We start from the raw sequence: 124,257 nt of genomic DNA on the forward strand, positions 1-124,257 counted from the left end.
GGGAGAATCTTTTGATATGATACCTGTAAATGATGTACTTCCTAAATCTGACCTTCACAGAGGAAGACATAACCTATTATTGAAAGAAAGACATGTTCAAAGTTACTAAAAAGACAATAGCATTAAAAGAAAGTCTATTTTCAATGCTACTAAAATAAACTGCAAGGACTACATTCGCAGACCACGACCAGTAAGTAATAATAAAAAAGAAAAAACAAACCGAAACCCAGCAAACAGAAAAAGCACTTCTCCTCAGCTGCGCACCCGCCTTACGTAAAAGATGTTAGTAAATTTGCTTAGTGTCACGTGGTACAACGTGTCGTAGTTGCTACCTAGTAACCACGCTAGCATTGAGAAAAGCTCTGTTGGCAACATTGTAGCGCATAGCGTCAAATCAAGAACTTAATTTTCAAAAGCTGCGATAGCACAACGATTACAGGTAAAAGGTAAATACAAGTGAAATTTTTTCGTGTTGCTAACAAGTTGCAATTACCCTCGCTTATCGCTACGATGAATGTTTATTTCCAAGAGAACAGCTAACGTTAGCTAATACTTTGGCGTTAGCTACCCATGCAGAGCTATTGCTTTGCCTTAATAATAGCATAGTGACTTAGTTACCGTTTAGACCTACGGGTGAAAACAGAAAAAAAAAATCACAGCTTTGTAATATATATTAATGGTGGAAATTACTTCTTAAGTTGTTAAACAATAATATTTTTGTGCTTTTAATGTTTGCTCTTTCGATGTGAAATGAATCATGGCTACTGATTTAACATACAGACCGTCAGTGCAGTTTGCTTATTTCGAGCTGTGTTTAACCTCGAAAAAGTGAAGGGTATTACGATGCTTGGACATCTGATGCAAGATCCATTTTATTAGTCAGTAGTGTACAGATTTTTAAATACCTCAGAGAAACCCTTGCCCTACATAAAGTGAGTGGATCTAGGATTGAGAGTGTAAAAAAAAAAAAAAAAAAGCTGCAACATCTTTGGCTCTTTTAAACTGTGGTGCCTTTGATGATACCTGGACCATTACACCGTAAGCATACTCACATTGAGAAAACCAGCAGAATGAAAGTGTTCTCTCTAGTTTTTGCTTTTTGGTAGGATTTAAGGATATATGTAGAAATGTGTCTGTTGAGAGAGTGGAATCATACAGCGCAAGAATGTGTTCGTTTTTGTTTGTTTGTAAATTAACACTGATGTAAGTCTTTTTTTTACTATTGCTTTGAAATGATTGTTAAGATGACTGTTAAGATTTTGGTATTCACTGAAGTGGAACTTGTAAAAAGTTTGAGCATCACGGTTATAAACAATATTAGGTTGAACTGCACAATATATTGGGTTCAGAATTATAATTGCAATATCAATCAGTGCAATATTGCCATTGTAAATTACTGCTAGGATGCAGTAGGTCATTGCATGTTATGTTTCAGATGACATGGATAAAAAAAACTGCCTGTAATATTCTATGCATACTGGAAAAGCTTTTACAGCCCTCAGTTCTCACACCTGATCAACATGTTTAATGTCTGACAAGGGAAAGCTCAAAAAAGAATTAGGGGTATTTTGATAAAACAAAAGAAAAATTCAGAAATAATGGGGGTGAATTGATGCTGCCATCAACATGTTCAGCGACAATATAGGAGTTTCATGTTTTACTAATATTCTGCTTCCCCTATATAATATATTAATGCCTGTCTTCCACAATTGGCAGGGGATTTCCTATCTAATCCCAACCCTGTCTTTCAGATAGTGTCACTGTTATTTTTTTGCTTTGTCATTATTAGTTCGCAACACTGAGCTGAAAAATGCCCCATGGTCCAGAGGATCCTCGAAAAAAGTTTGTCCTGACCACAGCTGGAAACTTCTATGGTGTAACACCTTCATCATCCCTGGCTGACAACCAAGAGCTGAATAATTTCTTGGATGATGGAAATGAATTTATCTTGTCCTTTACCAGAAATAATAATGAGCTTCACTTGTCGAACAAGGTAACACACAAAATGCAGCAGAAAATGTATACAAAAGTAAAATTTATAAAGCCAACATAGTAACAAATGTTTAATTTGATGTTAGTAAGGAATGCAAAAGTAATTAAGAGACCTCAATTTTGTCTCATCTATTTTCACTACATGTCTATTCTGTACTTGAAAACTTTCAAGAACATTTTTCTTACCATTTTAAAAAAAAATCAGATTGAGGCTTCGGGGAATAGCAAAGAGAAGGTGTTGGTATTCTTCAAATTGCATCCCACTGTGATCACAGAAGACAACCTTCACAGGAGCCTCTTGGTGTCCTCCATGTTGGAATCTCCCATCACCACCCTCTATCAGGCTGTAAAGCAGGTTTTTGCACCTGTACTGCTTCAGGTTAGCCTTTGTACTTCTTCAGGTTAGCCTTTTAACATGCATCTTTCATTTAGAAAGATGCATAGAGGGTAAATGCAGGGTAAATTCTTGTTGATCATGCAGTCAGGAAAAAAAATCTCAGCATACAAAAAAATAATTGTTTGATTGCATTTTGAGACATTTACCATTTTAAAAAAATCCTTCCTGGCTGAGCAAAAAAAAAAATCTTTCTGAATGCAAATACATATATGAGTAAATTTTCTTACATTTCGGTCTTCCGTAGAAGTAGAGCTTGGCATGTTTTTTTTTCTTACAAATCCTTGTATTCTTTAAGGATGAGCGTTGGCGCTCAGCTTTCGACCCTAAGCTTGCAAGTTTGCTAAATGAGCTGGAAGCGGGCCTGGGCTCTGTGGTCCGCCAGTCTGGAGATAAACCTTCTGCTATGAAGGGCCGCACAGAAGATGATGTCCTGGGTATGTTCTTATATAAACTATTTAAAGAAATATAGTGATCAAGGTAACAACTCCTTTGTGGTTAAAGTGGTACTTTAACCCTTTTGGGGCAAAATGTAATGAATACCCATCTGCATAATATTTGCAGATATTAATATTTAATATTAAGATTTATTTATACTCCAATTTAATATTCAGCTAGACACCCACGATTTTTGTTATATTTCTCTTAAGTAAGCAAAAGGTAAATTTCTCACAACAATAGATAAGAGATAAGTTATTCATTTGGTAAGTTTATATAAAAAAATTATCTAAATAATTTAAATGATCAATTGATTCTTAAAAACTGCAGATCAAATAAAACTTGGTCATCTGCAATTTACTGTATGCCTTCAGTAATATTTTCAATAATGGCAAGAACTCAAAGAAATGATCTCCACCTAAATGAGAAAGCTTTACAGTGTATTCAGATTTAATGAAGTATACGAAGAGAAAATATCAATTTGTTAATGTTAAATTGTTTTGATGATTATTTTTGTTTGACATTTTATTATTTTAACACTTAATGCAGGAATCCTGACCCCCAGTGATGAGTTCCAATTTTGGGCAAATGTTTCTGAGTCTGCAGAGAAGAGCAGTTTGAGAGAAAGGGCGTCGTATTTCACACAACAGTTCAAATCCATACAAAAGGTATGCAGGAGTTTTTTTTGATATCATATAACAAGCTTACTATTAAGGTAGTAAAACAAAACCATTTACAGTTTGCTTCATGAAACCGTTTTCTTTCATTTTAACATCTTAAAATGTGAATTGTCTGATTTTAGAACACATATAAAAACACTGCCCTTAATGACTGTTACTAAGATATTTCTTTTATTTAGCAAGTAAAACTCCACATGGTATATGTGTGTGTGTCCACCAGGAATACGTTGGTCTTGACAGTTTGTCCATGTCAGATGTCGTGGATCTAGTGGAGCAGAGCAAAGATACTCTTGATGATGTTTGGAGACAGACAGATTTCCAGCCCTATTCAGAGCTGCGAATGATCCGGCTAATGGACATTATTGGTAGGAGTCTCCCTGACATACATGAACCAAAACGAGGAACTAAAAACATTTTTTGCTGATGTTGTATATTTTTTGTAAAGCAAAATGATATGTTAGTGTGTTTATATTTAGTCAAATGAACCACTCTACATTGTTGAAATGTACAGTTTGGAGAACCAAAACTGAGTTTGTTTCCATAAAATAGCTTCATGTACTTAACATTTTATGCTGATACATATTTTTTCTTTAAGTATGAAAATGCTATTATTTTAATAATGTCATTTACTGTATGTGTTAAACTCATAGTGTGATATGCTTAAATGAGTTTTTTTTTTTATCTTTGTGGTTGTACCTGTGAAAGGTGGAGCTTTAGGAAGGTATGTCCAGAGGAAGCTGAGTGGTCTTAACATTTTTGAAGAGCCATTTCTATTAGTGAGAGAGAATCTCAGAACAGGGGTCTCCATCTGTGAGCAGTGGGTGGTAGCCTGCGAGCATTTGACTGGACAGGTATGACAGAAGTTGATCTGTACAAAGATTTTATTCAAATATGCAAGTCTGACTCAAAAATATTGTTGGTCACTTTATCAAAAGAAATACAATGAATGCCAAAATTATGTTTGCCTTTATGTTCTTTCTCAGGTGTGGAAAAGACATGCTCCACATCCTTGGAAAGGAAATAAACACTGTCCACAAACCCTTCACTGCCTTGCAAAGCGGCTAAATGAGGTAACTAATGATTCTAACATGATTTTGATTCAGGAACATGAAAGAATAATTTCTCAAATGTTGTTTTAAATCAACCAATGGGTGAAATAAAATGCTTTCACTTTTTCCACATTTACATGGGATTTGACTTGTTTTCCTAAACATAAAAAAGAGGAAGCAACAATGAACTGTTATTGAGAAAAGAAGGTTTTCTTTTCTTATGTAGTGTTTTTGTTTTCTTAGAAGGATTTTCAGCCAAAAGACCTTGTAAATTCCCACTTTTGTGAAATGTAAAACCTACAACTGTTTTTTATAATAAAGGGGAATTAAAAAATCTGATCAAATTATCTATATTGTGAATTTGACTGGACAGGTATGAGGTATAGCAAAAAACATACAACAGAGTAACCTGAGAAAACAGCGTTGTATTGAATTGGAGCAGGGGTCTTCTTGTCCAACACTAGTGTTTGACTTATTTCTTATTTCTCTTATTTCACTAGTGTTTGAAGAATGGTTAAAACATTCCCCATAAACATTCTCTTACTCTTGTGCAAAGCCTTTTTTGAAGTCTGTAGCGTGTTTATAGCTGTGAAGACTAGGCCGACATAATAGACTCTAAGAGTTAAGGATAGGATGTCATTCAAGTTCATATGCGTCTGAAGACACACTAGCAAATATATTTTGACTGTGTGCTGAATCGGGTGCTTTCAAAATGTTATTGCTGTTAAATCTTTTTGAATCTTTTAACAAATTGCGGAAAAGCACATGAACCTTGGAAAATTATCTCAGTATTTTCTTATAATGACTCCAAATGTTTTCAATCAGTACAACATAACGGAGCTTTTTTTCTCTTCATTTTGTGCTGTTTCATTTTTTCTCTGCCTTGTTGGAGTTTTTTTTTTATTATTTAAAGGTTGTTGTCTGATGATGTATCATGTTCATGGATACTTCTGTTTTTGCCAGGTTATTCTAAGGAACCACAATCTAATGCATAGTACAGCTATTTCTGCTGTGCAATATTAGAGAAAACAATCATATTTGATCCTTATTGTATGTCTGTGTCTGCTAGGTGCTGACTGTCCGCACGGTTCATGAAAAACTGCTGTGTTTGCTACCGGGAGGAAAGCAGCAGGCCCTGTCTGCTGATCGTGTGTTTGAACCATTTTCTGGACTCAATCCTGTACACTACAATCCCTACACTGAGGTCAGATTTAGAGCACTCTGTCAAAACTTGGCATCTATAGGCATTTAGTATTTTTTTTTTCAATTGCTCATATTAGAAGATTAGCTAAATCAGTTTTCTGCAACATTTCCTTTTAAAATGTACATAGCAAAATAATTTACATGACCTATTCTCCTCCATTGCCATAGTCAAATTACAGATATTGTATTAAGTCTTCAAAATAAAATTATATTGAGTATTTAAGAACTAAAAATTGTAGATGAAAATACAAAACCAATTCTACTCTCATTTTAATTTACAGAAACTTAATGTATAGGCAATTTAATCCAATTTATCCACAATTTAATTAAAGGTTGACAACAAAGGCCTAATTAGCAGCACATATGAAATTAATTGTCACTTTGCTGAAACTGCATTATGTGTAAACTTGTAGCCTGGACTTTTTGTTTTTGTTGACGTGATGTGGTCATGTTATGATATATCAGGGACTGCACAGCTCTTTAGACTCAGTCATTCATAGCCTATAGCAGTAAGATGTAATATGTAATCTCTCCAGACAGAAAAATCCCCTGCCAAATGTGGGAATTCTATCTCGATAAATTTATTGTTATTAGGTTAATAAGATGTGCTTAAATAGTTGTGACCAATAGAAGTATAAGTAGCATAAATGAGTCTAATCTCTTTGGTATTTTTTATTAACATCCAGCTTCTGGTGGTGTTCTCACTTACCATTTGTGAGATGATCTTACTACTTCACTTTTTGTTTAAATAAACTCATGGCCTATTTCCGGATGCAACATTGGTATTTTTACAGAAAAAGAAACACAAAGATGGTGAAAGCAGTGAGAGTCTACTCTAATATATTTACATCAATAGCCTCTCTCACGTTATGGTTTCTCAACTAACGGTCAAACACAAACCTCTATTATAGATCACTTTGTTCTTTTGCAGCGTGGCAGGTGATCTACTGAGGTCACCCTTCTGGAATAGCAGAACAAAGAAATGTGGCTTACAAATATATTTTCCTATCTATTTCCCCCTTTGGTACTGCTCTGTGTTGTAGTCCTCATGTGTGTTCTCCAAATGGATTCAGTACTTTAAATACTGTACATAAAAAGTTCTGGTGCACCATCCTCAGCAGGTTTTTATCTGCATCCGATTCTGCTGAGCAACGTATTTCTTGGATCAAGCAGCCATGAAAGCCAGTTCATTATGACTTTGTGTTTATTTCTACCTCCAGAGTTTGGTAAGGGTGTAATATTAGAGGTTCAGTTTTAATTGCCATTTCCATCTGGTCCTTTCAGTTGATCATGACACGAAATAAACATGTATATCATTGAATGAAATGATGTGAAAGCACTGAATTTTTCCTGTGACTGTTTTACGTTTATTGTAGCCTCTTTGGAGAGCAGCAGTGGTTCAGTTCGACCGAGTAACAGCTCCATCGGAGCAGGAGGTTGCTTGCAGACTAAAGAGCCACATCGCTGACGTGCAGGACAACCCACAACAGGTATTGAAACTCAACACTTGAACTGATGATTTAAGTGAACAGAGGAAACTTATGTTGTGTGTTTGTTTATTATGTAGCTTCTGCAGGTATTTCAGAAACATAAGGAGTTAATCAGACGCCCAACAATCAGCAAAGAGCTCCAGTCAGAGAGGGAGAAGCTACTGGCCAAGCTCCTTGACTACAACAAGGGTACATAATTATCATGTAAAATCACTGTTACTGTCTCAGAGAAGATGTGATTGTGATTTATTGTGCTTATGCAAGGTAGAAAATTTTAAAAAATGGATTCTACATTTGATCATAATTACTGGACTGTTGGATCTTATTACAGAATTAATACTATTGTTTCAACTTAAAATGTATGATTTAATCAATTAACTGTGTAATCAGATATAACAGTGAAGGTTAGAGAACTTTTAGTAAGTTTTATTAAAAAGCAGAATCAAAAAGAAGTCATATCTGAAAAGGAACACGTGATAGAGATAATTTTATGAGAAATACTGTTCTAAATGTGTCTTGAAGGTGCCCCCTGTGTCAGACTTTAAACACCGTTCTTCACCAGTGGAGCATGCTAATACACCCACACTCCTGCCTACCTCAATCTAGAAATGATTGAGCAAAAAATGAGTGATGAATTGAGACTTTTGTTTTTACAGTGAATGCCTTTTACTGGGTCTTTTCTGAAGTCACTAATAAATCCACTCAATCAAAGTATCTGACTCATAAAACATGTTTTAGCTGAAAGCTAGTCCTTAAAATGGACTAAGCAAAGTGCAGCTTTGGAGTCAGTTTTGCTTGTCATTATTGAGTCAATTCTACGCTATTGATTTTTTTAAGGCCTGAAGAATGATTTTGAGAGCCGTTGCCATGGAGGCCCTGGAGACAAGACTGGCCCGCTTGTTGGCAGGAACCTCCCTGAGGTTGTTAACAAAATTGTTTGGGTGCGACATCTCTTACACAAGGTAAAGGAGGATGTTTTACACGAGTTAAGAAACCTCCAGTATTATAACTTAAGATTTAAAGAACAGACTCTCTTTGGTTAAATGGAAAGAAAATGACCACATGAAAACACCCCAACTCTTTTCTTTTGCATGCTTGCTCTCTTGTGTCAGGTGGAAGACTCTGTCAGGATATCAGAGGCTCTGCTTTCAGACCTGTCTGGCTTCAAGAGTTTTCTGCAGTTCTGTGATGATCTTCTGGAAGTGTTGAGGGCGCATGAACAGGAACAGTTTGAGGACTGGTCCAGAGAGATACTTTTTGGATTGGCTGACCCAAAATCAGGGATCAGGTTAGAAATATAGAATTTTAAAAGGAGATTTAAACTAATTATGCAGAGTTTTGAAATACAGTTCTATTTAACTTGATTTACTACAAGTCATTAAGCAGGGTAATACGGTAACGTAAAATGCTTGTAATTTACACAAGTTCAACATTCATAAGTTTAAAGTTAAGTCTTAACTTTAATTCAGCAAAACTTACAGAAACCATGTTTTGTATGATTTTTATGTCTAAATCCCAATAATGCTTTGCACATAAACAGCATTGGTATCAAACGAAGGAGATTCTAGTGTTTTTTTCTTTTTTTTGTTCTACAAGCAACCATGTCTCAAAATTGATTCCCTCCATCTGTGTAGTCTTCAAGCCAGTAATCGGGTTATGGAACTGGACCATGTAGATGGCAGGCTGAAGATCCAGTACTCAGACAGGTTGGTCAGTCTGCTCAAGGAGGTCAGGCAGCTTTCAGCTCTGGGATTTCCCATTCCAGCCAAGATACAGCAGGCAGCTAATACAGCAGACAAATTCTACAGGCAAGCCATCGTCCTAAAACAGGTGAGACAGTAGGTTAGGATCCATAATCTCTCTTTCTTTATGTAAAATGTATTCTAAATAAATGTTCTGTAAACTGTGAACAATGTCTCTGTGTTGTAGGTGGCCCATTTCTACAACACAATTGACCAACAAATGATCCCCTGTCAGAAGCCCATGATGCTCAGTCTTGCATTGGCTTTTGAGCAGGTCATAAAGGTACAGAGGCAAAGCACGAGACAAAAGCTTTAAATGTGAAATATAAAATTATAATATTGTCAGACACAAGTACTTACTGTATCTTGAACCACAAAACAGATTGTTATAAACAGTATGATACAATTTTGTGCTTTTAGATTTGATGTAATATTCTTTTTGTCAGAATCATCGTTCCCAGTCAAAGGAATCAGGTAGTAAACTCCAGATCACCTGGGATAATCCCAAAGAGTTGGAGGTATACATCAGCAATCTGCAGTCTGCTGCAGAGAAGCTTTCCACTGAGAACAGAAAGCTACGAAAATGGCACACTGATTTCATCGACAAGGTGATAGCACTGAGATAGAGCAACAGTAATTTGAATTATTGTCATAAGTCTTTGGAGTCTGATTTTTTCCTCACTTAATCAGATAGTGATAACTTGAGGTTATGTTTCTGTCCATACCTCTGGGTATACTTCTCAGGTGGTGATGCTTATGAATGTGGACCTACTAAAACATCAGCAGCGATGGAAAGATGGCCTCCAGGAACTCCGCACTGGCTTTGCCACTCTGGAGGCTCTGGTATTTACAAAATTATAGAGTTGCATGTATTTCTTAATTTTTTTTTGATTACAGAACAGATTATATTAAAAACAATCTTATTAACCTGACTGTATATATTAATATAAACTATAAAAGTACGGTACAAATTTAACTTTAAAGCATGCCACAACAGATTTCTGTTGGGACTTCCCCTCATCACAGCACCACCAATTCCTACCTATGTCTGTGCTTGATGGGTTTTTCTTGTTTTTACATTTGACTATTTATGTTTTCCAAGCTTGGATACAAGCTGGATACAAGATTTAAATAGCTTTAAATCCTGACTTTGTTAAAATAACATTTAAGCAATGACCTTTTTTCTAGAATGTGTACAACTGGTGCCTTTGTCTCCTAATCAGGTGTACCCAACTTCAGTCATGCCCTGCAACTTCTGAATCTCTTCTGTAACCCTCTTAAATAAATGGCACCTTGCCAGGCCTCTGCAGAGCTAAATGACTTAATGCTGATGAGGTATTTCAGTCATCTGATTCTTCTGTGTTGGAGCAGGAATGAATCTAGAACAAGAATGCTTAAGTTCAGTTCTAAAGAACTACCACTGGGCAAATTTTAACACACCACAATGACCTAGAAGTTGCAGGATATTAGTTCTTGAGAACTGGATCAGAGCTGGTTAGCCAAAAATTGTACTCAAGAAAGAGTAACAAAACTTTTAGAAATTTTTACTTAAGTAGAAGTAAAACATCCAAAAATTTACTCAAGTAAGAATAAAAAACTGTGGAATAACTGACATTAAAATGTGATTTAATATTTTACAATAGTATCATCAGACAGATGAAAAAATAAAAAGTTATGTGCATTCTCTGATATTTTGAAGACAAATAATAATACACATAAATAACATAATAGCAAAATAACAAATTTAGCCAAACACTTCAACAAATAATAATAATGAATATATGTGTATTCACATTTCTCTTTGTGTTTTTAAAGGGGTTCAGTTGGGATGACATGCAGGCTTGGCGTCAGCACTGGAACTATCAGCTCTACAAGGCTCTTGAACACCAGTATCAGACTGGTCTGGAAGCTCTGAATAAGAACTTGCCTGACATACATGTTGACCTCATTTTCAAGTAAGTGTACTTTTAGCTGAGAAACTATTTTTCTCTGTTACTTTTGCCTGCCTGTTTTTTTTTTAATCTTTTTTTTCCCCCCCACTTATTTTCCCCTTTATATGCAGATCACTAACAAGACTTGTTACTTTGCCTCCCACCTCTGAATTTTCACACGTCTATCTCATAATTCGTCATTTCCTGTCCAACTCTTCCTCTTTCATGAACACTTTTGTGCTGGTATTTATAATAACTTGTGAGCTCTTTTATATTACTGTGACCTTCTCAACAGGCAGAGCCGTTTACAGTTTCGTCCACCATTTGAGGAGGTGCGAGCTCGGTATTTCAGGGAGATGAAGCGTTTCATCTCAATCCCAAACCAATTCAAAGGAGTCAGCATCCAGGGGGAGGAGGTTATCTTCAACATAATGATAAACAGAAACGCCTCTGGGTTCCTCACTATTTTCAGCAAAGCTGAGGACCTCTTTAGCCGCCTTCAGGCCACACAAGATAAGTTCAAGGTGAATTACCAGAACAGAGTGTGACTTTGAAGATGAGTATAACAGAAAGCTATGGTAGAACTTTATGTCCAGATTGCCTTAATACAAGTGTGAGGACATTTGTTCGTTCAGAAATTAGACCAGATTTGAACATTTAAAAGAAGGTTAAATATTTACTCTCCTGCCACCTTTTGCTAAGTGAGACTTTGTTCAGTTCTCTAATTTGTTTTCTTTGAAAGAATGAAACTTTGATCACTCATGCTTCTCCATTTATATACTGTAGCTCTGTTGTTTTTACTGTCAGCATTTTCCCCCTAGGAGTACCCCCTTGAGAACATTAAGGAACAGTTTGCTATCTTGTCACTTAGTCAAGCATATCTAACTCACAGGGGAGAAACCCTCAACCTCATACTTCTCTATTATCCTCTAGTTCTGTTTTTATTTCGTCATTTGTGTTTCATGGTAGGACATTCAGTTTCTGTCACCTTTAACACAAAGCTATTTAAAAATGGGAAATATGCTCTCCGACTAACTGACATTTGTCTGGTTTGTCTAGGAGTGGGTGATGCTGGGCCAGGTAGATTTAGAGAAGTTGGTCGAGACTCATCTCACGTCTGTGCAGGACTGGGAGAGAAATTTCAAGGCCCTCAAGGCCAGAGGGAAAGAGTCAGAACGCCTCCCCAGGTACATGTAACAACAACAGATTTAATCAATTAATAAATCTAATCCAATCATATTAAACTGCAAATACAACAAAAATGGAAATAGATTTAATAAATACATAGATTTAATCCTTGGTTAATTGTTTGGTGCAGTTCACATTATTTTAACAACAGATCTGGTTTTCTCCTCGTCAGCCAGGAGAGGGTAGACTGTATTACAGTCAACTGTGAGCCGGTGAAAGCCACCATTGATGACCTGATCCAGAGATTGTTTGACTTGCTGCTCTTGTCACTTAAGAAATCAATACAAGGTAACCACCTTCACATTTTTCCTCCAGTCATTTAATTCTTTGCATTTTGTTACAACCTTTTTTGCTCTAGATTTCAAATGAAATCCCCTTTTACAGTCAGTTCCTTTTTTATGTTTATTTTTTTCCCTTAATTTCAGGCCATACACAGGCCATAGAGAGCTTTATTTCAGAGTCAATGGAAGCACTGGTCACACGACCTGAAAGCATGGAGGAGATTGGTGCAGCTTCTGGCAAATACAGCCAGATCGTTGCTCGTAAGCCTGAAGTAAGACATACATACACCTAAAACTTGCTTAAGTGGGAAAATAGTGTTAATAAGTTAGACTCTGTAGGGTTTGCTACCTTACTTTACTCCTTTAAGTCAGTATAACTATTAGAGATATTAGGTTTTGTTAATATTAAATCAAATAAAATTTAGATATTTTTTTTTTACAAATGTATCATATTTCAGAGACTTACATGGCAATGCAGTGTAGCTCAGATGTTGCCTATATAGTATGAAATATATTGTATTTGATGTTTGTTCCTAGATCTTGCCTCAATTCCAGTTTGCTGAGGAGAAAAACTGCCTTCTGCGTGCTGTGGCTGGGGCAGGTCTGGACTCATTATCCTCACTGAGGGCCAAGTGGGACAAACTGGAACTTGTCATGGAGAGCCATCAGCTAATGATCAAAGACCAGGTGAAGTCAACACATATTAACTTTAGATAGAATTACTATTCAGCAACTAGGAATGCACAACATATCGACATTAACATCTGTATCGGCTGATGTTAGTGTTAGACCAATATATATTACATATATAATATTGGTGAACATCAAATTTCTGCCATAACAATAATATTAGTATTGGGTATTGACATCAGCCCAAATTTTAATATTGGTGCATCTGTATCTGCAACCTACTGCAGATCCAGATCCAGAGAAGTATTCACATCTCTGGACTTGTTTATGTTTTCCAACTGCAAACTTCACAAAGCAGTACTTTATAATAATTTGTCAAAGTAAAAACATATTGGAGTTCCAGGGACATGAGTAATTTCTTTTAGCTACTTTTTGTCCTAACAGGGGATGTTTTTGCTGCTTCTCTGTTCTTGCTTGTTTGGTTCTTAGGTAGAGGTGATGCGAAATCATGCAGCTGGTCGTATCAGTGCCTACAGGGCAGATTTGGAGCGCTTCAAAGCACGCTGGGACCAACTAAAACCTAAAGATGAGATGCTTGAGACTGGTGATCATGCCGCCCTGCTTGCTTGCCTTCAGACAATCAGAGACAAACAGCAGGAGTTCCAGGATTTGGAGCTTGTACGCAATAAACTGCTGTAAGTTTGTGGCAATTTGATGAACTTATATTAAGGGTAGAAGGAAGACCACGCAGGGGGAATTTCTTCTTGTATACTATATTCTACATATTCTGCTCTAACAATGGTATTCACTTCCACCTCAGTTTAGAACAAAGTGAATTTTAATAGAAGAGTAAGCAATATATTTTACATTGCTTTTTGCAGGGAAGACTGCACATATTTTAAGCTGGACCCTCCAGATTTCTCCCTGGCAGAAGACACAAAAAGAGACATGGATGAGCACAGTCAGATGTGGAGTTTGTATGAGGAGTGGCAGCAAGGCTTCACAGAAAAGGCCCAGGAAGATTGGATCACATTCAGGTTTGGCTGCTAAGATAGACCCAGAAGATAATAATGTGCTTATTACATCAAATGTATTTTTTCATGTGTTTGTTTGCTGGGTTTTACAGGAGTAAAACATATGTGTTTGAGGAGTTTCTCTTTACATGGCAAGACCGATTGAGAAAACTGGAAAAACCAACAGCCATGTCTGTTAAACTCCAAGGAGAAGTGGACAAATACAAGGTGTGGACAATATGAAAAAAAAAAAATAATTTTGCTGTGTTGGATTTTTTTTTACGTTTTGCATTTTTGTAACAAAAAAAAATCTATTTTTTACAAAGGAGCAAAGAATTATAGCTAGAGAGGTTGTGTTGTACTGTGTCTTTAGTTGAGACAATCCAGTTGAAGGTAAAATAAAACATATTATACCTGTACTGGAAATTTTATGTTGATATACAAATTTGCTCTTAAATGTCATGAGAGTTAATGTTTACCTTATTACAGTCGAGTCATTTGTGTTTTTGCCGAATCATCCAAAGATTTTCAGGAATTTAGTTCATAAAAAATAAAATATTGGTTGCTACACCTCAGAGGTCAGGAATTGAGCATTACATTACAATGAGTTTCCATTCTAGATATATTTGGCTAAACATTTGGTGCAATGGTTTTGTGTTTGTGTATTTATGTCTGTATTTTTCTCTGCTTGGTCAGAACATGGTACCTGTGCTGAAGTATGTTCGCGGGGAGCACCTTTCACAGGACCATTGGTTGGACATGTTTCGTCTGCTGGGTCTTCCACGAGGGACCACCTTAGAGAGACTTACCTTTAATGACCTCCTCGGAGTAGCAAATACCATCATAGAGAAAGCGTTGGAGCTTAAGGTTTGTACGAGCATGCTTATGGATGAGAATTACTGATCTAAACAAAGGTAAACGTGAAAATAATTTCAGCTCCCTTGTTAAAAAAAGCATTATTCAAATGTTGGTAAATCAGGTTAAGATATTATCTAAACATTTTTTGGGATGAGATGTAAGATTTACCCCCTTCATTTTTAATGGTTGATGATTTTGAGGCTTTTTTTAAAAAAAATAATATTAGACACTGTACTTAAAGAAAATATGAATAAATTAAGTTAATTTGTAATGCTAAATTTGTATTTTCAACCAACTTTTCTGTATAAGTATGTCAATTGTACTTAGAATTCATATTCCTTAAACTAAAATTGTCATGTTGAATCCTTAACATTTCATGTATTTTATTGCGATTATATGTGATATACCTTCTCCAAGTCTCACATAAATGTGTTTAGCACACATTTGAATTTGTCTTTAGCTCACACACGCAAAAAAAATCTAAAATGTATGGCAGGTTTTTGTGTTCACCCTGTCAGAGTCAATGCATTGTGGAACCACCTTTTGCTTGCATTGTAGCTGCAGATTTTTGGGAGGCATATGTGTTGCAGCTTTACACATCAAAAAACTGAAATTTATCCATTCTTCTCTGCAAAAAAGCTGAGGCTCAGTCAGAATAAATGTAGAACAAGTCTTCCAGCAGATTTTGGGGGCTATTTCAAAATGCATTAAGCACAGTAATGATGTGAGCCAGCAACTTTTAATTATCTCTCTTTAAGAAGCAGTAAGCTCTGAACATGTTGTTGTTTTCACATGTTTTCTTTGTTTACTGCAGGATCTGAATAGTCGTGCTCAGGCAGAGGTGTCAATCAGAGAAGCCCTAAGGGAGCTGGATTTGTGGGGTGCTGCAGCCATTTTCACTCTCACTGAGTACACAGACAGCAGTGGGCGCACACTAAGTCTCATCAAGGACTGGAAGGATATAGTCAACCAGGTGACGTGAAACCACCTTGTTGATTTAAGTGGATGTGTGTACAAGGTCTATAAAATAAGGACTACTAATTACATGCTGGGACACAGTGATTACAATTTATTATCATAGAGTTGGAAATAACTTCATTATAGTAAAAATTGATTTAACAGTAAATATATCACCTCACTAGTCATAGAGTGAGTGCTAAATTACATTCAGAGTAACTTACAGGAGTCTGTTTGACTGTTTTGCTTATATTCTTTGAGTAGGTGTCACTTTCATGTTTAATTGTCAATTTATTTGCAAATGTTAATAGATTTGGCTCAAATTCTGTCCACTTTCTGCTTCTAAAAAAGGCTGCATGCAAACATTTTAGCATTTAATTCAAAAAGAAGAGAATATTATTATTTAACTAGATAAGCTTTCTTTTTGTTACGTAATTTTTCAGGCTGGTCTTAAAGTTAAACCTAAGAACTTACCTTAAATTACTGTTTTAGAGGAAAAGATGATGTTCAAAAGATATGTTGTAGGAAATACAGGCACATTAATATGCACTGAAATGTTACGGCTTAGCAAACACTGACTTTATCACCATTCTCTGCCCATACAGGTGGGAGATAACCGCTGTTTGCTGCAGTCTTTGAAAGACTCACCCTACTATGGCAACTTCCAGGACAAGGTTAGATCAGATTTTTGTAAACTTGAATTTGTGCATATTTGTTCCTTAGGATTCGACAAGTTTACAGATCTTAGCATTTTTAAGTGGCTATAGCCAAAATGATAACTTGATGCATTGTCTCTTCAGATCAGCCTGTGGGAGGTTCGCCTGTCAGATTTAGATGAGTATCTGCTTAACCTTAATGCCATTCAGAGGCGCTGGGTTTACCTGGAGCCTATTTTTGGAAGAGGAGCGTTGCCTCGAGAGGAGGCCCGCTTTAAACGAGTGGATGAAGATTTCAGGTATTCTGTACTTTGCCCCACATTCCCATCGAAATGCTGCCCATACATTCTGTTTGCTAGTTGTTTTATATAAGTGTGTATCTTTTTATGATAGTTACACAAAAGACACGAGGATATAGACCAGGGGTGCCCAAAGTCGATCCTCGACGGCCGGCGTCCTGCATGTTTTAGTTCTCTCCCTGCGGTCATAACAACCTCCTCAGTTTGTCAATGTTCTTCTTAGGCCTTCTAATGAGCCATCATTGGATCCAAATGAGTTAAACCAGGGAGAGAACGAAAACATGCAGGATGCCGGCCCTCGAGGATCGACTTTGATACCACTGATATAGACAGATAATAATCAATAAAATGCATTTTATGGAAAAAAACAAACAAAATTTTTTTTCCACATATGCAACAGATCTATAATGTCAGACATCCAGAGGGACAACAGAGTTGTTTCTCTGAGCTCACGGGCTGGCATCAGAAACTCCCTGGTCACATTGCTGGATCAGCTGCAGCGCTGCCAGAAGTCACTGAATGAGTTCTTGGAGGTACATTTACAGACTTTGCTCTGTCCAAATATATTTAGCTTATTTCGCTTTCCAGCAAATAGTTAAATTGTTAAAATTGTGTTGTTTTTGCAGGAGAAGCGTTCTGCTTTCCCACGATTCTATTTTATTGGTGATGATGATCTTTTAGAAATTCTGGGACAGGCGACAAACCCGAGTGTCATCCAGTCTCACTTGAAAAAACTCTTTGCAGGTCGACCACCTCTCTTTTTTTTTAGCTGTTTTCATCATCTGTATTGTGCTGATATATCTTGCTTCATTCCATCCTTTTGTTTCCCTGCCATCCAACTGGGCAGTAATAATTTAAACACTGAAATCTGCATGTATGTATTGTGCAGGCATCTACAGTGTAGTGTTTGACGAGCCATGCCAGAACATTGTCGCAATGTGTTCTTTGGAGGGAGAAGTAGTCCAGCTAAGAAACGTTGTGCACATCTCCAGTCTTGTTGAGGTATAGAATCTTCTGAAAGTTTTTTATAGGATGTAGTCCATGATGTATACTTGAGTTTTTTGTGGTAAAAATGTTGTTTCCATTGTCAAGAATTGTATGTTGTGCTGACTGGAGCCAATATATTAAGTCTTATAATTTTTCAAGGTTTGGTTAAGTGAGCTGTCCTTGGAAATGAAGGAGACTCTGAAACATCTGCTGAATGAATGTCTGTCTATGGAGAGGAAAGGGGAAGTGGATCCCTCACGCTTCCCTTCACAGGTACACACACAAACACCTTTACATGCATAACTGTTTTTAAAGTCTGGTGAAACTGGACCACACAACTGTTTCAAATTATTAAATTATGTCAAAGATGACTGGAAGTCTAAATCATATCATTCACTCTAAGAAATATATATGTCTAATTTATTTTATGTTTGATGTAGATTCTCTGTCTGGCTGAGCAAATTCAGTTTACTGAAGATGTGGAAAGAGCTATAAAGGAGCAAAGTTTGCATCAGCTGGAGTTGGAGCTTAATAGCAAATTGGAGCACTACACCACAGTAGAAACCAGCTCAGATGACCATCCTAACACAGGTGGGTTGTTGTGGTTAATATTATCTTTAAACATTTGGTTTTGGCTTTTTTGTTTCATTCCATAAAATGGAAACAGAACACATCCTGACAACAGACAAATAGATCTGAGGCTCTTCTTTCAGATCTACAGAGCTCTCTCACTTTTCAATCATCCCACATGCAATTTAACATCCCCTGATCTCTGCTGAGAAATATTTATTTGCAAAAATATTTTGGACCTCTTTTATTTCTTCATAATTATGCTGTAATTCAGAATTCTCAGAAGATGTGGGAATGTTACCCTAATAGGTGTTTTGAAGTTTTTAATCTTTTCTTCCTATAAAGGTCTATTAATTTCTTTAATGGCAGTCACACAACTGGTATCATATCATAATAAATTTTGAAGTTCAGTTTCCACTTTTCCTTTAGGAGACATTGTTCAAAAGTCTGCTGTATGTTATATGTGTGAAACATGGTTTGTGATAGGTAGGCCTTTTTTTTATATAATACTTGTATATATATACAGTACAGACCAAAAGTTTAGACACAACTGTGTGTCCAAACTTTTGGTCTGTACTCAGTTCAGACCAAAAGTTTGGACACACCTTCTCATTGAATTCAATGAGAAAGTGTGTCCAAACTTTTGGTCTGTATTGAGTACAGACCAAAAGTTTGGACACACAGTTGTGTCCAAACTTTTGGTCTGTACTGTATATATATATATATATATATATATATATATATTTTTTTTTTTTTTTGTGTGTGTGTGTTTTTCTGACCAATTCAGTTCTTTACAGATTGTAAGTTATTGTCTATTTTTGAAGGTACCCATAAAAATTGTGTACTGGATTTGGAATTTCTTTTGGAGACAATGATTTGCGTTCTGCACTGCAAAACACAAAATTAATCACACTCAGGCCTTCATTAATATCTTCTGATCCTGTTGTCCTAAAATTACTGGGTTAGACATATAACTCACTAGTGGCAAGCCTCTTAAGATAAATTATGATTCTATAATCATTCTTATAGTTGTTGTCACTTTTAGTGTGTACTTTACTCATTATTTTTTGTTTTGTGGAAGTTTTTTTCAGATAAATTGCATATCATTATGATTGTATGAGAATGTTTTGTGGAAAGCTCTTTGAAATTAATCTCATATTATCCACCAGTACTCATTTGTTTTATACTTTCTGCACAGTGATGTCCTAGTCAGTAATGTCCCATGATGTAGAAAAATGAAGTAAAGGATTGTGTGTTTGATTGTCACATAGTCAGACAGAAACTGTCTTTTTATGCACCTCACATCCTCTTGCATTGTTAACGATCTCACTGTGATTAAAATGTTTTGTTTTATTTGTACAGGGGACATTGAGATAAGTTGTTCATGACTGATCTCGTGTGAATTTGTTCATAGGGGAAGTACCGTTTAAAACTCTGTAGACAGTTTCGGACTTAAAGCTATAATTACCCAAGGCTTAAAATATGGCTTCACAAAATGTGACAATTTTTTTTTCTCAGAACTCATATATAAAGAAAGAAATAAGAACTTTTCTATCTTAATGCAAGTTTGTTATTCATGCATGAGATGAAAAGTTTCTCCCTTGCACTTGTAATGGCACCATTTTATGGGACGTTGTTGAAAAATGCTAATTCAGCATGACTTTCAAAAATGCTCATACTGTAGCAGCATTGCTTATTTCTATACTTTCGTCTGTGAAATGTAACTTGGGGCAATTTTTTCTCACTGTAAGAAATTGGCAAAATGTGACTCCAGGCTTTTAAGCACGGTTATAGAGGACCTTTCTGTGTAATTTATTAAAGCATTGCATTGTAGATTAGGCTTATAAGATGTTTACAGATAACAAGGTTCATTCTGAGACTGTTTTGCACTTAAGCCTTAGCTATTCAAATGTAAAATGTTTTCAAGATAGCATCTCATTACATTACAGAATCCCTTAAGTACAACCTGGAGAGGCTGTAGCCTGTTCACAATAATTAAAGCAGCTAAAGTAATGCCAGAAGGGAACATCTAATTTTCAGATTTACATAAAAGAGCTGTTAACCAAAAAGGAGAAGAGGAACTTTTTTCCTTTGCCACAGAGACAAAACAGATTGGCAATTTGACAACATATTTGGCTACGTATTTTATCTGCTCCTATGCACAGACTTGGATGCATCTCTTTTTAAAATCAGTGAAGTAAATTTGCTATTTTTATCTTGAGATTATTATTTTTTTGCTTATAAAAAGGGTTAATAGAAAGGCTTCAGTAATTTTTTGCTATACTCTGCTAAATCTTATGTGTTTGATCGTAAGAATAAATGTGTCCGATAACCTTTGAGTCATTTGACAAAATATAAACATGGTATTACTTAGAATTAGGGCTCATTTTTGTGGAAACATTTTAAAACAGGAAGTTGTCTAAGAGAAATGACCTCCTGGCACAGCATTTGTCATGCAAGCAAAGTTACTTCTGCAGCTTGGAAACTGTCTTTCATCAGCGATGACTGTTCTGTATACCAAACATAATACTCATCTGGATGAGTTGGAGACTAGAGTCACTTTCTAAATTGCCTCAAGTACAATTTTCAGCATTTTATCCTCATAACATCAGCATTAAAAAAAGCAGCAGTTTTTTACCTTTCACTGACCTGTATCAAAAATAATAACTATCAACTCATTGACGAATTGTGTGTGATTTGATGTGTATTTAACTACAATATTTTTTTGTAGTTAAATAAGTATTAGATCTAGGTTAGGGCTAGGAACATGCTTTGATTCAGACTGATGCTCGTGTAGTTCTTTAGTTGTCTTATGGATTCAAACATCCTGTCTATTAAACAATTAACATATTTATTTGCCTTTTGTGCTGTGCAATCTTTAGAAAGCAACAGTAACTTGTTAAATACCGCAATTGGTCTAAAAGAAAACTGGAAATTGGCGTTGGCCAGAAAATGTCTGATCGTTGCATTTCTAATTCTTTCTTTGCATTTCTAATGAGAGCAGCCTATTTTATAATAGATTAAAAAGTGTCATCTTCTCATCTCCATTCTGTTTTTAGCATGGAGGAGATCCTGACAGAGTAATCTTATACCCTGAAGATCAGACAAATGAAATTACAAATGAAGTATTTCCCTGTGAACCAAAAATACTTTATACATATGATTACATTACACTGTTTTTCTATTTCTATATGAGATATAATAGGGATTATTGTTTTGCACATGTATCTCTTAATACATGTGAAATAGTTTGACTATCTCTTCAGATAGTCAAACTATCTGACTTTTCATGTGGTAAGATTTTGGTTGTTGCTTAAATTCATGTTGTTAATATTTATGCATGTCCTCCTGTTTAGAGTCCAGTATCCTGCAGCTGAAGCTGAAAGCTTTGATCTTAGATATCATTCACAACATCAGCGTGGCGAAGCAGCTCAACCAGGCAGGCGTCACCAGTACTGACGACTGGGCATGGAAGAAACAGCTCCGCTTCTACATGGGAACAGACAAAAGCTGCCGCATACACATGGTGGACGCACAGTTCAGCTATACCTATGAGTACCAGGTGGGACGAAAGCAAATATAAGCATGTCAACCACAAACCAGCTCTACGTTAACTTAAAATAAAGTCACTTATTCTTCACACCTTGCAGGAATTTTCTTAGTACCAGAAATGGTAATTCCTCTTTTGACCTTTTGAGGGCACTGTTTATGCACATATCACAAGCTCAGAATAACCTTGCTGCAGATAACAGCTTTTTCCCCACTGCAGTTCTCAGTAAACACATGCTATACTCAGTCATACTCTTTACCTGTATTTTGTTTTCCTTTTCTTCAAAGATGCCTCTTTGTTTGCCTTTTAGTAGTTGCTGATGTGTTTTTATACCTTTGGTGCCATTTTGCTAACATTTTTACTTCTTCTTTTTAACTGATTCCTCTATGTCACTCGTTCTCTCTTTCAGGGGAATGCTGCTAAGTTGGTACACACACCGCTGACCGATAAATGCTACCTGACTCTGACTCAGGCCATGAAGATGGGGCTCGGTGGGAACCCCTATGGGCCTGCTGGCACAGGAAAGACTGAGTCCGTCAAAGCTCTGGGGGGACTCTTCGGACGCCAGGTGTTGGTGTTCAACTGTGATGAGGTGCAAAGAAACTTCATACGTGGGCAGGAATAGTTGACTGTTAACACTTTTTAAAGGGTATTAATGTTTAAAAAGTATTCAAATTAAATCCTTCAACAACGATGTAATTTGAAGAACTTGAAAAATGTTTTAAGTCAGTTGGATGAGACATATTGTTTTATGATATATTTGCATTTTGTTTTTCTTCCTTTGGACTAAATGGAAATGTTTCCGATTTCCATTTAGTTCCCACATGTATTTTTTTGGGAACAAATTAGATGAGCTTTACTATCGTATGATATTCTAATAAGTTGATTATTCAGTAAGGATTTAGTTATTTATTAGGTTCCATTATTTGCAATGTTATTGGCATACAGTGGCTCTCAAAGTTTGACCACTCCTGATAAAATACCAGGTTTTGAGATTCAAAAATTAGTCAATGATAAAAGTCATGGATGGATTGATGGTTGACTCATTATTGAAGAAAACACAACATTCTTTTTTCCCCTCTTTCTTTTCCCAGGGTATAGATGTGAAGTCAATGGGAAGAATATTTGTTGGGTTGGTAAAGTGTGGAGCGTGGGGCTGCTTTGATGAGTTCAACCGTTTAGAAGAAGCTGTGCTATCTGCAGTTTCCATGCAGATTCAGGCCATCCAAGATTCATTGAAACACCACAAAAAAACCTGTGAGCTGCTGGGAAAGGAGGTAAGACAATAAATAAAAGTAGAGCCTGACAGATTCATTTTAAACTGCTAAAACACAACAAGTTAAACAGTTATATTTTGTGTGATTGTGCAAGTTTTTTATTATAAAATTGTATATGCTACTTGCTTGTGGTACAGTGCCTTTTACTGATGTTCACCTCAAGTCAAATTCAGTTTTAATTGGTTATTTATTCATTGTCTATTAGTGTTGTTGTGTCTTTTGCAATCAGTCAAAGAAAACAAAAGTGTTAAAATAATATATATAAAAAAGTTTTGTTTATGGAGAAGAGCTTTTTTATTTCGTCCTATTTTCCAGGTGGAATTGGACCCCAACTCTGGGATTTTCATCACTTTGAACCCAGCAGGGAAAGGCTATGGGGGGAGGCAGAAGCTTCCAGACAACCTGAAGCAACTGTTCAGGCCTGTGGCCATGAGTCGGCCAGACAATGAGCTCATTGCTGAAGTCATCCTCTACTCAGAAGGCTTCAAAAATGGAGAAGTACTGGGACGTAAGCTTGTCGCGATCTTTAACCTGGCCAGGTAAAAACTATGTGGGGAATTCTTTGTGGTATTGACATTTGTTTTGAAAACTTCCTATTGCAAATGTTACTCTGATTTTGTGATTCATTAAGTATTACGATCACTAATGTCTAAAAGTGTATATTAACTTTGTGAGTATATTTTCCCTAAATGTTCAACCTTGAGAGCTACAGTGGGTGCTGAAGTTAACTGAGACTTTGTGGAAATAAGCCTCTATTTGTGTATCCAGGGAGTTGTTGACACCCCAGCAGCACTATGACTGGGGTTTACGAGCGCTGAAGACTGTGCTTAAAGCCTGTGGCAGTCTTTTACAGCAACAGAGGAGAGGTCATAACAAGGAGAGGAGTAAGTCCCCAACTAGCTCTTTTTTTTCTCCAATATTTTTCTGAGGCAATTTTACCTCTCCAATCTCAGAGCATGACAAGAAAATTATAAGGAAATGGTTGCTTTGCTAATCTCTCAAGAAGTATCCTTTGCTATCCCTAAGCTAAAACACACTTGTGGTACACAAATCTGTCACTGAGTATCATATTTGAAAAATGTTGCAAAAGCAGAGGGAAATATTTGAAAATCCTATTGAGCGGTATGACCATAAATCCATCAACTGCTGAAAGAGAGACATCTTTATTATAGTCAGTCCTACAATCAAATGATATGACTGATGCTTTCTTTCCTTCTGAATTTGAAGTGATTCTAATAAAGGAAGTCATTTGATTTGTAGGATGAATGGAGTTTGGAAGAAAAAACAGTAAAAATGGCTGCAAGTGTCATGAATTGATGTTTTGACTGATTATACTCCCTAGTCTGAAAATATTAGTTTATGCTATGAGAACGAAGTTAAATAGATTGTTTTTCATCAGGGCCTGAAGGCAGAGGTTTTATTGTCTGACACTTTCCACAGTAGTATAGTCATGTCAGAATCTAATATCACTAAAATACTGACATTAGATGCTGTGTTAGGAAAATGACTAAATTTGTGGCAACTTCAAGAGCATTTTGAAACGGTTTTTCATGCATCCATGCATATTGCCAGGCTTCTTGTGCAGTCTGGAAAGGTGTGTAATTTGATTTCAGGTCTGGATAAGTATGGAAATAGAAAATAAGAATATTAAGAAATATTGATTTTCCACACTCCCATACTTTGCTTTCCGTTGCTTTGTGGTCTGGTGGTAGTTGTGGATGCAACCTTTAGGGTGACAGCCCCATTAAAATGCCTAATAAAGCAAAAATCATATGGACAAAAACATTGCTGTGGAAGCTTTAAAACTATGTAGATCTTTTTTGTAAAATTTAGCTGGAAGCAGAATCCTGTCATGCCACATATATTGTAATAAAATACAATTTTAGTTTCCAAAGACCTCAAATGTTTAAGTTAACTGCAGTATCTCCTCTCCTGTTCATCAAACCTCTTGTTAGCGGTCTCTTATACCTGGCTGTCATTTTTGCTTTTGTTCCACTCACCACTTCCCTAACTTCCTAGTGCTTTCCTCTCTGTCTCTCCTCTAATTCTCTCCTATCCCTTCTCTGTATTTCTTTCCTCCATTCTCTTTGAAATCCCAATGGTCCACTACTCACTTTTTATCTGTCCAACATGCAGCCAGACACTCTACGAGTCTCCAAGGTTGTCTTGTTTGTCTCTGTGTTGTGTGTGTAAAAAAAAAAAAAAGAATAGAAAAAAAGACAAACCGCAATTGTGCCTGCAGGAAAGACAAATGACTTTGGAGAGAACAAAAGTATTGACAAACTCTTAAATTATGATAGGTTTTCGCAATTAGCACAGTTTTAACAAGGGATGTGCGTAAGAACAAAGGTAATAATGACTTCAGAAGTTTACTCTTTTGTCTTTAATTCTACACCGGCCTTATTTTGTTTTTTCTTTACAGTTTTAGATTTACAACACGTTTTTAATGTTGTCGGTATTGTCTCTTTCATCCACAAGCAGTTCAGGAGAGTAATCTGGTGGTGCAGGCACTGAGACTGAACACCATGTCCAAGCTGACATTTGCAGACAGCTCTCGTTTTGACGCCCTGGTCAGAGATGTCTTCTCTGGAGTTAATTTCACTGATGTGGAGGACCAGATCCTGATAGATGCATTAACACAAGTCTACTCGGAGGCACAGCTGGAACTCATACCCAGCCAGGTGTGTGTTGTGCATTCAGAATATTCTGGCTAAACAACAAATGTTTTCAAAAATTAGAAGTCAAAGAAGCACTAAAAGAGGCTGATTGTTGACTGTTTCAGCTGAAGAAAGCAATGGAGCTGAATGAACAGCTGAGACAACGTATGGGTGTAGTGATTGTGGGGCCTAGCGGAGCTGGCAAGTCTACGCTGTGGAGGATGCTAAGAGCTGCTCTCAACAAGACTGGCAGAGTGGTGAGAAAAAAATGTCCATCTTAGATTTTCAGAAATTAGTATGCACTTCCATCTAAATTATTAATAATACTATTATTAATCATTATGATAAATAACTTTCTGAGAAAATAAATTGTAGGTTTTTATTAACTTTGAGCCATGATCATCAAAATGAACTGAAATAAACAACTTGAAATATATCACATTGCGTGTAATGAATCTTAACTTACATAAGTTTCACCTTTTGAGTTAACTGAAAGTAGTTGAACTTTTTAATGAAATTCAAAAGTCTTAGCTGCAGCTATAAGTTTAGCATGATCAATATTGGATTTTAACATGTTTATGTTGCAATTTATTGTTTAACTTGAAGTAAAATTCTTTAGAAACATCCAGATTTACGATTGTTGAAAAAATTGAAAGCTTAGTAAGAGAGTTAAAAAAGCAAGCTTTCTCAAGCCTGTCATCAAGGTGTGCTTCTTCTGATCTCTGAAGGTGAAACAGTACACAATGAATCCTAAAGCCATGCCCAGGCAGCAGCTCTTGGGACATATAGACATGGACACCAGAGAATGGTCTGATGGTGTTCTCACCCACAGCGCCAGGACTGTGGTCAGAGAACCACAAGGTAAGATGCACCCAAATTCACCGATGTGTGCTGCTTATCAAGACATTTTACATCTGAGATGGAGTTAAAATACTTATTTAAACCCTACCTATTAAATTTTATTTTGACATAATGACGCTGACTGGAGTATGGTACATGCATTGTACTCCTTTTGTTTTCTAGATGTGAACTCCTGGATAGTGTGTGATGGAGACATTGACCCAGAGTGGGTTGAAAGTCTAAACTCTGTCCTTGATGATAATCGTTTGTTAACCATGCCCAGTGGCGAGCGTATCCAGTTTGGACCCAATGTGAACTTCCTGTTTGAGACCCATGACCTGAGCTGTGCCTCTCCAGCAACCATATCTCGCATGGGCATGATCTTTCTCAGGTCAGGCAGTGTTCAAAGAAAGCTTAAACATGCAGTTGTGTCTGATCTTTTCAATTTCTTAGTGTGTGGTTTCATTTTTTTATGAAGTATTATTTTATTGATTTTGGCTGTGTTAAGTCATTGGTGTGCAGCACTTTGGTGCAATGTTTGCTTTAAAGTGCTGTTGAAACAAAATTAACCTTTACATTTATCTCTTGTTCTTCCTGCTTGCATCCCTAGTGATGAAGACATTGATGTTAGTGCTTTAGTGAAGTCATGGATAAGGGGTCAGCCTGAGGAGTGTCGCAGTAACCTAGAAAACTGGCTGGGCGACTACTTCCAAAGAGCTCTGGACTGGGTTCTTAAACAGGCAGGTTACTTCCAATAGACCATGGGTCAAACATAACAATCTGTTATTGTGGTTAATTCAAAATCCGTTATTTTTTCTTTGAGGTTTATTCAATGTTGATAGAATTTTACACACCCAAAAAACTGTGGCCGTGTTTGCTAGATATAGGTAAACTCTAGACTTGTCCAACTACAGGTGAATGTATTGGCTACATTAGTTTTTAATAGCTAACATTCTAGGACCACTAATCACTTCTTAAAAACCAAGACTCACTTCTTATTGGCACTTATGTCTTGAGTGAACCTTGTATATCTCAGATTCCATCTTTTTTCTGACCTCCAGAATGACTTTGTGGTGGAAACTAGTCTGGTGGGCACAGTATTGAATTCTTTGTCCCACCTCAATGCTGTGTCTGAGAGAGGAGAGTTTATTGTTGGTCTTCTAAGGGGCCTTGGAGGAAATCTCAATCTCAAGGCACGACATGAGCTTGCTAAAGAGGTAAGAACTGTTTTTTTTCTTTTGAGTTGTAATCTGCAAGTCTTAAAGTCATAATTAAGTTAAGGTTTTTAATCCTGCAGTTGCTGAGCTGGGCAAGAGAAAGTCCACCAGATGCCAGAAAACCACTTGATACCTTCTATAATTCCGACAGTGGCCACCTAGCAGCTTATACATTTCAACGTCCTGAGGAGCTCACCTTGGAGCATTTTTTTCACACACATGTTCTACCTGTAATAGAGACTCCTGGCATGCAGAGAGGATTGCACGGTTTCTCCCCATGGCTTACAGCTCGGCACAGGCAGCCCTTCATGGTGGTTGGACCAGAGGGCTGCGGAAAGGGGTAGTTACACATGCACTACACAAGTGCACACAAACACAATATGCAGATATGTTTAAGCCATAAAAAACTGTCAAGTGGTTCCCACCTTTTAGGTTTAATCTGCAGTTTCCTGCACTTGAAAAGGCAGCTTGTTTAAATACCACTTAAACAAATAATTATTCTTGAAACTAAGTGTAAAATATTCAGCATTAAGCTACCCAAAATCAAGTAAACATTAGTTTAGTTAGTTTTAGCTTTTATGTTTTAGATGGTGCCATTTAAAAATACACATTTTAACAGCACTTTAATAAATATTGACCATGTGCAACATGAATTTTAAATTTCCCGATTTTTACCAGGTTCAGTTTTTAGAGTGATTTTAGGAGGCAGGTGGAATACTCCACAGTCGAGCACGTACGGGTATGAATATTATTAAACACTCCTCCTCGGCACTCTGTGGGTTTGGAAATGGGTTTGGGAGTCAGTGCCTGAGGATACTTGCTGTCCCCTGCAGGTTATAACAGAATAGCGCATCAGTACTTCAGGACCTGATGGTTAGAATTCCACAAATTAGTTTTTCATGGACTCACCAAGAGGCCAGCCATTGGGAGATTATTTCACTGACAACACTTGAGAAATGTTGTGTTATAAGTGAAATTATCTGCCAATGGAACTAATTCTACTTTTCATCAATATCAAGGAATTGTTGACTTAAAACAAGCTAATATAGCTTGCTTAAAAGTTACTTATAAGTTAGTTTTGTCTTATTTCAAATGTACTAGGATATTTGCACTAGAAACTAGGCCAAAGTTACCAGATTGTGTTTTTGGCAGAGAAAACTGTTTTGAATACAGATATATGTTCATTTCCTTCTTGTATCAATCAATCAAGTGTGTTTGTATAACATATTTCATAGTTCAAAGTGCTTTACATCATAAAAGCACACACACAAATACAAAGTTGTAGAACACAGTCAACAATTGTCAAGTGCCATCGTTATCATTGATTATGTTTCAGAAACAACTCTAAACAGTTGGGGGGTTTCGTCACGATTTAAAGGCACTCAGTGTTTTGGTTGTTTTGCAGTTTTCTGCAAGACAGCTAGTTTATTCCTGATTTGTGGTGCACAGAAGCTGAATGCTGCTGCTCCATGTTTGGTTCTGGGAATGCAGAACCAGAACTCCTTAAACTTGTTTATATTTTCTCATATTAACACCACAAACATCTATGTGCTTTATTGGGATTATTTGGGTTACATCAAAACACAGTTACTCATAATATTGAAGTGAAAAGAAAAGGACACATGGTTTTTAACCCCTTAACCGTCATAATGACCGGTGTTCTCATGTGCCCATTGACTTACATGTAAACATTTTGAGGGGGACACCTAAGGGGTTTTAAAAATATTTTTTCTTCAAAAAAATCTGTAAAGTGTGGCATGTCTTTCTCTTCACACCCCTTTCACTTTGTTGCTGAGTGTTGACTCATATAAGCTGAACACAAATACATGCCACATTTTACAGATTTTTATTTAACCAATAGTAGAAAACCTGCATGAAAATTCAAGATTTTTATCTAACATATAAATAATTTAATTCTCAGGTGACTGATGTGGAAAAATTAAAACAGTATATTATTGAATAAACTTTTTCTTCAGAATTACATATCCAGTTGTCCCATTTTCTTATCTTGTTCTTTTTTTTGGAAAGAAAAGGTTAACAAGATCACAGTGGAGAAGAATTTATTATGCTTTAGAGACAGAGTTGTTTAAATCAAGCCCGGGAAATGACAAAATCACACAATCAGCAACCAAATCAAAGCAACTTTTATTCAAAACTTGACCTTTCTTATGAAAGCACTGACAGCTCAAAATAAGAATGCAATCTGTGTTTACTGCTCTCAGGTGTGCACATGTTCACCAGGAGTTGTTCTGTTGGAAATAATTGCGTCCTTCACCAGGCACTAAAAGAACAATCGCCACTCAGTTTGCCTTTTACTCTTAAGTTCAGTCTGTTGTTTTTTTTTTTCTTATCTTGCTCTCCTGTGTCTAAAAGGTCACTATTCCAGGTAGGGCACTGGGCTTGTCAATTGATTCCTCAGAAAAATAACAAGAAATTTAGTAACAAGCAATATCAGAGCAAAATTTAATCCGCTTGTACATGCAGTCACTTGCCAGATATTGTCTCATCCTCATAAAATATGTATCCTTCCCTTTGGGTCTGCAATTACAAACATTGTCCTAAGATCCAAAGAGACTCTTTTATTAAAAGCAACACAGATGTAGTTCTTCTCATTCTTGCTCACTGTTCTGACACAATCCAAACATAAATGATACTGAGCTGTGTTAAAAGTAAGCTATATATTTAAACTGATCTGAAATGTTGCTGCGGTATGTGATCACGTCTAGCAATACACAAGTGCTTACAAGTGCTTGAGTGTTTTATTTGTCCCCTTTTTGTATATCGCTTACTATCTAGCATGCTCCTGCGCTACGCCTTTGCCTCACTGCGTTCCACACAAGTTGCCGTGGTCCACTGCAGTGCCCAGACCTCCTCTCGCCACGTCCTCCAGAAGCTCAGCCAGACATGTCTGTTGCTAAGCTCAAACACGGGCCGGGTGTTCAGACCTAAGGACTGTGAGAACCTAGTCCTTTACTTAAAGAATATCAATCTGCCCAAACCAGACAAATGGGGAACCAGTAACCTTATAGCCTTTCTGCAACAGGTAAAGATGATCACAAACATGGAGATCAGCTAATATGATGTTGTCCAATTACATCAGTGAAGTAAAGCCAGTCTGACATAATCTTACAGTAGCACCTCTTTTACTCTTCAATTTTGATCCAGGTTTTGACATATAAGGGGTTTTATGATGAAAACCTGGAGTGGGTGAGCCTTGAGAATATTCAGGTGGTGGCCTCCATGTCAACAGGAGGTACAGTCGGCACCCATTCACTCACCTCCCGTTTCTCCTCAATCGTACGCATCTGCACCGTAGAGTAAGTGTGCAACTACTTCCACAGACCTAAAGATTAGTTAATTCAAAGTAACTAATTCATTAGTTAATTTTGAACTTTCTATTCTATTTTCCTCTGTTACTTTACTCTGCGTCTAGCTATCCAGACAGAGAGCAGCTGCAGACCATCTACTCAGCTTACCTTCAACCAATTCTCCATCATAGCCTGGGGAACCAAGCTGCCTGGGCCAGCACAGGAAAAACGCACCAGCTGGCAGGATCTCTTGTGCAAGTCTATGAACAGGTATTGAGAGAATTCATTTTCAGGGGTTGTTTTTGCCTGACTATATGTCAGGGAGAAACATATAGTCATGGTTATGGCTGATTCAGTTTAGATGCAAACTAAACTGAATCAGCCATATTCCTTTAGCTCTAAAGATCTAAAGAATCTTTAGATAATTTTGGGAAGCAGATTACCTCGTTTGACCAAATATTTCATCAATGAGTGCAAAACAAAGGAACTGGCTGATTCAGTTTAGATACAAACTGAATCAACTATAGTGGTTATATGATTTCCTGTTGATGTTTTCCTAAAAAGAACCAGCTTTAGTGTCATGTCATGGATGCAGGAGTGTAGCCATACCACAACACTCAGAGCTAATCTAATTTAAATGTCAACTAGCTTAAATGGTAACTTTTATGTTTCATAAATGTATTAAAACTTCCAACTGATGTGAAGTTGATCCTTGGAGGATTCCCCATACATTAGACTTTAAAGGCTGTGTACAGAACAGTTCTCCTTACCTGTTGTCAAGGTCTGGTTCGCTTGGTTTTGTTTTAACATATACTGTTTTTGTTTCTGCCCTTATTAGGTCAGAACAAGGTTTACAGTGGACGATCACAGTCACTACCTGTTCACACCTTGTATCCTCACGGAATGGGTTCTCAGTTTGCTGCGATATGACCTTACTGCAGGTAACTACAGCCAATAGTCAAATTTCACTTAAATCAGCATCTGGTCATGTTATGTGTTTTTGTACTTTTTCAATAAAATGTGGTTAAAAAAAATGTTTTGCTTTTTTTAAATAAAAAAAAGTAAATCTTCTATTCTTTTGAAGAAGAAAATACACCATTGATCTTGTTTCTGTAAATAACTTTTTATCCATTTTAGATCTAAAGCTTATGATAAACAAAAAAATTAGAATTTAATGACAAGTATTAAGTCCTTGTGGTCATTTCAGGAAAAAAAAATTGTTGGGCAAGATGAAGCTTCAATATACGTAATCATAAAAAAATCTCCATGAGGCTTAGTGTTTGGATGCTCTAAATTTTTACCACCCCCCCTTTTTTTTCATTCTTTCTCATCTTTGTTCAGTTCCTTTCTGTCACTTGTCTTGCTCTCCTTCTTTGATCCTGTCTTCCTTCTTCTCTTCTTCTGTTGCTCATTTTCCTTTGTCGAATGTATTCCAGCTGTGATAGTCTCATTATTTACTTTAATTAAATGTCGATATACAAAATTCTCTTTTCCCATGATGATCAATTCTTCAACTAACTTTGCATCTTCTTCCCATTTCCCTACCTTGCTGATTACCTTCTTTCTGGTATGTATAAACTTTCTCTTCTTTTTTCTGTGATTTTCCTTGTGCATTTGTCTTTGCTGAGTTTGGCTATACATGCATGGTACCATTTTTATTCACTTTTATGACTTTGGTGTTTAAGTCATTACAATGTGACTTTTTGACAGCAAATTTAAGGCACGGAATCATCTTGTCATCTCGCTACAACATACCTATATAACATACCTAGATCTAGCTGTATATATGGATATTACATTTAAAACTGCCACCTACGAAAAAAACATTTTTCAGACTAGTCACCCCCACCTACGCACACCTGCCAGAAGGCCTTCCTACAGTGACATCATGCTCTGAGAAAGAGACAGCTGGGAGCCCTTCAATAACTGGTTTGAACATTTTCTAACAGCACAGCCTAATGTGGTACACATAGCCCTCAGACACTCCAAATACCAATTTAATGGGATATGAAGGCATCTGTAGAATCCAAGTCCACTCCACAGAGATACTAGAACAGTCAGAGCCTAACAAAACAAACTATCACCCTGTGAAATGTTTGTTTTGTGATTTATCAGAAAACAAACTCTTCTGAGCAAAAGAGGTTTTAATAGCAAAAGAGGGATCTGCTCATAGTAGTGGCCTTAAAATTATCCATGATTTTTTGTTTAGTTTTTAATAATGTCGCCAACTTTTTATGTCGATTTCCAAGTATGAATTGTGTTTTTCTTTAGAACTGAGAGAGTTCTATTTTACTTATTTTTACTAAAGTAGCTGCCACAGAAACTCCGTTGGTTAATACTTTGTAACTCATTCTTATGTTAAAATGTCATACTATTGAGCAAAACCACAGTTATGGAAAAATCTGTAAAGTATTTTTTTCTTTTCTATTCATTTTATTTTAATTAAAAATTGGGAATAGAAGTTCATAATTGTAATGTTCATAGCAAATCTATATATTTTTTTGTAAGTCAAAGTGTGAAAATGTCTTTATTTGTGTATCCTCTTCCTTTTCAGCTCAATCTAACTTAACAGATAGCATCTTGGAAGTGGTGGCTTATGAGGGCAGGAGGCTCTTCAGAGACCGGCTGGTTTCTTCTAAAGACATTCACAACTTCGACAACATTCTCTCCTCCATCATTCAGGGAGACTGGGGCTCTGCTGCTCTAGACAACATGAGTGGTATGAAGCAGCTCTTACTTAGCTAAATCATCAGCCATTATGTTTATTCATAGCAGAAATATGTTTTATACTGGAGATAATTTGCTTCAAGCTGTGCATATCATGTACATTTGCCAAATGCCACTCATGCCTGAAGAATAGCTGTAATGTATAACCTCAGAGTTTGTTTGACAGTTTTACATCTGGCAGTTTTTCTCCTAATGGTCTTTCCACGTTCTGCGAACCTGCAGCAAATTAATCATTTCTTTCTTTTTCCCAGTTGGTTTGGTTTCTTTAAATCACATGACTAACACACAAATTGTGTGATTAGTGAAGTATTTTTTCCACTGATTGTAGAGGAATGCCCCCCAGTGGTGATAAAATCTAATTTATATCTACATGTTGCAGGTTGGAGGTGTCAGGAATTAGCTATAAAATGGGATTGTAGATGGCAAGGTGTCAAATATACTTTGCTTGAACCTTCTAGAATAAAAAAATAGATCAAGTCATATATGAATTAAGAATACCATCCCTTAGTTTCTATGCTGTATAGATCATCAAAAACAGTGTGAATGTTTAATAAAAATTGTTCTTACACCATTTCAATCGAACATGTGTAGCTATGTTATTAATTGTTTGGACTATTTCTTTCCCTTTCTGAAGATGGTTTCTATGTGACATGGGGATCCTCTGAAGGGCCTGTCATGACTCCAGGCCAGCCTCTGCCTCCTCACGGAAAACAGCTCGGTTGTCTGGGTTCTGCTGATTTGAAACAGGTTATACTGAAGGTATGAACAGAAAAAAAACTAAATATTTTCTGTATCGGTTTGACTGTGCATAAATATGGGTTTACATGCACAATTAATCACATTCTTACACCTTAATTATAAACACTGTTGTCATATGCTGCCACTCTACTCTTGTGGGTTACACGCTTGTTTTTTGTTGTTTTTTTTGTTGTTCATCACATTTTTCATTCATTTTATTGTTTGGTTCATGCTTTCCTTTCTAACAGGGAGTTACACTGTACAGTCGTGACAACAAAGAGCTCGACCTTCTACTGTTCTGGGAAGTGTGTGACTTTGTGTCCAGAGTGGATCGGGTCCTGAGTCGACCTGGTGGCTCTCTGCTTCTGGCAGGAAGGAGCGGAGTGGGTCGGCACACCGCCACGTGCCTGGTGTCACACATGCACGGATACACCTTGTTCACACCTAAAATCTCCCGTGGATATACCCTTAAAAATTTCAGCAATGATCTTAAGATGGTGAGAAAGGCCTAATTGTCTTGGCTGCTTTATATGAATGTCAAACAATTACATACATTTTTACAGAATGCTTGTAGAGTCTCTCACAAAATAGCTACAAATGGCTTGTGATTCATTTAAACATTTTTTTGTCTTTTCATAGTAATTAACAGCAATTGTTTTAGCATAAAGAAAAAAGTTATTGTTACCCAAATAAGATTTTGTCTGTATGCCTCTGTTGTATTTATACGGACCTTTTTTTATGTATCAGGTATAACAAATATGTTTGTGTACATGACACTTAGGTGATGCAAATGGCCGGTCTGGAAGGTCAGCAGGTGGTTCTCCTGTTGGAGGATTATCAGTTTGTCCATCCAGCTTTTTTAGAGATGGTAAACAGCCTGCTGTCTTCAGGTTTGTATTACATAATCTGCCTGATCACAGGATATTTGGAAAAAAATATAAATATCACATGAATATTTGGAGTCCATGTGACTCCAAATATCAACATTATATTTGTTTTCTGAAACTGCTATTTGTGGCATCTAAGGAACTTTAGATGCTTTTTATTAAATATTAAAAACAAATCTTAAAAATGGCTATGGCAACACATTTAAAAAGCTGAGAAAAAGGGAAACAAAGGGAAAAACTTTACATAAAACTGCAGAATTATAATACCACTGCATAGGCTTGTACATTTATTGCATTGTTTGATGAGCGATGAAAAGTGATAAAAAAAAAACCTCTACAAAAATGTGGGATTCATGTTTGAACTCCAACCACTGCTGAAACACTATATCATATTGATTTCTTTGCATTCACGTTTTAAGCTTGTATTGAAAATACCTAGTAAATTTAAGTCAGGTAAAGTCATGTACTTTTGGCATTAAAAATGTATAGGAAGCCTTGTTCTGCTCTTTTGATCTGAAACAAACGGTTCTGCATCTAGGTGAGGTTCCAGGTCTGTATACCCCAGAGGAACTGGAGCCTTTGCTTTCATCACTCAAGGATGCAGCATCCCAGGATGGCTTCACCAGACCTCTCTACGACTACTTTTCTCACAGTGAGTGCAGGATAATGATTACAATAATATTCCATATATGCCCATATTTTTTTATTTATTTCAGTACGTGCTCATCTGTGAAGCACGTACTCAACCTCCTATCTCTGCCAATTTTTGTTACACGTGTTATTTCCTATCACAACTTGTTCTTGTCTTTGATTTTATCTGACTCTGGTCTTCTGTGTCCTCGCTGTGCAGCGGTGTGAGCTGTAGATACAGTACTGTGCCACCAATGCTAAGGTTACTGTGAGAAAATCAAATCAATAGCTGTATTATTGTCACAGTTAACCCCCCTGAAAAGCTCCCTGCGCAATTTCACTTTCCACCTCTGCTGCAGCAATATATACTGAAAAAAATTATCTTAGACACCAAGCTAGTTTCTGTCTGTACCGTTTGTGATAAAACATCCAATATTCATGTTATTCAGGAATTCAACAGAACCTCCACATTGTCCTGATCATGGACTGCTCCAATTCTAACTTCACAATCAACTGTGAAAGTAACCCAGCTTTCTACCGCAAGTGCTCTGTCCAGTGGATGGAAGGATGGTCAGAGAGCAGCATGAAGAAGGTGAGTGCAGGACAACCAACTAATGCTGCTGAGTTTTTATGCATTTTTATAATTAATTTTGAACTATAAAATTTAAAAAGCAATTCACAAACAAAATTTAATTGTTTGCTTGATACGAGATTTATATATCAGAAACAACAGATATTTAAATGAAAGTCATTTCCAAACCAGAAGCCTGATCCAGTTTCTCAAACATCCCTTATTAGGAGGTGGTCTGATGGAGAGGTTTGTTCTGAAAAAAAGGGTAAATGTATCTTCAAAGCCATTAAAACAGCATCTTTAAAACACTGCAGTAAAGATTAGGTACAAGGAACATGTCTTATGGACAAATTATTGGACAAAACATAATCTGACTTTATAAATTCACCTATAGATCTTCTGTCCTAATGAACTAAGGTTACCTTTAAATGAACTAAGTAGTAGAGCTACTACTGACATTAGCAGTGCTTTGTCAGACTTCCTCTCCCATAGACAGTGCTTGTGGATGAGGGTTTTGTGTTTTTACTGTTTGCTTTTTGTCTTCTCAGAAATTATTCAAATTCTTGCTCAGTACAATGAATCTAGTCAGTGACTAAATTCATAAAAAGATATTGTTTTAAATTCACATGAAACTAACATGTTTTATCTATGACTCCAAAGGAACAGATTCATCATTGCTTTCTATGAGAATCTAACATTCCCTATTTTGGATTAGATTCCTGAGTTAGTGCTGGCGAAAACAGAACAAGGAGATGAGAATGAAAAAAAGAAGGCAACCAAAAGGAAAAGCTCAGGTAGGAGCGGATGGACAAAAATACAAATGTAATATTTTTAAATGATTTAGGACATGGTTCTATTTTTGTGTGTGTATTAATGATTTTTTCTGGGCTATTGTGTCATTTCCTTTTATAAGTTCATCAATGCATGTGCGTTAATTTTTAAGAAATGTGTCTGACACGTCCTTAATGTACTGCTCGCTGTCTTAATGATCCAAAAATAAATTTGTGTTTTTCAAGCTAAAGTGCTTGTAACAGCTGCATCCACGCGTGCAATAAAAAGATTGCTGAACATATGTCTTGCTAGATATTATTTTTCCATGTTTTGTTCATTTATTGTTATGCTCTCATTTAACTAAAACACTCTTTAAAATAACACTTCAGATGTTTGATTGAGTCCAAGTCAAGGTTGATGCATAAAGTATAAACATAAAGAAGTTTATGATTAAAACCATTTTTATCCTTGAATATCAGCAGGGTCAGAACCAGGAGACCTGGGTCGTTTGTTCCTAATGGTTCATGAATCATGCAAAGAAAATGGTGCGACTTCAAGCCAGTATATGGCCTTCCTGCACGTGTACACAACACTACACAGCCGGAAGCAAAACCAGCTTACGACAAGACAGCAGCATCTACAGGTAAGTGTCAGCCATGCATTATGCACCAAATAGTTTTCCCATCTTTACATCCTTTTCTTTAAGAAATATTTTTTCTGCTATTATCTACTTTCTTGGGAGTTTTGCCTTCTAAAAGTATTCATACATCTATACATTAAAATATTTTTGTATTACAATATTTCACATTGTAAACACATACTTCAATATTTTTATTGGGATTTGATGATATATGATGATATATGATGAATATATGTACAGTGCAGTTAAAGGTGATGAAATTGAAAAGCTTGTTTGTATGTATTCGACCAGTAGTACTTTGTAGAAACACCAGCTTTTCAGATTTGTTCTGAAAAATAGTATAAAACAGTAATGATGTTCAAAACAGTTAAAGTAATAAAATGTTGTTTTGATCAAATGGAGAGTACCTTCCCTAGTAGATGATTAAAACATATTAATGCAACGTTTTTTTTATTTGGTAAAGTATTTGGGATCATGTAATTTTGGCACAATGAGATTTTTGTTAAGACAACAATCTTAAACATTTACAAGTGAGTGTTTTAGTAAGATGCCACATGTTCCCAATTTGCATAAATCCTGATTGTGTCTCATCTATCACATCTTAAGTTAGCTTGTGTCTTCAGGCAGGTGTGTCCAAGCTGAACGAGGCCAAAGCATTGGTTGATGATTTAAAGAGGCGAGCTGCCGAGCAGAGCGCGCTGCTGAAAACCAAACAACAGGAGGCAGATGCTGCCCTGCAGGAAATCACCTCCTCCATGCAGGTGTGTTTGGGTGTACATGTATGTTTGTGGCAATCATTGCTAAGCCGGGCAATTCTCCTCCAGGCTTTCATGTCTTTTGCAACCCACCTCTTCTCATAACGCACCAAACTTTTCCTGGATTTCCCCTGGCTGTGCCTTCCTGTAGTGAAAACTTTTTTATTTACCTTATGAGCATATGTGCACTTGTTTGTTTTGTTTCTTCTCATCTCTTGATACTTGTTTCCATTTTGGTTTCCGGGTTCTGTCTTGAGGACAGACAGCTGAATGTAAGGACGGATAAAAAGGAAGCTGAAATTCTTCAGTATTCACTCTGTGGGGAATGTGCATTTTCATTTTGATGGAGTAAGGAGGGAGAAAAGTGAAAAAGTAAAACAACAAATGTCAGTGGAACCAGTTTGCAGAGAGATAATTAACCACTAGACTCGTCCCCTTGGACTGTAGCAGGGAGGCTGCCTGTGGAGAGCAAGACAGCAGGAGAGAAAAAAATGAGCTGAGACAACAAGAGGAAAGCTGCAAACACACATCTATTGAGGCTTAATCATAACGGAAACATTCAATCCAGCGTGCAGTAAAGGGCGTAAAAGTAGTATATTAGTCACCTTTTGACTTTGGAAGAGTTCAATAAATTAAGAGTTTTGCATCGGATCAAGTGTGGCTGGACGATATGGCTGAAAAGTGTATCACGATATAAGCATTTAATTTCAGTCAATATCAATAATTATTGATACATTTTTGTTGTTGTAAATATCTGAAATGCTGCCAAACATCCTTTTCTGTTATATCCACAGTTTTTACTCTATGTCATTGTTTATTTTAAGCAGCTATGAGGCACAGTGGCAAAACCTTAAACTGTTGTTGCGCAAGTTACACAATAAGTTGTTGCTGGGTGACCAAAGAGTGAGTGAATTAGTTGATGCCAGTCACCATGCTTAGCTGGCCGTAAGAGGTTGAGTGGCTATTTCTTGTCCAGTTCTAGTATAAAGGCATATGTTATTATTAATAGATCTCAAAAAATGTAATTTCCCTTTTCATCCTGAATTTCAATTTCTGTCTTTGGTAATCCCAAAACTGGATCCATGAGAAAGGCTTGTATGACATAAAAATAAAAATTTTCCATTCACTCAATACTCAGCATGGCATCTAAACTTTGGGCATTTTCAGATGACCAACTATTTTAATTTTAATTCTAGCAATTCTGCCAAGAAGAGTGTTTAATAAGCTAGGATTATCACAGAAACTTTTTTGCTTCAGATTGTGAATTTGAGGTGCATCTCAAGGGACTGTTAATCTGATATTAGTTAATCTAATATTCAATTAGATTAACTAATATCAGATTAGTTAATGTGATATTAACTAATCTGAGTTTGAATAAATTCAAACTTGAGCACTCGATTTTTGCTTTTGTAATTCAAATAAAAATTTTTGAATAATAAGCCTTTGCTGAATGACTGTAAACCTTCACAAGAACTGCATCATTAATAAGTTGAATATCAAAATATTAAATATCCCCTTTTTTCTCAAGCACCTTGCTATTTTTTAGTTTGTTTTGTACTCTACTTTAGGTTATCAAAGTGTATCATTTTAATTTAGAGCAAGTTCTTTTTTTACCAATCCAGAATGCCAGTGACCAGAAGACAGAAATGGAAAAAATCAAAGAGAAAATGGCTCAGGAAATGTCCAAGATTGAAGAGAGAAAAGCCAAAATAGATGATGAGTTGAAGGAAGTTCAAGTAAGTTCTTGGCTTGACTGCCTTGCCCATTACTAGAAAAGCATGCCTTACATTTTCAATGCTAGCAATCTCATCTGCATTATCGCTCACTTAACCATGCTGCCCTGCAGCCTTTGGTAGATGAAGCCAAGCGTGCAGTTGGAAACATCAAGCCTGAAGCTCTGTCTGAGATCCGCTCTCTCCGCATGCCCCCTGATGTCATCAGAGACATCCTTGAGGGAGTACTGAGACTTATGGGTGTCTTTGATACCACCTGGGTCAGCATGAAAAGGTAACTTTTCAACTCCTTACTGACTTCTCTGATACCAGAGTGCTCTCTCTTGCTTCTCTTTAACTCTGTTGTTTTCTGCAGCTTTCTGGCTAAGCGTGGTGTGAGGGAGGATATTGCTACGTTTGATGCTCGAAACATCACCGCAGAGATCCGCCAGAGTGTGGAAGAGCTCCTCAACAGGAACAAGGCTTCTTTCGACCCTAAGGTCAGACAGCCGTGGTTGCAGCCGAATGAGATATAAATGTGTTTTTGGTAGATGTTAGTATTCTCTTGATGCTGTTCTGTTTCTGGGGCTTGGAGGTGACATTGTGACTGCTGTGTCTGAGTTGTTTCTGACAGTAGGTGCTGTTTTTGCTCTCAGAATGCAAAGCGTGCGAGTGCAGCAGCTGCTCCTCTGGCTGCCTGGGTCAAAGCAAATGTCCAATACTCCTTTGTATTGGAGAGAATCGAGCCATTGGAAAGAGAACAAGCTGGACTTCTGGAGTAAGAGACAAACACACCTCAGAAAAACACCTGATATAATTTTAATTTAATCAAGCACCTGCTTGAAAATATTATATTATACACATACAGAATGTATAGCCTCTGTCAATCCTAAGAAAGACAAATGTATGAGAAACAATTTTATGTGTGTTTGTGTGTGTTTGTCTATCTGAACAGAAACCTTAAAAAAACAGAAAGTAGGAAGAATAACCTAGAGGACCAGCTCAACAATGTTGGAGCTAAAGTCAACAAGTTGAAAGAGAAGTATGCCCTCCCTTGTCTTCCATCCATTTTTATTATCTGTTAATTCTTTTATTTTTGTTTATCTTGTGGGACTTATGGTTACCTATTTTGCCTAAGTAGTCTGAGTCTAGCCAAAGGTTTCTTGCTTTTAGTACAAGAGTCCCAGCATGAAAAGAACAAGTGTCTGAAAAATTTTAAAGAACACCCTGGATGAGTTTATATATATATATATATATATATATATATATATATATATATATATATATATCCCTAACAAAATGCCGCTGTGGGAAGTGAGTCAAATTACTGATATCAATAACTTAGTGAAAAACGATCTTGAAAAGCAGATAGTACACATCCTACGTCTCTTTGAATCTGTGTTGCTTTGAGTCTTACAAAACAAGTTAAGCTGGTGAAATTACATTAGCCCTTCCTTGGAAAAGACAATGTTTGTTTGAAATTCAGATAAAAGCCTCTCTATCAATGCTCTTTTTTTGCATACACCTGTCACTGTTAGTACCACAGATATTGCATTTTGTTGAGAAAAGCATTTTTATAGCAGACTGTCTTTTATCAATTTCTATTTTTCCTAAAAGCAGTCTTGCACATAAACACATCCAGTCCCAGAACACATCCTCTGTTATCTGTTGGAATGAATCTGTCCTTCTTTAGCCTCATATAGTTTCAGTTTACATAATAATATTATTTCCGGGTTCATCAAAAGTGTTAGTTATGGATCAGGGTGGAAAAGCATTTTTTTCTGTCATGTTTCTGAGATTTGTCCATACTATCCCTCTTTTCTTAGACCTATTTTCTGTTCTTATTTTCTTGTGTTTCATAATTATCTACTGTTTAGTTGTGTAATTGGTAAAATATAAAATGTCTAAACATTCCAGTGCAAGTCACTGGATATTTTAACACTCTCAGCCTGTGTTATTATCTGGTCTTATAAGACCAGATAATCCTCCTGAATATTGTTACATAATATGAATGAGTCTCAATTTCTGTCTATCTCTGTCTGTTTTCTAAATAAAAAAAAAGGTCAGTATAGAAACTGAAAATAACTTTGCTTTGCACAAGGGTTCAAGCAAATTAAATAATAAATAAATAATTTATAAAACTACTAAGATGATTCAGCTCTAAACTTATTGTTTTAGCCACAAAAATCCTTCCACACATCATCTTCTCCACACAATCTTCACTCTTCAGGTTTCAGCGTCACACTGCCGAGGCTGCAAAGCTGGAGGCTGAGGTGACTAAAGCTCAGGACACGATCACTGCAGCCCAGCAGCTCATATCACAGCTGGACGGAGAACACACACGTTGGAATGCACAGGTAGCTTGATGCATGGGTGTGCTGACATGCGCACCGCTGTGGGGGGATTTACAAATGTACTCCAAAAGGGGCTCGTTTACAATGTAAGAAGCAACAGGAGCCGTCAGTGTGAGTGTGCGTGAGAGAGAGACATAGAGGAATGGATCCCGCTGCCTTGGGTCCCCTCTGGCTGTTTTTACTCCTCTCAACAGCATCTGTCTGCGCCTTAATTAAAACACTCAATCTCAGGCTGACACACTCACTCACTCACACCCACACTCCCATACTCTCATGGCCTTTTTCAAGGCAGCAACTTAACTTTCTGAGCACGTATTTCTATACAGTCTCGCTTAAACATATGCACATCGGCACTTTTTTTGCACACTCATCACTAGCTACAGTATATGTTAATTTGTTTAAACCATTTAACTTTTTTCCAAAGAAAGGAGACCTGTACTCAATTAGCCTAATTTTATCCTCCGCTATCATTTGGCATACCACCAAAGTACTCTAAAGGAATCCTGATCAAAACAGAAGTGTGTTGCTGTCATTTAACTGTCCTGCTTTGCTCATTATCTCCTTTCATTCTCACCTTTCTTTATAATCTTTCCTCTTATTTCTCTCAAATCCCAATTGTGCCTGTGTTTCATACTTTATTAACCTGCTCCTCCGTCTGCTCAGCAATCTTCTCTGTCTTGTTCGTTTTTGTTTCAGATGTCTGAGATACAGAATGAGTTGGACACACTTCCTCTCAGGGCTCTGCTTGCTGCAGCCTTCATCACCTACCTGTCTGCGGCTTCTGAAGATCGAAGGAGACACTGCCTGGATACGTGGATGGCTCAATCTGGATTACAGAGTAAAATACAGAAATTGTGCCTTTAGCATACTGTGACCACCATATGTATGAGTCGTGTGCTTACGATTCGCACTAACGCTCCTCCACCCACACATGGCCCAATGCCCTGTGTTGATACATATTGTGAAAGTACTTACTATGCCTTCACTTGTTTAGCAATAATTTAGGTAAAAATAACCTTTTTTATTTGTCAAATTTGAATGATTTTGTGTTATTTTTTTAAAGTTGCCTACTTATTCTGTTTTACAACTGCTGTCTGGTCTACTTACACGAGACACTCATTCAAGCATTCTCACATCCTTTTTGTTATAATTAATTGCTAGTTAGTACCCAAGACTAATTATACTCATAGCTCAAGCACTTCTGTAAAATATCAGGACCACAGTGACTGTAAATGAACATTGGCAATTACAGTAGAGTGTCTTACTAGTTTGAATTGATTAATGTTCAATCTGTTTTGTGTAAAAACAAACAAAAAGAACTGAATGTTTCTTTCAGCCTTGTGGGGTTGAAAAAAGGTAAAAACTTTTGAAAGAATGAATGAAGAGAATGAGGAGAGAATAATTCAGTTTAACACACATCGCTAAAAGATGTTTATTGATATGTTCATTTATGGATTAATCCTTTTTCCTTTGCTTTCTGGATGAAAAACAAACTAAGGTAATCTAAGAAATAATACTAAACAGGGTGTATTATGCAAAATTTACATTAGTGACCTTAATATCATTTCATAATGTTACTACCTCATCAAAACACACATGTAGTGTTACTTTGATGTTGATTTTGTTCTTGTATGTTTGACAAATCCTTGAATCTCCACTGGGTGCCTAAATGTGTGCTCATACAATGCAAAGCCTATTTACCCTAAACCTCTGCATCGGAGCTGCAGTCCCCAGCTGAGATTCCACCTCACCGAGCATACCTCCCCTGAGACTCCCCCACTCAGCGCCACCAGACTAACACTTAGCAAACACCTGGTGGAACTGCAGGTCTGCTGAGCTTCTCATGCAAACTACATCGCCATTAAGAATGATTGTAAACAGAATCAGAGGAGCATTATTGTGATGACCTGCTGAAAGGGGAGTGTTGGGAAGGGTAGGAGGTTCTTAAAGAGACAGAGGCTAATTTTAAGGCATTTGGTAAGACTATGATCTGGAGTAAATTTCTTTTTAAGATATACTTGATAAATACAGCATTTTTATAACAACTAAAGGTAATATGGCTACTGGTATGTGCTATAAAATGACACTGTGTGCCTGGAAAATACTTAATAACGCCTTTTTATAACAACAATAGCATGAAGGTTTAAACAGAACCAAAACACACGAACTGTAGCTGACCATCTCTATTTGTATCTGTTTGTTTATCAGAGTTTGACTTACGATCGTTCCTGTGCTCGGAGAGTGAACAGTTGATATGGAAGAGTCAAGGGCTGCCATCAGATGACCTCTCCATGGAGAATGCACTGGTTATTCTACAGGTAAGACAAATGCCCCACCATGTTATACAGGCTTTTGGTTTAATAAAATAATATGTGAATTTTTATGTCTCAAACATCAACAGCAACAACAGTTATAAACTAGGTTGTCTCTGAATGTTTATTTGTTTTCTCTGAGGGTATCATTGGAAAATAAGTAAATCTAAGAATTAAGCATAAATAAAAATGTAAAGCTGTGTCACAGTCAGGCTTCTATTGCACAGATAAACTGGAACTATAATTATGGTCATGAAAAGTTGGATTTGTTCCCTAAATCAAAGAAGGAACCGATAATGGACATGTGATTTTAGTGTTGTGACAGATTTATATTTATCTATACACATATTAAAACAGAAACTGGAGAACTTAACAGTGTTTGTATTCATTGCAAAAGGAATGCTTTCATCATTGCCTTTCACCTGTCCTCCATTTGCATGTATTTATTTTGTGTGTCGTTTCTGCCATTGCTGCCTACAGATTAATACTCTCAAGTTACAGGTAAGAAGTTGTCCCCTCATTAACCCCCGTTGTCCACATCTACTTTTTCTTTTGTCTCTCATGTTTTTGTCACCATTAGGAACAGGTCTTTTTTGCTCTTTATGAGGTGAAATATTGTTAGTAATGTAAGAAAGGGATTCCATTTTTGTTTCATTCAACATAAATCTCAACTGATGTAAATTTCTCCATTTAATGTTAATATTTATTGACGTTTTTGGGGACACTTGATGGTTTTCTTCATTGCAGTTACTAAATCTCCTTCTGATTGAGCCTGTTTTGGCACTCAGAGCTGAAAGTACTACAGTTATATTTTCAGTTTGTGCAAAGTTTTCTTTTGAGTATTATTAGCTGCTGTGAAATCTGTGTTAGCAGCACTGTTTTGTCAAAAAATGTTATACATATGAAGGTAATTAAAGTGTGGCTATATTTAATTTGTCTTCAGTTTATGAGACTTAAAAAATCTTTTGTTATGTCAATTTTCAGTTTTTCTTTTTTCTCATCTTTTTATTTGGTTATTTCAGAAAAAGAAAAGAGACAGCTAGTGTCCAGAACAGATGTTTGTAATAGTTTACAGAATCCCTCAAGAGGCATAAAATGACAGAACTGACAACATGAGAACATTAACCTTCTTTGACTCGATGATTGTGATGTCATTCAAATAGGATGGCAGCATTGTAACAACATTATTCATGAATTCACAATTACATAACCCTTTTCTAAATAAGTTTGTCTTATCTTAAAACGTGGTGTTTTATGTGTTTCTTGTGTCAGAGTGTTGCTTGTCCTTTCCTGATCGACCCATCGTCCAGAGCCACAGAGTGGTTACGCACACATCTTAAAGAACAGAGGCTTGAGGTTATTAACCAGCAGGTAAAAATTCACCAAGTGATTCAGTTAATCCTCATTTTTTTGTTTTTTCTTTTCCCCTTCAATTCATCTTTCCAAGTTAATCTACTCCACTAAGGCAATATTTAGGATATAAGTTGCTATAATTTATGTAACTTGGGGCATCGAACACTTTTGTTGCACAACAAAAAAAAGATTAACGAAAGAATTTTGAACTTTATTTCTTTTACTAATTGAAAATAAAAACAATTAGTGTTTTATTCAGATTTTTGAGTGGTAGAACGTGTGCCCCTCATTTACAGCAGGTTTAGTTCTTGACGCAGCCGTCCTGGATTCCTGACCTTGATGCCTTTGCTGCATGTCTTCTCCCTTCGCCCATTTTCTGTCTGATAACTCTTAATAAAGGCCACTAGTGGTTTTAATGTTTATGTGTCTGCTTTTCCAGGACAACAACTTCATGACATCAGTGGAGCTAGCAGTAAGATTTGGTAAAACACTTATCATCCAGGAAATGGATGGTGTTGAACCTGTGCTCTATCCGCTCTTGAGGAAAGACCTCATAGCTCAAGGTATTCACATCCACATACTGATGCGTTTCTACGATGTCTGCTTCACAATCTTCCTGTAAGTCAGTAAATGCTGCTTATGCAGGTTAAAAGTATCAGTTGCTTGTAGCTTTAATCAATCAATAAATCAATCAATCAAGTTTATTTGTATAGCAAATTTCAGCAACAAGGCGGTTTAAAGTGTTTCACATCATGGAAACAAAAAATGAAAAATCATAACAACGAACAGTCACCAATTGAAAAATCAGTGACACACATTACATTTTGTTGAGTGCCATCATCAAAAGCATCAATACACATCATATATGTGGGTCAGTGTTCCATTTATTATGGCTCAAAAGCAACTCTAAACAGGTGGGTTTTAGTCTTGATTTATAAGAAAAGTTGCTTAACAATCCTTGTAAAGGGAGACATCAGGCATACAATCGAAAATCTGTATTTTTCTTTCTACTGATAAAACGTAGTAGTATTTATTTTAGTAATAGTATCTAAAACATGTATTGTTTATTTAGATGTTGTTACACAGATGCACATGTGGAGGTAAGAAAACAAATTTTGAGGATCATTTTCAACAATTGATTTTTATTTATTTAATTTATAGAGACAGATTGGTTGTCAATTTTGGGTCAAATATAAAATTCACTGTGTGAAAGTGATGGGCTCTGCCCCTTAAGTGCCACTCAATGATTTTCCAAACAGCTATTTGTAATATGTGTAGTAAAATCTAGTCTCCCAAGAATAAACCTCTACCTGTGAAGTCTCTCTGGACAGGCACTGGGCGGAATTTAGTTTGCCAACTATAAAACACCTCTAGGTGGTTTGTAAAAAAAAAAAAAGAGGACTGCTGCAGACCAAGTATCACAGCTAAAATCGTTTGTTAAGGCTCAATGAAATTTCCTGCGGAACTGCTGCATCACTGGCGTCATCCACAAAAAAATTATCGCCAGCTTGACAGATTTATAAGTTTAATCCCACCAGTTAAACTCCCTCCCGTACTTCCTCATGCAGCTGCTTTACAGTAAAAGGTTAGAGAAAAAAAAACAACTCATCACCTGGCATTCTGGCAAGCTAAAGTAGTATGAGTTTATTCACGTAACTAATTAAAGCACTCCAAGCAGAATGTGGTATTTTACTCATTTTCCAGGAGGCAAATATCCATGGAAACCAGTCAGTTAGGAAAAATCGAGCTGGAATATAAACAGATTTGCTCTAGTTCCGAAGTCAATATTCAAGATTTTAGCTTTTCCATCCACAGCTGTATTCATTATGGTTTGGCAGTCACCAAATTAAACTGTAGTTAAAACATCCTTGAATGCAGTAAAGCAACTTAAAATGCATGTCGAAATCTATCAAAAGCCTGTTGTCTGTCAGAGTTTATTAATGGCTGCTGATCAGCTCCGTTCTTGCTGTCTGGTGACGTAGGTCGCTGCATTGGATTTTGGGATTCTGCAGAACTCGACGCTAACCTCGCCAGGGCGAGCAGTTTTGACATTACTGGGGGCAAGAATGGGTGGCAAAAAATAATTATTGGATCCCAATGTTGTTGATACGTGGAAAATAAAACTGAGGTTGATTAAACTAATTAGTATTGAGTGAAACTGAGGAAAATAAAGGAAAATCTGATATTTGGAAAAGCTCTAAAAATTGTTCCAACCAAACAAACTAAAGATCTGAACTTGTGTGTTCTGACGAGTGGGGCAAAGAGCTTTTATATAACAGACACAAATCCGGCACTTCGGGTGTGAAATGACACACCTCTTCCTTTCTCCCCAGTCAGAGAAAGCTGTTTTTCAGAGATAAAACTGCAGTTCTCAATACACACCTCAAGCATAGGACCACAGAGAAATGCTTAGAACTGTGCTGACAAGATGTTTGTCCTCATGATTTGGTTGCTCTGGATTGCTTTGCTGACATGCTTCAGCACGTCGTCAACACTGCTGCTAAACTCGGCCAGTTAAATCTGAAGGACATTCTGCCTCATCCAATAACTGTATGAAGGCATGTTGGGAGAAAAGGAGCAGAGGTTTAGTTGTTTGTGGCAACAGAAACAAAACCCTCTCAGTTTAAATCAGAATTTATGATTTAATATTGAGATTTTTGTTAATTATTAACAAAAATCTGATTGATTATTATGTTCACCTGAAATAAAACTTTCAGTGAATATACATTTATTTAAATATACAGTCTATCAACTAATCAGTGAGTGCAGGTGGTGCTGTATATAAATATTGTTGGAGAAGGCAGGAGTGTCTGAAATAGACAGCCAGAGAGGTCAGTAATGGTCAGAAATTCAGCAGAAGGGCAATTTTAAAAGATAGCCCTGTGCTTGGCTCTATTCTCAGATAAACATAAAAAAAAAACACATTTTCCAGTGTTTTTATCTTTTTATAAAAACTTTGTGTTTTGGAAAATCTTGCAGAGATAATCCAAATACAGGTTTTTATTGTTAGTGTTAATTTGATAATGGAGAAATATACAAATGCAAACCTGGGTATACCTTTAAACTAGAAACCAGCACATGACTTAAAGTGACTACACACATTTTTGACTATCAAAATGTTAAATTCACAGTGCCAAATTTATCAAAGGAGGGGGATTTTGAAGGAATTAAAAACAGTGATTTGAAGTAGCCTCTCACAGAATTCAATAGGTGAATGTCATCATAGAGTGTGAATAAATAGCACATATTAAAGAAGAAATGAAGTGTGTCACATTGATGTTGCTATCTCTTAAAGTAATTACTTTGGTTTATTATAAAAACTTGCTCTTTGCCTATCAATTTCCATTATTTGCACTATCCAAGAATAAGGGCAGCACCTCCCATAAGTGGCTGGTTTTCTTAGCTCCTGAAAAAATGTCTTTATGGTCTAGAGATTTTAATAAAAGAGATCTCTGAATATACATATGGTGATAAAGGTGTACGTATATATGTCTTCATATAAATTCATTAAATAGACCAAATGTATTATTTGATCTATTTAATTTATCAAAACAGTCTAGAAACTAATATGATATTTAGACTGAAAATAAAAAAATCAACTAAAAAACCACAAAATATCTTGTTTTCTATTTGATTGTTTTGGATTCTGTGATATAACCAACAATATTTATAAGTTCTTGGTTTACTTGTAGGTAATTGCATACCGATCACATAAATATAACTCCGACTGGAAGCCTTACCTGTGAAAATGAGCATGACTCATAAGGCTCTGAATCATCCAGAGAAAGGAGGTTGTCAATTTGAAGCTAAATTAGAACGAGTGGAGACAGAAGAACTATGTGAAAGGGCAAGTTATCCACTCAGATTTGATGCTTAACAAGGTGGAAAAAAGAGTGAGGACATAGGCCTGGAAATGCTGCACTGCAGAAACCAGAAGACAAAAAGCAGAGGACAAAATATGAGAATAGACAGGTTTTTAAATGGCCATTATAGGCACACTTGCATGTCTGAGTACAACAGTATGTTATGAAGTGACTTGCATCTTAATGTTGACATTCACGCACCCACACGCATACCTGCAGGTCCCAGGTATGTGGTTCAGATTGGGGACAAAGTTATTGATTACAATGAGGACTTCCGTCTCTTCCTGGCAACGCGGAATCCCAGTCCCGTCATCCCCCCCGATGCCGCTTCAGTGGTCACAGAGGTCAACTTCACCACGACCAGGGCAGGTCTGCGAGGACAGGTATCCGAGCTGACACAAACACTCAAGCAAAAGCTCATCAGCTACATATTCTAACAACCCTGTTGGGAAATAAAGCAGAGGTACTGAATGTGCTGCCTGTGTATGATTTTTTTTTTTTTCCAAGATGCACTTTGACTTTATGAGTTTAATATCCAATGACCAAAATCTATAGAACTTTTAAGAATATTAGAATAGCTTTGTCTGAGTAGTAATTGCTTTGTATCTCATCTTGCCTTTGTGTTTGTGTGAATGTTTTAGCTGCTAGCCTTGACCATCCAGCATGAGAAACCAGAACTGGAGACTGAGAAAACACGACTGCTGCAACAAGAAGAGGACAAGAAGATACAGCTGGCACAACTGGAAGAATCTTTGCTAGAGGTAGACATTACACAACATTAACAAGCCATACATGTTTGACAGTTTAAAATCTTTGTTTTTATGCATATGTAATTATTAACCTGTGTACCAAAAAGAAATATATGTGGACAGATGGACAGGTTGTATTCTTTTGTTTCTGGAACCATAGCTTTTGTTTCTGGAATAATTACTGTCCACTGCTCTACAGATGTTGAAGTTGCTAAGTTCCACTGCTAGTGTGATGAAAGTGAACTAGACTTTGTAAGGCTTTGTGTATAGGCGAATCAGGAGCAGTGAGTACTGCTGCAATCACTATACCTGTCCAATGTATCAGATGAAGGTAGAAACAACCAGCCCTCATTATCGATCCTATGTTTCTGTGTTGCAGGAAGAGGGGTTTTTCTACTGCACCACCCATCCTCCTTAATCAGTGGGTGCCTCAGGGTTGGGGGGCTTTAATGGCTGGGCTTTTCCTTTTGTTCATTTTACTTCTCTGTGTTATTTGGAAATGTACAGATTAAACACTGTGTAATAATTTCACAACAATATAGTAGGTGGAAGCATCTAAAAATGGCATTATGTGCCATGTAGATTCTATCATGATGTTTCTACCTCAGCACATAATCAGAAAGTTATCATTTGCAGTCTAATACCATAATATTCTCTTCCTGTAACCACAACAGATAAATGCTGATGTACTTTCACATTTGAAGTTGCACACCATTCTGATGGATATTCAGGCTTAGAAATACAGCATAAAAATCCTTTTTTGTGTGGTCAGAGGGACATTTGGAAACGCTCATACACAGAGAGAATTAATGCCAATAGCCAGATGTCGGTGCTTCTGTGGTATTAGACATGTAATTATTCTTGAATCGTAGGAGCATATTCGACTTGACATTTCCATGCTCTGCTGGTTTCTCATCTATTTTACTTGAATTTATTTGAATACATTTTATCACTTCGTTTCAGAATTGGTTCCTCAGAGCTGAGTGGGAGAATTTTAGAACTCAGTGAACACTTATTTTAAGAGTTTAAAATTCCTTACACAAGGCTGTTGAAGCCCTAGCATCACTCCTTCTTGCAACTTTTATCAGATTACAGACTTGAGATAAAATCACAAAAACCTAACAACATACTCGCTCTCTCTCCCATCCCTCTCTTTTTCCCATCTCTCCCACTCATCTGTTACAACCTGTCCATCTGTCTGTTTTTCTTTGCATCAGACTTTGGCTACAGCTCAAGGTAATATTCTTGAGAACAGGGAGCTGATTGACAGCTTAAACCAAACCAAGGCAAGCAGTGCCCTCATCCAGGAGTCATTGGTGGAATCACACAGGCTGCAGGTGTCTTTGGACCAGGTACTGTAAGTCATTTGTGTTCGAAAATCACCCGGAAAAAAAAGTGCAGTAATGCTTGTTTTTAACTGTTTTTTTATAAATACACACATATGCAGTGCATTTTTATCTTGATAGGAATTTTGCATTGACTTCTATTCATTTTTCATTCATTTCTATAGTTCAACCCTATAGTGGTATTATTTGCTTGTAAACACAGCAGATGCATGCGCAACTGCACTGCACAAAGAGTAGGCTAGCCTTTACCCAGAGTGGTTGCCATTGTTACCCGCATTTATCTTGCTGTTTTAACATTAGCTAGCATGTTGTCAGCATGCTACAACTCTTTATCACAGTGTGATAAAATAAGTTATGCTATCAAATTGACATTAGTGAGCCATGAGTGACCCATACACATTACTGGCAGGTTAGTGAATAAATGGCCCAAACTTTAGTGGCCAGACATTACTTACCAGCAGTATTAAAGCAACTTTGTTCACAGTACGATCATTAACTTTCAATGAGTTTCCCTAAGCTAGACAAGCATATCCATGGTTCAGCAAGAATGGCACTGGAATACAGTTTTCATAAAATGTAAGTTTTCATAAAATAAAATAAAAAAAGAATAAATGGAATTCATATTGAAAGATGAATGCACCTTTAACCTCAGCTAGAAACCCCAGTGGAGCTGTGCCCTCTCCATTATTAGAAGATAAGCACATTTGGTCAGCGGATTTTACTGCCATTTGCACTGTACTGTGACTGCTGGAAAAGACAAGGGTTTTGTTGTGGACTTGTATTCAGAAATTGCTTCATTCTTGAAGGAGTTCCACTCCTTTTGGAAGGAGGAGGAGGTTCCACTCCTTTTGCTTCTCTGCCTCTGTTCAAAAATGTATGGCTATACAATTGCGCATCTGTTAAAACCCTATTACAGCTCATTCTGAGCTCAAAATAAGCTGAATGGAGTGAGTTAAATCTTAGTATCTTAGAAGGATTTTGTGCAATACGTGTAAAGAATATCTTTTGCCATATAGCCCATTGACCTATCCTAACTTGTTTAAATGGAAGCATAACATGTCTCATTTAAATATGTGGACCTAAGTTAATTTTTTTCTGGAACAGATCTTCATCCAAACTTTGGAAAAATGTATTGAAAGGGATATTTAGACTGAAAATATTGTGTAGCTTACAGCTAAACCTTGTCTAAATAACTACAGAACATGCAGTACTGCTGACCAAGGGAATACAGGTTTGGAAGCATATGTGCTGAAGGTGCATTACCAGATAATCCTTTAGGGAGCAGTGTTACACCAGAACTGATGTTAGTCTTTTCTCTCAGTTGTTTTTGTTGATGCATAATTCTCTCCTCTCATTTTCTTTTATGCATGTCCTGTTTTTTCTCACATTCCATATCCCATCACACCTCAAGCTTCCCTCTCTTTCCTCCCATCCTTTTTTTAATAAAAAATAAATAAATCTCTTCTGGCTTTCTGCTTATCATCTACATATCAGTTCTCTTGTCCATCAGCAATGTGTTGTGTTTTATGTAAGTCGTTACAATCTGTAATTTATTTTCTTTTACTGTTTCTTGGTTTCATCTTTTCTCCTGTCTTTTTTGACATGTTTTTTCTTTCTCTAGGAGAGAGATGCCTACCTGCCCTTTGCAGAGAGTGCCAGCAAAATGTATTTTGTTATCACAGACCTGTCAAAGATCAACAACATGTACTGCTTCAGTCTTGCTTCCTTTTTGCGCCTCTTCCAAAGGGCTCTCCAGGCCAAGAAGGTAAAAGGATAACATTTGTACTGCTTTGATACTTGTCCCATTTTTACCTATATCAAAACACTCTTAAATTCTTTACCGCATATTGAAATACTACATATTATAAAACTTGATAAATGATAAAAGTCAAAATGAACCTGATTAAAGAAAGTTCTTATTTCTGTTCAGAAACAGACCTGGATTACATCATGTTAAGAACTAAAGCTGTTGTAGAGAAACCTCATTTGTTTTCTTTAGTTTAATGATTTTTGTAATATCGCACTGGAATTAGCTCTAATTGGAGATGAACTGATACCAATCTCCAGTTGTTCTCTATGTCTGACTGTCTGGTTCTAGGCCTTTTTTGTAAGAACTACAATAATAAAATAATAACACATTTAATTTAGAATCGCCTTTCAAGACTTTCAAGGTAGTCAAGGAAGTATGCAGATCGGGTGATGTTATATATAGGAGCTGTGAAAGGTAGGTTTCTCTGAAGGATGACACTAAGGCCCTTGACCAGCCAGGAAGGGAGGACAGTGAAATTGTCAATGTCAAAGAAAATAATCCAGATTTGTAGATTGTGGTATTTTTTGTCGATAAGAAATATTTCAGCTTTATTTTCATTACTTTTGAGAAAACGTAATACCTAAAAGACAAAAAAGAAATTCCTGTGTGTTCTTTCACGTTAGTTTAGAATCCAAGAAAAAAAGGAATCATATGCAACACAGTGCTGGTTACTAACTTTTGTCATTTTATAAACTCAGTGAATGTTCAATGTCTTTATAGACTGAAATCTATGAAATGGAGAAAAATATGTGGAGCCAATTGAGGAAAATTGTCTGATTGTAATCTCTGTCCAATCAATATGGGCATCTCTGTTCGTAATCAATCTTTTCCAAAATGTGACAAAAGTGCAAACTATTCTTCTGCTGGGTTAATATATCTGACAACATGATGGATGATGCTGTATTCAATCAACTGTACTAACACCAGACTTTCTTCATTGAGGAACCAGGTACATTTAATTTAGGTGGTTAAATATGTAATTTTTTTTCAGTTGAAACTGGCTTGGTTATTTGTGTGATTAAAATGAAGTTGGTCCAGCTTTGTGGGATAGTATGACATTTTTGAAAATTAAGTTATGCTAAGCTTGTTTTTCAGAGTGTTTGGGGAGCTTAGAAGAAACACCCAACAGCAGAAGAAGTGGCTGGCTTCTCTTAGTCAAGTGGTAACAAAAAAAAAACACTGTAGCTCCCTGATTAACATGTTATGTCTTGTAGAAGCCCTTACTAGTTGCCTGGCAACAGTTCAGACACAATATGTAGTCCAACAGCACCTCTCCGACCCTCTCATACTTTATTTCTCAATACCTTTCATCCAATGTCAAACTGTTGCTTTGAAAATCTGTGTACTTTTGGCTGGCAGAAGGCCATTGATTACTTTTATTTTAAAGGAAGTGATGAACTATTGCTGCTGTCTTCCAAGGATTTTTTTTTACTTTGCAAAAAAGCAGACACCCTTGATGCTGATGTTGTATTCTTTATCTATCATAACTTTATTGCATGAACATGCAGCTATCCTTGAGTTAAAATGCAGCAGAACAAGTATTTTTATGTGGCCTGAGTCTTTTATGTTAGGCTAAACTTTGATGCTTACATGGCTTAACAGCAAAGAATATTTACCATAGAATTTCTATAAAGTACAACTGTAAAATAAAAAATGAGCAAAGAGTGAAAATAATTGAATGAATAGGAAACATCGCAAAAAATCAAGAGATGAGGTTAAAAGTAAGGTCAGCCCGAGAGCAACACAGACTGCTGTTTTCGAACTGAGCTTAAAACACTGCGATAATGAGAGCCCACACCCACACACATGCAGGTATACAAAGAGTTGTGAGATAGAGAGCACTAATTTCTGACATCCTGTGTGGGTTGTCAGAGCCAGTGCTGTTATCCAAGAGTATCACCTGATAGCAGAAGCTTGCCACTGCTGGGGTGTGTGTGTGTGTGTGTGCGTGCAGGAAGGCCTGTGGACACTGTCAGCAATTGTGATCATAATAGGTGCACTGACTTACAGAGTCTAATTCACTTTGTGTTGTTCACTTGTTTGGTGTAGTGAGTGAGCATTTTTAATTTGCCAAGTGCTGCATGTGGTTCCTGAGATCTGGAAGAGGACTTTACCTTGTAATGGCTGATTTAACACACTATTGTTTTCATATGCATACAACACATCCTGCTTTGCAAAGCAGGATGTAGCAGTGAGGAAAGAAAGGCTACATGGATTTTATGTTTTACAAAAAAGAAATCTTGCATTTTGCATTTTGCCTTCTAACCCTTAAATGAAATCCCCTGAAACCAGTTACCTTCAGACATCACCTAATGAGTGAGTAGTAAACTCTACTCTTACAAATCATTCATTAAATTATGAATGTGGCTGAATTGTGAAGGCATTAGAGGTTTATTAGTGAACAAACTTCATAATAAAGACCAAGGAATACATTGTACATGTCAGGGAGAAAGTTGTGGAGGAGGTTAAAGTAGGTTTACATTTACAACATTATCCTAAGCTTTTAACAAAGCTCAGTTCAATCCACAATCTACAGCTGCATCTTATAAAAACAAGAATAGTTACTAAAACTGACAGACAAGAAGACCATTGCTACTGGATCTCCACATGACATTATCCCTGCATACATCAGAGAAGCAGCAAAAAGCCCAATGGTAACTCCAGAGGAGCTGCAGAGATTCACAGCTTTGTTGACAGGATGTCCAACTTCTATATTCTATGACTGGTCTTTATAGAAGAGTGGAGTTGAGAAAGCCACTTTTGAAAGAATGCTACAGGAATTTTTGCCATAAGATGACAAAAATAAAAATTTAAAAGCTTAATTAGTTTCTTTTTACATCACAGAAATGCAGTTTTTGATCTGTCAACATCTAATGTGGCAAAATGTGAAACTGTTTAAGGGATTTAAATACTACTGTAGAGTCACAACACATAAACAAACACACATACATACGGAAGCTCCTTTCCTGTTGGTATATGTTTATGCTCTTTCTATGAAGTCCTAATTTGTAGTCAAAACGTCAATTTATGTGAAATATGTCCTTTTATGTTTATGTATATTTAGATAGATTTTGTTTTGTCTGTTTGTCCATTAGAGGAATACCTAATGAAACAATCCGGAAGTAGAGAAAGGCAAGACAAGCTTTGGGAAATACACATTTAAAAATCAATACCATCATTAACATTTTCCTTAGGCTGCTGCTCAAATTCAGTGTAAAGCACTGAATTCAAAAGAACTGAAACAAACTTATCTGTCTCTTTTTTTAAAATTCATTCTGATAATAAAAATCCTCATTATATAATCAATGCCCATCAAACTTAACCATTAAATATTTCTCTGCACATTTTAGGAGGACCTAAATACAGAAGACAGGATTTCTGCCCTGGAGAACAACTTGAAGATTATGGTGTATGAATATGTCTGCCGGTCACTTTTCAAGGTAAAATACATTCATGTGAGCAAATGGAATTTCTGAGGATCTATAAAAATATTTCCAATCAGTTTTATTTGTTCAGGTGATGAATGGTAGTGACAAAGTAATACTTCCTACTGGTTGCAATTTGTGAACATCGTGTTCTTTGGCAAATTTATTTCAAATTAAGGATAAGCAGTTGATCCAAAATATAAAAACAGTCCACAAATAATATTTTCATATATTCACAAAATCTACTCCCTTTGTCTCTATTAGCTACAGAGCTATCTTTTCTTCTTGAGACTAGATTTATGCACTGTTTCATATTCTAAACAGAAATGTGGACTAATATAAAGTGCTTTGATTAGAAATATGACGTCTTACCTTGACAAACACCCTGAATTTTTTAGCAGTTTAATTAGATGTACATTAATCTCTAACAGTGTACTTACGGATCCTGTAGGTCAAAGACGCCATCACATAACCTTAGATATTAACTCCCTTCTGCAGTGTAACCTTTGAAGCCAACACACTAACAATGTGTCACAAGGGTAACAACAGGGTTATTGATTAGGCAGTGGATGTTAATTCTAATGTTTGTGCTCTGTGAGTGTTGCTATGTTGATATATCACCTGTGGGATTGTGGGATTTTCAAGAACTGCAGGTGAAGGATAATATATGTATATTTAGTTAACAACACACATCTATGATCAGCAGCAGCTCAGCTACTACCTGAGAGAAAACAACTGAATCTTTTCCTCTTCACCCAGGATCAGCATGTGTGCAGCTCACATGATGAAGTGCGGAAAAGAGATATAGCAGGTTCAAATTAATAGATATACTGTAGGTAGGGTGAATAGTGTGCACTGTGGGAAACTAATGATAAAGCTTGAAAAACTAAACCAAACATCCATGTGAAGCTTCTATATGATCAATAGACTAGAGATTGTTACTGCGTAGTGTTGAATAAACTTTTTTTTGTATAAAAACAGATTAATTGACTTAAATTACAAATTTTAACATGGTAATTTGGAAATATTTCTGGTGCAGAAATACTGTGCACCACCCATTATACTTATTAAGATAAACCTGTTTTAAAACTAAAGTTCTACTTATATTGTACACAATAACCTCCTACAAACTACTACTAAATTAGCAGGCAGTATATTCTATTTATAAAAATCAAAATTTCTACAAATAAAGGTAACATTTTTTACAAACGCAATGGTCAACATATTTACCTGTAGTAGGAATGATTTTTGCTGTTCTCTTTTGAATAAAAACTTTTGGGATATGCTATATCTTTTTCATTAAATATTTGGAAATTTTTGTTTTAAAACCATGATACTGTTGTAATTTTACTCTGGTAAAACCATCACAATCTCACACTGAGTCATGCCTATTGTTGATTACTGTTGATGGGACACCTCTCACTGAAGAGAACATTACCTGATTGCATATGGCGCAGCAGAAACTGATTAATCCCAACCCCCCCCAAAAACCAAACAATAAATCTGTTTAGTCCTTTTTTTAAAAAAAAAAGAAAAAGAAAAAACTTTACCTTTACGCCACAAATAAAATGCAATACTTTCAAGCCAAGTTGAAGATTATACTTAATGTGTTGACAGAGTGATTTCCAGGCTCACCAAAATGTTTAAGAAAAATGCCAATCTAATGAAAATGTTACTTAGAAATGCTCTAAACAGTTTCCACATCTCTGTTCAGTAAAACATGAAACGTAGGAGAAACCGATGTGTGTCCCAAATGCTTGAAATAAAGTACTAAATGGAGAAACATTTAGGCTGCGTTCACACTGCAGCCTAAAGTAATCCAATTCCGATTTTCTTGTCAAATCGGATTTTTTTGTTTTGCAGAAGTAAACACGGATGTTAACGGTGGAGCATAGCTTACATATTTGAAGTTGTTGTCCAGCTGGAGCCAGTATATGAACAACTTAATCCTCATTATAGTCCGTCATGGTTGTTATTCTTCCCGCTTGCGCGTATCAGGACGCAGAATAGTGAGATTTGTCGAGTATCAGTGACATTCAGGTCAGATGGAAGCGACCTGGACGTTAGGTCGCATTTGAATCGGATATGTATCGGATATAGGTTGCATTCGAAAAGAATCTCTGTTGTTCAGACTGTTATGAAAAGATCAGATGCAGGTCGCATTACGTCAAAAAAAAAAAAAATAGAAATTGGGTCACTTGAGGCTGCAGTGTGAATGCAGACCTATTAATTTAAAAAAAGGTATATTTATTTTTTGTCCAAAGATTACCAAGAAATTTCTGATTTCTGCATCTTGCCAAATCAGAACTGAATTTGTGAATCATAACATGCAACAAAGTCCTTGCGATATAGGGAAAGCCTAAGTCTATAGGTTATTTCACAGCTAAACGTAGAGCTGTAACTGTTGATATTAGAAAGCTACATCTGCACCTGTTGAACTACTTATTGTGTATTGTCTGCTGCTTCATCCTTCTGTATTTATTTAAATGTACAGACTGGATACAAAGTTACACAGACCGGAATTGCAGAAGTAGAATTCCTATATAGGGTTAGCACTCAAACATTTAAATCAAAACTTTCCCAATTTGTCTCCAAAGGCTATTTTTTTTCTCAGATTTACTAAGCTTATACTAACCATTATCAAACTCTTAAATGGCAGCATTTATGTATGCAAATAGATATTAAGCTCCTATATGTACTTGGTTTACACATAAGGGAGATCTGACTGAAGCTAAGTGAGTAGATCAACAAGGTCTCTTAACTCTGCCACTTCACAAAGCACAGCGTCGACATATATTACTCTTGTATTGTAATTCTAATTCAGCTGTCCTTGCGAGCTAGTTGTTAAGTGCATAAAAATTTGATTTACATAAATTTGCATGTCAACCAGTGAGGCAGTATGCCTGTATTTCATTGTGGGTGTAAATAGGGGCACAATTTCCATGTTTTGCTGTGTTGTTACACAGGAAATAAAATTGATACTGTCACTCCAGTGACCAGCGTTCATTTATAAAGTCCTATCTTCACTCTCTTTATAACATGAACTCAAAATATAATTCTCAGATATTTAGGAAAACACATACTGGATTAACAGGGTTTGTGTTAACAGTTAAAATCTCTTGGCAACTGTCTGTTTCGCTCTGTGTGGGAGCAGGATAAGCATCTAGATTAATGGCTGTATCTGTTATCTTTATTCTAATTCACTAGCAGATGTGAAAGACAGTAGGGTAGGTACACCAGAGGACTGTTAGTGTTTAAGGATGATTCAGCAGCCCATGCAATACTTTCAGTCTTTGGAGAGCTTTTTTCTATCTCTTATGAGCTTTTACAAACTCGCCAGACTGTGCTCTGCACCAACAATATCCTCTTTTTCAGTCAACATACTATTTAGTTAGTTTTCTATCCGTTATTACCTATCCATTATTTTTGATATACTGAAGACAGTTACACTGAATGTATTTAATTGACTTTATGACTCATCTCCCTATTGTTATCTCAGGCTGACCAACTGATGTTTGCAATGCATTTTGTGAAAGGGATGTACTCTGAACTCTTCCAGGAGAATGTGAGTAAATTTTTGCTTTTTTAGGGTGTCTGAAGTTAGTGACACTTTGATTGCATAAATTCTAGTTTTGCCCAGATGCAACTTTTGATGGAGCTGTTTGTTGCAGGAGTGGGAAGTTTTAATCGGATCTATTGTTGGAGAAATGTTTAAAAAGGAGGTAAGAATGCTTATTTGTTCATTTGCACCATAAAACAAATATTTCTTTCTCTAACATTTTTCTTTTTTCATCAGGAATTCCCTTCTTGGATTGATCAGGAGAGACATGGAGCAGTGGCCATTTTGAAGGTGTGTTCACTAAAATATTATTTAACAGGTTACTTTATTTAAAAAGGTGATCAAACATTAAAACTGAACACTAGATATTTACTTCAACTCGAGACATTGGTAGTATAATATGGGGTCAATTAACATTTGATGGTAAGTTTGTCAGTAAACAAATCTTTCCCCATCTGAAGATTAGATATGCTTCTCTAATGTAATAACTTAAATCCTTGTCATTTTTAACCACCTCTTGCTTTGCAGGCTACTTTCCCAGCTCTGTACCAGACTCTGTGTTTGAGTGACTCAGACCTTTGGGTGTCCTTCTTGCAAAGCTCACAGTGTGAACAGGAAATCCCATCTTCCATCACCAGAAAGATTAGTCTCTTCCAGCAGGTCAGTTTCCATTCAGCTTTTAGCTGTGAAGTAATGAAACTAAATCAGATTTTCCCAGCTGTTTGATTAACGCTGGCTTTCTGTTTTGGCCAGCGAAATCTTTCTTATTTCTGTCACGACAGCAAGCTGTCAATCTCTTTTTATTTCTGATAAACTAATAATTTTAACCCTTTTTCAACAATATGTTATGCTACTGATCACTTAAACGTTTTGAGATGCAAGTTTTGAGGTTTTATTTGCTCTGAGTTATATTAACCTAACATTTGGAAATTGATCACTATGTGTGGAGTTAAAAAATAAAGAAGTGTCTCTTGTTTAATTGAGTTGCTGAAATAAATTCATCTTTATGTTATATTTGGATATACAGAGATGCACCTGCATATGTTAAAACCCTAGAAATGGCATAAAGTGCAATCTTTTTACAATGTATTTTACCAGTTGTATGTTGAAGTAAAACTGTTTAAATATATGACTTAACTCCTACAACATAGGTGAATTCAACCTTTTTTGCAGAGTGTTATTTTCTGATTTTATTTTGTTGTTTTTACTTGTATGTACTCTACCATATATGCAGCTGCTGTTAATTCAGGCAGTGAGACCTGACCGTCTTCAGAGCGCCATGACAGCCTTTGCCTCTCAAGCTCTTGGTAAGAGTTGTACATTTTTTGTTTAACTTTTAAAGGTTTTGTGGGGGTCCATACTTTATCAGACAAATGCATTTGCACTTCTTAATTATCACACCTTAATGTTTATTGCATATAATTTGACGAAATAACAGAGCAAGAAAAGAATACCTTTTTTGAAAGAAATTTAGATGAATGTTTTCTGTGTTTTCAAAATTCACACTTAAATAAAATTGGTTGTGATATAAAAATGAGCTATAAACAGAATGTAATAGGGGCAATTCTCCTAGATTGGCAGAACACAGTAATGGCCACAAAAAGTGTTCCAAATACAGGAGCATCACACTCCTAAGTCTACTTGATAAGGTCTACTCAGGAGTTCTGGAAGGATAGTTAAGCCTCAGGAATACTGGATCAACTGCCTTTTGTCACCAATTATGTCCATAACTTTAATAGATAGAATTTCTAGGCACAACCAAGATGTGGAGGGGATTTGTTTTGGTGGCCTCGGGATTGGGTTTCTGCTTTTTGTAGATGATATGATCCTATTTGCTTAATCTGATCATGATCTCCAGCTTTCACTGGAACAGTTTTAGCTGAGTGTGAATGGGATGAAGATCGGTGCCTCCAAATGTGGGACCATAGTTTTGAGTTTAAAAAGGATAGTGTGCCTTCTTCGGGTCCGAGAAGATACCCTACCTCAACTGGAGGAATTGTAAGCATCTGAGGAGCCATTTGCAGTGACTTGGGCATTTGGTTAGGATGCCTACAGGATGTCTCCCTGGTGAAGTTTTCTGGCCATTTTGCAATGATAGAATATCCAGAGGAAGTGGAGAACTATTTTATTCGACTGACCTTGGTATTCTCCTGGATGAGCTGGCCCCAGTGGCTGGGCTTCTCTGATTAGGTTGTTGCCTCCACAACGCAACCAAGGATTGGGTGAAAGATAATGGATGGATGGGTTTTATCTCTCGGTGCCTATCTCAGTTATTTATCATGACCATCCTCTGGTGGAAGACAAACCTGAGGATGTAGGTTCCTTTTTAACTAAAAGTGTAGCAGCAGGGCTTTACAACATGTGCCATCAGTGTCCTTGAAATATCCACCATTTCCACCCTAATGGGGCAGGGGAGGTAGGGGGAGAGGGTAATTATGTACACAAGATTTGAATAGGTGGCTTTGAGAATATATTAAGCTGCCACACAAATCAGCAAAGAGTAGTAATTCACCCAAAATGATGGCAGTATTAAGATATAATAGCTGCTAATAAAAGATATATAAGCTTGCATAATTTGGTAACGAGATAAATGAAGATGACAGTCTGCATTAACCAAGTTACTGATCAATGTTCTTACCTCCTTTATATACAATACACCCTTTGCATAGAATGAACCTTACAATTTGTCATTTTTTTACTGTTTTATAGCTATGGTGCAGTTCAAAATAAAATTAAAGAATACTTACATTTGCTAAATCTCAGAGAAACCTCTTTCCTACTGCTGCTTTGTGTCATTGTGGCTCTGCATGGTTTGAAGAACATGCCCATATTCTTCCTGGCACTGACATTTTTTTTTTTTGCTTCACTCTGGAAGAGTCTTGCTGTAACTGTGACTGTGGGGAGAATATTAACTGGAGACATGTAACCCTCACCTACATAGAATGTATTTAGTCATTCACTTTCTTGCTCTCACATGGATCAAGGCTCACTGACCAGGATTTCAACTTGTTTCCACATGACTAAAACTAGACCTTATTAGATTCCTACTCCCTCTAACATTTTTGCCAATGAAAAAAAATTGCACTAACATATTAATCTGTTTTCTCAGAGGTTACACCCTTCTACATCCGTTATTATTCACTTTCATCTGTTTTTTTTGTATAATAAAATTGCCATTGCAGGAGTATTTGCATCATAATTTTAGTCATAGGAAATAAACACTAATATTCTTATAATCGCTGATGAATAAAATATATCCTTGTCCGGATGATTCGCAGAATATTCCAAAAGTGATGATGAAAAAGTCCTTTTACGAGTCTGACTAAAATCTTGTCTTCCAAAATTTTAAAATAATTTAGCAATAATTTGATAGGGGTTATATGTAGAGGTTAGAACTTCCAATTTTCAGATTTGAAGAATTTGCAAAAATGTTCCCTGATGTCTGAAATCCAGCCCTTAGTCGCCGAAATCTGTTTTGGTATGTAATGAGCACACCCACTGTTTACTGGCACATTTAATTATTTTGATGTTATTAAATTTGTCATCTTATAATTTTTGTAATACAGAGAAGTACACTGCTACCTTCTTTGTGCTAACAGGGTAACTAAGCATATCAGTTAGCAAGTCTTACTTTTTTAATTTTTTTTTACTTTTTTTATGTGAAACAATTTACTGGGTTTGACATTATTTCCAGATGCAGATTCTAACATTTGAGGTAATTAGTGCACAACCACAAGTTTCTGATCCAGCAAACATTAACATTTGCTGGATTAATGTTTGAACAGATAATATTTTTTACAGTTGGTGCTTATTAATTAGTGCTTATTATATCTTTCCTAATTAACTATCAAACAATTGCAACACAACTTTTTTGAAGTACCATTGTAAAACCAGCAGTATTTGTTCCCTAGACTGAATGGATTTACATAACATTGAAGAAACAAAGACAGACATTAATTTGTTACCGGTGTTTTTAAATTATTCCAAATAAAAATGGACCGTTGCATTTAAAAAGCAAGTTTGTACCTTCAAATCAAACATTGATCTGCTTGTGTTTTTGACAAATGTGTTGTTTGTTGAATAATATGTCTTGTGTGAATCTCAAACTCACGAATAATGAGACGATTCCACTAGCATGCCTTGGATGATGTTTGTGCAATGCCCAGTTAAATTTATCATCACATTTATTTGGCTTGAAAAGCTTAGACTCTCTGCTCTCACATGGATCATTCTGTGTTCACACAATATGAATAAGAATAACTCTCCTCTTCCTAATAATTTGCCATCCACATTATGACACTTTTCTCTCTAGCATTTTATTGTATTTATCTGTTTTTAAATGTTTACTTTACATTTTATAAAGTTTTACAGATATGTAAGAGTTTATATATATATATATATAAATATATATATATATATATATATATATATATGTTTATATATATATATGGGTTTGGTTGTATATGTGCCTACTGTTTGTAATGTCACAGTGTGTAATGTTATCTGTGAGCTACAGCAACAAAGGACAAATCCTTTGTATGTGTGAACATACTTGGCAAACAAAGCTTGATTCTGATTAGTTATAATATTTTGGCTCCAGACTTTATAATGACAACTTAAACTGTAAACAAATTCCTATGCTTAGTTTATTTTAATTTTTGTGTAGGATTATATAGGGTTATGTTTTAAGTATTTGGGCCAAATGTACCAACAAAACAAGATGACCTAAAAAACAACAGTGTCAATGATACCATTTGTACATTTATTCTCTGTAGTAGTGTAAAGTATCATTCTTTACATATAGATTGCTGGTTTCTATCATACCATCTCTTTTAAAAGAGATGATATGATATACCATATCATACCATACCATACCATGGTATGATAATACCATCTCTTTTAAAAGAGACGGTATGATGAGATTATTGTTTAATTTGCTTTTGTATGTTCTTCAAAATCTTTAGAATCCTTTTTCTTTCTTTTCTTGTTTGTTTGTTGGGGATTGTATTAAAATGCTAACTTAATCATGGCACAGCGATAGTCCTCAAACTCCCAGTGAACTCATTCAGTGAGTGGATAAGCCATGAGATGGATAAGATTGCGCATGGTTTTGAATTTGGGGGGAAAAACATGCAAGACAGAGGGATGAAACATCAGAACAGGACGGCGGAAGAGTTTTTTGTGTATGCGTATGTGTTTTTGGCAGTAAATCAGTATGCTAATGAGGCATGGTCTGTAATCCTCTTACAGCTAATCTCACTCAATCCCTCCAGTCCAGGCCTGGGCACTGCTCTCTGTTCACACACACACACAGGCATGCCTCAGTGAACACAACACACACATATGCAGGACTTTTCAAAAAGTACTAAATCTTTTGCACTTATATATACACAGTGACTTTGGTAGGGAACTTAAAAAAATATATTGTATTGAATCTATGTCTTGGCCTTTACAGCAGCCTTAGTGAGACTTGGGCTGTTATCTTCTTCACTTATATTCACCCTGTTTTCTGTTCTGTGTTATGGGGTCCAAGGTGAACTTTTCTATTCACAGGCAGAGGATGCTGGGCTGCAGTGCGAATACTGATTATCTGACCATGCCAAAGCCAGTTGTGTATGAATTTTTGTTAGCAGATCTTATGCAAATGCTTAATATTTTGCAGACAAACATCTGTTTTTCTTCATTTTAGCGATTCAGCTCATTCTCCCAAGACTTTGTGCATGTTCTACTGTGCAAGCCATAGTAAATCACTTTGAATTTGGTAGCACACACCAAGTTAATGTTTAGGCTTGCTCTTTCACCTCAATCAAAGTTGACAGCATTTTGTGCAAGTGTATGGGTGTGTTCACATTAATACATCTTTTAATATATCCACGAGTAACATCCCATCGGAATTTCCAGGACAGACTCTGGTGCTGTGTGGGCATGCATTTCACGGTTGACTCATACCTCACCATCAAAATCAATATATCACAGGAGCATAAAGGTTTCAGTAAAGCAACAAAGACTCAATTACACACTTAGAGTTACACCTACATATAAGAGGCTGTTCTCCAAACACCAACTGGCTGACGAGGTATTCTTTTGCTGCGTGGTGATTTCTGCTGCCGCAATCCTACCTCTCAATATGCATAGCACGTCACCCTCCCATCCCCTCACTCTGTCTTTCTTAGTGTCTTCCTTTTTTGCCCTCTCCCCTTTCCCCATCATTGCCTTCCCTTTAGCCTCCCCATCCTCCTCACATTTTCTCTCTCAACATGTCTGCGTAACTTACTCTATTCATAGACTTTCCTTGTTTTATGTTTGCCAATAAACTTCCATATCTTACTACACATAAGGTGCAACAAATCTGTCTCAGCTCTCATGTGTTTCCATTTGCCTCAATTTTGTTTTGTTGCTATGCTCCATGATTTCTTTGTCCATCTAGCGCATGAACAATGTTACTTTGACACTCATTATTAAATTATCTTCACACATTAAGGGTTATGATGTTGAAATTCCAATGTTCCATTCTGAGGGTTTAATTAGTTAGTTCACTTAATTAAAGACACATGGGTCTATAGCGAAATGGGGCAGGAGAAAATATTTAAAGACATTTCACAGATATATCTTTCACGCTCCTCATTATCATTTAATATGTCTCCTCCTCTTGTGCAGGTATGAAAGAGCTTTCCCCTCCTCCTCTGAATTTGCGACGTCTCTACACTGAGACAATGGAGTGGGAGCCGGTGTTAATCATCATCTCTCCAGGGGCAGACCCATCCCAGGAGCTTGCAGAACTAGCAGCAGAAACTATTGGCAGGGACAATTACCATGAGGTAGGGAACAGCAGAATACAAATATAGAACACACAGGAGATTAACAGGGGCAAAAGGGTTTTCGACAGACTAGCACAATCGCATCCACAGACTTGTGTGCAATAGCTTGTTGAATGTTTTTGTGTATCACAGTTTTAACATAAATCCTGTGTCACTGTTCTACCAATAAGGTTTTGTAATACACCGACTAAGGGAAAGTGGTGTTTAAAGATTTTTTTATTCCTTAAGTTACTTAGCATTAAATTAAGAAAAGAAAGTCAAGTTTTAAAGAGTATTATGGCTAAATAGTGTATGTAAGTAATCAAATAAGTAATATCCACTTTCTGCCACTGGCTTTAAATGAGAAAATGCTGACTGAGGACATAGGTGAATTAAAATATTAGGCAAAAGTTCAGCTCTCTAATTTTACAAGACAGCATTGGACTGAAAGACAGAACACATAATTTCCCACTGATTCCATTTGTCTCCCTCTGTTCCCAACCCTTCCTCTCTACCTGTTTAGATCTCCATGGGTCAGGGACAGGCTGATGTGGCCCTGGCCACACTTAGAGAATGTTCTCGAAATGGAGACTGGCTTTGCTTGAAAAATCTTCACCTTGTCACAGCCTGGCTGCCCCTTCTGGAAAAGGTAGGTACTTTCTGTTTATGCTGTTTTTGTGGGATATGGCTTTAAGCACTAGATTATATTTGTTTTATATTGTTTTCTGTTAATTCTGTGTTTTGTTGTTTTTGCTAGATGACAATAAAGATTAATCCACAGAAAGATTATTTTATTAGCAAATTGGATTCAAACTATCCATTCTCACTAGAGATGTAGTGTTCAGAGTTTTGTGGCCGAGTTTCACAAAATACATAAAAATCAAAAGGAAAGCTTCAACATATTTTTATCTTTACTTCTTCAGTCCCTCCATTATTTCACTTTTTTTTTGCAGATTATGTGGTGATGTAGAAATTTTGCAATATTTTTTCCTCATTAAAAACATTCCAATATCTACATATATAGAAGAAAAGGAGAGTCAATTGACCTGAATTGTCCACCAGAATGGGCATACTCAAATGTCTCAGGGTTTTGATGTTGATCTGGAGGATTAATGAACTGGAATTACAAGTGCCAATTCAGCCAAAGTTTTGAATTTGGTAAACATTTCCCCAACTGAAGCAATCAGAAGTCAGAAAAGCTCTGTGAATGAGGGGCAGCGGGAGGAAATCCCACAACATATGTACTCCTTCTGGTGCACCAGATGTACTCCTGTCCATAATCCTGCTGCGCTCTGTCAGCTCACGGATAGCGAGATGCATTGAGTCCAGGTCAGAGATGATACTCAGATGAAAATTTTTGATTGAGTTAGTTATGTGTACTCTGTGTGTTAAGTTGAAAATGTTTGGATGTCTGCACCTAGTGGTCCATTTGTCAGCGGTGTGAATTGTAATTTGTTAAAATGACGGACGGCCTTCAGATTTTTCCATCACCATTTTAAAATTCAGTCAGATGAAAAATATTGCATTAATGCAACTCAGGGCAGAAATAACAAATACTCTCATCAGTGAGTAAGAGCTAGCAGTCACATAAAACCAATGTTTTTAATTGTGAATATATGTATTAGTGCTGTCAATTGATTAAAGAATTTTATCAGAATAATCACACTCTAGCACTGTGGTTCTTGTGGAAATGGTGCCCTGGGCAAGCCTCTCCTCACGCACCCCAATTAAAATTCAAGTAATTATCAGTTGTTGTTTTGTAGCAGAAAGCGGATAATGTAGTCTCCCAGTACTCAACAGCAACTGTGGAGGAGGTCCACTACACATACATGTACTTGCAAATAGTAGCAACCTTGCAGATATGATATATTTTATTTTTTATTTATTGTTTGCCCCACCCTTTTCTGATGCTGCCCTGAGTAGCTGCCATATAGCCAGTATCAAAAACTTGTTCCTCTCCATTCATTTCCTATGGAACTTGGGAGATGAGTCACTGGTCACCTGTCCTCATCCAGCTGAGCGGCTGACGTAATTCTTGAATATGAAATTTTGAGCTCGTACACAAAGATGTTTGCATGCGGGCTAGCGATGCAACACATTAAAGTTTACAATTTTTCAACATTTGTTACTGTCTGCTGTCAAAGAAAACTTTTGCCTTTCACTGTCATTTGTCACTCCCTGTGTGTCGAGTTCATAACGTGGTGCCATGAACTTATTGACTCTCTGTGGGAGAGAAGCTTCAGAGGTAGTTTGATCAATTTGTGCTATGTAATATTAACATGTATATATGTATGTACTGTAAGTGTTTTGTGGTTGGTTTTGGGAGTTTTTTGTTGTTTTTTTTCACTCTTCACAGTAAGATCAATGTACTATAGCATACTGATTAAAACGTTGTAATAAACTGAAGCAAAGCTTAGAAAAATATGGCACAGGTTTGCAACATGAATTGAGAGAAAATTCTGTTTCAATTTACTGAGTTTAGACAAAGCCTACCTCTCAAAGGAAGTGTGGAACTGAAGACATAAAATCCATTTGTTGCCATTATTTTATGTAGCCGATTCAGAGAGAAATACATTTCTTGAAGTCCATCGATTTAAATAAATAAATAAAGGCACATTGGACTATTCAGCTCATTGCAAGTCTACTTAATTCTGAAATCTGTTCCCTACAGAGAAACATGAAAGAACAAGGGGCTACTAGATTTTGTAGAAAAGTCTCCACATATGTTCTGTGGAGGCAAAGCAACTTTATAGCATCTTTTGGCCAAAGTCACCTTGAGGTTATGTGTATGTTGTTATAATTGGAATTAATAACAACATAAATAAAACACATCAAAATAGATTTATATTAAACAGATTTAAAAATAAAATAATAACCTATCTTAAGCTTAGGCAACAGCAAATAAAAACGTTTTAACCTTGTTTTAAAGGAACTCAAGATGGCAGCAGACCTGCATTGTACAGGACGCTTATTCCAATTTTTCGTGCATAAAACCTTTAGGCTGTTTCAGAATGTTTGCTTCTGACCTTTGATATAGTGAGTAGGTTTCTAGCCTTGTCAAAGATTTTTAAACTGATGGACTGAAATCACTGATTTTTAGTCTATACTGTTTTGGTCCAAACACTAAACCAGCAATCAATCTGTTCAATGCATTTAATGAGAAAGGGAGAGCACAGAATTGCTGTTGGTGCAAGAATAAGAGAGAGCGCCTTAGAGAATACAGATATATAGTGTACCTTAACTCTGATATTTGCAAAGTCAGCCAAATTTAGGCTTTTCCATAACAGTTTGTTCAATCCTTTCAAGTTTAGAGAATAATTTTGCTATTGTCCTTAGCTTTTATGTTATCTGCTGAACATTCAGTGTTCTCTCACATCCTGAATGAACAACAGAGGTGTCTCAATGTGCTGTCATAGCTTCTTATATCTCTGAGCTTAAAGAACTCATCAACACTGAAAGTAGATAATTTTCTTCACTCACACCATCCACAACAAAGAGTGTTGTTGTAGAACTTGGGTACATTTACCGACATTAAAAATGTTGGGGATCATGGTCAAGCTAGGTGAAAGTTGTCCCTTTTTTGCAGTCTTTCTTGTGATGGAATCATTTCAGTGCTACACCCAAAAAACATTTTGCTATATGGACAGAGCTATAGCCTAGTCAATTTCTTGTCTTCCAGAGTGATGGCTGCCCTGGCATCAAAACTTCCTGTTTTAGTTGGAATTAGGGTTAAAGGTCAGTGGAAAGAACAGCCTGGAGGATGTTTTGTCCTAATGCTGCATATGTGTCCCTTGCTTCATCCCAGCTAATTAGTGTTTATCTGTAATAAAACACTGCCACACACACAAACGCACACCCCTGCATGCGCATTCTGCTGCCTGGCCAAATTATCATATCTAAAATTACCTTCTGTCCTTTGCTTTCTCATGCACATTTTGCATTCCACCTGTCAGGACATATTAGTGGCTTTGGAGGTGCTTATGTGTGTGTGTGTCTCCTGCCTTCGAAGATATACATGTAAGTGTGTGTTTTTTTTTGATGACATTGGTTGGAGTCTATTTTTTGGGGGAATATCGAATCGTGGGTGAATTTATCTATTCCCTGCAATTTCTTAGATTTTGTTTGTGCTCCCTGGTTTTCCTGGGGCTCTGTTTTAGTGTTGTATCAAAGTAGTAGGTCATTTCTCACTGGGAGACATAACTGTTGGTCATAATTGGTCTGTGTGTGTGTCTGTATGATGGCATATATGTGTGCTCTCACCGATGTGGGCGTGTGGACCAGAGATCCCCTTCTGTTCAGGATGCTCTCATGTGATGGCTTAAAAGAGGGCTTATTACATTCATTCATCCATCTCACCATTCTCACCACTCTGTCTCCTTGTGTGTCCTTTGTATCCAGTTCCTTCCACTTCTGCATTTGTTACTCTTCAACTTTTATTGCCAATTTTTTTATTTCTTCAATTGCATGACATAAACTACTCATCTGTTCCGTGGCTTTACTTTTTTGCACATCCACTCATAAGACTGAGGTATCAGCTTAAAATGAAAAAGCTACACAACCCAAATTAATAATAGTGTTAATAGGTGGAGGAAAGAAGGAACAAAGCAGTGAAGAATAAGGAATAGTGAGATGCTGTTTGTAGAGGGAAATCTACAATGGCAATATTATGTTTGAGCATCTCTCTGTATTTCAGTATCTATGTCCATCTGGTCAGTCTTACTGTATGTCTGAGTTGAGCTTCTTCATGATCTTGCATCTTTTCACCATCTGTCTTGGTTGAGCTCACCTCATTCTCTTTAGCAGTTGGCTCGTTAAAGAGAGCAAGAAGAGGCAAGATGGTATGTGTTCATAATTTAAGTTGACAGTACAGCTGTCATCTCATTCCCATTTGCTCATAATCATTCCTTTTTTTTTAGATTCCTACTCTCCCTATCTACACCTCTAAAACTACTGAATTGTTTTGGTTTTCCAAATACTGGGTTAATGTGGTTAGGATTGAAGTTGGGTAGAGTTAACCAAACATTTGGTTAAAAACTGTAACCCACTTTATTAGATCAGAGAAGACAGACTGCAGTTTAGAAATTCACAGCACCTTTGTCAGACTTCAGTGAAACTTTTCCACAGAATTAGATGAGAACTGTTTAGATCAGTGTTGACCATTTCACTTTCTTAAAGGGCCGCTTGAGTAAATATGATTGTTATTGATTTAATGTCGGCGAATATTAGAAGAGGGCTTGCTTCTTGATTGTAGTCCTTCATTTGATCTTGTCACCATTTTCATTTCTATTTTTTATCTAAGATAAAAAAGATAGAAGTATATTGTGAAATCAGGTTTCGCAGGGAAATCAAAATTTCAGCATGTATAAATCACCACTTCCCATTGTTTTTATTGTTTCTGTACATGTTCCCATTGTTTTTAATGTTTATGTACGTACATGTTCTTTTGTCCTGCATATTTCATAGTTGCCCCTTTATAGACTGGTGATTGTGCACACAATATATTCCATCCTTTGCCCACTAATTACTAGAGAAATTCACCACCCCTGATAAACCTGCAAAAAGAAGGCAAGTATAGAAAATTTAAGAAATTAATAGAAATCCTCTGTATATTTAAAACTCTTTTAACTTATCAAATCTAGGGTTTATTTTCATTTCAGCCCACGTTAGGCTTAATATTGAACTTAAGTCACTTTAAGCTTGTTTTGAGTTGAAAACAAGCTTAAATGCTAAGTCAAGCCTATAACACCACTCTCTCTCTTACTTTTTGTTTAATCAATCTGTAGCTGGATCCCACCAGCAAGGGACATTTGACCCTTGACTAGATTATGTAGATGAGGTTGTTTGTGACCTGGAAGGTTTTAGAACAAACTGATCGGTCCAACAGTCTGTTTGTAAATGTTTGTGTATTATAAATTACAGTGACGTTATGGGTGATCTGTGTTTGTTGCAGTGACAATCACCATTTAATGTGTTGTGATTTGTTTCTTATCACTGTTCTAAATAGGGTGTCGCAGTATTATCAGGACTTTCTACATGTAATAATTCTTATCTGTAGTGTGCAGTTGCAAAGCCTGTTGGCTTGAAATATATCCTTATCTATTTTTGGCTAAATGGTTTGGCTTTCAGTCTCTGAACTGCAAGAATAAATTTTAGCAAAGACACGTTTTCATGTCCAGATACTAGAAGAGATTGACTTTTACTTCCATCTCTATTTGCCCTTCATACATCTTCTTTTTTTCTTTGTCCTCTTGTATTTTATGCTGCAGCCATTGTTCCTTCAAGTGGAATTATGATTAAAAACAAATCACAGAAAAACACACATGCAAGTACAACAAGGGTATGAAGAGTTTCCTTTGAGGGCTGTCACTTCTCGTGTTCTTTGATTATCTGTGATCACGTGTGCTTCCACAAGAATGAATTAGGCGGCAAATGATGCAGAAACACATTGATTACAGTTCATTGTGTGTGCCCTTGTGTTCGAGTACCCAATCTGATGACACAAGACCCTGAGCTGCCAGGAGGCTATTTTTAACCGCCTTTGAGTAACACAGAGGGAGGTGGGGGATGTGGGGGATGGCTGAAAGTGAAGTTTGTAGAAAAAAAAAATGCGGAAAACTCAAGGACAACAATGAAGACTGTGAAAACAAGAGAAAAGAGAGGAAAGTGTGATAGAAATTATGTATAAAAGTAGGTGAATGTTTTGTAATTGTGGAGAATTAGTCACAGTTCAAGGCTTTAAAGAGATTAGAATCAGTGGGAAAAAAAAGAATGGCAGAAATGAAGAAAGTCATTAAAATTCATTATGATTAGCTTCTACTTTACTGTGTCCCCGTGAAAAAGAGTTAGTGCTCTTTTTCTCATTATATACAATTACACAGTAAAATATGGTTATCACATTTATTTATTTATTTGTTTGCCTGTCTGTTTATTTAGCTCCATGTTTGGTCTTTAGTTGCAATCAGATTTTATGCAAAGCAACTAATTGACAGAATTACAATGTAAAATCAGCTGTGCTCTGTAGTCCATTCAAACATCCATCTATTAGATCTTTGGCTTCTGCTATTGTGACACTGGTCGGTTAGGTAACAGGTCCAGAAATCACTATCCCCAGTGACACTTCAGCTCATTCTGGTGGTCCCCGAATCCGCTGTCCACCTCCTTGGACTCACCTTTAGGAAGCTCATTCTAACTATCAGGAGTTGCTCTTCCATTCATGATCAATATGACCATAGATGGGAGTCGAAACATATATGGATGTGGAAGTCAAGTTCTTTGCTTTTTGGCTCAACTGTGTTCACAACCTGCATTACATTACATATACAGAATAAGTAGAAATTGATGGCCCGAAGATGCCAACAGAAGCACATCATCTGCATTAGGCAGAAATGAGGCCCTGAGGTCCTCAAAGCAGACTCCACATCCACACCATTATATCCTGTCCATGAACAGCACAAAAAAAAATCATAAACAAGGAACAGCCCTGACAAAGTCCAGCCCACACTGAAAACAAGTTTTACTTTATGTCAAGAATAAAGGTACAGCTCTTTCTTTGGTTATGTAAGGACTGAATTGCTCAAGGCTCTGCAAACCTGTTGTTCCAGAACCATATGTGGTTCCTTAAGACTATCATTCTTAATAATTCTGACACAAAAACAATATCCAAAAGAGCATTATGTCTTGAAATAAATATCACAAAAGACTAATGGTACTTCCATATATATGAATATGTATGAAATATACTGTCTCATGCTACTCATAAAATATTGAAGGGTTTTTCTTTTGTTTAAATCTAAAAAGAAAAAATTAAACTGTAGTTCTTTAATGACAACTTAAAACTGATTTTGTTTTTAATTTACTAGCTATTAATCAAGCTTGTAGAGCATGTGTTTTATTTCCAAGAATTAGTTTAGGTTTTGCTGCTCTTAAAGTTTATTTAGTAGGCGCATCCCTACCACTCCATAGTGATGTAACACCCCCAATAAAAAGTCTCGGGGAACAGAGTTTTAAGCCATTTCTAGAAGCATGAAAGACATGTTAATTGGACACCAATATCCCCTCAGTTATTGAGGGAGAGTAATTCGCTGCTGGTCCAGCTTGCCACAGTAAGGATGTAAATCAAAACTGAGAAGACATAGTGTAGTAATAGTCTAGTTCTGCTCTGAGCTCTTGGTGTCTTTAATTTATCTAATTTCTCCTCTCATTTTCCTTCACAGGAACTAAATGTCCTGCATCCTAAAGCAAACTTCCGTCTTTGGCTGACAGCAGAAGTCCACCCAAGATTTCCCCCAATTTTACTGCAGTCCAGCCTTAAAATCACTTATGAGGTTGGTGACATATAATATTGTAAGGCTAAACAATATTAGCAATTTTTTTTGTCAGTTTCTATGTATCTATGCTAATATGTCTCCACTCATCCTCCAGACTGAAATGTGAACAGCATTCACATGTCTCTCTTCTGCTGTTTATACTGTGTAGGGATATGCAGAATTGCACAGCTTGTATGTGATGCATGCTTTAGTGCTCAGTGTGTTGTTGATGGGAGCCATGCTCATGGGGTTAGCTGCTTCAGCAGCCAAGCATGCTGCACCAACAGCCTCTGTCTGTCTGCTTTCTCTTTATAAGTCAGACCACTGTCTTTTTGCTCAGGCAAGCTCCTAGTATTTCATGGCCAAGCTTACAGACATTGTACATATTTGCACAGATTTTTGAGTTTATCTCACTGCCAACAAATGTATTAGACACATTGTTTCTTGGCTGCAAGGCAGCTTTCAGCCTTATCATTTAAAACTTAAAATCAATACTGTAAATTCTTCTAATTGACATGGCAAAATTTACAGGCTTTGTGGTATTAGGTTGCTTTTCAAGATGTGAAGTCAACCTGATGAGGCTCAATTAACCTATTGGGTTAACAACACATGTCCAGCAAATCTTAGCAAATTTAGTAGATGCATTAGTGTTTGTGTGTATTATCAAAACCTCCAGATGGGGCTACCAAATGCTCAACAAGGCTGATAATACATGAACAAATGTCATTGTGTACTCCTTATTTTTGTTATAAATTGAACATACTGTTGGCAGATATCTCAAATATTTAAAGAGCCCATTCTAATGTCCAGTTAATATAAACTGCCAAATAACAAAAAATCCTAGTTTTAAGCAGCACCAAAATGATTCTGCATTTCAGGTCTCCCTGTGGTAAATACAATGAGGCATCCAACAGTGACAACCTTGCATGTTTATTGCTTTACTTGATGTTTGTATTATTTTCTCATCTCAATAAAATTGACGGTTGGTAACAGATTACTATAACAGTGGGGTATCTGTTGACTGTAGAAACATTTTTAAGCCCTTGTGGTATCTTATTTAGTGACCTTGTTCAGAGGATGTGTCTTCCTCTGAGTTTATGTTTTGCCTTTTCCTTACATTTACCAACTCAGAAAAAAAAAATATGTTCAATTATTTTATGTCATATCATATCCTAACCCCAATATTTGATTTGTATAGAAACTCTGAATTTTATTTACTATGAGGTAAAGAAAAATGTCCTTTCTATCAGTAACTATGTTATTTAATTGCTTTTTTGACATCTGCAGGCTCCCCCAGGGTTGAAAAAGAATCTGCTGAGAACATATGAGTCCTGGACTCCTGAGCAGATCAGTAAAGGTTGTCTCCCGTCCTTCACTCTCTTTACTTCACTTCTCAAATATTACAAAGCAAAGACTAAATAGTACTAAACAGTTATTCAGCTAGTCAAAGCCATACTCTTTGTGTCCCTTCTTATGTTTTGTTGTTATGTAACCGCAGAACAGTGCCTGCCCTTTTGTTGTACAATACACTCTGCAACGATATAACAACATGATTGTTAAAATTAGGGTACATATGGCTGGGCATTGTATTTGTTTTGACTGTGAGATGCTGATGATTTTGTATGTGTAGGAGGCAATCTGGCCAGAGCCCAATCTCTATTCTGTCTGGCTTGGTTCCATGCTGTCTGTCAAGAGAGACGGAACTACATCCCCCAGGTAGAACACACAAACCCAGCAAGTATGTATTGGATAGAAAAGATCTTTACTCTTTTGTTAAAATGCCAGGTATTTCTGACATAACAAATTGAGACTGCGATGAATCATTTAAAATGATTTTTTTTTAGTTTATTGTGGTTTTTAGTATGTGCATTCCATCTGAAAAATAAATCTAAGGGTGAATTACAAAATAAAAATTAAAAAGATTTATTAACCTGGTTGCATATGTGTCCACACCCTTTGCAAATATCTTACTAATCCCACATTTAGATTTAATTTAGAAATTAAGTCTTCTTTGGTAGAAGTCTATCAGCATGCCAAATCCTAAATGGCAATCTTTACCCATTTGCTAAATTTACTAGATTGTGAGAATGTCTCTTTGCAGTATCCCTCTTCATGCCAAAACCATAATTTTCTTTCAGCAAAGTCATTTCTTTTGTTAATTTTTATATAAACTTGGTATCACAGTAATGTTGATGCTGTTGATGACTCTTTTTATGTCCAACAACTTGTTTAAAATTGTGGCTGAAAGTTCTAGTTTGGTTTTATATAACATATTCTTCTACCAGGAAATATTTAATGCAGTACTAAAGGGTAATTTTTTTTGTAAAAAAAATGTTTTTTTCTTTCAATTCTTGGCAGCCTCCCTGTCCGGTTTCAGTTTTGTCATTTCATTTTAGTTTTAACTAGATGCATAACTATAGTGTTCATAATCATTGTGCACATCTTTATATGCAAACACCTGTCTGAATTTATAACTAGCTCATTTACACATATTGTCCACTCCACAAGCACTTACGATAAATAGTTAAAGAAAAAACTGTTTCCCCAGAGGTCAGTTTTGTTTTCCTCACTGACTTCTGTAATCGTATTTAACGTTGTGCTGGGCCTCAGGCTTTGAGGAATGTTTCTCTGTGTTTTGCCTTGTGCATGAATGTATAAGCCTTTATAGAAAGGCTGTCTGCTGGCCAGACTGCACACCACACAATTTAAAACTGCGCCCACCTTAAGAATTTAGAGCAGCCTGTTGACCTGATACTTCTCGTTCATGCTGCGGGTAGACTAATGGATCAATACAACTGAATTAATGCTTTTGGTCCCTGAGTTGTCAGACAATGGAAATGTTGGTTCTCCAACTTCCATAATGTCAGACACTGTAGAGGGATTTTCAGAAGGTACAGGCTTTAGAAATGCAGTCACTTGATGGCAAGTTATGGTCGTTGAGCAAGTATCATCGATAATGACATTTTGTGACAAAAACTGAAAAGTACAGTTATTTAAGAAGCACAAACCAGAACCTCCAACACTCTCCCTTCACATAGATATTATATCATTTTTATGTTTTCTAAGAAATGACTGTTGACCTTTCTTCCTATATATATACATATACAGTATATATATACTATATACACACCCCTACATATGCCCGCATGCACCCCCCCCCCCCCCCCCCCCACACACAGACATACAGTATATATATACATATTGTTGATAAATCTGAGGGTGAATTACAACATAAAGATTTAGAGAGAGAGACATAAAGACATTATTGTGGTAATGACTCTTATGACCCCCTTCATACCACAGTGAGTTTACTTTTTAAACTAACCCTTATTAGTCTATCAAATTTTCAGCATTTATTCTTATATATTATTGTGTGAAGTAATAATTGTGTTCTACAATTTGCATAAAGCCTTCATTATTATCCACATTTAATCTTATTTTGATATTTGTCATTTTATTAAACTTTGTTTTTTCATGTTCTTGTTACATTCGCCTGTAATGTCTCTCAGTTCCTATCATCCTATTCCAGAATAACCCTCTAATTATTCAAACTCACTTACACTTTTATTTATTTAATTCCCTGTCTGCTTTTCATCCTTTGTTCCATATTACTTCTTTTCATACAGTTGTGCAGAAAACACTTCATATCAACCGAAAGTTTCACAGAAACAAAAAAAGGTTTAAAAAGTGGAGATATGTTTCTTGATGTAGATACCTTCATAGAGGTACCTATATCTTTACCAGTCAAAGCAAGCAATAAGCAGTCAGTGATATATAAACAGAATTAATGCAGACATTCATCTGTGAGCACGTTTATCAAATGTGATACAGACCAGTCCCATCACTCTGAATGAATGTAAACTGAAGCTCAAAATTACTGTAAAACAGTGTACACTCCATCATTCACAGTTATTAAAAATACTCTCAAAGTTTTGCTCCAATGCCTTTTCCAACTACAGCATCAATAAACAGATTACATCTGCTGACTGAATCGCTGTGAAGTGCATTAAACACATAAATGCAACCTGAGACAGCCCTCACACTCCATTACATTTTAACATCTCTGTTGATTTTCTGAAATGATCAGCACTAGGTAATTGCTTTTTTGTCTAAGCATGTTCTTATGCGTGATAATCTGAGTTGGTTCAGATTGGTCTTTGACTGTTCAACCCTAAAACTCACCTTTACTTCTCAATGCTCCAGAACATAGTGTAGTATGTTCTTGTTCTTATGTCAGCTGAAGTTTGTGCAAAAAGTAGCCCCAGTCCAATACTAAAACATGGACTACTGGCTTTACTTGAGTCAAAGTTCAAAATATACAATGTGCATGGGATCTAGAAGCTCACAGATGAGCAGAAGTTGTTCTTTTATACGACTCTTCTTTGTCTTGTTAGTAAAACAAGATGGATTTCAGGGGTGAATCATAAATTATACTCAAATGTGATAGACGGGATAGTACTTGATGTTCCACAAACTCGGCTAATTGATGTTTGGATCCAAGTAAAAAGTGTTTCCAGATGTTCTTATATTTAACACATATTTAACTTTAGCTGCTTTTTGCAACTTTGTGTTGAGAGTTTGTTTTTTAAAACGAAATAATTGTCTCACAAATTAGAGGCAGTGAAACATAATAGCACTACATTTATGAGCATCCAGTTGCAAATAAACAAACCACAATTTATCTTTTATCTTTTCAGCTTTAAGTTCCTGTAATGTGAAATGTGTTTTATTTTCAGGGATGGACAAAATTCTATGAGTTTTCCCTCTCTGACCTCCGTGCTGGTTTTGAGATCATCGACAGGCTCTTTGAAGGTAGGAGCATTGCAAACTGGACAGTTGTAGGTAATTCTCTGCATCTGCAGAAAATTAATAACTGGAAAATGTGGAGACTCCTCATAGATGAGTATTTGTTGAAAATATCACACTTGAATAGCAAATATGAATCAGCTTACCTTTGTGGCACTATTTATGGTAAATGGACAGAATTTATAAAGGATTTTTTTTAGCCATACCTTTATTCAAAGTGTTTTTACACTAATTTCAAATGTACAGATTTGTAATCAGAAACAGACATTCATACACTTATACTCAGTTATGTAGGCAACTTAGCATTAAGAGAGAATAGTATTCTTCCCACTGAGCCACTTCTTCCCCACACATAGAATTGTGCTGTGGAAAGCAACATCTTTCACTTTATAAATTGTATTATCATTAAGAGATTCTTCCCGGTGCTTCACCAGAACTGCTCCTTGGTTGACCTATGTATTGAAGCTAAATAGTCTAACAAGATGTATTGCAATCAATAATTATTGGCACTTCTGTTAAAATCTAAAAATAAAAATAGGATATCCTAAAAGCAAAATGTATTTAGTGTGGAAAATGATACCACGTTAATAAAATAATTGTTTTTAAAACATTGGCACCACACTTACTGACATATCTTAATAATTTCTGTTAAAATGTGAGAAGCTTTTTTATATAATACTTCTTTAAATTCAGGAATAAAACACTGGCTTAATATACCACAGGAATAAGGCAGTCTTCACAATCAGACAACATGGATACAACCTAAGTCAAGCTGTCTCAGAAATCAGAAAATGTCTCCAACAAATAGCTACAAGGTTGAAAATATACATACTATATTTCCTTGAGCCATGTGTATCCTCATTGATTGTGACTTCACAGGCAGACATATGGTCATTTAATATATGTTCTTAGTGTTGAAGTGCAACGTTCAAATACATAATGTTTTCATCTTTTTTTTATAATTCACTACTGAGCTCAGTCTGCTTAGTGGGTGATAGGTTTGGATAGGTTTGAACTTCATCTTTTTAACAGATGCTTGAACCAAAGGTGTGAACTGAATAATCCTCTTTACAATGGGATGTGTCTTCATTGGGTTAAAAAGTGAATCTTGCAGTTTCACTTTATGATCTCGGGTCATTGGGCTTTTATCTGAAAGAGATTTAATGGATATCTGTTTTAAAGTTGGAGCTCATCTGACCTTTAAGACCTTTTTTAGCTGAACTACAACCAAGCAGTACTCTTGGCTTTTCTTAGTGTGATTTAGTCATTTGAACACCTTTCTAAATCTTACAGTCCTCATTTACTGTGTAATACAATCAATGAGCAAATCACAGTGTGCGCTGTTCCAACAAATGAAGTGGCTCTGTTCACTTTATTCCCCCAAAATGTTCTTTTGAACAAACTGTTTGGGAACAATTCAACCCAGACAGGGTTGTTTTCCATTTGAATGAACTCACTCCACATTTTTATAGCTTACATTTTTCTGTTTATATTCTTTATGTCAAAGGTGGTAAAATTTTCCAATGGGAGTTTGTCCATGGCCTGTTGGAGAGCGCCATCTATGGTGGACGAATAGACAACCCCTCTGATCTCCACATCTTGCGCTCTTACCTCGAGCAGTTCTTCTCTGCGAGACTCCTTTCATCCACCCACTCTGGTGGACAAAGGAGGAGTAAAGGAGGGGGACGCATTTTTCCATCTCAAATCAGCCTCCCAAACTCCTGCTCCATCATGGTAAGTTGCTAAGATGACACAAATGGTACAAACAAATTTAACACTGCAGTAATAGGTAGTTTAGTACTTGGAGTGTGTGACTGAATACAATTATTGCAGCATGGTATGATTTTTGTGATAGGGCAGTTCAATTTTAAAACTGCTTCCCAAGCAAGCAAAAAAAACAAATGTAAACCGAATGATTGTTCTGACTTAATATTGGAACCCTTTGGTAGTCGTTTAATATTGTTATCTTGTGTTAGATAAATTTCAGGTTAAATATGCTGTTTAGTAAAGCATTTCCTTTCACCAACAACTGTACTGTGATAATGGAATAAAGCATTAATTCCCACTGCAAGATTTTGCAAACATGCAGTTTTTAAAAAAGCTTCCTTATAAAAGTACAGTTCCTATCTTCTAATTCCTCTCTGTTTGGGTCAAGTGACCTCAGTAGTGGTCACTGAGGTTTAAAGTGATCAGATGGCTGTTGTAGATATTTTTGAAGTACAAGCACCATTTGGCATGTTCCAATATAGACTCTTAAGCTTTTTAAACTAATCTGCTTGACTTTTTCTCTGAAGCTCAGATTTATAATCATGCTATATATGAAAGGATTATAGCAACTCTAAAAATAATAAAACATGTCTTTTCTTTCTGTCTTTGCCCTCTGCAGGAATCACTTCTTTTTTATTCTTTTCCAAAACATTTCAGAATTCCATGCGCACATAGTTTATGTATTAGTCTGTAGTCACGCAAAATTTGTTGTTAATACTACGGAATATTTTGTTAAACACCTTTTAATAAGATTTTTAAAAAAAGAAAAATTCTAGTGAACACACCCATAGGAACTCTGATTAGTCGACCGCTTCCTTAGGTGACATTAACAGAGGTTAACAGATATAATAAATAAAGAATATACATTTTTAGCTACTCACAAGTTTTGACATTTATTTTTTATTTATATTTTAGAAAATTATTGATATTTTTTATGGACAGTGTGTTATTTTTTGTTAAAAAGTAATACAGAATATTACTATATCAGCTAGTGATGTGACTTTTCTAAGCCACATTACAAACTTAAGTAATTTTATTTCTCAAACGTATTACTTAAAATGCAATTGTAATGCTTTATTATAAAATAATTAAAACAAATTGACCAGCAGTCTACAAGATTTAGCATAAGTTAAGCTAAATCTAAAGAAAGTGACTTATAATAATAGGAACTCAGCAGGTTTGTTCTTTCTCTTTCGATACTATGGCTATGTGTGTGAAATGATGTGTATGGTGTCCTCTCAGGATTACCGTAGTGTGGTGGAGAATCTCCCAGAGGATGACAGACCTGCATTCTTCGGTCTACCTGCCAACATAGAGCGATCCTCACAGAGAATCATCAGCTCCCAGGTTCACTCAGACACCACCATACAGCTCTCTCCTTCTTCATTCGCTCACACATCCCAATCAGCACCACACCTTTCCTGAAGACAGACATAATGGTGTAGATCTTTATAGTTTTCAATAAAAAATAAAGTACATGGATCTTTACACACAGGGATCCCAAATCTAACCACAAGTTAAGAGGCTTTTCCTGAAATTTGATTTTCTATTACAGCATTACTTGACAGTGTTTCAATAAGCTTCTTTTGATGTCAGAAGTGCTTGGCTTTCTTGCCTCTAAGGTTTCCTCATAGAAGTTCAGGGGGGCTGAGGTCTAGGGCCCAAAAAGGAAAGTATGTAAAAGTCAACTTTTCATGGTCAACTTTGATCTTTGAGTTGTTTTTGCATACCTTTGAGGTGTCCTCGGGGAAAATATATTCTGTTGCATCATGAACTCTTCTCCACAAAAATGAAAACCGGAAGGTGTGTAGCAAGTCTCTGATGAACTGAGTAGTATGTCTCCTTGATCAGGGTAAACTCACTGTCAATCATCTGTCTAGCCCTAAAAAATTACAAGCAGGGTAGGCATATATAAAATTACACCTACTATTTTTCACCGTGATGTATCAAGGATGTCCCAATCAGTTTGCTTTTTTTTGTTACCTGATACTGATCCAAGTTTTATATTTAGACTTTCTCCCAAGTTCCAGTCCAGTAGATCATTAAAGTTAATAAAATCAATGCCAAGTACATGCTTGAAATCTTGGCAGCTTCAAAGTGCAGTAAAATAACACTGCATTTCATCAGTGTTACACTGATACTCACTACAGTCCAGTCTCTTGTCCAGTTTTTTTTTTTTCCACCAACAGATATTTTGTCCCACCAGAGTTTCTCCAGTTTACTCTCAACATGGTGGTCTAAGTTAGGTTAACTCTAATAAAGCTAATATAATGCAAAATTAGCTTTCTTATATATACATTTATTATATAAGTTTGATTTTCAGATACAACTGCATTGATAAACAATGTATGTGTTGATCAAGCTGGCAATGTTTTCATTCATACATTTTCCTTAAGTTCTAGACTAATAATAGCATGTTTACATGTTTATGTTCTGTTTTTTATTGACTTGTTAAAAATCTGAATCATTGCATTTTTCACTACAATATTCAGGCAAAGAATTATCTGGCTTCATAAATGAAGAACTTTGTTTTGAAAATCAGAAGATTTAGTTAAGACTTAAATATTACCTTATTCCTTAGTGAATGGTTCTGTTTACTGTTTTTAAACACAAAACAGTCTCATAAATCTTTTCAGGGAAATATGAACAATAAATTAACAAGGACTGACAAGACAGAAAAGGATTTACTAATGCAAGTTATCAATTAATGAGTTGAACTGAAATTGATTGATCTTGTTGATCCACATCATTGATCTAAAAAAAGAAAACAGAGTTTTCTCTTGTAGCAAGAGGGTAAACCTTCTTCACATAACAGGAAACACTGATTTCTTTTTTTTGTGTGTGTGGGCGTGTGTGTGTGTCAGCTGTACCACATACTGGCTGTATAAACAGAATTTTTTTTTTCATATATTATTGAATTTAAACATATTAATAAGATATAACAAAGCAGCAATCTGGGATGCTGAATAGAAAAATCAAAGATTAAAAGAATAAAATATTTGAAACATCTATTCTCCCATGAACAGAGAAACATTGATACAGTAAGAAGAACCACAGACTTTACTTGTCATCACGTGTCAAAGAAAAGGACAAAAAGTGTGATGTAATCTCAGGGCAGTCTACAATCTGTGTTTGTGCTGTTAGTCATGCTTTCAATTCAGCATCCCTCTAAAAAAGTGGCCAGGAATGTTACAACTTTGCTCCATGAAGTCCATTAACTCATGACAGCCGTCAAAATCAACCGTGCTTATTCTCATCATGTTTTTCTTCATCAAGTTGGATTTTTTTCTGTTATTCTGTGTTGTGTCATCACATCCTCGCCTTCATAGTAAATCAATAATTTCTAATTGAGAATTTAATGCTACTCTCCACACAACTGATTGAGCGCTAATAAGTTGAAACATAAGGGACGTGTCAAATGTTTATATTTCAAAACAGATCCACATAAAGTGGAGTTTTTCTTTCCTGTTCTGGGATTCCTCTGCCATCTTTACCTCTGCATCAACTCCGCCTAACGAAAACTAGCTTCGCCCTCTTCTAGGTGGTGGCCACACTACAACTCTTTCAGTGTTGTAGTGTGGCTAGTAAATAGAAATGGAACTAATTTTAATCTAATAAACAATTAATCAACAATTAATCATAGATTGAATGTTTGCATCTCTAAAAAGAATAGACTAATTTAGTTCTTGCACATCCTTGTTTATTTGTAATTATCTTCGGTCTTTGTCTGGTGATCACTGAAACCAACAACCAAGTTTAATTCATGTAGCACTTACAAGGTTCTTACATAGATCTGCTTGTGCGTATGTGTGTTTCTGAATTTCTTTCTTCACCTGTCTTCCACATATGTTACTGTCGCCCCTCCTGCTGTCATCTGTCACCAACACTTTCATGCACTCTCTTTTTAATTCTCTCTTTTCCCCTAATATACTCTCTCTGTTCCCCAAAGGACCGATGTCAATGTCTGTGGGCTACGCAACTAACCTCGCACACCCACACGCACATGCTGCAATTTTAGAGCATGCTGTTAAAAAATTAAAGTAAAATTCTTGTGGGACTGACCTAGCTCAGGTCATAGTGGCTGTAAATGAAAAGTTAGCTTTCCTTTAGTTTACTGTCGCTGGTTAATAATTATTCTCAGTATTTTAGCTGCCAGGTAAAGTAATGTCAATTTTCATCAACTTAATTGCTAGATTATGACATATACTTTCTGTTGAAAAAAATGACAGCTAAGAAGCTATCCTGGTACACTACAGCTTAATAGGAACAAAAAAGATTTTTCCTAGTCCTGCAAAATTTCTACAGGATAGATAGTCTCCAATGCCCAGTTTACTTACAGTAAAGACCAAAAGTTTGGACACACTTTCCAATAGGAATTGTCTTTTATCAGGTCTTTTAGTAAAATCCAAAAAATGGTTTCAAAAGGTTGCATGTAATTCAGTTTTATATTCAACACACTAATTAGAGATACATGAATGAAAATATCCCTGTTTGCATATTTGTTTGACTTTTTAATGTTTTTTGTAGGTAATTTCACAATTGCGTGTGCTCAGCCGCTCAGTGGCAACAGGTTCCAAATTTGATCGGGAGCTGTGGTCAAATGGACTATCACCTGTTCTCAACTTATGGAAGAAACTAAACCAGGTCAGTTCATGCTTTTAAATTATTTCTGGTTTTCTGAATTTAATATTGGTTTTAGTTCAGTCTTCTTATTAAAGCAAACAGCAAGAATGTTGTAATTCTGCTTCAGTATTTTAAAATGTCTGTGATTTCTCTGTATTGGAGAGTGCAGCATGCAATAATTGAAAATGTGTGAGTTCCCCAGCATTTTGCAGCGCTAATATCAAAGCAAGTAGCCAAGAGATAATTGTAAATTAGTCGTCAGTGACAGTCACAGTATAATAGATCCTAGGTTGCCCAGTCAGCCAGCACTCTTGTGTGTGGTTGCTTGGAGACAGGCACCTTTTTCTTTTTTAAGTGAAACGGACATGTACCTTTATATTAAATAATTTAGCTTCCATATTCCCGTCTTCTTGCTCTGCTTCTTTTATTCACTCCAGTGCTATAAAGCACACATGCTTGCTCTCTCCTTGCACCTTTACTTTGCTCAGCCTCGCAGCTTCTCATTGCTCTCGTAGTTCATTTTAACCAGAGTTGTTTTTACCTAGAGAGGAACAGAGAATGTCTGAGTCATTCATTACAGCTGTATCACTTAGTTCTGAATCTGCTGCTGTATGCTTTCAGTTAACTGCTTATCAGTCATGAGTTGGCCTACAGTGTTTGACCATCAGTGTATATGTGCCTCAGAGTGTGACTTGCATTGCTAAGTTCATTATGTATGTCAACTGCTGAAGTGTATCTTGTAAATATTACATTCAAGCACTTTCATGCATACAAGCTATTTGTTCACTGTAAAAGTGTTTGTCGTTGAGGGAGAAGTCTAGAATCTAGAGAATCTAAACAAACTGAGAATGTTCATGCGGTTATTAGGTTACATTTTTGAACACACAATGGGACTGCTGCAGTTAGGCTATCGCAGCTTTGTTCTGTCTCACTCTTCAACATCCACATTCATGCATCTCACATTCCTAACTGTGAGTTTGTACAAGAAACGTACAGAACAGCACAGATAAAAAGTTTGCACTCTATTAAAATGGCAGCATCATGTAAAATTGGCATTGTTAAACTTTACATCATGTTATAATTTCATTCCCTCATCAAAGACATACCTGGAGTGTTGCCTTGATTCTTTCAAGCATGTTTGAGAAGTTTTTTTTAATTTCCATGTAAACCATCAGCTGTGCAAAATGCCTGGGTGGAACTAGCCCCGCCTTCGAGGCGCAGCTCCTCTTCCGAGCTTCTGCTTCACAGAGAATCACTCCCCCGCAACTCCTACGCTCCTACTCCAGAGGAGTAGTCAGACTCTGACTACTCCTTCAGACGAGTCAGCAGCAATTAGCAAACACCTGGTGGAACCGCGCACCTGCTGAGCTCATTATACAAGCTACTTCTCAATAAAAATGACTTCTAGAAAGCTGGAGTTTGAGAAAGAACAGGAGTTTTTAAAGAGACAAAGGCCCACTTTCAAATCATTAAATTACGATGTCAAATTTATTTTATGTCATATTTGAGATATGTAGCACTTTTATAACAACTGAAGTTAGCATAGTTACTTGATTGTCCTATAAAATGGCACCATGTGTCTGGAAAACACATAACACTTCCCCATTAAAATAAATCTAAACATCTGAGTTTGTTGCCTCATTTACTCACCTAATATCTTCTTTATTGTTATTTTTAAATCTTTAAATCCTGGTGTTTTATTAGTAATGCACATACTCTTAGTCTAACGGCACTGCAGAAAAATGTTCTGTTTTTGATGTATACCATGCAGTTCTGAAAGCTGATGGTGTCTTTATCTGCTTTCTATCAGGGTTCTACGCTGATCCATCAGAAGGTTGAGCCACCTACAGAAGGCCAGAAGTCACCAATCCTATCGTTCATTGCTCTGGAGCAGTTTAATGCCATCCGCCTGGTCCAGGTGTGTGTCTGTGACAAAACTATTTTCTCATTCTGTTTAAATGGTGTTTGCTGATTTCTGTGTGTATTGTGTATGTTTGTGAAAAGGATTTCATTAAAGAGCACAGGGATTCAACATAAATGCCATTGACACAATAAGCTTTTAAATCAGTTATTGATTTGGCAAGCTTTGCCTCACTTACAGTGCCTTACAAAAGCATTCATAACTCTTGAACTTTTCAAATTTTTTTCATGTTGCAGCTACACATACACAGTTCATATACACGGTTTTCAATTATTTTTAAATTAAAATATGACAAGTGTGACTTGCATTTGTATTCACCCCACTTTACTTTGAAACCTCCAAATAATGCACTGTGGCTTTTACAGGTGTTCTGTAAAAGCCACAGAGGTTTGCTGGAAAACATTAGTGAACAGAAAGTATCATGAACTCCAAAGTTCAAAGTTTTTGAAAACTTTAAGCTGGTTAGGTTATACAAACAGTAATAGTTAAAGCTTAGGCATTCTACAGAGCTCTCGTCAAGACATCACCTAAAAATGGGCACAAGTGACAAGCTACCATGACATTGCTGTTCATTTAAACATCCTGGGATTTCTTCCATTTACTTGGATTTCCCTGGTAGACTTTCTACTGGGCCAGTCAGCGAACAGAAGCAGAAGTTGTGAACAATGTCATTGACTTTATGCACCATTTTAGAATTGTAGTGTGCCTGTAGTTTTAGCAATGGCAGCGAAGGAAGTGAATGAAGCCATTCAGTCCGCGTTGGCCATTCTTCCAAATATTGAATTAATACTAACGGCTGTCTCGTTCGGCTCAGCACTTCTTTTTTTGCAGAAGAGAATGGTTGTTAACAGTGCACACCGTTTCCTGTAAGCTTCATAGCATCAAGCTGGCACATTACACAGACACAACCAAACACTAGTGATTGGGTAACATTTAAAACATCAACAGAGTCTCTGCCTTCAGGAAGCAGTTATTTCTCAATAGGCGAGACCCCAGACCCTCTGTACGAAGCTACGAAAGGGACCTAATGTGTCTTTAAAAGTTGACTCAGTATATGTTTCTAATGTAAAACATTTTTCAAATTCAAGTTTAAAAAGAAATCAAAATTTGTGAAAATAAAAAAGAAGTCTGCTATGCTGTGCACATGCAGTCATTATGGACAAGGTAACTACAGTAAACCTTTTGGTGAGCAGCTGTACAGTTTGTGTTAAGGATAGGATGTCCTGTATTTAAAATGTACTTCTTGTCACAGAGTATTCACCAGTCTCTCGCTGCACTGAGTAAGGTCATCAGAGGAACCCAGCTGTTAACCCCTGAGGTTCAGAAACTGGCCACTGCCTTGCTAAATCAAGAGGTAAGAAAAAGATTCCCAGAAGGGGTCACACTGAGATATGCAGAGGTGGCATTAAGTAAGATCACCAACTATAAAAGTAGTTTAGTCTTGCTGAGAAATTGTCTATTCAGGTACAGATTTTTTTTTCTTGGTGAATTATAAAATGGCAAGTAATAAGATGCTGCCTTTAGTCTTGCTGAGAAATTGTCTATTCAGGTACAGATTTTTTTTTCTTGGTGAATTATAAAATGGCAAGTAATAAGATGCTGCCTCACATTTTCCCTGAAGGAGTTCCCTTTCACTTGCTGAAAAAATAAACTACTTGAGTCACTGAGATTTAATGTGTTTTCCACAGAAAGATTTATACATTGCTTTTAAATATTTATATATTTTTGTCTTTCTCCACTGTTGTATATCATAATGCCTTCCTTTCCCTCAATTATTTTAGAGTTATTGCAAAACACTTTGTGGAGAAATCAAGGCCATGGTGTAGCATACAGTACATAGTATACTGCTCTGACATGTAGATATCTTACAAACACAATCTGTATCTGTGTATATCTTAAGGCTGAATTGAGGACAAAAGGGAAAAGATGATGTGGAAGGGAACCGACTCCCAGTTTTTCCCATCTCATTTCTTTTGTGTTTATAATCCCCTAAGAGAAGCCTTGGGCCAAAATCCTTATTCACTACATTTCTCCTCTCTTTTTTTGTAATGATCAGCAGGTATTAAGTCCCCTTCACCCCCTTACTCACATTTCTACTTTATCATTCTCTAGTTTACAGCTACTTCATTATGCTTTCTATTTTTCCCTATTCCAATCTATTACCCTTCTACTGTTTTTCCTATGATTTATGTCCGTATAACTTAGAATTAGGCCAATTTTTTTGAATTAGGATAAAATTGTACCACCAATAAATTAGCCATAATTTTGCATGTGTGCAATAAAACTCAGAATAATTGTTTACATCTACCAAAAGTAAACAAAAGGGACATGCTATAACAATGTTCACCTCAAAATAAAGAAAGCAGATGAAAAGAAATTGACATCATATGAAATTTTATAGTTAATTGGGATACATACCCAGAATATGAGCAAGTTAAGAATTTGTCGATAGTGGAATAGATAGACCATTGTGTTCAAAGTCTATATCCCTCCTATTCTAAACAGGGTTAAAGGTCTGAAATTATTTGTCGCCACCCCATGTCTCAAAGATCTGATGCAAGTTAAATTCTAGTAACGTCTCATATTATGTCTGTGGTGTCACTGAAAAAGTCACTTTATTGATGGAAATCTATAGCTGTTATGAATACTTCAGTTGACCTTGAGAGATAGTCAAATTCATGGGTTTTTAGCATAAGACATCCCAACACATTTCTATCTAGAAGAATTGAAATCTGAACTCATCTGTCAACATGATTGTTTTTATACTTCAAAGTCTAGTCCTAAAGACATCTAAAAAATGCTAAGGTAATTTCTCAAGTGCATTTTGTTCCAATAACCTTTGACAAACATTTCTTTAAAGATCCCTAGATTAGGATCAGTGGTTGAACATTTCTGTGGTTTAGTGATCACATGGACCTGTATACCTGTGTTGCTTTTTATTTATTTATTTTGACATTTAATTTTTTCTATTAAATTTCCATCTTTTGAACATCCAATGTTGATCCTAAATATGGATACAGTATATTGTATAAAAAAAAAATAAATAAAGTGACAAACCCCCCCCAAAAAATCATTTGGCAAGCTTATGATTCAACACCATATTTGATTTGTTTTTACTTGGACATTGTTTCTGTTTCAAGGTTTTAAATAGTTCTAATTTTGCACAATTTTTGTTTGCACCATTCCTAATGTTTGAAATTATATCATTGATGCCACAATAAGTGTCAGTGTCTGAAGTTTTATCTGGCCTTATTTAGCATAATGTATGGTATCTCTTTGTCATTATCAAAATAGTCGGGAAATGGTTAGGAAAACGTAATTGTGAGAGTAATATCGATATGTTAATCACTCTTTGCTAATGGAGGGATAATTGAGTAGGAGTGAAAAGATATTCCACGGGATCTGTACCGTCCCTGCCACACTGCTGGGTGTCTGCCTGTCATTTCAAGAAACACGAAGATACAATGGCATAGGGGATTGATTGGTTGGTTGATTGATTGATTGATTGATTGATTGATGTATTGGAAAATAAAACTCTGGCATTGCTTTACTACACATTTGAGTTTATGCTATTCATCATGATTTCTCCAGTGTCTGTTTAATGAAAAAACATTGTGTCAAACATGCAGTACACAGAGCTGCTATCTGTGTTTTTGCTTTGAATCCCAACCCAGCTGGCCACATAGTCTCTGTAAACACTCACACAGTGGAGCTGCAACGACAAGCTACCATTTTACAAGCCAGCTGGTACACAGCTGTGACTTCTTTACTAGGTAAATTTGAGGTGTGAAGTAATGGTAGGTTGACTTCAACCCCCCCTTGCACCTTGATCTTTTCACACAACACATGGAGCCAGCATAAGTGTGTCTTTATGTCAAAGTGCTTTTTGAAAGGGGCTTACTGTAGCACACAATTTGACCAGACTGCCCCAGAGTTTTTGGACATGTCCTCATGCTGCAGTAATTTTTGATCATGGCTTTCACAAGCCAAGATGTACCTCAAAAGTGCTTCACTGCAACAGAATTGACTCAAAGGCTACTCAAATATTGCAGCAATGATATAAAAGTAGTGTTACACACTCGCTTCTTAATGTAGATACTTAATTTGGCTTGCTGGATATAGGAGGACATTGCTTGGTGTTCCACAAAATTTCTATTTCCATTTTTTCTTATACAAACCTATAGAACAGCTGTTTTTCAAAATGTAAGCATGCATGGCAAGACCAGAACCAGTTTAATAACAGCTTTTGTGTTAAAACATTTCCAAATGGAAGTTAACTATTTATTTAATGAAGCCAGTTTACATTCTGGTGGCTGAACAGATTGCACTGGATAAAGAACGGTTTGTTAACATCAGACGATTCTCAGGTAGTATGTTTGTATAGCTAAGCCGCACATTTATGAGCACTGATGGTTAAAGTAGCATTACCCTGTTTGCTGGCTAAACCTGTTTTATGATATCTACATCTACCATAATCAGTCACATTTTGACAACACTTATCCTAACAGGTTTTGAGAAAATTAAAGCAGTGGTCCTAAACTCCCCTCCCCAACGCCCAGCGTCCTCAAATTTTAGCCTTGTTTCTGCTTCAGCAGACCTGACTCTTATATTTTAGAACTTTGTAGAGAGTTGATGCATGGTTAGGAAATATTTTGATTCATCAGGTATGTAGGACTAAGCTCTCATCTAAAAGTTGTAGGACTGTCTCTTGAGGACTGGAGTTTGAGACCCCTGTGCTAATCTGCTCACATGTACACCCAGCCAGTAGAGTTTCTTCCCCCTGCACAAGAGCTGAAGACTTTGAAAAAAGTTCCCATAAAAACCCAATGAGCGCAACAATGAGTCACCAGAGCATCAAATGGCCAAAATTCTAATTTGATGATTTTTTAGGATTTGTGTGTCAAACTTTATTTAAACTGAAAACCCACAAAAGTTAACAGGTCTACCACCGATGTTCCTATTACAAGACACTATTGGGTAATTTTAAGTGTTTTGTTTTATTAATCAGAAGGGGTATGCATTTTGTCCATGGTAAATAAAAAAATCATGACTGATTCATGTACATGTGCATGTCACTGTATCAAACACATAATGAGAGGTGTAAAAAAAAAGGTTTCTAGAGCTTCAGAGAAACAGCAGTGACTTTCATCTTTGATTGTGCTTTTCTGAATTGCCAGGCCAGGGCATTTTAGATGAACACTACATTTATTTGCTGCCAATTTTTTATCAAACATCTGATGACTTTTGTAGCCACATTTGGCAATGCATTAGACATCACTGTTGTAAGCCAATGTTCCCCCAGCAGTACAAAGAGGACACACAGTGACAAACTGAAATGAAGTCACCCAATGCAAATAATTTTTTTATAGCTATGCTGACTTTGGTGCCTCTGTAGGGCTTGTTTTTCTCAGAACAGTTTAAGTTAAGGTTACTAATAAAACCAAATAAAGTGAGTTTTTTATGACCTTCTGAGCTAAAAGACACGAAGCAGTACTTTCTCAACTACCACTTCAAAAAGACCTAATTACATCTAATATTTATCTAGTAAGCAGATGGTTGCCACTGCATCAGAAAGCCTGTTTGTAAATGAACTGTGGAGACTTTTCAGAAAACATTATGATGCATAAGTGTCAGATCACAGGCTTCAACCAGCCGTCACTGATTGGGCCATTTTCAACTAGGGGAAGAGGATCAGAATGAGCTGGAGAGGTAATTTATCTATTTGGAAAATGGACCGTTTGGGATTGTAATAATGTAAAAGTATGGTATGCATAGCTGTGAGAGATCAGCTCCACTGCCACTCTGCTCAGCTGTGCAGTAAAACATAATTAGTTGCTTGGAAAGTGGCCAAGATACCCATCAGAGGAGAGTGGTAAGCAGTACTGCAAAACAGCAATAAATATCTGCACTGCCTTTAGTTAGGGTAAAGGTCATTAGTTTGAATGCTGGTAAGACATTTTTTTATTAGAAGTTAAGCAGTCTTTGGCCTCCTTGAGCTTTTCAGTACCAGCTGTAATTACAAGAATATCGATATTTTCTGGAAAAACTTAGGTTCTTGAATAAGTTAAAAAATATTATTGATCAAATTATCAAAAAAATGTAGTTTAGGTACCACCCTTTTTCAGTTATTGTTGTTTTCTGGCATCTTCTTTCAAAATGATAAATGATTATAGAACATTTTTAAATCTCTTGCTTGTACCTTAGACTTGACACAGACTAAACGTTAACTTCTACTTTTAAAGTGTCATCCTAATTAGTTTCTGATATCGATCCTCGGATTATTCCAAACTCACAATCTGTAGTCTCATAATTATATTTTTGTATAAGTGTTAGACATTTCTTTGTTTTTGTCCAAGAGTTCACAGTAAGTACTGCAGGATGCTTTAGCTGTTTGAGACATAACTGTTGTCTCTCATTTAGTTTAAATATATGGAAATGGTATCAAGTCACAAACTGTTTTAATTAGAAATGTGAACATTGTAGAATATTTTAGTCTGTAGATCAGTTTAATTCTTTTCTATATCTTTTCTATATCGGAGAAGAAAGGTCTCAAATCTCAAACTGTTTTTTTTTTTTTTTTAAATCTGTGTTCATTTAGGAATATTTTAGTTTGGTATTTTAGCTTTTGAAGAAGAGACAATCAAATACATCCCATCCTTATTAAAGAGACCTTTTCATGTAGTGCAGCTTGGAAGCTATAAATGAGATGCCAACTTTTATACCGTTAGCAGTAAACAGTTAGCTAACCTGGTACTCTCAGTGCTTCCAAACCAATTTGTCTGACACTGTCACTGTTTCTTTTTGTAATGAGTACCCACAATGCTGCTACACTAATTATTTAAAAGCAGTTGCGGCTTCTTCAGTGGTTTTTGCAAATGAGTTGTCTCAACCAGCCTAATGAGAAGTAAACTCCATCAACATTCCCGGGTAACTCAAGGACTACTTGCTTTCAAGAAAATAGTGACACTCCTTATCAACCAACATAAAAAATTATTACATTTGTCTGTGTCTTTACAATGCTTTTCAAGTCACACATTAAAAGGAAATTATTGAGTTATCATCTAAAATTAATGTTATAAGCACAATGCAGCAATATTTTCCACTCTCTGCGTTAGCAGTGTAGTTCAAATGCATTCTATTATAATAGAATGTATTAGGCATTATCTATATGTAATGACAGCCTGAGCATGATATGACTTGAGTTGATGATTTATTGATGTTTTATTTACTTACGTGTATGATTATGTATTGGAGGAGTGTGTGCAGTTACCTGATACATAAAAAAACATGTGAAATATTAAATCTACTTTTGTGAAGCAAGTATTAGGAGCAATTAAAGAGCAACTGAACACAGTTAAAGCTTCTCAGTTATGTCTAGCTATAATTGCAAATGATTTAATCAGTGAGAGAGAGAGCAGAGAATAAGAGTTTTTTTGTTATAATGTTTTTAATGTCAAATAAATACTGTAGTAACATCTATTACATATTAGGTGGGGTGATTTCTTCATTATATCGTCTAAGATCTAATGTTCTGTCTTTTTCTATGTGTTCACCATTGTGTCAGTGTCCTATAACATGGCAGAATAAATGGGAAGGACCAGAGGAGCCTATGCAGTACCTCAGAGCTGTTGTAACACGGGCTCTAGCCACACAGGTAAGGCAACAGTGTGCATACATGGAATGAATGCTCTCCTCTTAAAAACTGCAAGCTCGGGATTTTTGCCCAGTAATGGATGCTATAAAGCATTTAAAATTTCTTACATGCTTTTTTATTTTATTTTTCATTTATCCAAAAATGCTGTGGATGCAGGATTTTAAAGTTTGATTTATAATCATAGTAGTTATTTGTAGATGTACTTATTAATTAGTACACCAGAGAAATTATTTCAGTTTTCTACATTATCTGAAAGCAGAACGGTGTAGGAAGTCTCACTCTTAGGTCAGTGACAGAAAATAAGGGTTCTCCTCTCAGCTGTGTCTGACTACACGCCTACCTCAATATGCTCCAACAGACTACTACACACACAGACACTCAGGCATCTGAAAATAATTCATTTCTGTGTGGATGCATTTCATTATTGGAGTGCATCGCAAAGCATTGTGCCTGTTTCCGTTTGCAGGCCTGCTTGTCCTTCTCTGTGCATATGTCTTCCTGACACTTCTCTTTTTTATCCTTTATTCTAGCCTCACTGTCTACCTGAACTCTATCTGTCTTCATGTGTGTCTGTCTGGAGGCTGCAGTGTCCTTCACTGTCTCTTTCAGCTCATCAGTGCTGAGTGATAACTGTGTTAGCAGCTTTTCTGTATTCTCTCAGCTAATCAAGGCAGAGCCATCCAGAGCTGCTAAAGAACCAAGAGCCAGCAGCACAGTGTCCCCAGACATATGAATCAACCTTGGCAATAAGCAAGCTCAGATGTTTTAACTCTACCCCAAGTAACCTGTGTATAATTAGTACACACTGCCAAGCTTTAGCATATATTCCTCGAAGTTAGAGCTGTACCAATAAGATAATTTGTGACAAAAATCTAATATTTGTTTTTGTTGTTTTTTTAATAAAACCCTAACCTACTAATCTTTAATTTAGACAAATCAGAAGAACTTTGATGTAATATATTCAGCCTTTCTTTGATCTTCTCCCTGTTGTCGCAGAGCCTCTCTAGAAATTATAGGTCTACACATTTCTAGCAATTTTTGTGCTTAGTCTGACTTGCTCAGTATACTTAAAATTGTAAACATAGGGGCACATATACTAAGATATTTGCTGGTGCTGAATGTAAGAAAATTTGAGTTTGTGCATCTTTGTAATTCTGTAAGTAGAAGGTGAGGAAGATCTGCTCTAAAATATCTGCAACAAGCAAATAGTGTCCGTTCTGATATACAGTACAGACCAAAAGTTTGGACACACTTTCTCATTGAATTCAATGAGAAGGTGTGTCCAAACTTTTGGTTTGTACTGTATATAACACATATGTAACTGAGGTAGTATGCATTGATTTAGGAAAAAGCCTGAACACACTAATTTATATTTATGTAAATTAGATCCATAGCAATTTCCTTGTTATTCTGGAACACAAAGGTTGTGTGTGTGTGTGTGCGTGGGGGTGTGCGTGGGTGTGTGTGTGTTATGCACATTCATAGAAAAAAGCAAACTTCTAAAAGCTTCCAAGATGATTTCTCCAGTCAGACGTAGCTCTTACACATTTTAAGGAGCATTATGTCAGGTCAAAATTTGGAGTTTCCCATAATTTATACAAATTTTAATCAAAAAAGTAAAAAAAACAAAAACATTAATTTTGTTTTATTATTTCATTCCACATGTTGCGCTTATGGCTGCTGAAAGAATAACTGAGACCTGATGAGAATCTGTTTGCTAATTATGTGTTCAAAACACATTGTTTGCCCTGCTTTAAACCTTTATTTAAAGCAGGGCAATAAATGGAGATTGCTCTGCTTTGTGAATTTCCCATTAATTTTTTTTTTCTGCTGCAACAACTTTTACCCAAAAAAAGTTGTGTGACCATTAGCATTTACGTATATAGGGTGTGTTAGCTAAATTAAAACATATATTAGATCTTTTTGTTTCCTACTCGTTGACCACTAGTCAGAGCTACTTAATCATGAAATTGTCAAAGCCGATCATTGCCCAGTTTCTAATACAGACTGATACCATGCCAAAAATCACCCATTGCTAACAAAGATTAAAATGAGTTCACTTTGATTATGACATTTTTTGGTCTGTTAATGACCTAGAGGTTAGGCTGCTGTGACGTTTTTGATACGCTTACAGTACCTACAGCACAGAGAAAACTAAATGAGATAAAGCAATAAAATTGTATTAATCAACTTTATATTATTATATAATTACATCTATCTAAATAGACGAGTATGTAGATTACCTTGTGAAGGAAAAAAAGTAAGGTGGAGAAGTTAGATTGTAAGAAGCGTACCACACTGAATAGCTAATTCTCACAGCCCTGACTCGGACACAGTGTCTATATGCTCGGTGTTCGTCGTGTTGGATGTTTTATGCCTGATTTAAACGCTATGATGAAGCCAGTGCAGTTGCTTAAATACAGCCGTTTAAAGGAAGAGAGAGTAGATGGAGACCGCAATCAAACATTGATTCTTACATCTTTCCACTTTTGTTGTCCGTGCATAAATGAAAAGATGCTTTTGCTCTAAGAATAAAAAATATGCTCAAGTGACTTCATTTCTGAAGTTCTGCAGCATTTTCCCAAAAACATCAATGTAACTAAAAAAAGATGCAAAGAAGCAGGACAGTGTTCTACCCGATGAGTTGTCCTGGGGACAAAACTAAATGGTTTTTGCAGTGACACAGAAGGAAGCTGCTTATCTAATCAAAGCAGATGTCTGATCTGATGCCCTAGATCACCATCATGGATAAGGCTCATAGGACTCTTATCTCTGGCTCTTATCTCTGGCTATGCAAATATTCACAACATACTGGTTATTTCTGTTTTTCCTTCGATCCCTTTCTCTCCATTTATATATTTTTTTGTACAAACAGTTACTACTCTGCATGTCTATAGCTCCCTGTGTTCTATGCTTACTGGGGCCTGCCATAGCAATGCATAGGGAGAGCAGTAAAATGCCTAGCTATTTTTTTTCTTTCTGGGGATGACTGTCACATGACATTGATTACTGAAAATTAAAACAATTTGGATTCTTTTGATTAAAAGCAGGTCAATAATAGTTGTTCTAGTTATGCATTATGTTCTCATTAGCAGGTTTATTGTGTTTGTGGTATTTTTAGGTTGTTGTGTGGTAATAAAAAATGCAAGGAAAGTTGGAGTAGCTTATTAATCACACATTTCTATTAAATATTCATTCTATTTTATTAGTTTAAATTTCTAATGTACTATCTAACTCAGACATGGACTGTCAGGTTGCAGATTGGCTCATTTTGAACATTTCTATGACCAAATAATACCGTTAAACTTGTTCAGTGGTAAATAGTTTTTTAAAATTTTTAATCCAAGCAATTTTATTAGTATAGGTACATTGTAAATACTCTCATATTAAAATCACCTGTAAAATTTTTCTTTTTGACTTGAAGAAAATTGATGTAATGCTTGAATTATATATTATCTGAGTCTGTTTATTTTCTAAAAGATTTATAAATCTGTGTGCCTTTGTGTGTGCCTCTTGGTATATTTTTTTACACAGAGTTGGGTTGAACGTGCGAGCAGACAGGTTCTCCTCTCTGACATTCTTGACTTATCAGAGCTCTTCCACCCTGATACCTTCCTGAACGCTCTGAGACAAGAAACGGCCAGGTAGGAATGAAAGTTTGCATGTTTATGTGAGCCAATCACAGTTTAAAGCATTACTTTTTTCATTTTTTGTTCAGATCCATAGGCTGTTCCATGGATAGTTTGGTGTTTGTCTCTTCCTGGAGGAGTCCAATTGCTCAGGCCAAGCTACAAGTCAAGGTAGAGTATATGTAGCAGCTGACAGTCAGTTTGAATGACTTTATTTATGAAGGTCATGCTCAATTTCTTTTACATATCATGTAAATTGCACATGAGTATTGATACTAAAGAATCAATGCAACTCTGACTCAAATATATCAACAATGACCAAAAGTAATAATTCATAATCTCCTTCTATCCTATGCAGATTTTTCACTTGTTTCTAGAGGTTGAATTCTTCAAACTGACAGCAAAACTTAAAAAACTCCTCACAGTCTGATTTGATCAGCTGAGATTTATCTGACCACTTGGGGGCATTGGTCAAGTATTAACAACAAGACTGTGATGTTAAAGAAAGTAACATACCTGGTTATAACACAACTGGACACTGAATTTTCTCCCCACTAAATACTTCAAAGACACCACAGGACTTGACATGCCACAAAATCTTCTCCATTATGGTTTTATGATGCCAATCCTAATTTTAAATCAACATTTAGGGACATTAGAGACAGAGACATTCTCCACATGTCTCTGTCAAATATCCAATTTAAAAGTAACTTCATTGTAGGAATAAAACTTCTGTGAGTAAAATGAGACATTTGGAGCAAAGGAGAAGGATTGTCTAATTAAAACTGTTTGAGGGCGGAGTCAGACGTCCAACTCGACCTACTATCTTTAAACCTACCTGTAATCCGATTGGATCAGGAAATTTGTGATTGACTTGACCTTGACCAATCAGATGAATAAGAGACGATTTGTACTTGCAGGTTGAAACTCACACGCAAAGGAGGAAACTTGAGCAAAGTTTTACACAGAGTTCTTTAATTTATTTAAAATTGTAACTTGTGTAATAATATGACAATTCTTCTCAATGGATTCACAAAGATTAAATTCTTTGCCCTTTTATTTTACAACTCTACAAAAAAACAATCCAGACCTACACCTCCAGAGTTACAAGGACAAAATATTTATGACTGGCATTTGTCCCCACACAGGTATTTCTCAGATGACTGCAGGTCTGAGGGAGAGCTGAACTTTGATGTTTGGACACCAAGGCATAGGCTAGGATTGATGTTTCCTTAGGTTAAAATCTGGAAAAGTCGAGATTTTGACAAAGGGTGGTCTAGACTTAGTGTTGAATTTGTCAAAGTGAAGAGCCAAAGTGTCTGCAGAAGATCAGAGTCTTTGGAAAAGATAAGGTCAAAGTCTAAGTGTAATTATACGCTGCGCATATTACACTGCAGATAATGTGTGCCAACAATAGATCCTGCCACTGGGCTACAGAAAACTGGAACCATAATCAAAATGGTGGATGGTAGAATGACAGATAATTGCAAAATAATTGAGCAAAAGACAACAAGCAAGGATTTCAAAGATTGAAGCAGAAACTGAAAAGAAAATAGAACCAGACAAAAAGCAAAATATTTTCTGCACAATAATTAGAGACAGACATGTCTGGTGTCTTTGAAAGCTGTCTTGCTTGATTAAGATATTTGATAGGCAGGAATATTTAAGATTAAAAATGGCTGTAAATCATCCTAACAGCACAGCATATTTCTGTCCTTCATGCTGTGACAGAGGTTGATGTAATTTTATTGTCTTTTATACTTTAAAGTAAGGTTTCATTTCAAGTTATGCCAATAGAACTTGGCATGACTTAAGATGCACTTTGTTAAACTACACAAAGGAAGAAAGGAAGGGTGGAGTCTGCAGCTGCAGGGAGGGAAAGGAAATAAACATCACACAAAAAGAGAGAGAGGATAATTGTTGAGCTTTCTTACGCACAGATAAATGCATGCACACAATGATCTCTCTTCTAGATTTGTCTCTCCCTCACTCCCTTGTTTTTTTCTTTTTTTTTTCTTCTTCCGATTACAGTGATTTAGAGTTTTAGTCGTCTGTGCTTGTCAGATTTGGTGCCAAGGTTTCTTTTGTCTGGCCTTCTGTGGAAAATCCCTGAGTCACCCAAACAGTGTCTCTCATGTGATCTGTTTGCAACTTCTTTAACAAGTGACCTCAGTGTTCGTCACCCTTTCATAGTTTATATTTGCTCCATGAGGCTATTTTAATGCATGAGCCCCAACTATACTGCTCTCATTACTCTTCTCTTTGATGTTGTTTCTCCTCTTCATCATCACAGTCAGATTCATTTTGTTTCCTTCTTTCCCGTTGGATTTGTAGGTTGGTGGCCTCCAGTTGGAGGGGTGTCGTTTTGACGGGATCCACTTAAGTGAGAACCAACACGATTCTCCAAGCGTCTCGGCTGTCCCAGCATGCTACATGGCCTGGGCTCCACAGGTAGCTCAGTGTTGTTAAACTTTCTTACATTTACAAAGCTGGCAAGGTTTTCTGTGACTTGGCTGGACTTTAATCAATTTACTTCACCTTTGTTTGACATTCTAACTTGTAAAAAAAAGAATTGCTCCCATTGAGTAAATTTCAGAGGCTAATTATTTTTATCTAAATGTAGTAGTCAAAGTGATTTGCTTAAAAAAGACTAAATGTGCATTTAAGAGTTCATTTTAACATTGCAGCTGAGGTGCACCCTTTATTTGAACAATCTTCTCTTTCCACAATCCTGTCAGCAGTTTTATAGGTCAAGCAAAAGCCTTGTTAATTCACTGCCGTTGCCTGTGCAAATTGAGTGGACTTGCATTTTGTGTCTACCTCATTTTCATTAGAATCAGTGTGGAAACAGGAGAGGAAGGCGGTTATAGTCTACTTTAATCTGTGACGTTTAAATGTCATTACAGATATTGAATAGTGGGTACAAAGGTAAAACATGCCTTTACTGAGTTACTGTTGCAGTCTTTACTGACAGGCAACGCAGTATATTCTCTAGAAAAATGGAGAGGGCAGCTCTTAGGGCTGCCACTAATTATTTTTCAACACAATAAATCTACCAGTTAATGCATAAATTCACAGATTAAATATTTTTTAATTACTCAATTTTGGAGTAAAATAACTCTAAAATTGAAACTATTTTACAGTGCCTTTTGGTGACATCCCATGATTTAAAATTTAAAAATCACATGTGAATTTCTTGGACCACATTTAAAATTCACATGTGGTACACACAAATTAAAGTTGTTTAAGTCAGAAAAAGCACAAGCACATGTGTATTTGGTACAGATCTACGTAATAAAAAACAACCATGTGATAAACGTGTAAAAACAGTGCTGTTAGTGTTCACATTTCACACTCATTCCGTCTTTAACTTGCACATTCATCCATCCATCCACTATCCTACATGCATATCCTCAGTGGAGTCACCAGGGTGCTGGTGCCTATCTCCAACAGTCAACCTGCGAGAGGCAGGGTTTGCACATACAGTATATATTTATGTAGATATTGCACTTTTACCTTTTATTCCAGATCTCTGCAACTGTCTCCACTGATTCAGAGGAGAGCATCTGGCTGCCGCTGTACACCAGCGCAGAGAGAGTGAAGGTGGTCACTCACATCTCCTTGCCCTGTGGACCAAACCCCAACCAGTGGATACAAACCGGAGCTGCTCTTTTTCTCAAACAACAGTGAAAGGGTGTCATCGTCATGATGAGGTCAAGCGCAGACAGATAGAGAGAAAAGAAAATGTCTTCAGTCTCCAGTTCTGGTTCTCATTTTGTTGCTAGAGCTACAAGAAGTAACCTAAGACAAAAACTTTAACTTCTCTGGTTGATGTTGACATCTTAATACAATAAAAGCATTATTATCGTTCAGTTCTTAGGTTGCAGATGAATTCATATGTATTTACTTCTGTTAGTTAAATAAAACTTGATTCTGGACATTCTACACATTTCATAAATGAAGGAATTATTATTTATTCACCAGAAACACTTAGGTTATGTTATATTCCAAAGAAAGGCTTAAATTCTGAATGTTTGCTTCAAAATATTTTGTTACGTTATTGTTATTTATAGACCCTATTTATCGAAAATAAACCTATAACAAAATGTCTTGATTTATGTATTCAAATGAGTTTTGTCATGGTTTAGGTTCTGCAAAATGAGAATTAGTACATTCATCAGCCCTCGGCTAATTTTCAGTGTATTTCAGAGAGCAGCTGATCCTTTGTTCCTCAGTGTCAGGGGGCAAAATGTTTCCACAGTAAACAATACAGATCACCAGGAAAAGCCAGCAGACTGTGATCCTCTCTCAAATACACACACACACACACACACATACAAGTCAGTCCCTAACCTTTGTGTGATTAGTTGTGAGTCGAGGTTGAATGGAGTCAGTGAAGCTGAGATGAATGTCCACAGAGCAACATGGGAGAGTGTGAGGTGGATGTGTGTTTCTGTGTGTACAAATCCAACTAAGAGCTCTAAATTTGATTGATGGATTAATTAGGTCTTCTTCTTTCTCTATTGGCCAGTGTTTCCATCGTGTTAATGCAGTTGTACAAATGTTTGTTAATATGTCAGCCCATATGTTTGTGCTCGTGTTTGACCGGGAGCTTGTGTGTTTTTGTGGAGACAGAGAAAGGAGCTGAAACGAGGGAGGAGTGGGGTTTTGTGTGCTCACTGCAGTGTGACAAAATGGGAGCGGAATGGAACAGCGGGTTTAAAAAAGTGAGAGGATTGGATTTCTGTGAAACGAGGCCCTCTGGGTCAGATGGGGAAAGAGACATGGGGACGTAGGGAGAGAGAGAAAAAAAATAGATCATGTAGGCAACAGGAAAAAGTAATAAAAGACAATAAAACCTGAGTGAAACAGGAAAGTAAGGGTGTCACAGTTGACATAATTTAAGAGAAAAAGAGCGGCTAAAGGGAAAGATAGGTAGGACTAGTGACGAGTGATTTGTATTAAAATAAAGGAAGGGTGCATCAAAGACAAAAAGTAAAACTGTCGTTAGTTTATATGTCAAGAAGTCCAAGTTTAGGAACTTTAATGTCTGTTCAAACATACTTGTGCATATTTACCACATTTTGCTCGAATAAGTATTGGTCAGGCTAAATTTGCTTTCACATAACTGATATTTGCTACATCGTAACTATAAAACAAAAGACATTAATAATCTATTCAAGGTTAGATCTGATTTTTTTTAAAGAATTTGTGGGTTGGCTTGAGATCTCAGAATATTAAACCCCCTCAATATTTATTTTCTTAGAGAAGTCTATGCTATTCAGTGGCAGTTAGCATGTGACCTCTTTTGGTAAGTCACAGACACCAAAAGTGTGTTCAGAAACTACTTAAAACAGCAGCCGCCGTTTTAGAGCTGTTTCTTATTCTTTGAGGACTAAACCTGCAAGCAGAGGTGGAAAATTGACATTAAGCACTGCAGCAAACAGAAAATAATTTACCAGGGGCTTGTTTCCAAGGTGATGTGTTCAGAGGGTTTGTCTTTAAAACAAATGAGAGATGCATATTTTAAAAAGACAACAAAAAAAACCCACAAAGAACTATTGTGGGGTGTTTTTTATTTTTCCTGTGATGGTCTTCAGCGCCTGCTTTAGCGAGTCAGTTTGATTTTGTTTGTAAACCACAGAAGCGTCTTAGGAAAAATTCAAATGCAGCACACAACCAGCTGACAAAATTATAATTTACATCTGCAAATTGGTAAAATTGGTCTTAAATCAGTCTTACATAAACAACAAGACGCATACCCATTACAATCATTTGTCACTATATAACAAAAAATGGATTTTGCCTCCCCCTTTGCCTCTATTTTTAATTGCTCTCTTTTCTTTGAGACATTCTCTATTCTTCTTGAACTTCCCCTCTTCTTTCTGCTCTGACGTCCGCCATTCACTGTGTTTAGAGCTGTGAACACTGAGACAATACACTGCTTATGTTTGCATTTGGATGTCAGACATAAACATTTTATTTCTCATGTACATATCTCATATACACATCTTTCAAACCATAGAAGTGATTAAAATGCAGGAATACAAACAAAACACAACTTAGAACTTTTCATTTGTTTGCCTTCAGTGCAGATATGTAATCTATTCTGCTGCGATTGGGGTCGGATTAATTCACTGCACCACATTTATTATTTATTCCTCAATAAAATATCCACACCTTGGTATTTTAGCTTGTGGCAGACAGCACTTTAGTATGTGTTAGTGTTCATAAAACTACAGTGGTGCATTTTTTAGTTTTTTTAGTTGTTTAACTTTTAAAGAATCCCAGATAAGCCTCATTCACAGGGCAGCGAAAGTAAAATTACCACTCTGAGCACATCATGTCATTTGTCTAAATTAACTCAGTGGAAACGATATGAGTGACACTTGATTTGTTTTTTCATTTTATGCAATCTGTACTTTTTAAATTGGTCACTGGAGACTCTTCTCTGGGTTTTCTGGCATTGATATCGCCGGTTTATCAGGACAATATGCAGTCCAAACATGTCACTTTGCTGCTTCCCTCCAAAAACAACTGTTGGCTAAGAGAAGAGGCCACAGTTTGTCTGACATCAGTAGATGGGTTTGATGTAGCCAACAGTGCTAATGCAGATTACAAATTGCACAAGAAGAGAGTTGGAATGGATGGAAACACAACATAAGAGATCAAAATGGAAGAGATCCATACTGAAATGAAAGCATAACTGAATGAGGGGGGAAAAAAGGAAAAGTTAAATGGTTTTAGTTTATACAAACACTGTTGGAGAATAGATGTTTGTAACACCAGGAGAAAAAATTTCAAACACAGAAATGACTTTATTAAAAAAAAGAAAACATGATATTTGTAACATTTCATTCCTACCAGTCAATTTTATGCAAGTTACCATTTATTCTTGTTAGTTTTACCTTCAGCTATTTTTGCTGAAGGTAAAAATAGGTATGTAAATATATATGTAAATATAATATGGCAAATGTAAAAAAAAAAACTCCAATGTAGGAACCCTCAAGTAGGCAAAATTTTACTTTTTCTTAGCTCTCAATGAAGATACACACTTGAACTCCTGTCTGATACAAAAAACATCTGATTGAAATATTAATTAAATTAGTAACTAGTCACTCCAGACATTCTTTAAGCATGTTTACCCATAAATCTATCAGCAGCATGGAATTGTTTCTTAGCGTCTGAGCTAAATAAATGACGGCTTGTTCTTTTTTAATATTTTGGTTTCTCTTTCAGCCAAGTACTTCTTAGAGCCAAATGTCTGTAAACCAACTTATCACTTGTCCTTCACTGGGTTTGACAGATTGTGTGCTTAGATTTGACAGCTACATCGCTTTAGTGCTGGTAAACCCTCAAAGTAAAACACACAGAAGGGCATATTGACAGACAGTCAGTAAGTCACTACAAACCTAAACACAGTTGAAAAAAGATTGCTCATACCCAGGTTTGCTCCTGTTAAAAGTCACGTTGTTTGTTTCAGACCCTCCTGGCAGGAACTACATCATTCTGTCTCACAGGGCACATGCAGTGGCGTCCTAACTGGAAAGTTAATAAACTGGCATGGGATGCGTGTGCAGCCAGAGATAGGACGCCAGTCTCAGCGTTGGTGACCTGAGGTGTCTGCACAGAGGCCACAGGATACTAAAAGACAAACCTGCCACTGCCTGTTCACCCTGCTGCCCTCTGGCAAGCCATACATAAGTATCTGCTGCTGTACCGGCAGGCTTCAGAGCCATCTCTTCCCTCAGGCTGCGAGGCTTCAGAGTTCATATCTGGACTAAAGCGCAATAATAGTTTTATTTTGTCTAACTTCATAACTCTTTCATTCAGACATACAAAACCCATCATGGTAAATTTCAGCGTATAATCTCTGGCTGAATAACTTTAATAAAATTGAATCTTGACTCATGAATTCTTAACCATTACTTACTGACATTATGGCATTACTCTAATGGCTTTTTCCATTCTGTAGAAGAGAGCACAGATTATATTTAAAACACTAAAAGCCCCTACTCTAAAAATGTGCTCCTTGTCAGGTATAAAAATAAAATGTTGCAGGATCATGAGGACTTTCTTTCTTACATAAAGGACTAGAACAATGTGTCAAATAAATGCCAAAAGAAAGCTTTCAATTGTTTTTTTGTTTTGTTTTTTTCTGATAACATTGTGCAGATGTATTAGATGGTTCAATATGTAGCATTTAAATTACACATAGAGAAGAAATGTCAAATAGACATCTTGAAGAGATGAATCTAAACATTCGAAATTGAAATTATGCCTGTTGGAAAATAATTAGGGGTCTAGGGAGAAAGGTAGTTCTGCCCTTTGGCTTTTCTTCCTTTCTTCCTTGCAGCAGCAGGTGCAGCTCCCAGGATTCAGGTGGAAGGTAGGAAACTTTGCCTGGGGCATTTTATGCTGTAAATAGAAGCAGTTTTAGTGAGTGTTTTTCATAAGGTTAGAAACATTAACCAGTTTAATCAAATCAATAAATTATGTTATTTTTGCTAGAAAGTTGAAACCATATACTATATCAAATTATACAAGTTTTCTCACTAATTGACAATAAATCAGGCTGTTTTGTGTTTCAGCTCACATTACTAAAAATGATCAATCTATGATAAATTCTTCAAATATGCAAAAGATTTTTAGATGATACTGTCTATTTATTTAAAGTCAGATATTTACACACAAAGCTTACTATAACGTTTAGCAGTCCAGGAAGGCTCCGATGATTTATTCACAACATTTGAGTTAATAGGGGGCAACACCTCAAATATTCTGCTTACTTGTTCACAGTTTTCCTCAGCCACTTTGGTGTATTTCTCACATTGCCATTAACAAGATATTTAGTTCATTTTTCAAAATGGTTAAGTACAAACTGCAAAACCCAGTTGCAAAAGTGTGTCACTTGTTCAAAAACGAATAGTTAATTAATCAGTCTTTGTGTCATTCAGAGTGTCAGAGTGATCAAAGTAAAAATCCTGACACCATGTTTATGAAGAATATAGTCAAAAGGTTATGTAATGTACCCATTGTGACAGCTCAGTCTGGAAGTGTTTTCTAATGGAAAGAAGTCCAATCTCGGCAACATGTACACCTGAATGCTCAAGACAGCATTACACACTATTCCCACAGTCATGTGAAATCTACAGTGAGATAAATGAGTTCTTAACACCAAATGCATACTGTTCTCTTCACTTTATTACCCTGCTATTCAATTTTTTTCACAGCATTATGCAAATCAAAGTGCAAACTTGTTTGGAACAAAAGAGAAAAAAGACCCATCAGATTCACCTGATAAAAATTGTTCAATCAGGGAAGCACAATTAAGAAATGTATAAAATTGACAGATTTGGACATCTAGTTCAACATTTTTGTTTGCAATGACTAAAGACCATTTACTCCAGAGGGAATGACTATTCAGCAATTCTTGAATATAAACCATTTTCACTGACAGGACACAAGCATTTCTAGAAAATGCACAATATCTATCATAACTACTTGAACTGAATTTGATTTTTTTTATTTATTTAAAGTCTACCTTTCCATTCAGTAGCCCAGTTCTACCCAGTAAGGCAGTCAGTAAGTTTTCCTTGGGTTTGCCAAGTCTTTCTTGCCATAACTCATTTTATTTTATTTATTTATTTTTTTGGATGGCATGCTAAAACTTATTCAGGTCAAAAAGACCTTGATCAAGTGATCTTGATCTTGCTGCTTGTGGAATTTATTTATTTATTCTCACAAAATTTTCAACTGACAGATGGCATTGCAGTCCTAGAGAAGGCCATTAGATGTGGTTATAAATGTTATCTATCCGGGGTGAACCGTGTCCTTCTGCTCAGTATTTAATTTAGAACATCTAGATCAAAACATGTTCACATTTTCTTCTGATGTGTCATGTATGAGATACTGTGCATAAGTCAAAGTAGCTGACAAGTTGAATAAAGTTCAAGGGATGTTAGCGAGTGAAACCCTTTTGTTGTAATTAGGGAACATTTTGAGGGAGAGCGGCAGTCGTTTCTGTGTGGAAAACAAATTTTGCATGCTGCAGGAAGTTACCTCACGCCTTAGCTATATCTGTATGCGTGGAGGTGTGAATGAGAATGTGTGAGGAACACATATGTTCTCCTCAGTGTGCTGTACAATGGTTTTTGTGCTCAAACGTGTTGTGTATTGGTGGGTAATTTTTTTTCTTTCCCCTTTGAGAGATATTCGGCCTCCAGCTGAGTCAGAGGGGATGACAGATGACTACAAGGTCACTTGCTCTCAAATCTGTGATCCTCTCTGGAGACGCAGACGCACTTCAGGGGAATGTCTGACTTTTCCTTTTTCTTCTCTCTCTCTGCACTGACTCATCTCTATTCTCTCCATCTCTACATGCTGTCTTTCTACCATTTAATCCGAAATAATTTTTATACTTGGTTGATATATTGTTTCCTCTCCGTCTGTTCAAAATAACTGGGCTTCTTAGGTAATGAAACTCTTTGGTTCTGACACTCTGTTTTTCACTTGAGTGTATGATAGAGTCAATTGTATCATTACTGTAGTAAATATTACACTAAATCCCACTGAGAACTTATAAAAGGAACTATCTGTATGGATTTGGAAGTGCTAATTTAAACAGAAAGAAGCTAGAAAATGAGTAAAATCTTTAGTTTAATTTTACTATCTAGCTTTACATTGTTTATCAAACATCACAAATGAGATCAACATCTATTGAAAACGTATCAGTCGTTGTAATGGAATTGAATCACAGCTTTAGCAGCTCAGCAATATTTAAACACAGAGGCCTTAAAAATTCAGGAGATGATTGTCAGCTTCCTAAAATAATGGAAAATAATATTTTTTTTTATTTTTTGGGGGATAAAAAAAAAAACTCCACCTTTTTCCAAAAATATCTTTTAGGCAAAAATAATCATGTCTGGTAAAAAATGCCTTAGGCCATTATTTTAGGAAGGTGACTATATGCTGCTTTTTACTTATGGAAAGATTGTGAAGGGAATAAAAATTATATAATTACATTGCATGACTTCACTTACAACTGTCTATGAAATCAAATTATTTAGTGGATTATCATTTACTCATTGCATTAACATCTAATCAGTGGTCAAATATGGACCACAGGCCAAAAATCAAAAATCCAGTCCAAATACCCAATGCAGTGGAATAAACAGCCCTTCCAGTCATCATTGCAATGTATTACTTTAGTTGGTATTAAAAACATGCGCCTAAAAGACTAACACCATATGTTTGAATATGCTCTTTCTGTAATCAGTGCCATTCACAAAGCGTGTGACCTATATAATAAAACTGTCACTATATCCCAACAGTTTTATGGGGAATTATTGTAGAAGAGAAAAACTAATCTGGTGCTCATCTGCTCTAAAAGAAAAAACAAAACATCACTGTTTTGATAAATGATGACGGATATGTTTCTGAGCCTGGAACATGATTCAATGGAACCAGCTCAGTTCTGCTGTCACTGCAGCAATATGAGAGTCGATAATAGTTTTGGAGAGGAAGTTAACTGTATGACGTTCTGCAAGCACATTAATTAATATTAAAGTACACATGAGGAATCATAGTTGCATCTCAGAGGATCGGAGAAGGTTTTTCTAACAAATATGTATTTAAATGTCTTCTTTTATGAGATTCAGGTGTAGCCAAAAAACATCTCGGGCCAGAAAGCATGAGTCTAACTACACATGGGGATACAAAACCACCACTTACAACAGTGTGTGGCAAAACAAAAAGATTTAGGAAAATTGTTTAAAGGTTTCAAATGCATTGATACAGCATTCCTCCCAATCTGAAATTTGTGTTTGAATTGCTAATGAAAACGTAATAAGCTCTATTGCAGGAGGCTTCCAAGACAGATGTGTCTCTCTTTCAACACACCTGATTCAAATAATGAGGTCATTAGCAGGAGTCTGGAGAAGCTGACTGCATGCAGAGGAAGTCATTCAGCCATTCGACATGTGCTGAACAAGAGACAGATCTAAAAGTTGCAGGACACCGGCCTCTGAGGGTTGGATTTTAAGACCACTGATGTGATTCTTCAGTTATATATATATATATATTCTTTCAATATCCTGTGATCTGTGTTTCCAGCTTTATTTGAGCCTTCTTTTAAAGTTCAGACAGTATTTAGAAAGTCAGTTCAGTAGTGTTATGTGTCCACATAAAACCTTGGCTTTATTGATGTTTTCCATAGAAGCTTAATAATATTGGGTTATTAAACTTTTCCAAACATGTTTTCAAAAGGAACTTTTTTTTACCCAGATCTTCAGTCTCTTCAAAACTATTTCCATTCAGTGCAGATGCTCAACAGATGGCCTGAGCACCTAAGATCAATCTGTATTTGTGAAGTTGCTGTTCGGCAAAAACCTGTTTTTTTTAAAAAAATGAATGATCAACAAATGTAGCACCATACAGACATCTAGCACCATAATTCTGTCTGTACAACGAAATGTTAAATAAGAGCTTTATTACAACGTTCAGTAATTTCATTTTAGATCATCCTCTACAACCTTTTTCACAATAATAATCCAACAAATTGGATATTTAAGATTGTTGTAAATATACATTTTCAAATAAATTCCTGAAAATAAATTAGTCGCAGACTGAAAGATCGGGAAAGATCAAGAGAAGATCCTTAAACGCTCAATAGGACAAATGGTTACAAAATATTTAAAAGGTTAAATTAGGAGGCAGGACAAAGAAGTGTTGAGTCCAGTTTGGCCCTGGTGATCGCCTGGCCTCCATCTAATATTGAAGAATGCTTCAGATTAGAGAGCTGACAGCAGCTAACTGTCCAGCTGCAGTAACCCCTCCCTTCTGCCGTCACAGCCAATGGACCGGCGTAGATTAATCACCCCTCAGGACCTCGGCCAATTACAAAAGTCGACACTCATCTCCAGCCAGGGATGCCCTTGAGAAAACACACACATACGCATCCAAGCTGGGGACACACACAAATTTACACTCTCACCACTTAATTCAGCCTTCTGAGGGCAGCGGACCTGCTCAGTGCTGATGTTTATGGTTTCTATGAAGCTGTAAATCACCGTGGTAACAGCCAGGCAGATTTATGGCCGCAGATTGTCGACCAGCCTTTAGACAAACTGTGGATCACTTGCTCACACGCTTGTGCACCCCAGAGTGAAGGTGATACTGCATGAAAGGCTGCTTGTGGTAGCTTTCTTACTTCCCATAACTTGTACAGTATGAGTGAGGGATCACATTCGCATCCCAATGTAGGGTTTAAAGTTTTATTTCTTAAAACATAAAAAGACAGAAACTATTAGTGAACATTTTTGTAAATATGCAAATTTTGCACAGTTGGCTAATTTTCAGCTGTAATCTCTGAAGCTAGTGACACAGGCACTGTTTTCTTTTTCTTACCTGTGTCCATTTCACATTTTGGATGTGTCATCATGACCTTGGCTGTGGTGTTGTAAGCAGGGAGGCGTTGTCAGGAACTGTCCATACCAATCAAGCTGTGAAGGCCTGCCGATTCAGAGCATCTGTGTGCTGACGTTGGCAAATCAGACATCATCAAATGGTGAAAAAAGTACCACTATTCCATCCAGCAAAGTAGGGTTGTGTGTTTTTGTAATTCATCAGTGGTCAGCATAATAAGGATGTTTTTTTTTTTCTTTTACACAATCCTGTCCAATGTTGGCTTCTAATATATGAAGTTTTTTGTTTTCCTTCTTATCACTTCAGCACAGAATGACAATGTTTGCAGAATCTGTTGCAAGGTAACTCCCTTCAAGTGCAACCATCCTCCAATCTCCTAGGAACTGTAGTCTTAGTTTCCGTTCAGGTAAATGATAATTAATCCTCTGCTTCTTCTCTCAACAGGAGAGGATTATCTTTAGAGATAAGGAAACTTCCCCAAAGAGGAGCTAAATAAACAGAAAATAATTAACGTACTCACAAGGGATATATTTAGACCATAAAGTAGGAGTCCACATGGAAATGTAATCCTGGCCCAGTCACAGTTATCAGCTCGCTGGTAGAGAGGTGGATAAAGCTTTGAAATAAATGAATGCGTAATTCAGCTTCATAAACTCAAAACAATGTTTTCTTTTTTTTTTTTATTCCAACCTTTGAGTTTTAAGTACATTTATTCAGTTAGATGTGGATGGAATAAAATCCCCATTTTAAAAAGTAAAGGCACTGTCATGAAGTGCGGGTGGTGTTGGTGGTGAGGCAGAGGCAGCGGACCCAGGTTAGATGAATTATGATGATTTAATAATAAATAAGTCCAGTAACACGGCAGCTCGCACAGAGACACACCGACGACGAACAGACTAGACATTGACGAGGACCCGACGACGAACAAGGAACACAGGTGGAGTTAAATACATGGGAGGGTAATCACAGAACGAGACACACCTGGGAACAATCAAGGGGAGGACAGGACAACGAAGAGACTCAAGGACACAGGACACTCTAAATGAACACAGAAAACACAGATCCTGACAGTACCCCCCCCTCAAGGGCGGCTACCAGACGCCCACAAAACAAAAACACAACAAGGGTGGGCGGAGGGGCGCCGGACGGGGGGCCAGAGTCCAGAAAAAACAAAAAACAACCCACCATTGTGGGCGGAAACACAGGAAGGGCCAAGAGTCCAAAAACAACAAAAAACTACCCACAGGGTGGGCGGAGGCAAAGGAGGCGGGAACCACGGAGGTGGTCTGGCGGTCGTCCGCGGCAGCGGGAACCACGGAGGCGGTCCGGCGGCCGTCCGCGGCGCTGGAGGCGGGAACCACGGAGGCGGTCCGGCGGCTGTCCGCGGTGCTGGAGGCGGGAACCACGGAGGCGGTCCGGCGGCCGTCCGCGGCGCTGGAGGCGGGAACCACGGAGGCGGTCCGGCGGCCGTCCGCGGCGCTGGAGGTGGCGATGATGAGCCCCGGGGGCCGCCCACAGACGGCGATGACGAGCCCCCAGAGGTAGGGTCTCTGGTGGAGCACAGGGGGTCTCGGTCGGAGCAAAAGGGGTCTCGGTCGGAACGCTGGGGGTCTGAGTCTCGGGTGGAACGCTGGGGGTCTCGGTCGGAACGCAGAGGGTCTCGGTCTCGGGTGGAACGCAGAGGGTCTCGGTCTGAACGCAGAGGGTCTCGGTCGGAACGCAGAGGGTCTCGGTCGGAACGCAGAGGGTCTCGGTCTCGGGTGGAACGCAGAGAGTCTCTGGAGGAACGCAGGGAGTCTGAGTCGGAACGCAGGGAGTCTCGGAAGGAACGCTGGGGGTCTGGGTCTCGGAAGGAACGCTGGGGGTCTGGGTCTCAGGAGGAACGCTGGAGGTCAGGGTCTCAGGAGGAACGCAGGAGGTCAGGGTCTCAGGAGGAACGCAGGAGGTCAGGGTCTCAGGAGGAACGCAGAAGGTCAGGGTCTCAGGAGGAACGCAGAAGGTCAGGGTCTCAGGAGGAACGCAGAAGGTCAGGGTCTCAGGAGGAACGCAGAAGGTCAGGGTCTCAGGAGGAACGCAGAAGGTCAGGGTCTCAGGAGGAACGCAGAAGGTCAGGGTCTCGGTAGGAACACTGGGAGTCTCGGAAGGAACACTGGGAGTCTCGGAAGGTGCGCCGGCTGGAACGCCGGCTGATTCGGCCTCGGGTGCGCCGGCTGGAACGCCGGCTGAGTCGGCCTCGGGTGCGCCGGCTGGAACGCCGGCTGATTCGGCCTCGGGTGCGCCGGCTGGAACGCCGGCCTCGGGTGCGCCGGCTGGAACGCCGGCTGATTCGGCCTCGGGTGCGCCAGCTGGAACGCCGGCTGATTCGGCCTCGGGTGCGCCGGCTGGAGGTGAGCCGGAGCCTCGGGGCCGGCTGCGGGGGCGAGCCGGAGCGAAGCCTGGGAACCGGCTGCGGGGGCGAGCCGGAGCGAAGCCTGGGAACCGGCTGCGGGGGCGAGCCGGAGCGAAGCCTGGGAACCGGCTGCGGGGGCGAGCCGGAGCGAAGCCTGGGAACCGGCTGCGGGGGCGAGCCGGAGCGAAGCCTTGGAAACGGCTGCGGGGGCGAGCCGCAGCGAAGCCTTGGAAACGGCTGCGGGGGCGAGCCGGAGCGGAGCCTGGGAACCGGCAGCGGAGGTGACCCGGAGCGAAGCCTGGGAAACGGCTGCGGGTCCGGAAAGCGACGAGGGGCCGGGTCTGCCGGCGGCTCACGTCGCTGTCTCCGGGCAGACAGCGGAGGTGGTGTTTCCGGAAAGCGACGAGGGGCCGGCTCCACCGGCGGCTCACGTCGCTGTCTCCGGGCAGGCAGCGGAGGTGGTGTTTCCGGAAAGCGACGAGGGGCCGGCTCCACCGGCGGCTCACGTCGCTGACTACCCGGACGGAGGAACCGACGGGGGCCGAATCCGGGGGGCGCCAACACCAGTCTTGTCCCTCGGAAAAGCTCCCGCTGCAGCTCGGCGAGAGCGTCAGCCAGCGCCCTGTCCTCCCTGCCGGATCTCCGCCTCGGGCCGCTCTGCCCTTTAGGAGGTAACCGCACTCCAGCTGGGTCCATAATAGCAGCCTCACCGATCGGTATGGTCGGGTCCTTCTGTCATGAAGTGCGGGTGGTGTTGGTGGTGAGGCAGAGGCAGCGGACCCAGGTTAGATGAATTATGATAATTTAATAATAAATAAGTCCAGTAACACGGCAGCTCGCACAGAGACACACCGACGACGAACAGACTAGACATTGACGAGGACCCGACGACGAACAAGGAACACAGGTGGAGTTAAATACATGGGAGGGTAATCACAGAACGAGACACACCTGGGAACAATCAAGGGGAGGACAGGACAACGAAGAGACTCAAGGACACAGGACACTCTAAATGAACACAGAAAACACAGATCCTGACAGGCACACATACTTCAACTCGCATCAACTTTTAAACATAGATATAGAAATTGATATGATTTCTATTTATAGATCTAAAATATATACTCATATTTCTATAAATGTGTATTTGTATAATTAGACCTATGTGGATAAAGCATTTTTTCTGTTTCTGTTTTCTGTTTTTTTAAGTTAATCAAAGTCTCTGAGGACCTCTAATGAATTTCCATGACTTTTTACTGTAAATGATGATTTGAAATCAAATCAGGATATCAGCCACAAATACTGCAAAAAGGTTATTTAAACAGAAAAAAGAAAAGCCTATAAAACAAAACATTTTGACCAGTTACTGAATTTACTGCACCATTTTAAGATGTGCAAAAATCTGCATAAATAATATACCACTGTATGTTTTGTGTAGCTTCATAAGTACCTCTTTCTTTCTATGTTTGTGGGGGTGTGTTTGTGTGTGTGTGTTTGAATGAAGGAGTGGAGTTGTCTTTCTTCCTTATCGTCATTGTTGCATCAGCAGAGTGTTACTGAAACCTGTCCCAAAGTAGTTCTGCTCAGCTCTCTTCTGCCCAAGGAATCAAAAGCAGCTGCTGTATCCATGGCATGCATTGAAATTCTTTTGATTTTTGTTTCAACAAATTGTCCTTCATATATGCTTAGTTTATTAAACCTTTGTTAGAAAAAGTCAAATAATTTTCTTCTCCTGGACAAAAGAAATCTGACTTTCCCCTGGACTCTTCACTTTCAGACCAGCAGCTCCAATGCAACAGAGCTCTTGTGCCTGATGCTCTTACATCAACCACTTGGTCTGTGTGTTTGTGTGATTCTACAAGGAGTTGCAGCCAGGGACTGATCAGCTCGGCGTCTCTGCTACTAACATGCTTCATTAGTGGAGACAAATGCAGCCAAGCAGGCAGACGGATGCAGTCTGACCAAACAGATGGACCAGTGGAGGCCATTCAGGAAGATGAGTAGAGACAGTTGGTAATAGAGGGGTGGGTCAAGGTCATGGGATTTATTTGTATTTCCACAACAAAATACAGATAGATCAAACAATGAAAATCCAGACATGGTTAGTCAAGGTGAAAGATCAAAATATATGTATGTGCAGATGTGACAAAGTTGTTAAAAAAAATGTGGATATCCTAATTTGTCTTTTTTTTTTTTTTTAAGGTGCAGTATTATGTACTTTACAAACATATAGTGGCATCCTAAAGCACAGTTGAATAACTATGTCACCTTTAGTTGTTATAAAAATCCTGTATATACCAAACAGGATAAAAGAAATTGGACTTTGTAAATTAACACCTTGAAACTGTCTCTTTAAGAAGCTCCTGCTCTTCCCGACACGCCGCCTTTTGCAGATTATCACAAGAACGTTCCTCTATTAAGCTTTTAAGATTGTTCTTCGGAGAGTTGGACTGAAAAGTATGATAAGCTCAGCTGATGTGCAGTTCCAACGGCTGTTTGCTAATAGCTACTGGCACTAGTTTGTAGGAGCTGAGTGGGGGAGTTGTAAGGAGGGTTGCTCTGTGAGGTGCTTCACTTGGAGACTGCAGTTCAGAGGAGAAGCTGCGTGGAAAAGGCGACACTCGATGAGACCAAGTGTTTTGCCCACCCGAATTGCTGCCAGGTCAGATTAAAGGATTCCTTAAACATGAATGTTTTTGATGAGGGAATAACATTGTAACATAATGTAAAGCTCAGAAAAGTTGATTTCACATCATTTTGCCCCCTTAAAAAATTCAGCAGCAATGTTAAAATCTATAAATCTATAAAATAGTAGAATTGTGTATCTGAAGAAGAAATTTGTTTAGATTCATTCAGATAATTCAATTTTAGAGTCTTGCGTTTTTGCCTCCTGCTTTTGGGGTGAACAGTACCTGCGCGTGTTGCAAATGTTTCACCATGTCCTTAATTTGTAGATTGTTTTCCAAACAGTGGGGTGGAAACAGGAGCTCTAATATCCTCTGTGTTAACCAAGGGGACGTGTAATGTTTTTAAAAATTGTCAAACTAACAAAGATGTCTGTTTGACCAGCCTACCAGGTTGTTTTAACCTCAGCATTCATGCACTTAAAAAATGTCATACAGAGACGAAAAACGCATGTTCTAAATTTTCATGATTAAGTTACCACTACTAACCATGCTAATCCTGATAAACATCATTGTAGGAGACTAAAGGAAGTTTAAATGTGTAACTCCTGTCATCATTTTACCTTTATTCTCTCCTCATATAAACATGAGTTTATGTTATTATGAGACCTATTTAATTTTCTCATTTTCTCTTCAACAGAGAGGATCACATCAAACTAAATATCTGAAGTTTAAACAGGACAAACATGAGTAATGATCACCTAATCATGTCATCCTGATCTGTGCATGTGTCTTGAACTTTAGTTGCATTTCACCTTATTCAATGTGTATTTTAAACACTTGATTTTCTCAGTATTGTTATAACTAATATTTAATACTCATATATTAAAACATGTTGAAACATAACCCATACATGCTGTTGCAGGGGGTTTGGATTTCCTTCATGCTTGTCCACCTTAGAGTGACAGAATGAGAGGGAAACAGAGGGATCCACTGAGGGAAATGACCATTTTTTTAAAGGAGGAGTGTTGCATTGACTCATCCTCAGCCAAAATGATTTCACACTTTCTTGTTAAGGCGTACATGCAGTTACAGTACACATCACTGAGAGAGGCACAGTGTCAGAGCGCATTGCTTTTAAAAGGCTGTGGAGGGTGGAGAAAATGCTGTTAATGGGTCCAAAATGCTTTTAACACTCCTACCCACATGAGCCACACTTCTTCCTTTTCTGTCTTACTTTCTCCAGCACAATTATGAATCTCCTGATTGAAAATTAGGATGACGCAAAACCGCTTGCCTCAGAGGTATTTCCAGCTGCTTTGGTGGTAATGCACCATGGTGATTGCAAAAACATCTTCATCGTGAAAAAAAATAAAAGTTGCTTTAGACTGTTTAAGTGAATTTATCACCCACTTGAGTGCATACAGTTTGCAATACAGTACATTGGCATTTCAGCCTATTGATAGACACATGATTCACTGTTAAGAGTTGAATTTATTTTCCTTTTTACTCTGAGAACTGTAGGCAAAACTTCAGTATCTGAAGAAAGAATACTTTGTGTTGACAAGGAGTTGAAGATGATGCTGTCCCTTTGAGTTACCAAAGCCTTTATGGCCGTCTATGCTTATTATGTCACAAACCTTTCAGACATTGAATTTCCTGATTAGAAGACTTCAAAGAGAGAAGACCAGAGACCTTTCGAAGTCACACAACAGAGGATATACAATGTTTACATAAATCACTTGTGGTCTAACTCTCTTATTTATTTCACAAACCTGTTTTATTTTGTTCAGACATGTTGTGGGGGTTAAGCTGTGAATGGACAGCAGATGAAGTTCACAATAAATGGGTCACCATCAACAAATAGAAAGATAACCTGTGAGTGGCCTGAGAGTTATGCCAGTTAACTGAGTATCTGGTGCAAACACAAACTTGAACTAGGACTTCATGCAGTTTCAAACTGAAACTCCTCTGCTGGGAATCAAACTCCAGATTTTCTTGGTAAGTCATGAGAAGTTTCCCAAAGAACTGAGGATGTCCTAAAATGGACATTGTTTTATGGTCCCTCTGTTGGCCAAGTGATGAGTGAATATCTAGTTTATGTGCTATTGTGTGGAATTTGTGTTAACTTATTTTAACTCCCCAAAAAGCAGAGCATTTTTATTGGATACTATAACTTCTGTAATTTCTTGCTAACTGTATGAAATATTTCCTCTATGAAAAACAGCTGTTGCACATTCACTCACTGTCTGCTGGGTATGTAAAGTTGTTTCATCCCTCACCACTAGGTTTCTATTTGATATACCTCTTAAAGAGGTAAATATATTGGTTTCAAAAGCTTTTGCAAATAGCTAAGATTTTTTCCCTAGAATAAAATTTGAAGTAAAAAGCAGTGACTAGCCTATTACATGATAAAGTAGCTAAGTGTGTCATGTATTGTTTTTTCTTCACCCCGTCTTATCAAGTGTCTGAAGGGCCTACAGAGAATTAACAGATGAGTGTGTTCGCCAGTCTTAATGACTCCAAGCCCTGTTGGATAACTCTGTTATCTTAGAAAAACATCAGGTAGATCAAAGGCAGCAAGAAGAGAGCTGAGAGCCAAAACAATTTTTTCCCCCTTTGAAAACTGAAATGCACTAATAGAAGTAATATCTCTCTGTCTCAGGACATGAAAACTGATCCAGAAGTTTCCACCAAGTTCATCAAAAGCAGGTCAGACACTCATCATAAATTATTTAGCTGATCATTACAGTGTGAAGGCAGTGTGGACATAATGCTGTAATTTTGTGTGCGTCTTTGATATTTAATAGTCTACCTCAGGCAAGAGGATCAATATTTGTTCTCTTAGCATCAGCGTCAGGAGTTTGTTTCTGTGCGTTCTGTGGTTGCTGAAAGCTTTGAGTTATGGCGGTCACAACGAGGTGTCAGGGAGCAGACTTCCTGTCCCAGAGCTGATAACCTGCTTGCTGTGGTGAACGTGCTGACACACACACACACACGCACACACACACACACACCACACAAAGTCCAGCTGAGGACTTTGTATTGACATTGATTAATTTATGCCTGACCCAGACATTTTTACCTACCTCTTAACATCTTCACCAAAACATACTTCGCAAGTAGAGCACATTCCAATTGGAAATAAAAGTGAGGACACGGAACATGTCCCCACTTTCCACAAAACTCATGTCCTTTGTTGGTAAAATAGTCATAATGGTTCTCCATATGTAGAGTATACAGGAACACACACATGTCTTTCTATCTTCACAGGTACTTTGCAGTGATTTCCATCCATTTTCATTCATTTCTATAATCTAACTCGTATCCAAAAACAGGAGCAGTGGATCCTCACAACATAGTATTTATAGGAAAAATGGGCCTTACAAGTTCAGAAATGCTAAACACGCATACACCTGGGTGCACCCCTGTATGTTGATCATCACGTTCACCTAACACACACACACACACGCACACGCCCACACACACACATTGAGTCCTTTCTCCTTTCTTTCAAAGATGGGAACTGTTCTCATGACTCTTTCCTGTATTATGTTTTCTGTCTCAGATATCTGGCTTTCAAAATCAGAGAAAATCTATGGCTTTTACTTTGAATCCACCTGAGTTAGTGTCTGTCCTTAAAACTGATGTTCCTCTTCCCAGATAGTAGTCTGTGATTTATCTTTTCGTTAACATAAAACAGGACATTTTCCAGTTTGTTTGGGACCCTGGGAAAGATGCTGTTTGGCCCCTGGCCTTTCCTCCATTTTTGCTAAAGTGCAATGGAGAGATTTCTATTTCATTAAATGAAATCTGCAAGATAAATAAAAAGATTTCACATACACACACCCACACCAAGACATCTCTGGATCTAGGGATGTGTGTAATGAAATAATAATAAAATTGGTATCAATTTATGTACATTTTCATTAGAAACAAAATACACGAAGAACAAAAGTGTAAGGCTATTACTCATTTTGGACCGAGTAACTTTTCATCTTATTCCCAACCTCTATGCGATAATTCTTTTACAATTTGGCCATTGCACAACGTGAACATAATTTTTTTCCCCCACAATTAAAATATTTTATCATGCTAAAAAAGTACCAGCCATAGTTTACCATTGTGGCTTGCTTAACTTGTTACTATACACTATATTTATATGTAAACCAATAAGGAATATTGTTGAAGCCATTTATGTTAAATTTAGTGAATTGTAATTTCTACCAATTTAGTTTTCTTCTTTAGGCAGTTAAGATATACTTTAGTACCATATCTGTAATTGTTTAAATTACTTGTTAGACTTTCCCATTAGTTTGAGTAATTAAGAACACACTATGTGCTTGGTGGAGGTCTATTGTTTGGCAAATGTCTGGTATGTTGGTGGGAGGCTTTTGTAAAAAAAAAAAAAAATTACCACTTTTTGAACTTGAAACATTAGATTAATATAACTTTCGTTTTCAACTAAGTTGTAAGACATTTTTAGTAATTATTTTTGTTGATATTTTTTTACAAGAAATAAAGCTTTTTTTTTCAAACAATCAAGTCAAAAGTGTGTGCAAGATTCAAACCACTTGTTACCACTCATAGCCTTTTTTGGAAATGTTTGGTTTTGGTACCTATAAGGCTGTGACAAATATATTTCTTTCAATTAATTTAGATTTTCCATCAGGCTCAACATTCAGCTCCACACACCCAAGTGGCTCATGGGTCATTTGTGTTTGCATAGCAAATACAGGAAGTCTGACATAAAACCAGTCAGTTTCCACACTTGTGGAGTGATGGTTCTTTGTGGTGATGATGAAATAGTTTTTTAAGCACTATTATTACATTTATTTTTATTGACTGTTCATGTTAGGAGCTACACTACTTGATTCTCTTAGTTTGATCCCTGTGTTTTTCTTTAC

At 37.0% G+C, this 124,257-nt stretch overlaps 1 protein-coding gene across 8 annotated transcripts; it reads left to right on the forward strand.

The window, feature by feature from the left end:
- The first annotated feature begins 334 nt into the window (after window positions 1-334).
- Window positions 335-105,021, forward strand: dync2h1 (dynein cytoplasmic 2 heavy chain 1). 8 transcript variants are annotated; one of them, XM_032545462.1, is made up of 97 exons: window positions 335-439; window positions 1,790-1,993; window positions 2,198-2,371; window positions 2,685-2,823; window positions 3,374-3,492; window positions 3,725-3,869; window positions 4,210-4,355; window positions 4,488-4,574; window positions 5,623-5,757; window positions 7,133-7,246; window positions 7,324-7,435; window positions 8,084-8,208; window positions 8,359-8,534; window positions 8,881-9,076; window positions 9,176-9,271; window positions 9,435-9,596; window positions 9,733-9,831; window positions 10,804-10,943; window positions 11,215-11,443; window positions 11,979-12,106; window positions 12,280-12,395; window positions 12,533-12,660; window positions 12,926-13,075; window positions 13,508-13,713; window positions 13,900-14,055; window positions 14,145-14,259; window positions 14,728-14,898; window positions 15,704-15,862; window positions 16,452-16,520; window positions 16,647-16,801; window positions 17,202-17,334; window positions 17,428-17,545; window positions 17,691-17,803; window positions 17,948-18,061; window positions 18,229-18,379; window positions 21,715-21,920; window positions 22,318-22,500; window positions 23,003-23,185; window positions 23,501-23,724; window positions 23,954-24,069; window positions 25,664-25,866; window positions 25,968-26,099; window positions 26,571-26,703; window positions 26,866-27,073; window positions 27,293-27,422; window positions 27,744-27,899; window positions 27,980-28,239; window positions 30,696-30,942; window positions 31,065-31,216; window positions 31,333-31,477; window positions 32,046-32,148; window positions 33,762-33,926; window positions 34,569-34,693; window positions 34,921-35,169; window positions 35,454-35,562; window positions 36,098-36,211; window positions 36,639-36,781; window positions 37,476-37,554; window positions 38,011-38,174; window positions 38,795-38,932; window positions 40,549-40,662; window positions 40,773-40,933; window positions 41,015-41,138; window positions 41,295-41,416; window positions 41,594-41,680; window positions 42,869-42,995; window positions 43,689-43,830; window positions 45,201-45,310; window positions 45,785-45,805; window positions 46,577-46,675; window positions 47,097-47,220; window positions 50,740-50,903; window positions 51,162-51,281; window positions 52,487-52,621; window positions 54,237-54,380; window positions 57,776-57,865; window positions 61,350-61,415; window positions 61,522-61,572; window positions 61,647-61,700; window positions 61,938-62,069; window positions 62,644-62,716; window positions 68,067-68,227; window positions 68,730-68,855; window positions 76,420-76,530; window positions 77,800-77,869; window positions 78,143-78,228; window positions 81,249-81,324; window positions 82,826-83,052; window positions 84,328-84,432; window positions 87,613-87,729; window positions 89,519-89,626; window positions 90,882-90,983; window positions 97,194-97,283; window positions 100,818-100,927; window positions 101,002-101,083; window positions 103,247-103,363; window positions 104,441-105,021. In XM_032545462.1, the coding sequence occupies exons 2-97, from the start codon at window positions 1,811-1,813 to the stop codon at window positions 104,600-104,602; spliced, it is 12,936 nt and encodes a 4,311-aa protein (XP_032401353.1). In that variant the 5' UTR covers window positions 335-439; window positions 1,790-1,810; the 3' UTR covers window positions 104,603-105,021. The 8 variants fall into 8 exon arrangements, with proteins under 8 accessions (XP_032401353.1, XP_032401352.1, XP_032401355.1 ...); XM_032545461.1 differs by having other exon boundaries at window positions 348-446; XM_032545464.1 differs by having other exon boundaries at window positions 348-446; window positions 38,014-38,174.
- The last annotated feature ends 19,236 nt before the right edge of the window (window positions 105,022-124,257 follow it).

This window comes from Xiphophorus hellerii, chromosome 18 (assembly GCF_003331165.1).
Source record: "Xiphophorus hellerii strain 12219 chromosome 18, Xiphophorus_hellerii-4.1, whole genome shotgun sequence".
In the NCBI taxonomy this organism is placed as follows: Eukaryota; Metazoa; Chordata; class Actinopteri; order Cyprinodontiformes; family Poeciliidae; genus Xiphophorus; species Xiphophorus hellerii.

Bases quoted from the DNA above. Each gene is read 5' to 3' on its own strand.
- dync2h1 (XM_032545462.1), top strand. From the start codon at position 1,811: ATGCCCCATGGTCCAGAGGATCCTCGAAAAAAGTTTGTCCTGACCACA. The intron at 61,416-61,521 runs GTGAGTAAATTT...TGTTTGTTGCAG, and splicing joins CTGAACTCTTCCAGGAGAAT to GAGTGGGAAGTTTTAATCGG. The intron at 61,573-61,646 runs GTAAGAATGCTT...TTTTTTCATCAG, and splicing joins GAGAAATGTTTAAAAAGGAG to GAATTCCCTTCTTGGATTGA.